The following is a 144,179-nucleotide window of genomic DNA, read 5'->3' as shown; positions in this document are numbered from 1 at the left end:
GGTGTGAACTCGCTGATGACTCTGTAGGTGGGATGACTGAGTGAATCCCTTCCCACAGATTGAGCAGGTGAATGGCTTCTCCCCAGTGTGCTCGCTGGTGTCTCTGTAGGGCGGAAGAGTCACTGAATCTCTTCTCACAGACTGAGCAGGTGAATGGCTTCTCCCCAGTGTGAACTCGCTGGTGTTTCAGTAGTTTAGATGACAAAGTGAATCCCTTCCCACAGTCTGAGCAGGTGAACGGCCGCTGCCCAGTGTGAACTCGCTGGTGTGCCATTAGGCTAGCTGAAACAGTGAATCCCTTCCCACAGTCTGAGCAGGTGAATGGCTTCTCCCCAGTGTGAACTCGCTGATGACACTGCAGGTTGGATAACAGAGTGAATCCTTTCGCACAGACTGAGCAGGTGAATGGCTTCTCCCCAGTGTGAACTCGCTGGTGACTCTGCAGGTAGGATGAATCAGTGAATCTCATCCCACAGACTGAGCAGGTAAACGGCTTCTCCCCAGTGTGAACTCGCTGATGACTCTGTAGGGTGGAAGAGTTAGTGAACTTCTTCTCACAGACTGAGCAGGTGAATGGCTTCTCTCCAGTGTGAACTCGCTGGTGTCTCTGTAGGTGTGATGACTCAGTGAATCCCTTCCCACATTCTGAGCAGGTGAACGGCTTCTCCCCAGTGTGAACTCGCTGATGATTCTGCAGACTGGATGACTGAGTGAATCCCTTCCCACAGACTGAGCAGGTGAACGGCTTCTCCCCAGTGTGAACAACCTTGTGTCTCTGTAGCGTGGAAGAGTGAGTGAATCTCTTCTCACAGACTGAGCAGGTGAACGGCTTCATCCCAGTGTGAACTCGCTGATGTGTCAGTAAGCGAGAAGATAAAGAGAATCCCTTCCCACAGTCCGAGCAGGTGAATGGCCGCTCTCCGGTGTGTACTCGCTGGTGAGCTATTAGGTGAGATGACCGAGTGAATCCCTTCCCACAGTCTGAGCAGCTGAACGGCTTTTCCCCAGTGTTAACTCGCTGGTGACTCTGCAGGTTGGATGACTGTGTGAATCCCTTCCCACAGTCTGAGCAGGTGAACGGCCTCTCCCCAGTGTGAACTTGCTGGTGACTTTGTAGTGAGTATGAATCAGTGAATCTCATCCCACAGACAGAGCAGGTGAACGGCTTCTCTCCAGTGTGAACTCGTTGCTGTCTCAGTAGTTCAGACGACCAAGTGAACCCCTTCCCACAGTCCGAGCAGGTGAACTGCCTCTCTCTGGTGTGAACTCGTTGGTGTGCCATGAGGTCAGATGATGGAGTGAATCCTTTCCCAGAACTTCAGCAGATGACTAGCCTCTGCCCGGTGTTAATTGATTGGTGTGCCCACAGGTGGGCAGACCGACTGAATCCTTTCTCACACACAGAATAGATGAATGTCCTTGCCCAGTGTGAACTCGGTGATGTACGTTCAGTTCAGGTAACCAAGTGAATCCATTCCCACTGTCTGGGCAGGAAGGATATTCGATTGAATCCCTTGCTCTGCTTCTTAAGTATCCGGACAGAGACAGCAAAACTGATGTGCCATGACTGAGCTTTCTGCAGACAAATTCCTTCTCGTTTTGAACCTGTAAAAAAATTTACAAAATCCATCAATGGGTTTAGGACAACATTTCAGATGAGATTACATGATTTGCCAAGGTTTGATCTGGTATCACACTGTTACAGTGAGGTTGAACCCAAGTTGGACAGAGAAATCATCTCCTGACTGGGCAGAGTGCTGGTATCTGGAATGAGCATCAATTCCCTGATAATCTTCCTGTCTCTATCAGAATGGGGCATTTCTGTCATCTCCAATTTGAGCATTAGCTCAGTTTGACTCTCTCCAATGGTATTATTCCCTGTTCCTGCTGAGCTGCATGGGTGCCTGGCCCCACAGTAACTGAAACAGTCTCACACAAATAGTCTCTTGACGTGCAGCTGGGATTTTCTTTTATGTATCATTAACTTAAAGTGCCACAGTTTTAACGTCATATAAAAAGTTCCTGATGAGATGAATGGTTGGTCCGTACAGCTGTTAAAGGGACTTAAGAGTGAATTTTTGTATTATTTCAGGTTTTTGTCAGACTACAACACTGAAACAGGCTCTTTCGGCCATCTGATTTGTACTGAACTATTTAATCTGCCCACTCCCATACCCCTACCATCCAGGCACCTGCACAAACCTCTTAAATGTTGAAATTGAGCTTGCATGCACCACTCGTGATGGCTGCTCATTCCACTCCCAGATTACTGTCCTTGTGAAGAAGTTTCCCCTTATGTTCCCCTTAATGTTTCACCTTTCACCCTTAACCCAGGGCTTCTGCTTGCAGTCACACACGAACTCAGTGGAGAAATCCAGCTTGCAGTTACCTCCATCACAATCAAGTCTCCCCTAAATCTCTAATTTTCCAAGGAATAAAGTCCTGACCTGTTCAATCTCTACTTATAACCCAAGTCCTCTAGACCTGACAACATCTTTGTGAATTTTCTCTGAACTCTTTCAACCTCTTTTACATCTTTCCTGTAGCTTGGTGACCAAAACTGCACAGAATACTCCAAATTTGGCCTCACCAATGTCTGCTGCAAGTCAACATAACATCCACTTATTGTTGTCAGTACTTTCGTTCCTGAAGCCCATTGGGCTGAAATCTTGCTTTCCATCACAATCTAACTGTGACACCACTTTCAGTGAATTAAGGACTTGTATTCCCAGATCCCTTTCTTCTACAACACTCCTCCGTGCCCGACCAGTCACTCTGAAAGACCTCCCTTGGTAGGCCATACCAAAGTGCAACACCTCATACTTGTCTGCATTAAATTCCATTTTCCATTTCTCAAACCATTTTCCCAGCTGGTCCAGATCACACCAGAAGCCATGATAGTCTTCCTCACTGTCCACTACACCACCGGTCTTGTTGTCATCCACAAATTTGCTGATCCAGTTAACCACACTATCATCCAGATTACTGATATAGATGACAAGCAACAACAGATCCAGCACTGATCCCTGTGGCACACCACTAGACACAGGCCTCCGGTCAGAGAGGCAATCATCTGCTACCACACTGTGGCTTCTCACAAAGACCGTGTCTCATCCACTTTACTGTCTCATCTTGAATGCTGAATGACTGAACCTTCTTGACCAGCCTCCCAATGAGACTTCGTCAAGTGCCATCCTCAAGTCGATGTACCAACATCCACTACCTTGTCTTCGTCCACTTTCCTGATAACTTCCTCAAGTAGCTCCATGAGATTGGTTAGACATGACCTACCATGCACAAAGCCATGCTGTCTATACTTAATCAGTCCACATCTATCCAAATACTTATATATCCGGTTCCTGCACACATGTCCCAATGACTTTCTCACTACTGCTGTGAAATTCACCAACATATCACTTCCTAGCTTAATTTTAGAGCTTTTCTTGAACAGTGGAACAACATTGTCTGTCCTCCAATCCTCCAGTACCTCACCTGTCACTAAGGATGATTTAAATATCTGTGCTTAGACCCCGACAATTTCTGCACTTGTCTTCCGTAGGGTCACAGGGATCAACATTTCAAGCCCTGGGAATTTATCCACACTAATTTGCCTTAAAACAGCAAACACCTCCACCTCTGTAATCTATACAGGGTCCATGAAGTCGATGCTGCTTTGCCTCACTTCTATTGACTCTTTGTCCATCTTCCGAGTAAGTACAGATGCAAAAGTACTATTTAAAACCTCCCCCATCTATTTTCTCTCCCATATAGATTACCATTCTGATCGTCCAGAGTGGGCTTGTTTGTGTTCTGACCTTCTCCACATTTCTGTGACAGAGAAGCTGGCCAAACTTGTCTGGAAGGAGAATATGGTAGGAGTAACAATGGAGCAGCAATGACTGGAGTTTCTGGCAGAAAGTCGGAAGGTGAGTGATAGACACATCCCAAAGAAGTGGAAGAATTGGAAAGGCAGGAGGACACAACGGTGGCTGAAATGAGAAGCTAAAGCCAACATAAAAGCCAAAGTGAGGGCAAACAAAAGAGCAGAAACTATTGGGAAGCTTTTAAAAACCAAGAGAAGACAACTGAAAAAATTGTCGAATGAGCTCACGGTGTGGAGTTATGATATTGTAGTCAGTAATGAGTCTTGGTAGCACCCAACAGTCTGAGGCATTTAGAGGAACAAAATATCCGGGGCCTCAATATCTCTTGAAAACCAAGGTTCCCTGCACCAGTTATCTTTCAACTTATAATTTTGCAAGCACGTACAAACTTTACTCCCGCAATATTTCACTTCTGAAGAACTCCCACTCACCAAGTGCACATTTGCCAGAAAACAGCCTGTCCCATTCCACACTTGTCAGATCCTATCTGACACCATCAAAATTGACCTCTCTCCAATTTAGAATCTCAACCTGTGGTCCAGACCTCTCTTTTTCCATATTTACTTGGCATTATGATCACTACTCTGTGTTACCAGCCCTGGATTATTTCTTAACAGCTTATTGCACACTTCTACATTGGGAATTCTACATCCGGATTAAGGGCACATTTGACAAACTCTACTCCAACTAGTCCTTTTACGGTATGGGAGTCTCAGTCAATATATGGAAAATCAAAATCACTTAATATATCAACCTTTGATTCTTAGCGTAGTCTGCGATCACTAGAGAAAAAATTGTCCCTCTAAATTCCTCAGACTGTTGGCTGGAACCAAGTTCTGGTAATGGCTACAATATCACAATATATGGTCCATAAATACTGGTTGTGTTGTGAAAAAAACACAACAGTGCCTCTTTCACCTCAGAGTATTGAAAAGTTTGGAATGGGGACCTAAATCCTAAGAACTTTCAACAGGGTCACAATTGAGTGTATTGTGACTGGCTGTGTCACTGCCTGGTATGGGGACTGTACTTCCCTCAGTCACAGGACTCTGCAGAGATTGGTGCGGACATCCCAAAGCCAGGACCAGCAGACTCTGGGACAGCTTCTTCCACTAAGCCATCAGACTGACAAATTCATGCTGATACAACTGTATTTCAATGTTATGTTGACTGTCCTGTTGTACATACTATTTATTATAAATTACCATAAATTGCACATTGCACATTTAGTCACAGATGTAATGTAAATATTTCTACTCATGTATATGAAGAATATAAGTAATAAAGCCAATTCAATTCAATTAATCCCCTCCATTATCTGTTCTGTCATTCCGGCTCCCACCCTGCCTGTAACTTTAGTTTAACTCCCCCACTAGCACTTGCAAGTCTTACCACTAGTATATTAATCCTCTTTTAGTTGTGTTCCCTTAACTATCGAATCCCCTAACACACCTTTGACTTACCTCTGCCAGATAATTCCTCCCAGAACAGTTTCTGAAGTGGCCCACCTGTTGTTGTGTGGGATGGCCACAAGAGTACTCTGCAATGGCAATTTAACCACATTCCCCTTCCTGACTCCCAACCACTTTAATGTGTCCTGCACCTTGTGTGTAACTCACCTCTCTTCATGTTGTATCTATCACTCCTTCCGACAACCAGCTGAACTGGAACTCATCCATTTCAAGTTTCAACTCCTCAAAGTGCAGGGTTACAAGCTGCAGCTGGATGCACTTCTTGTAGGTGAGGGTATCAGGGACACTGAAGGTCTCCCCATCTTCCCACCAATGTTCCCTCCAATTTGTAGTCACCAGTGTGCACAAAAACCTTGTGCTGTGCAAATTTTTGCCCAGTGACAACAATATGTACACACTGAATTTTATATAGAGAGGTATTCATTTCTACAGCTAGCAAATCACTGTCAATAAGCACATTGATCTCCTCTGGGTTTCACCGACTTCATCTTCACTCTCACACAACCCATGTAACAGGCCTGTAGCAGTACTGAAGGATTTTCTCACCAGTGCTTCTGCACACCATATATACATTGGCACGCAAAAGTTTGGGCACCCGGTTCAAAATTTCTGTTATTCTGAATAGTTAACAGAGTGGAAGATGAACTGATCTTCAAAAGTCATAAAGTTAAAGATGAACCATTCTTTTCAACATTTTAAGCAAGATTAGTATATTATTTTTGTTTTTACAATTTTAGAGTGAGAAAAAAGAAAGGAGCACCATGCAAAAGTATGGGAACCCCAAGAGATTTGAGCTGTCAGACAACTTTTACCAATTATCTTTTTAATTACCATGTTAGGGCTATGGCTTGTTCACAAACTTCATTAGGAAAAGCCAGGTGTTGCAACTTTCAAAGCTTTATAAATACCCTGACTTCACAAACCTTGTCGCAACGATCAGCAGCCATGGACTCCTCTAAGCCCCTGCCTAACTCTCTGAAAATTAAAATACATGATGCCCACAAAGCAGGAAAAGGCTATAAGAAGACAGCAAAGCGTTTTCAGTTAGCCATTTCCTCAATTCGTAATGTAATTAAGAAATGGCAGTTAACAGGAATGGTGGAGGTCAAATTGAGGTCTAGAAGACCAAGAAATCCTTCCGAGAGAATTGCTCGTAGGATTGCTAGAAAGGGAAATCAAAACCCCCGTTTGACTGCAAAAGACCTTCAGGAATATTTAGCAGACTCTAAAGTGGTGGTGCACTGTTCTACTGTGCAGTGACACCTGCACAAATATGACCTTTATAGAAGAGTCATCAGAAGAAAACCTTTCCTGCGTCCTCACCACAAAACAGCATCACTACAAAACTCAGCATCAGAAGTTTGCAAAGGAACATCTATACAAGCCTTATGCATCTTGGAAACCAGTCCTGTGGACTGATGAAGTTAAAAAAAGAACTTCTTGGCCGCAATGAGCAAAGGTATGTTTGGAGAAAAAGTGGTTCAGAATTTCATGAAAAGAACACCTCTCCAACTGTTAACCATGGGGATGGGTCGAGCATGCTTTGGGCTTGTGTTGCAGCCAGTGGCACGGGGAACATTTCACTGGTAGAGGGAAAAATGAATTAAATTCAATACCAGCAAGTTCTGGAAGCAAACATCACACCATCTGTAAAAAAGCTGAAGATGAAAAGAGGATGGCTTCTACAACAGGATAATGATCGTAAACAGACCTCAAAATCCACAATGGACTCCCTCAGGAAGCGCAAGCTGAAGGCTGTGCCATGGCCCTTACAGACCCCTGACCTAAACATCATCGAAAATCTGTGGATAGACCTCAAAAGAGCAGTGCATGCAAGACGGCCCAAGAAACTCACAGAACTAGAAGCCTTTTTCAAGGAAGAATGGGCAAAAATCCCCAAACAAGAACTGGAAGACCTTTAGCTGGCTACAGAAGGCATATAGAAGCTGTGATACTTGCCAAAGGTGTTGTTATTAACTATTGACCATGCAGGGTGCTCAAACTTTTACTTTGTGCGCTTTCCCTTTTTTGTTATTTTGAAACTGTAAAAGATGGATATAAAAGAGTAATCTTGCTTAAAATATTAAACAGTGTCATCTTTAACATTGTACCTTTTGGAAATCAGGTCATTGTTTCACTCGCTTAGCTGTTCACAGGGACAGAAATGTTGACCAGTGGTGCCCAAACTTTTGCATGTCATTGTATGCAATTTTCTTGTTGAAAGATGCTTTAAAAAATCAGACTTCCAAATATCACTCCCCTTCTTCCCATTTGCAAATTATCCAGCAACTTTTGCATCACCACAATACACACAGGTATCAACAGTTTCTCTATTGTACATAAATATTTCCCCTGAACCCTCCCTCAGGTGACTGACGGTGATGATAATCCCAGTGAATATGAAGGGAAGGACAGTAGTCTGTCTCACTGGAGTCTGGCACATTTGTGATGTGAAAGCTACTTGTTGCCCAGGGCAAAGGTGTTTGATATCATTATGTACCCAGAGAGAATGCGTCAAAACATGTTCTCACCGATAGAACAGTCCAGAGCAAGAGAATGGGTAAAAACATATCCTCACGTGTAGAAAACTCCAGAACAAGAGCAGGCAGAACAAGCAACACACACAAAATGCGGGAGGAACTCAGCAGGCTGGGCAGCACCTATGGAAAAGAGTCCAAAAGCTGAGTTCCTCCTGCATTCTGTGTGTGTTGCTTGGATTTCCAGCAGCTGCAGATTTTCTCTTGCTGCGGTTGGAGGTAGAACAAAGGTGATTTTCTCGACAGCTGATAGAAAGATTTTGTTCACTTTTTCCCAGTTCTTAATCCTTGCATTCAGATAGCTGTCCGTCTGTGAGATCTATCTGTTCCCATTCCCTGATTAGCCGGAAGCTCCCCGGGGCCCGTGTAAGGATCGTGGGGATGAGAGAGAAGGAAAAGACCTGCCTGTGCCGAGTTTGCGGGCCACAGTCTCCGGTTTCCACAGCAATTGTCACTCAATTAGAGTCGAAAAAGTCCTTACCTTCTCGATCCTCCAGACATTTTGTATTCTAAGCGCATGCGTAGTTATCGGAGACGGCAGCAACCCTGCGCCTGCGCATTTGATTGGTGCTTCAAACGACAGCGCAATGTTAAACGCGCGGCTTTATGGGTAATCATGGTGCCATTAAAAATTTCTGCAAGCACAGAGTTCCATGTCCATATCACAGGTTTTTTTTTGTGTGTAGAAAACTCAGCAGCTTTCTTAACGCAGAAAGCGGCTCCCATAAACGATACACTCAATATCAACAGGCATTTCGTGTATCTAATGCAAAAGTACAATCCTTATACAAATGCAGATGAGAAACAAAAGTGATAATGCAGTTGCTGGAAATACAGAGACGCACAGACACAAAATGCTGAAGGAGCTCTGCAGTTCAGGCAGCAACTAAGCAGAGGAGTACACAGTCTAGACATGCTGAAGGGGCTCGGCTTAAATGCTGCCCATTTATTCGTCTCCACATTTGCTGCCTGATCTGCTGATTACCTGCAATGTTTTGTAGAAATTAACCATTTTGTTTTTCAATTAACCAGTTTCCAAATGTTTCTCATCTTTCATTCACAGCCACATCCCGCTGGTCTGGTTCCTCTTCATCCTCCTGCTCGGAACCTCCAGACCCCATCTCTTTCCGGAACCTCAAAGCCCTGATTGGTGCTGGTAACTCTTTGTTTTCTGACTCTGCTCCACCGAAGATTCACTCGCCAGTCCGCTGTCAGGGTTTAGAGGTGCATTGCAACAACCCAGCTGTCTGAGGCACAGTCCTTTGAAATTAGTGGAAATGACACAAAGTTTGAAAAGAGCAGGGAAAAAGGAGTTTAACCACCTTAGTCCAGAGCGCTGGGGAAGGTCAAATACTCAGCGAGCTCATCATGTTAATTAGTCTGGGGAAAATCATGCAGGAAATTCATGCAGGTGTATAAGATGATGAGAGGCATTGATCGTGTGAAAAGTCAGAGGCTTTTTCCCCAGGGCTGAGATGGCGAACACGTAGGGGGCATGGTTAAGGTGCTTGGAAGTAGTTCAAGGGAGATGTCAGAGATATATATTTTTTATACAGATAGTGTTGGGTGTGTGGATTGCACTGCCAGCGATGGTGGTAGAGACAGGTACAATAGAATCTTTTAAGAGAATCTTAGAGAGGTACATGGAGCTTAGGAAAATAGAGGGTCCTGTGGTAGGGTAATTCTAGGCATTTTCTAAAGTAGGTTACATGGTCAGAACAACATTGTGGGCCGAAGGGCCTGTAATTTGCTGCAGATGTCTCTGATTCTATGAAATTCAAGGAAAGTCTCTTCTCCCACACAGTGGTGACAAGTTGCAACAGGGAGAGTGAGAGATAAGTTTTAAAACACTGATATGGAAAAGAAAACTGGGCAGGGACAAGATAGACTGAATGGCCTCTCTAGGGTACATTGTGAGTTTGGCAGTGACAGTAAGTACCTGCGACATTGGATTTGATACAGATTGGATTTATCTTTCACAGATCCAAAATATTAAACACCAGTCAAATTTATGGCTAACATCAGCAGAACAGACTCCTCCAATGCTCAGTGACCAGGGTTCAGTCCTGGGTGCAATGAACAACCGCAAGAACTGCAGAATCTGACAGTTAACAGTCCTGCATGAACCTGCAGCTGCCTTCAGTCACCGTGATGGTTAAACATTTAACACGGAGCTGATTTGAACTTCCTCCCTGATGTTGCTGGTGTTGCAGCAGCTGGGATGATTGAGGAAAACTCTTTGGTCTCTCCGGACAGAAAAGTGGCCTCTATTTATTGTGAACTCACCGGAGCATCACAAGGTGGGTTAACTGAATGAGTCTCTTCACACATACGGAACAAGTGAACGGCCGTTTCCCAGTGCAAAACTGTAGGTCACGGTTTTCAGTCAAGGCCCGAAATGTTCACTGTTCGTTTCCACAGATGCTGCCCAGCCTGCTGAGTTCCTCCAGAATTTTGTACCTGTTGCTTTGCCCACAGCATCTGCAGTGTACTTTGTGTTCAAGCTCTGGTGAATTGACAGATACAGCGGAACTAACGTGCTGTTGTGTTTGTGATTCCCATACACACATCCTTTGACTTTTGTACACTGTTAAAAGTTTATAAAGCACGTCAGTGGGTGAAGGACAACACTTCAACTGAAATTATTTTAGTCTCCATGGTGCCTACTGATAAAAACACTGTCACAGCTCAACACAATTTGGAGCAACAAACTTCATATTCTAACTGGCTACAGTTCCGGCATCAGGCACAACATCAAACTCTCCGCTTCCCTCTCTGTATCAAAATGGATCATCCCTCCCCTTCATCAGTCTGTGACTTGGCTCAGTTTGTCTGTCTCCTTCGCATTCTGAGCATGCGCCACACACCCACTGAGATCACATTTTATTTACACGGCTGTGACTAGAGACTTTCTGATTATTATGTCCCTCCCGGCATTTGACGGTGGTAAACTCAGAGTCAGCAATGGTATTGACCCTCCGTGCAGGTTCCGAGAGCTGTATAACTTTAGGCCGTCTAACTAAGGAAACGAATTTATCAATCACACTTGGTATGGCTCTGGCACCTAAAAAAAATGGCACTGCACCACTGCTCCAGCCGTCCGGCAGAGCTCAGGCCCGGTCCTTTCTCAATGCAACCGGCCTCGATTTACACAATCTCGGGATCAGCCCCTAATTATCGCCGCCCGAATGGGAGAACCACCAACCACAGATGCAGAGGTCTGCACATCGCCGCCGGTGGCCGGAGGTCCATGCAGTGCAAACGGGTTGGCGGGCGGGAGGGGGGGATACTCGGATAGAATATAGGGACTGATCCTGGACCCTGAGGGTGGCCTCATCTTGGCACAAGAGGAGGCGATGTTTCACACGTCGGAACGGGAATGGGAATGGGAATTAAAATGTTTGGACACCGGGAAGTCCCGCTCGGAGCCGATAGTTCAAAGGTTAATTTATTAGCAAAGCAGGTATCCATAAACAGCTCTGAATTTTTTACTTCTCCAGAGAGCCACGAAACAAATGTCGTTCACAGAGAAAAATGAAATTTCCACACCAACCCCAGCATAAGAACTAACGGCATCCCGATCATCAACCCCCAAGACCCACCACTCCCGTACAAAAGGGAACAATAATATCAACACCCCCGAAAAAAAATACTCCTACCCCACACAATTGCGGAGGAGCCGGTGTCACCAGTGTGGGGGCGACCACATCGGGAGCAGCGGACACAACAGGCGACCCCGGAAGATTCACAGGTGAAGTGTCGCCTCACCTGGAAGGATGTTTGGACAACGGAGAGAGTTCGGCCGTCCGGCCCTTTCACTGTGACACCCCGAACTCCACATGAAATCCGTCCAATCGAATCTGCGTGAACTTTAATGACCAATAAATATAATTCCTCTCAGCGATCAGCTGTCTGAATGATCCCATGACTCAGAGAGGAAGGGGTATCTATGGTCCACACTGTCAGGGTGTTGAGTTTACCGGGAGACAAAGACAGCAGGGACGAGAGTTTTTCTGTTGACGAATACGCGTGTGTGGACCCCGCTGGCAATTCTGGTGTTGTGACCCGAATCGAGACAAACACCACGCTGCCCACTCCACCAACAACACGGCACAGCCGGACACATAACAGGGGACTTTACATCCCACAACACTGGATTCAGTGATGAAACCCCTGATTAATGTTGTTGTCTCACCGAGAAGTCTATTACCCCTAACCCTGGAATATGGTGTAAAATCCCGCTCCCCATACTAACACGGGTTATACAGACCAAAGAACAAACTGCCGGAGGAACTCAGTGGGTCGGGCAGCATCTGTGGAGGGAAATGGACCGTCAACATTTCGGGCCGAGTCCCTCCCTCTGGACTGAGAGTGGACGGGAAATAGTCAGAGAAAAGAGGTGAGGGTGGGGATGGGGCAAGAGCTGAGGAGTGAGAGGTGGATACAGGTGAGGGGGAGGAGGGAAGGTGGAAATAGTGACAGGGGTGGGAGGTGAGTGGTTGGGGCAACATGGGTCTCCAGAAGATGGAAATTAATTCCACAGAGGATTATCAAAGAGGTTAGAGAGCATTTGTTATAGAGAGTGCAATGAAGATTCACCTGACTGATCCCTGGGGTGGTGGGGTCATCATATGAAGAAAGATCAAATGCGATAACCCTGTCATTTAGAGAATCGAGGACTGAGAGGTGAACATTGAAATGCACAACATCATGACCGGTTGAACCAGGGATCTCAGTCTCTGAAACAGCGATGGACTGTCTGGGACTGAGATGAGAGGAAATGTCTCCATTCCGAGGGTGGTAAATGTCTGTAAATCCCCTCCACAGAGGGCGGTGAAAACTCAGTGATCGTCCCCAGGTAAAACAGAGGGCGTCAAATGTGTGGAGACAGAAGGGATGGAGGAAACGAGGACTGGGCAGAAACATGTGGCTGAGATGGGAGAGCAGACGCCATCTTGCTGATGGTTAGAGGGGCTGAATGGCCTGCTGTTTCTCACTTGATATTTCAGTGTTCCTGTCCAGCAAGGCTCCGGAGGAATGCGAATACAAATTAGTGTTTATAAACACAGAACTGATTTAAATGAAACATGAAAATTTCCTGTTTGGGTCTGAAATATGTTTTGGACCTGGATGGGAATGAGCCGCTGACTCTGTGACCTGAAGGTGGAGTGAAAGGGATCGGAGAAGATATGGTGTGAAAGATATGGTGGGGTAAATATGGAATAATGTGGGGAATGCAGTGGATGGGTCGGGCAGCGTGTGAGGGGCGAGGAGCAGAGTCACCGGTTCAGGAGGGAGACCCTCCACCCGTCACCTGATCCTGTTTCCCGTTCACGTTTCTCTGCAGATCTGCAGCATCTGCGGGTCACTGCTCTACGTGCGTGTGTAGCTTCATCTTTCCCCGTTCAGACAAGGATTAGTGAGATTTCGATCTCGTTGTGGCGGACAGTATGCTGACAGCAGAACATTGATTGGCCTAATCTGAAATACTGATAACAATCAATCAAATGCCTTCTGACAAGGCTCGGTCCAAACAAACTTTTCACCCTTCTTCAGGAGATTAGTCAGAGGAAGAGCGATAGCAGCAAAGTTCTTACAGAACTTACGATAATATCCATCCATTCCCAGAAACCTTCTAAGAGCCTTCTTATCAGTCAGAATAGGAACTTGAGAAATTGCCTGGACTCTTGCCCGAACAGAAGCCAACTTACTTTGACCTACAACATAGCCAAGACAGGTCACACGGGCATGGCCAAATTCACTCTTAGCTCAGTTAGTAAAGTTGTCCTAAGAAAGCCTGTCAAATAGCTTTTCGACTGCAGAGATATGCTCTTCCCATGTGCCACTCCCTGTAACTAAGTCATCAATATAGGTATCTGTGTGTTCTAACCCTCGAATTACAAAATCAGTCATTCTCTGGGATGTTCCTGGAGTATTTGTCCTTCCAAAAGGCAAAACATTGTACCCATGCAACCTAGATGGTGTCACAAATGCAGAAATTTCTCTACCTCTGTCCGTCAATGGAACACACCAATACCCTTTCAACAGATCAATCTTTGTAAGAAATTTGCTTTTCCAGCCTTATCGATGTAATCCCTGGGGATAGGATAGGCATCTGCTTTTGTTACTGCATTTACCTTTCTATAATCAGTGCAAAATCTAACACTATCATCAGGTTTGGACACAATAATGTAGGGTGACTCCAATCTCATTTTGAAGGACTAATAATACCATTCTCCAGCATATACTCAATTCCCTGCTCAGGCAAATTTGCACTTTTCTACGTTCATGCAATATGACTGTTGATTAATCAGTTTGGCTTGACCAACATCTACATCATGTACTGCGACCGTTGTTTGCTTGGGAACATCGGGAAATAAATCTTTAAACTTCAGAATTAATTCCTTCAGCTGTTGTTGCTTTGGCTGGGGATGAGACAACATGTTACCAATGTTTTCTGGAACAACCGAGTTCATTAGCCTAACTGGGACCATGTTTGGTTTGCCTTCTCATGAACAGTTGCACCTTGTGCGAATCATGCAGAAGCACTCACAAGTCCCTCCGTGCAAAATCGCTCTGCAATCCTGCACTGTTTAAATAATCAATTGTGTTTTCCCCACCAATGTGGAGAATCTCGCATTCCCAACGTTGTAATTGATCCGAATTACCTTTGCCATGTTTCCGAACCTGTTCATATCAATGGGCAGACTATCTCTATCCACCATTGAATCTACTTGCTAGCTTAGTGTGATCAGTAAAATCGCTGTGTCCCCTCGTCCAAGCCGGTGATATGGAGGGTGAACTGTTGTGGGCTCAGGTGTAACTCTCTTAGCTTTCCGCTCACAACTGAAGGCCAACCAGAGGAACATCGGTGGGAGGAGTATCGCTGAGACAAGTGGGGTTTGTTGGACGAGAGTCGGAGTCAGAGAGAAGAGATGGCGGCGTCAATCAGAGCAGGGGTGGTCAGTGGCAGGAATGGGAGCGGTTCCCCATTACAACCTATCCAGTGTAATCATCTAACATCTATTTTCGCTTCTCTGCCACTTGAATAGAAACTTCGCCGTCAGTCGGCTCTGCTGGCAGCCACCGGACTGTCACCTTTCTCAAACAATGTAGGTCTAGGGGTGGTGTGATTTCGGTCCCAGCAAACCAGAAAGCTGGGAGGTTTCCAATAACGGAATCCCGATTTGAGCGATGTGGTGTAAATATTACCCATATGCAGTTGTGCATCGGCAGGGTATAGCAGATTATACCCCACATACAAGTATAACGTGTATATTTACTAATTCCAGCTTTAGCGAACAGTTATTAAGACGAAAAGAAGAAAAATCAAAGGGCCCATTAACAATTAAACCAGGCTAAATGCACACAGCGTTGGGGCTCACCTATCTTCCAAATGCTGGGTCTGTCCATTGTTCATGCCGCCGTTCATGTCTCCCATTCCACCATCCTGAATGGATGACTCATTAGTTGATTATCACCATCCCCTTATCTTTACCTGAAATTTAAACACTAGCAACAGAGCACGCCGCTTCTGCAGAAAGCTATAAAATGAAACCTTCTACGGCGCTCGCATTGGAAATATTAACTAAGGCAATACATATATCAGGTAAATCTTTGATATTGCTGTTAATTTTCCTTCCTATTTCATATTTCCTCTCATGCCTATTTTGTTACTCTCTGATGTTTGTTTTTTGTTAAATGTTTTCTTAAAGATTTCAATCTTCTAATGACCCACCAATTTGATTTACTGTTGACTTTGACATCCCTGTCAGCCATTGTTTCGTCATCAACACTTATTCTTATTTGGGGTGTGTGGATTTTGGGAATTACTCAAAGAAACTCCAGCCATTGCGCTTAGCTTAGGTTCCTGCGAATGTCCCCTTCCAATCAGCGTTGCCCTGCTCCTCTCTCATGCCCGTGTAATCCCCTTTACTCCACAGTAATGCTAAATCTGACTTTCCCTTTTCCTTTAAAATTGCATGGTGAATATGGTATTATTTCTTTTTCATTCATTTACGGGATGTGAGCGACTCCAGATAAGCCAGCATTTATTGCCCATCCCTAATATTTTGATCACTGTCTCCGAAGAGTTCCCCCACCGTAAGCTCCCGAAGCAAATCCGGTTCAGTACGCATACCCAATCCGGATTAACTGAGCCACTTGTCGGCCAACCACGAACTGCTCTGAAATGCCATCTCGCAGGTATCCTACAAATTCCCTCTCTTCAGATCCAGCACCAAACAGTTTTTCGTAAGAAGCCTACCTTTTCTCTGTCATTGTGAACGCCTTGCTGACAGGATCATGACGCAAGGCGTCTGTTTTTAAACCAAATACTCCGTCCTCAGTCCGATCTTCCCTGTTCATCCGGTTCATTCCTTCCGACAATTTAGTTCAAACCCTCCCGAACAGCCGCCGTTTTTGTGTAAAGTGTCCTTTCTGTGCGGGTCGTACCTTCCCTGGATAATATCCCAAAGATCCGGGGGGGGGGGAGAGAGAGAGAGAGAGAGAGAGAGAGAGAGAGAGAGAGAGAGAGAGAGAGAGAGAGAGAGAGAGAGAGAGACAGACAGACAGACAGACAGAGATGGGAGAGTAAGAGGGGAGAAAACCAAGAGAGACAGGACAAAAGAGATCGGCAGCAGATGGGGAACAGGGAGAGTTCATGAGATGGATGGGAAAGGTTTTGAGAAAGACCGGTGTAGAGAAGGTGTAGAGACAGGCCGAGAGGTGGGGAGAGGTGGAGAGAGAAGGAAGATCGAGGGGAATTCGGCGTGTGGAGAGCAGAGGAGAGAGCTGGGGCTGAAGGAGGTTCTGGGTAGGGGAGAGTTGTGGGCTGGAAGACTGATAGGGCAGATAGGGAAATAGGAGAGACGGTCTAACGATTGGAGTTGGTGCTGCACTTCATCCTTCTCCGGTGGCGTTTCAAGTCTGAGCTCAGCGCGAAGACGGTTTAACCCCGCGGAGTAGCGAGCTGAACCGGCCCCTCCCTCTCCACTCTCCGGTAAATCCGGACCATTTCCGTCGCGCTCGGCAGTGGAGAAGTACTTCGATGCGAAACCGTCCTGCTTCTCTGCGGTACTCAGTCAGTCGGAAGTGATTGCCTCCAGGTAGCCGGATCAACGTAATGCTTGCGCAAGGGAGCGTCACAAATTGGTGAGAGGTGCGGGCGAGGGAGCAACTGAAGGAGACGGGGAGTGCTGTAGGTGATGGACGCGGTGATGTATCCCCTGAGGTGTGTAGGGGAGGGAGCAGTGACGAGGACGGTCTGGGGTGCAGGAAAGAAGGGGGTGGGCAGAGAGGGAGTCACGAATTCGGGAAGAGACTGGGGGACGAAGTTCCGCTAGGGCAGGGGTCAGCAGCCTTTACCACTGAAAGAACCACTTGGACCCGTTTCCCACAGAAAAGAAAACACTGGGAGCCACAAAACCCGTTTGACATTTAAAATGAAATAACGTTTTTTTTTGCCTTTATGCTATGCATAAACAAACTATAATGTGTTGTATTTATGAAATTGATGAACTACTGCAGAGAAAACGAAATTACATTTCTGCATGCAACAAAAACATTTTGAACTCCGAAAAAAAGACGTTGGGTTGAAGGTTACTTTTAAGTAAAATTCTCAATGTCTATTTGAGTTCTTCTTATATTTATGAAAAACGCTGAACTTAAATTTTCCGCCAGCAGCAAACCAAAAATAACGTCAGCCAGCTGTCAACCTGAAAAATAAAAGGACTATTTCACTGAACAATGAAAAAATATGAATATTCCTAAAACAATAGGCAATTAAAATATGTATCATACTTGGTTAATGGGATTTCTGCTCCTGGACCACAGCGCACAGCATCTGCACATCAGGGCTGTATGACGTCACCTTCATCTTTACACAGGATCGCAAGCTGTCATCTGTGAGGCGTGCACGATGTTTGTTTTTAATTAAGTTCATGTTGGAGAACACCTGCTCACATACATATGTGGATCCAAAGATCGACAGGACTCCAAGCGCATACTTTTTAATGTTTACATAAATGTCGGGGATAGCATTCCATGTTTCGAACACAAGTTTGTCCGGTTTAGGGAGGTTTTCAACATCACTCCATTTGTGATTCTGAGCAAGAACGGCCTTCTGACGGGCAACATCTTCAAGGTCTGCTGTCAAGCGTCTAAACTTGGACACCCATATGTCTTTGTCGGCTATTTCGGCCAGTTCCATCTCAAGATCAGGTTTACTCACACCTGCCGTATTCAGTATTCAGTCGTATTCAGTAGAGATGAATCGATGCTTGGGGGAGTGACCGGGAAGGATAATGTGTTTTTTTTCCTCTCTGAACTCACAGAAGCGTTTCCCAAACGATGTTTGCATTGCGATGATTGCAGAATGTAAATACTCCGAACTTATCATGTCGTGACGTTGTTTGAACTCTCTCAAATTGGGGAAGTGAGACAAAGTGCCTTTCTGTCAATCTCTGGCAAGCACTGTCAACTTGCGCTCGAATGCCAAAACATCCTCCAACATGTGTAGGGCTGTACGTCCTTTCCCCTGAAGAGCTGTGTTCAGCGTGTTCAGGTGCGCTGTCTTGTCTACCATGAAGTGTAGCTTTTCCAGCCCTTTGCTGCCCAGGAAAGTTTTCACTTCTTCCAGACACGCGACAAAGCGTTTCAGCACCTCCCCTCTGGGCAGCCACCGGACTTTGTTGTGCAGCAGGAGATCAGAATATGCGCTTCCCAGCTCGTCCAGTAACAAACGGAATTGACGGTGATTTAAACTTTTTGCCATTATTTTATTGACAATCTGAATGACAACATCCATTACTTCTGTGCATTCCGGAGGAAATGTTTGAGCGCATACTGCCTCTTGGTGCAAGATGTAGTGAAAAATCAGCAGCTTTCTGTCCAGCGACTTCTGCAGTAAAGCCACAATTCCCTTGTGCGTTCCCGTCATATTCGGTGCCCCATCAGTAGCTACTGACACTAGGTGGGTAGTCTTTATTCCTTTGGCTCTTAAACAATTCAAGACAGCCTCACAGATGTCCTCCCCCCGTGTTTGGTCTTTTAGAGGTATCAACTCAATCAGTTCTTCCTGTGGCCCGGCAGAGTTTACATACCGGCAGAACAGCGCTATTTGTTCAATATCACCTTTGTCTTTAGACTCGTCACAGGCAATCGAGTAGGCCACAGCTGAATTGATCTTTAATTTGCTGTCTTTTGATGTCTTCTGCCATTTTTATGGTTCTGTCTTTGACAGTCTTTGCAGAGAGGGGCATATCCCTGATTTTCTGCATAATTTCACTCTTGTTTTTAAAGTCCGTGAATAGATGTTCTGAAATCTTAATGAAAGATTCTTTTATATATTCACCATCTGTAAACTGCGTCCCGTGCCTGACTATTTCCTGAGCGGCAATATAACTAACGTATGTCGTTGGTTTTCCGGACTTCATCCATTGCTTGAAATGATTTTTGCTCAGATCAACCTTCCGCATCAGTTCCGAAACGGCTTTTTTTTCTCTCATCTCCATCCGGATATTTTTGAGCAAAGGCTGCGTGTTTATTCTGGAAATGCCTTGCAACATTTGACTTTTTGTTGTTTGCTAGTTTCTCATTGCATATTAAGCATACTGGTAAACCAGTCTCGTCAACAGTGAAAGCAAATGAATCTGTCCACGTATCATTAAACGTTCTGTTTCCTTCAGTCACTTTTCTTTTTTTAGAATTCTGCATAGTTGGCCTACCTTGGATCGAAAAATTAAAGAAATCGCGCACTGACGGGTGTCAGGTATTGGCAGTGGTGACGTATATTAATAGCGATAAAAACACGTTGTAGCGGTGTGCTCACGCAGTCAGTAAACTGCAGTCGAATAACTTTGTTCGAACTAAACAGCCTTGCTTTTAAGCCTCCCTCAACCTGGCCCCCATGGACGCGGATGCTGCAAAAGACACGTACTCACAAACCCCCGTAGGCTATCTCCCTTAGCCTGAACGCTGGCTAATTGTGAGCCGGCTCCAATGTGCCAGGAAATGGGTCGCCACAACGTCTTATTTAGATTGTACAAGATCACCATAATCTTCAAATTTAGAATTGCATTTCAAAAACTAACAAACTAACATAAAATACATTTTAATTAAATACTGACCAATTATTTCCCAAAGCAACAGGGAGCTGCAGCACTGAGGTAAAAGAGACGCATGTGGCTCCGGAGCCGCGGGTTGCCGACCCCCGCGCTAGGGTATTGAGAAGGGAGTGGGTAACGGTTGTAGGAGAGGGAAGTTTGAGTAGGCGGTGAGGGTTGTAGGTACCTAATTGAATGATGAGCTCGCTAAAGTGTTCAGAGAGTGGAGCGGAGATGGGGCTGGGCGGCGTATCGAGGACGGAGCGGTTGCCGGAATGGTGTGGGGTACAGGGGAACTGTGCAGGGTACGGAAGAATCGACTAACACATTAAGGTGCATAGAAGGTGCAGGCGTGACGGAGGCGCCGAACTCTTCCCTGGAGAGAGGAGTTCTTAGAGCCCGAGTGAGTCATTGGGAAGGGAGTGGCAACGGAGATGGGGTTTGGTGTAGAGGTGGATAGAGGATGAGGGGAGGGCCGATGTAATGACTTCGTCTCACCAACTCTCCTCCCCTCTGTCGATCACAGTTCGATATCAGACTGACGTTAAACTATGTACATCTTAAACCGCTTTCTCAGCGTTCTCAAGAGCCAGCCTTCTTCGGACTTCAAGGAAAGTACGGGAGGAACGACTCTCAGGCTCCCCTCCTCTCTGGCCGGCGGAGGGAGTGAGGACTGGAGAATGGAGGTATGTAGACCTTGTGTGGGCAGACGAGATTGGTTCAGCTCGGCATGAAATTACGTTCAATTTGTTCAGAACATCGCAGTGAGCAGAGGGACTTGTTTCCGTTCTGTACCTTTCGGGTTTGGTGAGAACACAAATGCATTTGTCAAATCCGCAGTATACCCATCTCCTCTCTCTCAATAATGTGCAGTAATTCCTGTCAGGCGCTGGAAACATATCCCATTTAATGCACTTTAAGAGCGCCAACACGACTTCCTCAACGGCCACATGCTTAAACAAACTTAAAAGACGTCTTGTAACTCCTCATGGTTTTGTATGCTTGCAGGATAGTGGACGTTTGGTCATACACACCGGCGGCGGGGAAAAAAGACCCTTCAGCGCAAGTGGAAAGCGTCGGGGGTCTATTCGAGCCAATTCCTGTCCCGGGGAGACGGTTGAAACGCAGGCACTTGTTCTCTAACTATTAATTTATTTATTTGTTTGTTTTTAAATTTAGTATCATTTTGCATCTTTTCCCGACACTGATGCGGGGGGAAATAAAACACACAACCTGTAATGTTAAACCTCAAAATGATGGATTCAGGAGATGTGCGTTGCAAGTGTACTTTTTTGTCATACTCATAGTGGTGTGTGTCTGGAATGAATTACAGGGGAAATGGTAGAAACAGAGGCGATGGAGGATATCAGAATCCTCATGAGGAGAATGGAGGGATGTGGACCTTGTGTGTGCATATGGGATTGTTTCAGCTGGGCATGAAATTACCAGTTCACTTGGTTCAGAATAGCACCATGAGCAGAAAGGCTTGTTCCCGTTCTGTCCCATTCGGGTTTGGTGAGATCCGTCATAGGGTGGCAAGCTTCAGACTCTGAAATACCAGGCACAAGACTAGGGGTGTCAAGAAACCAAGGGAAGTGGGAAAGAAATGACGGTGGAGAAGCCACAGGCCCTGTACGAGACTAGGACAGAGAGCCTGTTCTAGGAAAAGACTAGGAAAGCAGGACCTGGACGAGGAACAAGGAAACTAACAAGGACTCCGACTGGACTGGGAATTGGAACCTGGTTCTTGATTGGGCTCGGACTTCGGATCTAGGCGAGGACAAAACATGGTAAGGCAACAGGACTGGACGTGGGACTCATGGGCTGGAGGCGGACATGAAGCTCAGACTTGGACGGCTGACTGGAACATAGAGCCTCGGTCTTGGGAGACAGTAACACAGAACACAGAGCTTTGGTCTTGGGAGACAGGAATGCAGAACACAGAGCCAGGACCCTTCCTTGGGAACAGGACGTAGGACCGGGACTCATAAACCGAACACAGAGCCAGGACCCCTCCTTGGATACAGGACGTAGGACCGGGACTCATAAACCGAACACAGAGCCAGGACCCCTCCTTGGATACAGGACGTAGGACCGGGACTCATACACAGAACACCGAGCCAGGACCCTTCCTTGGGAACAGGACGTAGAACCGGGACTCATAAACCGAACACAGAGCCAGGACCCTTCCTTGGGAACAGGACGTAGAACCGGGACTCATAAACCGAACACAGAGCCAGGACCCTTCCTTGGGAACAGGACGTAGGGCCGGGACTCTTCACACAGAACACAGAGCCAGGACCCCTCCTTGGGAACAGGACGTAGAACCGGGACTCATAAACCGAACACAGAGTCAGGACCTTTCCTTGGGAACAGGACGTAGGACCGGGTCTCATACACAGGTAGTGACTGACATAATGACGAAAGTGTAGAGCGACTTGTTTTGGCTTCTTTGGAATCAAAGTAAAGGTCTCCGACTTCTGTTATAAACTGAGAAGTCACGGACATGCTTTACTCGCAAAATCCTATGATCCTGCGTTGACTGCGAACTCAACACAGAATTCAGACCCACCACGACAACCACACAGTTCACTATGCCCCGACTGCAAAACTACAAAAATGCATGTGAATTGTCCACCTTCCCCATCTGCAGCCCCGCATTGACTGTGGGTAGAAATTACAATCAAGGCTGGTCGCTCATGAAAGAGAATAAGGACCCGGTCTTGTCAAACTATATAACACAGATCCCTCACCCCACTTCCTGGCATCAGACTCGTAAATTGTTTCCTACACTTTCCACTTTGATTACATTGTTTCTCCCTGTCGTACACACACATACACGCTCCATCGTCGGCTTCTGGTCCACACCCCTGCTGCTCCTAATCTCTATAGACTGCTGGTCCATGGGACACTCCTCCCGGAAATAACACATGAAAGAACAGGCGGTGAATGTGAATATCTGGGGCCCGGGCTGGAGACACTGCGGCCGACTCCAGACTCCGCTCAGTGCGCGGCTTGATTAATGATCTGAAGCACCGAGGTGAACGGATATTTCGCCGCGCTGATCACCTGCTCCCTCAATTTCGACTGAGTGACCGCGTAAATAAATGTGTTCGTGCAGCAGCTGAAATTCTTCAGGAAGGCTCCAACGTAGTGAAAGATCCATTCAGAATCATTGAAATACATGAATCGTAATCCTTTGATTTCATAATACATGAAATTTACAACGTTCGTCATCCACAGGAGGATGAAGCTGGCGGAGATGGTGAAGAGTAATACCACAGACCTCCTCCGGCTCTCCATCTCCAGGTCTCTGCTGTTCTCCCCCTTGCTCTGACCCCTCAGCCCCTTACGGACACGACTGGCCACAACAATGTGCCTGACCGTCAGAGCGTTGAGCAGCAGAATCACCATGAAAGGGATGAACGGATTTAAAACTATGTCAAGCCAACGATTTACTACCCAACCGAGGTCAGTGGAAGTATTGACCGTGAGTTTACAGAACCACGGGACATTGTTGATTATCTTTCTGGGTTCAAAGAGAAAGTAGCGGGGAACGTTTTTCAGAAAGGACAGCGCGCCGGTTGTTGTGAGAACCACAACCGCAGTTTTCCCGGAGCAATATTTTCTTTTCAACTTCTGACAGCAGATGGCGACAAACCGATCGAAAGTGAAGGTGACGGTGAACCAGACAGAACAGTATGTGGCTGTCAGTCTCAGTACCTCGACAACCCTGCACACAGGGGAAATTTGCAGAAAATTCCATCGAAAGTAATGATTTATAACTCGGCGCACAAGGACCTCTATGACTACGGTCAGCAGATCCCCCACTGCCATGGCCACTAGGTAGCGAGTGGTGCAAGTAGAGACGCCGCACTTTCTCCGGGACAGGATCAGAATTGTGGTTAAATTCACTGCAGGGAGAGAGAAGAGAACAGACACCGGGCATTATTAAACTCATTCTCCGGGAATGGACGCAGGTTCGGGATTCAGCCAGAGATCAGGAGACTAGATGCGCTGAACGGCTGCTCATCCAACACCAAACATGTGTTCCGCTCTCTCCGACCTGCCTTCTTCAATGTGGCGATGTGGCGATGTGTTGACAATGGACTAAAGGTTCGCAATTACACCTTCCCGAAGGATTCCCGGATCCCAGCCCTGGGACAAGATGGCAATTATTCAATTGGGTCAAGAACTCAAAGCATTCCGTGTCTCACATTCCCACAGGGCTGCCTGATCCCAGCATTGGCATCACTCTGCACGAAATCCCATCAAATGCAAGAACAACTTTCGAGTCGATTCCGTGAGTTAGACGAGAGACAGGGGTTTAGTTCCGTTTGTCATTAAACATTTTAAACCAGAATATTGAATGGACAGGACCGATATCACTGACGGATATTACTGACACGAGCATTAAGCGGGAAGATTGTAAAATGGCCCCAAACAGGCTCAGTCCGGTTTACAGACCGAAGTGCCAGACACGAATATCTGTGCTCACTCACCAGGAACTCCGATGATGACAATGAACACGTTCAGTATTTTGTCCACACGCAGGTACCTATCAAACAATGCAGGCATTTTCTCTGGCCAGTGATTTGTCCCCGTGAACTACAGGCGATCTCCAGGAATGAAATGTCGATGCTGCACGTACCTGGGGTTTTAATACCATTTACCGACTCCACGGGGACAGGTTTCAACAAATTTAAAAATAAACATTTTATTAAAATTTATTTACAATCTGTTTGCCTCAGCCAAGTGCAACCTCGGGTTGCGACATTGTGATTAACTTAGTGAATTAATTGCGAAACTGCAAACAATGGAAATTGTGATGTTACTAGGGTTGCAAACAGCGAGTGGCATTCCTCCAGAAAAGGGGATATTGTTTCAAACACTATCAGACCCAACTCTCCACTCTTGATTCAGTGCGACTCGTCCATCGACTGAGCAGATAAACTGAGAGTTAAGCAGCGGCTCCACTCTGATTCTGCACCAATTGTAATCACAGCTCATCTCACTGTAATCTTATCTCCCATTCCTGATACGAGAAACCATCCTCAGCTTTTTTTGGGTGAAGTGTACCAAACTTTGTTCTGGGGCGAAAACATGTCTACAGTCATAACCACTGAGATGAATGTTTGCTCACAGAAATAAAACTTCTGTCTTCTGTTTGTTCTACATAGAACAGAGAAAGGTAAAGAACGGGAACAGACCACTCGGCCCACATTTACTGTGCCAACAATGACGTCGTATTAAAGGGAACCTACCTACCAACAATTGATCAGTCCCCCTGAGCTCACTGACTGTCAAACCCACAACAGTAATCGTGGAGTTCTGGGATCTCAGTTCCCAGAAGCTTTTTGATCATCTGTGTGGATTAGTTGGAACCGACAAAAGTGACCGAACCTTCAAAGCTGTCTCATCAATAGGAAAGTGCTTCCACTTTACTTCAGAGGAACAATTTGTCAGACACAAGTTCTTGAGTGAATTCTGATATTGCAGCTTGTCTTATTGGATTCAGTCGCCTATTGTTTCCATTGTCCCCAGGAGTACAAGTTCTTGACGCAGTTTGAGTTTGAGAGTCTTTGCCGAAAGTGCGTCCAATAAAATGTCTACTTGTGGTGATGAATAAACACTTCCATGTCCAGAAGACTTTTCAGTATCTTCAGTGACTTCCTCACAGTCACAACATTCAGGACGCTCACCTAATCCTAAGGCATGGTCATCAAATTTACCAATCTAAGGGGAGGGGGTGAACTATGTGTCAAAGATCACAATTGAAGCGGAGGGAGGAACGGCGAACACGGTAAAGGGGGGCGATGGGTCAAAGAGCTGGAGTAATAGATAAGGAAGTGTCATTCTGTATGTGCGATCTCAACAGCCTGGTATCGGTCCCCAAAGTAGCCCCACTGCCCACCCTTTCTCCACAACACTGTATCAGTCCCAAACAAATCCCACGGGCCACCCACTCTCAAAAACACTGTATCAGCCCCAAAATAGTCATACTGACCCCGCTTTCTCCACAGCACAGTATCGGACCCGAAGCCATTCCACGCAGACCCCTATTCCCCTGATCACTGTATCAGTCCCTAAACTACTCCCACTAACCCCTCTTTCTCCACAGCACTGTATCAGTCCCTGAAATAATCCCACTGCCCTGATCTCTGCCTGTCACTATATGCCCAGAAAATTATCTCTGTACCTCCTCGCGCTACAGTGCACGGTATCGATCCACACTCTAGGCCAACTGCACTGCGCTGTCTTCACGGCCCCGAGTCGACCGACAGAATAATAACACCACTGCTCTCTGTACCAACAGCCCGGAGACAATCTCGAAAGTAATCCATCGGCACAGGTGGAGAGAGAGAGAGAAAGCTGCGGAGAGACTGGCAGAACTGCGACGTGCTTCGAGAAGAAAGTGGGTGCAAGAGGTGGGAGCGAGAGAGAGAGAGAGAGAGAGAGAGAGAGAGAGAGAGAGAGAGAGAGAGAGAGAGAGAGAGAGAGGGAGAGAGAGAGAGGGAGGGAGAGGGGACATAGACAGGAACAAGAGAGGAGAGGGATGTTGGAGGGAGCAGGGAACAGAGGAGTGGTGAGATCGCAGCGGGAGATAGAGGGCACCTGAGAGAGAGACTGGGACAGAAGGAAGGAGGCAGATAGCTGGGCGAGAGTGAAAGAGGGAAAGATATGGGGGGGAGTGGGGGGAAAGGGAATGGGTAATAAAAAGCCAGAGAAATATTGATGCTGGGAAAGTGATGGCAAAGGCAGAGAAAGCGAAAGGGTGAGATGGTGCAGTGAGAGAGAGAGCAAGGTTGACAGAGGGAAAAAAGGGGAGTGGGACCAGCGGGATCGAGAGAGGTTGAACAAGATGGGAGGGAGTCACCGTAGGTGATATGGGAGGGAGGGCGAGGGAAGGAAGATTTGAAAGAGAATGAAGGTATAGAATGGGAAGGAAGTGCCAGTGATCCAGTGTGGTTTGGGATAAAGAGAGGAGGGAGGAAGATGCGAGGAAGAGAGTGGGAAAGGGAGAAGGGATAAAGAAAATGGAGAAGAAGGAGAAAAGTGAGGGGGAAATGGGGGAAGTAGGAGGGAAGTAGGAAGTAGTTTTTTTTCACTTACTGAATTCAGAACGTTCTGCATGTTTGAAATGGATCTATTAAGTAAGTTTTTCTTGCTTATTTATCCTGTAAATTTCCATCCAGATTATTATTATGGATGAACATACACTAAATTCTGGAGGAACTCAGCAAGCCACGTTGTACTTTAGTTAAAAATGTGCGCATTCGATTTTTCGGACCTAACCACTTCGACAGGACTGGAGAAAAAAAAAGCCTAGCAGTAGATTTAAAAGCTGGGGGTGGGGAGGAGAGAGAAAAGCACCGGGTGACATGTGAAACCTGGAGAAGGAGGGGTAACGTACAGAACTGGGAAATTGATTGCTGAAAGAGACAGATGGCCACGGAAGACAGGAAAATGGGGGAGCAGCACCAGAGAGAGGCGATGGGCGGGCAAGGAGATAAGGTGAGAGATGGAAAAGCGGATGGGAAATAGTGAAGGGGGGACTGGGGTCATTGGCGACAGTTTAAAAAAAAATCGATGTTTATGTCATCAGGTCGGAGGCTACCCAAACGGAATATAAGGTTTTGTTCCTCCAACTCAGAGTGCCCCGATCACGACAGTAGGTGAAGCCATGGATGGACATACCGGAATGGGAATGGGAAGTGGAATTAAAATGGGTGGCCATAGACAGATCCCTCTACCGACTCCCGCGAGAAGACTCAGAGGAACATGGAAAACACGCAGCCTTTCGGCCGACAAAGCTGTACTGCACATGACCCTACCTTAGAACTACCTAGGCTTTACCCATACCCCTCTATTTTTCTAAGCTCCATGTATCCATCCAAGAGTCTCTTAAAAAATCTTATCGTTTCCACCTCCATCACTGTCACCGGGAGCCCATTTCACGCACTCTACACACTCTGCGTAAAAGCTTACCTCTGACATCTCTTCTGCACATACTTTCAAGCACCTTAAATCTCTGCCCATAGAGAAAGTGGGAGGCGAGTGAGACTGCAGAAAGACATTTCAGGGAAAAACAGTGGCGATCAGTGGGATACTGGCGAGAGGACACGGGAGGAAGGAAGAGACTGGGAGAGACGCCAGGGCTGGAGAGCGAGTAGCGCGAGAGAGACAAGGAGGAGAGATTATGAACGAGCCTGGTAGGTGTGGGGCGAAACTACGGTTTACAGAGAGAGAGACGGCAGACCAAGAGTCGGGGGTAGAGACAGGCTGCCTGGGGCTGTCAGAGAGAGACTGGGATGAGGAAGGGTGGCGCTTTGCGAGTCAGTGAAAAGGCTTATGTTCGTTAAGGACAGAGGGCTTTCTGACCCGCAGGACATTATGGGATTGCACTCCCACCATTGTGAAATCCCTGTGAAACACCCACACTTTTTCATCGGCTGACCCCTCCTTTCACGTCAGTTTGAATCCACACCTTCCAACACGTATCGCGATCTCACTCCCTGTCTCTCCGACCTGACCCTCACTCCCTCTCTCTCTCCTACACTCCGCAGAGATAGCCTTACCTTCCCTGTGCGGTACCCCTTACAGTTCTCGGGCGGTACCCCTTACAGTTCTCGGGCGGGACGGCCCCTAAGCTATCCAGCGGCCTTCTGTCCCGTCAGCTGGTTGGAGCCGCAGCTGGAGCTCAGTGCAGGGTGGAGGCGTGTCCGTGAGGCATCTTCCCCTCCCTGAGCGAGAAGCTGGCGCGGGCAGTAGTCGCCCTTACCTCGGAGCATCCGGCTCCCCACTCCTCTCTCCTTTACCTGCAGTTCGAAACGAAGATCCCGGGGTGCCTTGTCTCCTCCTGGGACTCAAAATGCCCCCAACCTCCAGCCTAGAATTTTAGGCTTGCCACATGGTCTGTCCCAAGTGCAAAGGGAACTAACGTAGGGGGACCTTCCCGTGACTGTGTTCCGGTGGGGTCGAGGGTAAGCATTCACCTCAACCAAAAGATTTTCTGTAGCTTTAAGCAGAACTCCAAGGCATGGTAGAAATGGACTTTAATATGGCATTCAGTACCGTTAACCATGGTAGGGCCTTTCAGAACGTTACGTGGATTGGTATCCAGGGAGAGTTGGCTGGTGGATTCAGAGGAGGCAGAAGATAGTTGTTTTCTCTCTGGATGCCGGTGAAAGTAGTGTCCTGCAGAGATCTGTTCTGATACTCAATGATTTTGTGCTTGAAAATGTTTTAAATAATGAAGTGGAAAGGTGGTTTATTGTATTTGCAAAGATGGGGTGGTTGGTGAGAAATGGATAGTGTGAAGGTTTGTCACAGGTTAAAGCGGAACAGTGACAGGACGCAGAGAAACGCTGAGAAGTTACAGTTGGGGTTTAACCCGGAAAGGTACCAAGTGATTCACTTTGGAAGGATGAATTGGAAGGCAGAGATGATACTTGCTCGAATCAACCGAGGGTCTCACATTAGTACGAGTTCCGCAATGGAAACAGAGTGATGAGACTTTCTCCAGTAACCCGAGGGCCGCTCATCGGTGCGAGAACCACAATCGGCACGGAGCGGTGTACTGCAGGAGCAGAAGGAAGTGTGATTGACAGGTGAGCTTGAACACAGCCGCTGTTCTGCAGATACATATCGTGACGCTCTGAAAGTATATACTTGAAAGTAAATCAGGAGAACAAAAAATACAACTTCGTGGCAAATAGTACAACCGCCTGGGAGCCTGCGGATAGTTCACAGATTTCACTTGCTACTTTTGTTCAAAGAGAAAATGGATGGAAAAATAGTGGCAGGTTTGAGAATATCTCTAAAGTTTAAAGATTTAAGTTGAAAGTTAAATATACTGCATGGCAAGCCACGGGTATGAGGTGGTCAGGCCATTCACTGGCAGAGGTCAGGTTTCTGCCAAAAGGCCCATGTGTGCGCTGGAAACCATTGCTTTTCAAACTGTCCACAGCCCTCGCTAATTTCCTGAAGGCACGCTCCCTTTTTGATCACAGATCTCTGGAATATCGCTGTGGATCCTTCAAATTGTGTAGTGGAATATAAGTGCAGTATATTTTATTGTAACACTTGTCAGCTATCACTGTGATTTCCGTCACTCAAATCGTTCGGAATGACTGGAACGAACGAAAGAAAAGAACGAACGAATGTTCCCTTTTAATAAAGAAGTGTTCCCCATTTCACCTGCCTCAACAAACTCCTTCACTCAATTTTAGAAGCAAATATGCTCCGTTGAATGCTACAAAATAAATCGACTTCAATATGAACACTGATACAAAAATGTCCTGTTTAAATAGCTGAGGTCAGTTGCCATGAAATTTAAACTGGCAAATTCGCATTACGTTTTGTTTTAAAGTAAGTAGATTGCAGTGTCCCTTGAGGAGTCAAATTCATGACACGGGATCAGTGAGTTATAAATAGTTTAACGTAAGTGTTTGTGCAGTTGGTTGTCACTAATGTGCCTGGCGTGATAGCCAAGCTAATTGCCTCAGTGGAATTGCTCTTTCCTCAATAAAAGTCTGCTAAACCGAAAACCAGTCCATCTGAGCAGCTGAAACGTTCTGCACAACTGAACACTGCTTCTGACGGTATATGGGATATCCGGCGATTTGCTACATCGAGGCCATTTTCCATCCCACACTTGTCGCGGTTGGTGTCCCCAGTAAGATGCCGGAGCTGGTTACTTTATGTATGGTGCTGTCGTTACTCTGCTGCGTATCCGCACTGTTACTGAGCACAAATGCTACCATCGGCCGAAACGTGTTTCCGGAATGGAGGATTCAGACATCTAATGGTTAAATTTCCATTTTACATATTTCGATCGTAGTGCTTTTTTTTTGTAAATTAAGTTGGTGTCGATATTGTCATTGTTTCATAATTTCACCTCGCTAGGGTTTCTGAATTGATGCTAGTCTCTGCTTTTCCAGACCCGAGTCTCTATCAGTGCCAACACGTCGACCTTATAACAACGTGGCAGCTTATATAAATGACCGTCCAGTCTATTTTCGACACGTATTTCTGTTCTTCTGCAAGTTAGTAAATGAGAACTCGTGCTTTATATCTCCTTTGATACTGCTACAAATAATCCCGTCAGCTCTTTCGTCTCTAATAAAGGAAATGGTGTACTTTACAGTGGCGATCGATTGTTCTACCGTACGTGAGTCGTGGAACTCGGATGCCTCGCTCTAAACTGTGGGAAGGTCGCCAATCCACTGACACTCACATCCGTCATTGTCCTCCAGCAAGGGAGCAGCGACCGGGACCGCACACACTGGATTTCCGCTTTCCACTTCCAAACAGACCATACACTCCATAGCATCCGTAGAGCAGAGGCATTCAGAGAGTTGCTGTTGACCATATTTTTAATTTACTTTACAATTTCTTGCAGTTAATTTAACGCCGATTGTGATCCTGTCTCGGGGAAAATGCGGACTCTCCAAATGCATCACCCGTTACCTGGTTGGAATGGCAACAGCGAATCTGATGGTGATAATCGTTGTTGCTTTAGTGGAACAGACCAACAATATCTACATTTATTCCAGATCCCTGCTCATCACTCCTGTATACGCTCTAACAGTTGTGTTTCGGGTCGTAACGACGGACTGTTCTGTTTGGTTCACGGTCAGTTTTACCTTCGATCGTTTCATCGCAATATGTTGCCGAAAGCTGCGGGAGCGATACTGCACCGAGAGAACAGCAACGGTGGTTATGGTGACCGTTGTTATAGTGAGCTGCGGGAGAAGTGTCCCGTTTTACTTCGCCATTGAACCTTACGCCATCATTAACAACACGCCGTGGCGTTGCGCCTTCACATATGAATACACTACTGCACCCGTGTGGAGAGGTTACGAATTACTGGACAGTATTTTAAAACCATTGCTGCCAATCGGCTTAATCCTGGTGTTTAACGGGTTAACCGTAAGACATATCGTTGTAGCAAATAGAGTCCGCAGAAAGCTTCGGCACAGCAGCGAAAATCAGAAAGATGGCGAGGTGGAAAAACGCAGAAAATCGATGATTTTGCTGTTTTCTATATCAGCTAATTTCATATTATTTTGGATGCCCTATTTAACCCATTCATTGAAATGGCAAGCACAAAACTATTTTTATCAGGACAGACAGTTGGGTTCACCGGTATAGATCCTACAACAATTTGGGTTCATGTTGCTAATGCTCAGCGTGTGCACCAATACTTGTATCTATACACTGACACAGAGGAAATTCAGAGAGGAGCTGAGGAATGGAATGAAGTATGTATTTACATTAAATGGCTATCTGTGTAGATAACGCCCGCGTCTAATGACAATTCAGCACAGTTTTCAAATAAAGCCGTTTTAGAATGAACAGGTTTGGCAAGTATGTCATACAATCAAACAATCATATGCCTGGACATCCGGAAATTGCAGAAATATAGGACTTCATGCAGGTCAGTCTAAGCAGCAATACAAGCGCTCGATGCTGCTGGAGTGATTGTTGACTGTAACAATTGATTGAATCACAGACACCCAACTGTCACAGGGGCAGGAATGGCTTCAGGACTTACCCGATTTTAGATGTTTGAATATGGTCAGGACCTGTTATTTGGGAACTAAATTATGATGGCAGAATATGGTATTAATATTGAAACACTTGGCAGTGTGGAGGATCAGAGGGATCTTGGGGTCCGAGACAATCGGACCCTCAAAGCAGCTGCACAGGTTGATGCTGTAGTTCAGAGGGCGTACCGTGTATTAGCCTTTATCAATCGTGGAATTGAATTTAGTAGCCGTGAGGTAGTGTTACAGCTATATAGGACCCTGGCCAGACCTCACTTGGTTTACTGTGCTCAGTTCTGGTCGCCTCACTACAGGAAGGATGTGGAAACGATAGACATGGTGCAGAGGAGATTTACAAGGATGATGCCTGCATTGGGGAGCATGCCTTTAGAAAACAGGTTGAGTGAACTCGGCCTTTTCTCTTTGGAGCAACGGATTGTTGAGGTGACCTGATAGAGGTGTTTCGGATGACAAGAGGCATTGATCAAAGGCTTTTTCCCAGGGCTGTAAAGTTTGCCGCAAAAGGACACAGGTTTAAGGTGCTTACGAGTAGGTACAGAGGAGACGTCAAATGTAGGTTTTTTACGCAGGGAGTGGTGAGTGTGTGGACTGGGCTGCCAGAGGTGGTGGAGGCGAATACGATAGGGTCTTTTAAGAGACTTTTGTATAGCTACATGGAGCTTAGATAAATAGAGGGCTATTGGTAACCCTAGTAATTTCTAAGCTAGGGATATGTTCGGCACAACCTTGTGGGCCGAAGGGCCTGTATTGCGTTGTAGGCATTCTATGTTTCAAAATGACTGTAAAGGGAGTGCGAGTGTCTCCCTTGGAAACAAGGGATAGTATCGCAGCTGCAGAAAGGGAGGACAACGTGGAGCGTTCGTCTGTTAATAGACTGTGAGTCGAAGACAGAAACATGAAGGGCGCGATCTCCCCATTTGGAGTATTCTGTACAGCTGCCCACCAGTTTAACAAAAAAAAAACGCAACGGGAACAGTGAGGAACCGATCGGGAAGTGGAGGTTTTGACATGTGCCATGTTATGGGCTCGGGTAACTGAAACATCCATTATATTCTTTGGCACCTGCCCAGAGTAAAAGGTTTCCGATACGACAGAATTCTTCAATTGTGTGCAGGAAGGATTCACGTCAACGTAAAAAGAAAAACAGACTAGCGAACAGTGCAAACCGGATCTAATATTAGAAAAGGAAACGGTCAGGTGTCAGATCTCTCCGAGGGTCAGCATTTCAGAACGATTAGGCAGAACTCCCCGACACTTACCTTGCACGGAATGCATTTAATTGGGGGTCTGCGATGTATAGTGCGACCGGCCAGGAACTTGGGAACGTGCATTGGGAAATTGATGTTCTCCGGGAAATGCGCAACAGATACATGGAGATTGTTTAGGGAGCACTGACATGGGGTTCAGGATAGACTTGTCTCATTGACGCAGGGAAAGAATAATAGCGTGAAGTAAACCTGGAAGACAAGGAAGTTGGAACAACTCATCAAGAGGAAGAAAAACAAGATACTTACGGTTTAGGAAGTAAGGATCAGGTCGGGTGATGGCGAGTCACAATGTAGAAAGGGAAAGAAATAACAATGGACTTAGAAGAGTTAGAAGGGGACTTGAGAAGTCCTTGGCGAGATGCACTGTGAAGAACAGGAGGAGACTGGGGAGAGTGTAGGCAGATCAGACTGAAAAGGAGAGAACTTGTGTCTGGAGTCCAGGGAGGCAGTAAAGCTCTTCACTGAATACATTGATGAATGTCAAAACAGCGTCAAAAGGCAGATATGCCAAACATTGCCGACGCTCAGAAAGAGAAAGTGTTGGAAACTAGGAAAACATTCAGATAGATGATTTCCTGGTGCCGGAAGGGATATATTCGAGAGAATTTCAGAAAGCGAGCGAAGATATTGCTAAGCTTTGGGACGGAGATTTTGCATCTTCTCTGACCACGGAAGGAGAACTGGAAGACTGGGGGGGGGGGGTGGCAAATATTATTCCTTAGTTGACGAAAGATAATAGAAATACTCCTTGGAATCATAGAACAGCGAGTCTTACCTCAGTGGTGGGTAAACCTTTGGAGAGGATTACTGAAGAGGTAATTTATGAGCATTTGTGGAAACGTAGTCTGATTACAGTGAGTCAACGAGGATTCTGAGGGGAATATTGTCGTTTATGAGCCAGATTGAAGTATGTGAAAAATAAAACAAACAGATACACCAGACCAGTCTAAGTGGGTGCATTGATTTTGTTCAGTCGTTTCATCGGTTCCCCATAGTGGACTCATTCAGAAATTCAGGAGGCATGAGATCAGGGGAAACCTGGTTGCGCAGATTCAGAATTGGCTTCCTAACAGAAGACAGATGATGTAGTAGACAGGGAGAATTCTGGCTGGAAGACAGCGGGCAGCCGTGTTCCGCATGGAGGGTCGAATTTTTGGTACACTGTACAACTGTATTTGAAATCTGCAGTTACAGTGTTCCGAGAAACAGGTCTGAGGGAAATAACAGATTTAATCTGACCACACAGCAGCAGCTGAATAATTTACGGAATTAGGGCTGACGATGCAAACAGATCGCTGAGCTATTGACTGCACTGCCACGTTATCTAAACTGACCTGCTATTTTACATGTTACAGGGCAGATGCTGCAATTATTTCAAAGCTTCTTTTTCAATGGAGCCCTACAACTTAAAAAAAAACAGCATTTCAAAGTGTTCAGCAGAGCTGCCGCTACGTATTGAAATAACTAGCCTTACAAAATGCCAATTCTTGTACACACTAATTTATCGTAATGCCAATTGACCTCGAATCATGGTTTTATCGTATCGGGTGTAGATAGCGGGTGCCGCGCGCAATCACAATCGATTGAAAACGGACGTGTGAGCACGGATGAACATCTGAAAATTCCAGGAAGACCATCTTCTTCGTTGCTGCTCCTGCTGTGAGGCCGGGTACTCTGCTGGGAAGAACAGGCCCCCAGTCCTCGGGGTCGCGTTGACGTTGGCGGGGCCGTCTTTCTACGCTTGGCAGAGGATGGTGCACGGAAAAGCAGTGCCGGAGGGGATGGTCGTCGGCTCGGAGGGTCGACGGACTCGGAGTCCGCTGCGGTCAGGTCGCTTTCGGTGTGTGCTACGTCTGCGAGCCTGAGTCGGGTGGCGCCGTGGAAGTTCATAGCGGGGTTATTCCCTTCTGCCGCCGGCGTGGGTTGGCGAGTCTGTCGGGACCCTGAGGACTTGTAGAAACTCTGTGGTGATTTCTTTTGAACTTATAGTCCTTTAACATCTTTGGACTATTCTTACTTTGCCCATTGTCTGTTTTGTTTATCAATTATGCTATAGTTTACACTGTTGCAACTATGTGGTTCTGTGCACGTCTTGTAGCTTTAGTTTTTGGGCTTGTTTGTCTGGTGGAATTGGAGCTCTTTTCCGGGGACGCGCTAAGACGGTAGCGCGATATTAATACGCAGAGCCTCTCCGGACACTGGATTGGAGATTGGATTCTGGATTGGACTCTGGATTGGAGATTCAGTCTTTTGCAAGTGGGGACATAGGATTAGGAGAAGTAGAGTCTGTGTGGATAGAACTAAGGAACAGTAAGGGCAGAAATACCCTAATGGGTGTTGTCTACAGGCCCCCAAACTGCGATATTGAGGGAGGAGCGGTCAAAGTTGAATGGACGGATATCCTAGCAGAAAAGACAGTGGAACAGCAATGGCAGGTATTCGTGGGAATAATACGCAAGGTGCAAAAGCAGTTCATCCCCTGGAGAAGGAAGGCGGGAAAGGGGCCACAGTGGTTGACAAAGGAATTCAGAGATTGCATGGCATTAAAAATGGAGGCATGACGGAGCAAAGGTGAGCGGTAAGACAGATGATTGGGAATCTTTTAAGGAACAACAGAACTTAACTAAAAAGGCAATACGGGGAGGAAAAAAAAGAGGTACGAACGCATCTAGCCAGGATGTTGGGCCCTTGAAGAATGAATTCAGTGAAATTGTTGTGGGAAGCAGAGAAATGGCAGAATAATTTAATAAGTACTTTAGATCTGTCTTCACTGGGGAAGATACAAGCAATCTCCCAGATGTATGGATGGGCCAAGGACATAGAGTAACAGAGGAAATGGAACAGATTGACATGAGGAAGGAAACGGTGATGAGTAGACTAATGGGACTGAGGGCTGACAAATCCCCAGGTCCAGATGGTCTGCATCCTAGGGTACAATAGGAGGTGGCCCTGGAATTTCCGGATGCGTCGGTAATTATTTTCCAATGTTCTTTAGATTCAGAATCAGTTCCTGAGGATTGGAGAATGGCTAACGTTATCCCACTTTTTAAGAAAGGAGGGAGGGAGAAAACAGAGAACTATCGTCCTGTCAGCCTGACATCAGTAGTGCGGAAGATGCTAGAGTCCATTACTAAAGATGAAATAGTGGCATATCTAGATAGCAGTGATAGGACTGGGCCGAGCCAGCATGGAATTACCAAGGGCAAATCATGCTTGTCTAATCTATTGGAGTTTTTCGAGGATGTAACCAGGAAGTTAGACAAGGGAAATCCAGTGGATGTAGTGTACCTCGACTTTCCGAAGGCATTTGATAAGGTCCCACATAGGGGATTGTGGGTAAAATCAGAGCTCACGGCATTGGGGGGAAGATACTGACATGGATAGAAAACTTGTTGGCAGGTGGAAAGCAAAGGGTAGCGGTGAATGGGTGTTTCTTGGAATGGCAGGTGGTGACTAGTGGGGTGCCACAGGGATCGGTATTGGGACCACAGCTGTTTACGATTTACATCAACGATTTAGATGGATGCATTGAGAATAACATCAGCAAGTTTTCTGATGATACTAAGCTGGGTGGCAGTGTGACATGTGATGAGGATGTTACGACAAGTCAGGGTGACTTTAATAGGCTGGGTGAGTGGGCAGGGACTTGGCAGATGATGTTTAATGAGACTAAATGTGAGGTTATCCACTTTGGGAGTAAGAACAGATGATTATCTGAACATGTAGTTAGGTAAGGGGGAAATACAAAGAGATCTAGGAGTCCTTGTTCATCAGTCACTGAAGGTGGATGAGCAAGTGCAGCAGGCAATGAAGAAGGCTAATGGAATGTTGGCCTTTATTACAAAGGGAATTGAGTACAACAGCAAGGAAATCCTTTTGCATTTGTACAGGGCCCTGGTGAGACCACACCTGGAGTATTGTGTACAGTTTTGGTATCCGGGGTTAAGGAAGGACATCCTGGCTGTAGAGGAAGTGTAGCGTAGATTCACGAGGTTAATTCCTGGGATGTCCGGACTGTCTTTCGCAGGTTAGAGAGACTTGGCTTCTACACGCTGGAATTAAGGAGATTGAGAGGGATTCTGATTGCAACATATAAGATTATTAAGGGATTGGACAAGATAGAGGCTGGAAATATTTTCCAGTAGCTGGAAGAGTCCCGTACCAGAGGGCATGGTTTAAGTATAAGGGGTAGGTCATTTGGGACAGAGTTAAGGAAAAAACTTCTTCTTCCAGTGAATTGTAGGGCTGTGGACTGCACTGCCTCGGAAGGCAGTAGAGGCCAATTCTCTGGATGCTTTCAAGAAGCAGCTAGATTGGTATCTTATAGAAAGGGGAATCAAAGGATATTACATTCCAGATGAGGCTTCTAATATTACAGATCTATCTCAGCATATCACTCGGGAAATCCAGAAAATTAAGTGAATTGGAGAAAAATTGGGCTTACCGATGGAAAGGCAACCTGGCCATGGTTTTTTAACATTTTGTAGACTGCTGGGGAATGGTTCTGTATGTAGCTGTAATAATAGTTTTAATTATAACCATAGTAACTGTTGTAAGATATGTTAGTCCTCTCATAGCTTGTTGTAAACCTAATAGATTACTTTATATTTTATCATCAAATAAAAAGGAGGGAATGATAGAGTTTTAAACGAATTGGGGTATTCTCAGATTCCTGTAAATAATTGGTTAAGGTTCAGTACCGACTGTGTATTCTGATCTGTGAATGGCGATAGCATGTTTAAGATGATCTGTCACAGCTGCTTGTTTGGAGCGAGATAAGGGTTAAAGCTCACACAGATCCACAAAAGGCGTCTCCTGACTTGTCACACTTTTGGATTCCACAAAAGGCGGTTGCTGATGGAGATAAGACAGGACGTTCCTTTCTTAATTAAAGCTTAAGTTTGGTGAAGTCTCTGATCTAAGTTATTAAGTTTTGCTCTATTTGTGTAGCTGGAATGTCTATCAATCTGATTTTTCTTTTGTATCGGTGGCCTTATAAATTGTAACAATTCTGGAAATAGAGCAGTGAACTTGTTTGAACCGCCAGAGAGATGAGACGCTTCTCCCCCTGAAGTCGGGACAATGTTCCCTCGCCTGAGGGAGCTCGAAGAAATAAACTGGTGAAAAGATAAATAATGATCTTTTTTCTGCTGTGGTTATTTGGTCCGGTGAATTTAAGTTTACAATCTGGACCAAATGATGTACATCTCAGAGTTCCGAAAGAGGTGGCTGAAGAGAGGGCACTTGCTTTATTTACTTCACTTTATTGTCACCAGACAATTGATACTGGAGCGTACAATCACCACAGCGATATCTGACTCTGTGCCCCGTGCTACCTGAAGTACAAATCGAAGTAAATATAATAAAAAATTAAATTATAAATCATAATTAGAAAATAGAAAAGGGAAAGTAAGGTAGTGCAAGCCAGGTTTGGATATTTGGAAGGTACAGCCGAGATCCGGGTGGAGATAAGAATAGTGTGGAGATTTACTGATGATTTTTCAAGAATTATAGGATGCTGGTGCGGTTCTGGAAGACAGCAACGTTGGAAATATCACTTCACCCTTCAAGTAGGTAGAGAGGTAGAAGAACCGAAATTATAGTCCAGTTAGTCTAATCTCACTGGTTGGGAAGATATTGGAGTCGGATGTTGAGGATGTGTTTTCAATGTATTTCAGGCTGATGGTAATATTGGCCATTTTCAGTATGTTTTCCTCAAGGGAAATTCTTGTCTGATAAGTATATTGAAATCTTCTGTATGCATTGAAGAATTATCAAGCAAGATAGACAAAAGATAATTGGTTCATGATGTGCATCTGGAGTTTCAGAAGGTCATTGACAAGCTGCCTCACATGAGCCCATAATATTACAGGAAAGATACTTCCGTGCATAAAGCAGTAGCTGTTTTGCCAGAGGCAAGGAATAGTAATAAGGGGTACCTACCGGTTGGCTGCCAGTGACCAGTGGAGTTCCACAGGGATCTGTGTTGGAACGATTCTTTTTATGTTGCATGACAAAGACTTGATGCCAGAACTGATGGCTTTATTGCAAAGTTTGCGGATGATAGCAATTTGGAGGGACAGATAATTTTGTGGAAGGAGCGAGGCTGCAAAGCATCTCGACAGTCTAGAGAAATGGACAAAGTCTTGCAGATGGAATACAGTGTGGGTAAGTGTATAGTCATGCACTTTGGGAAAAAATAAAAGAGTAGACTATTTTCTAAATAGTGAGAAAATTACAAAAAACGATGTGCAAAAGGACTTTGGAGTCCATGTGCTGGATTCACTGCAGGAAAATTTGCAGGTTGAGTCCGCGGTGAGGAAGCCAAATATGCCTTTCGCACTCTTTTCAAGAATATAAATGCAATAACTTAATTTTGTGGTTTTATTTTGAGGGCTCATTCAGAATATTGTAAGCAGTTTTGTGCCCCTGATCTTAGAACGGATAAAGTAACACTCAGGTAAATTTAATGCAGGTTTACAAAAAAGATTACAGGATTGAATATCTTGTCATATGACGAGAATTTGACGAGTGATCTAATTGAAGCGTATGTCCTCGATGGGTTGGATGTGGAGGTGATTTTCCTATGGTGGGAGAGACTAGGAACAGAGGAGATACATTCGGAATAGAGGGGCGTCCGTTTGGAAGGAAGATTAGGTTAACCAGCGAGTGGTGAATCTGTGAAAATTTGTGGCAGCTGTGGAGGCCAAGTCTTCATGACTACTTACGACAGAGGTTGGTAGATTCTTGGTTGGTCAGGAGATGAATGAAAACGGGGAAAACCAGGAGACTGAGACTACGAAGGAAATTGGATAGGCCATGATGAAATGGCGGAACAGACTCAGTGGGCCAAATAATCTAATTCCGCCCCGACATGTTCTGGTCTCGTGCTTCATATTCACCTCTCGGTTGTATTGTATCTTGCGGATCTGTTTCATATTCTACCAGCTCTGTTGCAACTTCCATGTTTATTTGCTCTGGACTTATCCCGTCCAAAGTTCATGTTTAGATCTAGAAAATAGTTCTACAATTTAAATTATTTGTTCTGCCTTTGATGAAGGAGCGATCGTCCGCCTACAGAGAGTTTCTCAAACTATAATAATATTTATTTTATCCGATCTCAGCTCCAGCTAGTAAAACTTCAGGTACGGGCATCGCGAAGCGCACTCATTTTTTTAGTTTGCTGGGAACTTTTCTGCTCAAATCGCGGGGGTGTCCTCTATAGTGAGACATGAATAGCTACCTTTTCTTCTATAGTGAGTATTTCTTCATATTTCTGGGTTGTGCTTTCATTTAAGTTTAGTGGTGTGTACTTCTTATTAGTTTTACATATTCCGGCATGGAGTGCTGCATCCTGGCTTTGTTAAATGAAGTATATCCTTAGGAGATTGTTTTTATTTCAGCTCTCCCACTCTCACTCTTTCACCGATCACGTACCACCTTGGAAAACTTCCTTCTGCCCCCCCACCCCCACACTTGTTACTCAGAATAATCATCTCTATTTTACCACCAAAATGCCTACACAGCAAGAGTATCGGGGACAGAAGTGCGGATAGACGCTATTACTTTTGAGGGAATGTGCGGCTCGAGTAAATACTCCAAATGGGATAATCCCACCCTTCCTGTTTCTGTGTTCGTCTCAGCGTCTGTTAACAAACGAACGCTCCACGTTGTCCTTCCTTTCTGCAGCTGCGATACTGTCCCTTTTTTGGCATAGTTCTCCCATTACAGTCTTTTACCAGACACTGTCGACTTCTAAAACCCGGAAAGTCCTGAAGCCATCCCTGCCCTTGTGAGAGTCGAGTGTCTGTGAATGTTCGGAATATACTTCAAACAATGTAACAATCACCCACGCGGCGTTGAGCGTTTGTATTGCTACCTACCTGAACTGTATGAAGTCAGCAATCCTCCGCAAATTCTGTATTTCCCGGATGACCAGGCATTTCACTGTTTAAATTAATGACATATTTACCAATCCAGTTCATTATAAACCGGCTTTATTTGAAACCTCCGCTGAATTGCCAGTGGAGGCGGGCGTTATCTACACAGATGGCCATTTAATGTAAAAACATACTTCATTCCATTCCTCAGCTCTTCTCTGAATTTCCTCTGTGTCAGTGTATAGATACAAGTATTGGTGCACACGCTGAGCATTTGTAAAATGTATCCAATTTGTTGTAGGATGTATACCGGGGAACTCAAATATCTGTCCTCGTAAAAATAGTTTTGCACTTGCCATTTCAGAGAATAGGCTGCAATGGGCATCCAAAATAATATGAAATTAGCTGAAATAGAAAACAACAAAATCATCGATTTTCTGCGTTTTTCCACCTCGGCATCTTTCTGATTGTCGCCGCTGTGCCGAAGCTTTCTGCGGACTCTATTTGCCACAACGATATGTCTTACGGTTAATCCGTTAAACACCAGGATTAATCCGATTGGTATCAATGGTGTTAAAATACGGTCCAGTAATTCGTATGCTTTCCACACGGGTGAATTAGCGTATTCATATGTGATGGTGCACCGCCACGGCGTGTTGTCAATGATGACGTAAGGTTCAAGGGCAAAGTATAACGGAGCACATCTCCCGCAGCTCACTATAACAACGGTCACGATAACCACTGTTGTTGTTCTCTCGGTGCAGTATCGCTCCCGCAGCTTTCGGCAACATATTGCGATGAAGCGATCGAAGGTAAAACCGACCGTGAACCAAACAGAACAGTCCATCGTTACTAACTGAAATACAATTGTCAGAGCGCATACAGGAGTGAGGAGCAGGGATCTGGAATAAACGTAGATATTGTTGGTCTGTTCCACTAAGGCAGCAACGATAACCACCATCAGATCCGCTGTTGCCATTCCAACCAGATAACGGGTGATGCATTTGGAGAATCCGCATTTTCCCCGAGATCGGATCACAATCGCCGTTAAGTTAACTGCAAGAAATTTGGAAAGGAAATAGAAATTTGGTCAGCTCCCCGAATGCCCCCATTCTACCGATGCTATGCTGGGTATGGTCTGTGGAAGTGGAAAGCGTGAATCCAGTGTGTGCGGTCTCGGTCGCTGCACTCCGGCTGGAGGACAATGACGGATGTGAGTGTCAGTGGATTGGCGACCTTCCCACAGTTTAGAGCGAGGCATCCGAGTTCCACGACTCACGTCCGGTAGAACAGTCGATGGCTCCTGTAAAAGACACCATTTCCTTTAGTAGAGACGAAAGAGCTGACGGGATTATTTATAGCGGTGTCAAAGTGCAGTCAAGGAGATATAAAGCACGAGTGCTCATTTACTGACTTACAGAAGAACAGACCTACGTGTCGAAAATAGACTGGACAGTCATTTAAATAAGCTGCCAGGTTATTACAAGGTCGAAGTGTCTGCACGGATAGAGACTCGGTTCTGGAAAAGAAGAGACCAGCATCAATTCAGAAAGCCTAGCGAAGAGAAATTGTGAAACAATGTCAATATCAGCACGAACATACCTGATAAAAGAAAAAAAAATCACTTCGATGAAATTATGAAACAACGACAATATCGATACCAGCTTAATTGAGAAAGGAAGAAAATGCTGCGACCGATATATGAAAAATGAAAATAAAACAATCAGATGCCTGAATCCTCCATTCCGGAAACACATTTCAACCGTCGGTAGCATCTGTGCTCAGTAACAGTGCGGAAACCGCAGCAGAGTAATGATGGCACCATACATAAATTAACCAACTCCAGCATCTTACCGGGCACACCAACCGCTACAAGTGTGGGATAGAAAATGGCCGCGATGTAAATCGCCGGATATCCCATATTCCGTCAGAAGCAGCGTTCGGTTGTACGGAACGTTTCAGCTGCTCAGATGGACTGGTGATCGGTTTAGCAGACTTTTATTGCGGAGAGAGCAATTCCACTGATGCAGTTAGCGTGGCTATCACGTCAGGGACATTAGTGACAACCAACTGCACAAACACTTACGTTAAACTATTTTTATTCACTCTGTCCCCTTGTTATGTGTTTGACTCCTCAAGGGATATTGCAATCTATTTACTTTAAAACAAAACATGATGTGGTTTTTGCATTTTATTTTCCATGATACCTGGTTTCAGCTATTTAAATAGGATATTGTTTTTCTGTCGTTGTTACTTGTAATGTCGGTATTCATCTTGAAGTCGACTTATTTTATCATATTTGACGGAGCGCATTCGCTTCTGAAATTGAGGAAAAGAGTTTGCTCTGGCAGGGGAAATGGAGAACACTTCTTTATTAAAGGGGAACTTTTGTTCATTCTTTTCTTTCGTTCGTTCCAGTCATTCCGAGGGTTTGAGTGTTGGAAATCATAGTGACAGCTGGCATGTGTTACAATACAACACGCTGCACATATTCCTCCAAATACTTTAAAAGGTCCACAGCGATATTCCAGAGACCTGTGATCAAAAATGGATCGTGTCTTCGGGAAATTAGCGAGGGCTGTGGACAGTTTAAAGAACAATGTTTTCCAGCGCACACATGGTCCGTTTGGCAGGAACCTGTACTCTGCCAGTGAATGACATGACCATCTCATACCCGTCACATGCGATGCAGTCTATTCAACTTTACAGATATTCTCAAGTCTGCCACAATTCTACCAATATTTCGCCATCCATTCTCTGTTTAAACAAAAGTAACAAGTAAAATCTGTGAACAACTTGCAGGTTTCCAGGCGTTTCTGTTAATTGCCACAAAATTACATTCATTTTCTCCGGATTTACTGTCAGGTCTATTGCCTTTTGCGTGTCAGCATGTGCAGAACAGCGGATGTGTTCGAGCTCATCTTCCGATCACACTTCTTCCTGCTCCTGCAGTGCACCGCTCCGTGCCGATTGTGATAATTATAGCGGTGAGCGGGCCTCGGCTTATTGGAGAAAGTCTCACCACTCTGTTTCCATTGCGGAACTCGTACTAAAGTGCGGCCCTCGGTTGACTCGAGCAAGTATCACCTCTGCCTTCAAATTCATCCTTCCAAAGTGAATCACTCCGTAACGTTCCGGGTTGAACTCCATCTGTAACTTCTCAGCACAGTCCTGCGTCCTGTCCCTGTCCTGTTGTAAACTGTGACAACCTTCTATACCACCCATAAATCAAACAACTTCCGCATCGTTGAAAAAACAATTACCCACCATTCCACTTCCTTATTCACATCACGTATAAAGCAGATAAATCTGAGGGTCTCAGATCAGATCTCTGCAGGACACCACTGCTACCAGTATCCATGGAGAAAACGCTCCATCCACAACTACCGTCTGCCTTCTTGGGCGTCAGTCCTGAATCCACAAGCCAACTGTCCCAGGGCACAAAGCTTTTTGAAAGGTCCTGCCATGGTTAATCGTCAGGATAACAGTCACATCCTCACAAATTGAACCAGGCTCGTGAGACATGATCTGCCCCTGACAAAGCCATGCTGAGTCTCCCAAGTTAAGCAATGCTTCTCCAAACTCCTCGTAAATCTTGTTTCTAAGAACGTTCTCCAATAATTTGCCCATCACCGAAGTAGGACTCACCGCTTCCCGCAGTCACCCAACGTTTCTCCCGACCACACAAGAGGACTTATCTATCCCAATCTACTTTTTGTACAGAAGTTCCAGTACATCCTCGCTTTTAACCTTGATACTGTATGGTGTCGCTCATCGGCCCGTTTAACCCTCTCTCCACAAATATCCCTCTGACTTGTGAATACTGAACTGAAGTCTTCATTCAGGACCTGCCCTTATTCCCCCGAATTTACAGGCTTGTATCAGTTTCTATCCCCGTTCGGTCCTACTCATTCCAGTCATGCGTTTTCTTCGCATATTTCTATAGTGGCTTGGAGGATTCCATAAAGCTATTGCAATTCTTCTGTAGACGTCTTTATTTATCCTAATTCCATTCCTCAATTTGTCCCCGGATACTTTGAGAATCTACAGTCATGTCTGACCCTTGCTTTCTAATCCTGAGGTCATCTTCCTAAAGCTTATTTCTTACTCTTGACCAGATGTTTCACATCTCTTGTCAACCATGGTTCCTTCACCCTACCGTCCTTTCCCTGTCTGAAAGGGGCAAAACTATCCAGAACTCCGTATAAGTGCAGCCTAAAATACCTTCACATTACCATTGTGTATTTCCCAGGACCTATCCGTTCCTGATTTATGCTTTGATGTTCCAGCCTAATATTATCATAATTCCACTTATACAGTTAATTACTTGGCCGACTGACACAAGGATGTGGGACGAGAGCGGGTAGAGTGATGAATTTGGACCCTGAACCGGGGCTGTGAGTAGAGCGTGGGACAATGGGATGGGTATGGGGAATGACACGATATCGTGGGGACACGGCGAGGCATTGAGGATAGAAACATGGAACCATAGAACATTACAGCACAGAAACAGGCCTTTTGGACATTCTTAACTTTGCCGAACCATTTACACCAGGATTAATCCGATTGGTAGCAATGGTGTTAAAATACGGTCCAGTAATTCGTATCCTCTCCACACGGGTGAAGTAGCGTGTTCATATGCGATGGTGCACCGCCACGGCGTGTTGTCAATGATGACGTAAGGTTCAAGGGCAAAGTAAAACGGGACACATTTCCCGCAGCTCACTATAACCACGGTCACGATAACCACCGTTGCTGTTCTTTCGGTGCAGTATCGCTCCCGCAGCTTTCGGCAACATATTGCGATGAAGCGATCGAAGGTAAAACTGACAGTGAACCAAACAGAACAGTCCCTCGTTACAACCCGAAATACAAGTGTCAGAGCGCATACAGGAGTGATGAGCAGGGTTCTGGAATAAATGTAGATATTGTTGGTCTGTTCCACTAAAGCAACAACGATAACCACTATCAGATCCGCTGTTGCCATTCCAACCAGGTAACGGGTGTTGCATCTGGAGAGTCCGCATTTTCCCCGAGAAAGGATCACAATCGCCGTTAAGTTAACTGCAAGAAATTTGGAAACAAAATAGAAATATGGTCAGCTCCCTGAATGCCCCCATTCTACCGATGCTATGCAGAGTATGGTCTGTTTGGAAGTGGAAAGCGGGAAACCAGTGTGTGCGGTCTCGGTCGCTGCACTCCGGCTGGAGGACAATGACGGATGTGAGTGTCAGCGGATTGGCGAGCTTCCCACAGTTTAGAGCGAGGCATCCGAGTTCCACGACTCACGTACCGGTGAGCAGTCGATCGCTCCTGTAAATAACACCATTTCCATTATTAGATGTGAAAGAACAGACGGGATTATTTGTAGCGGTGTCAAAGTGCCATCAAGGAGATATAAAGCTCGAGTTCTCATTTACTGACCCACAGAAGAACAGACCTACGTGTCGTAAATAGACTGGACCGTCATTTTAATAAGCTGCCACGTTGTCATAAGGTCCAGGTGTCTGCACAGATAGAGATTCGGGTCTGGGAAAGCAGAAACCAGCATCACTTCAGAAAACCTAACGAAGTGCAATTATGAAAGATTGACAATATCGACACCAACTTAATTGAGAAAAGAAGAATACACTGCGATCGAACTATAAACAAATGAAAATAAAACTATTGGATGCTTGAATCCTCCATTCCGGAAACAAGTTTCAGCCGATGGTAGCATCTGTGCTCAGTAACAGTGCGAATACCGCAGCAGTGTAACGACGGCACCATACATAAAGTAACCAGCTCCGGCATCTTACCGGGGATACCAACCGCTACAAGTGTGGGATAGAAAGTGGCCGCGATGTTGTAAATCGCCGGATATCCCATATTCCGTCAGAAGCAGCGTTCAGTTGGACGAGCGTTTCAGCTGCTCAGATGGACTAGTGATCGGTTTAGCAGACTTTATTAAGGAGAGACCAATTCCACTGAGGCAATTAGGGTAACTATCACGTCAGGGACATTAGTGACAACCAAATGCACAAACACTTACGTTAAACTATTTTTATTCACTGTCCCCGTGTCCTTAATTTGACGTCTCATGGGATATTGCAAACTATTTACTTCAAAACAAAATATGATGTGCTTATTTTCCATGTTATTTTCCATGATACCTGGCTTCAGCTATTTAAATGAAGATTTATTTTGTCATTGTTGCTTTTAAATCAGGAATTCAGCTTGAAGTCGATTTATTTGGAACATTTGACAGAGCACATTCGCTTCTGAAATTGAGGGAAGGAGTTTGTTCTGGCGGGTGAAATGGAGAACACTTCTTTATTAAAGGGGAACTTTCATCATCTTTTCTTTCCTTCGTTCCAGTCATTCCGGGCGGTTTGAGTGATGGAAATCACAGTGACAGCTGACATGTGTTACAATAAAATACACTGCACATTTTCCTCCAAACACTTTAAAAGATCCACAACGATATTTCAGAGACCTGTGATGAAAAGGGGAGAGTGTCCTCGGGAGATTAGCGAGGGCTGCGGACAGTTTGAAGAACAATGTTTTCCAGCGCACACGTGGGCCGTTTGGCAGGAACTTGACCTTTGCCAGTGAAGGACCTGACCGCCCCATACCCGTGACCTGCGATGCAGTCTGTTTAACTTTAAAGATATTCTCAGACCTGCCACAATTCTACAACTATTTATCCATCCATTCGGTCTTTGAACAAAAGTAGCAAGTGAAATCTTTGAACAATCAGCAGGTTCCCAGCCTGTTCTATTATTTGACAGGACTTTGTATTTACTGTCTCCTGATTTACTGACGGGTATATAGCGGAAGCGTTCAAGCTCACCTTTCAATCACATTTCTTCCTGCTCCTGCAGTGCACCGCTCCGTGCCGATTGTTGTTCCTGTACCGATGAGCGGGCCTCGGCTTATTGGAGAGAGTCTCATCACTCTGATTCCGTTGTGGAACTCGTACTAAAGTGCGGCCCTCGGTTTATTGGATTGAGTTTCATCAATCTGTTTCCATTGTGGAACTCGTGCTAATGTGAGACCCTCGGTTCACTCGAGAAAGTATCACCTCTGCCTTCAAATTCATCCTTCCAAAGTGAATCACTCCGTAACGTTCCATGTTGAGCTCCATCTGTAACTTCCCAGAGCTGCTCTGCGTCCTGTCACTGTCCTGTTGTAAACTCTGACTACCTTCTATACTATCCATAATTCGACCAACTTCCAAATCATTGCAAATGCAATAACTCACCGTTCCACTTCCTTATTCACATCGTTTCTAAAGCTCAGAAATCGTGGGGTCTCAGAACAGATCTCTGCAGGACACCATTGGCACCAGCATCCAGGGAGAAAACACTCCACCCACAACTACACTCTGCCTTTTCTGACGTCAGTCCTGAATCCACAAGCCAACTTTCCCCGAATACCAAACCTTCAGAAAGGTCCTACCATAGTTAACCGTAAGTATAACCGTCACATCCTCACAGAATTCAACCAGGGTCCAGGGTCGTGAGACATGATCTGCCCTTCACAAAGCCATACTGCGGCAGGTCCAAAAGGCCAGGCAGGACGTTGAGACCCTTTTGGGTCCCAAGACAAGGCTAGGACCCAGGGTTTCTTCCCTTTGAAGAGGAGGAAGAATGGAGCGGAGTGATTAGTCGGTTACTCCAAATTATGGGCGAGTTCGTCTCTGGCGTTTTTCCCGCGCAGGGAGGGAACAATTCCTTTCATACCCTCTCGACCTTAAATCCAACTCGCCTTCACGCTCTCATGACCTCCCGCTACGACTACAGACGGGAAGAGCAACTGAACAGGAATTAAAGAAAGGGAAGATAGAATAAGAAAGTAAATTACCACAAAATAATAAAAAAATGGATAACAGAAGTTCTTTGATTCGGAGCAAGAAGGCTGGGAGTGAAGGCTGGTTTCGGGAGCAAATGCAGTTTTTACTACTCGGAGTAAAAGAGAGGCAGGACTGCTCAGCGGCTTGACGTCAACCAGTTGAGCGCGAAGGGTTTAAAGGGATATGGGATCGCCATATCCAGCGGGCAGCGTTGGAGTGAGCAGCGGATTGACAGGCAGCAGAGTGATAGGGCTCTGGCTGAACGGAAGAGTCGAGGTAGGTTTAACAGTGTTACCTGTAAAGGAGGAAGTATATGTGTGAGTCCGGTTTTCTGTGCTCGGTGTCAGATGTGGAAGGTCCTGGAGACTCCCAGCCTCCCGGATGGCCATATCTACACCCGGTATGTCGAGCTGCAGCTCCTATGAGACCGAGTTAGGGGAACGGAAATGCAACTCGATGACCTTCGCTTGGTCAGGAAGAGCGAGTAGATGACAGAAAGGAGTTATAGGCAGGTAGTCACACCGAAACCACGTGTAGTATGTATGTCAAGTATGTCAAGAGCAGGAGGATAGAACGTGAAAGAATAAGAGCTATCAAGTGTGACAGTGGGAAAATGTTTATGGAACCGGAGGAAATAGCAGAGGTACTTAATGTATACTTTCCTTCAGTATTCACTATGGAACAGGAATTTGGTGATAGTAGTGATGACTTGCAGCAGACTGACAAGCTTGAACATGTAGATATTAAGAAAGAGGATGTGCTGGAGCTTTTGGAAAGTATCAAGTTGGATAAGTCGCCAGGACCGGATGAGATGTACCCAGACTACTGTGGGAGGCAGGAAGGAGATTGCTGCGCGTCTGGCGATTATGTTTGCATCGTCACTGGGGACGGGAGAGGTTCCGGAGGATTGGAGGGTTGCGAATGTTGTTGTTTTATTCAAGAATGGTGGTAGAGATAGCCCAGATAATTATAGACCAGTGAGTCTTATATCAGTGGTTGATAACTTGATTCGGAAGATCGTGAGAGACATGATTTATGAACAATTGGAGAAGTATAATATGATAAGGAATAGTCAGAATGAATTTGTCAAGGGCGGGTGGTGCCTTATGAGTCCGTTTATTTTGAGGATTTGACTAAACACATTGATGAAGAAAGAGTGGTAGATGTATTCTGTATATAGATTTCAACAAGACATTTGATAAGATACCCCATGCAAGGCTTATTGAGAAAGTAGGAAGGCATTGGATCCAATTGGAAATTGCTTTGTAGATCCAGAACTGGCTTGCCACAGAAGGCAAAGAGTGGTTGCAGATGGGCATATTCTACATGGAGGCCGGTGACCAGTGGAGTGCCTGAGGGATCTGTTTTAGGACCCTAGTCTTCGTGATTTTTATAAATGACCTGGATGAGGAAGTGAACGGATGGGTTTGTAAGTTTGCTGATGACACAAAGGTCGGAGTTTATGTGGCTAGTGTGGAGGGATGTCAGAAGTTACAGGGGGACATGGATAGTCTGCAGAACTGGGCTGAGAATTGGCAGATGGAGTTCAGCCTAGAAAATGTATGAGGTGGTTCATTTTTGTCGGTCAAATATGATGGCAGTATATAGTATTAATGGTAAGTCTTTGGCAGTGTGGAGAATCAGAGTGATCTTGGGGTCCGAGTCCATAGGACGCTTAAAGCAGCTGCGCAGTTTGACTCTGTGGTTAAAAAGCGTATGGTGTATTGGCCTTCATCAATCGTCGAATTGAATTTAGGAGCCGAGAGGTAATGTTGCAGCTATATAGGACCCTGGTCAGACCCCAGCTGGAGTACTGCTCTCACTTCTGGTCGCCTCACAACAGGAAGGATATGGAAAGCATAGAAAAGGTGCAGAGGAGATTTACAAGGATGTTGCCTGGATTGGGAAGCATTCCTTATGAGAATAGGTTGAGTGAACTCGGCCTTTTCTCCTTGGACCGACGGAGGGTTAGAGGTGACCTTATAGAGGTGTATAAGTTGATGAGAGACATTGATCGTGTGGATAGTCAGAGGCTTTTTCTTCCCAGGGATGAAATGGCTGCCACAAGATGGCACAGGTTTAAAGTGCTGGGGAGTAAGTACATAGGAGATGTCAGGGGTAAGTGTTTTACTCTGAGAGTAGTGAGAACGTAGAATGGGCTACCTTCAACGGTGGTGGAGGCGGATAAGATAGGGTCTTTTAAGAGACTTCCGGATTGGTACATGGAGCTTTAAAAATAGAGGGCTATGGGTAAGCCCAGTAATTTCTAAGGTAGGGACATGTTCGGCACAACATTGTGGGCCGAAGGGCCTGTATTGTGCTGTACGTTTTCTATGTTTCTATAAATATATAAAGAGCAAAAGGGTGGCTAAAGTCAACGTAGGTCCCTTGGAAGACGAGAAAGGGAAATTGATATACGGTGGTAGGAAATGGCTGAGGCATCGAACGACTATTTTGTGCCAGTCTCCACGGTGGAGGACACGTCTGATATGCCAAAGGAGGATGTTATAAGCGAAATGGGAGGTGAAGACCTCGATATAATCACCTGTCACCAAAGAGATAGTGATGAGGAAACTAGAGGGCCTGAAGGTTGATAAGTCCCCTGGTTCTGATGGGATGCATCGCAGGGTGCCGAGGGAGTTGGCGAGGTTATAGTCGATGTGTTTCTAATCATTCATCTAGACTCTGGGCAGGTCCTGGCGGATTGGAACACTGCAAATGTCACGCCAGGTCTTAAAACAGGATGAAGGCAAAAGGCGGGCACCTATAGGCCAGTTAGCTTAACATCTGTTGTCGGGAAAATGCTTGAATTTGTCATTAAGGAAGAAGGTGCGAAAAGGATAGGTTCCTTTTGACAGACGCAGCACGGATTCAGAATGGGCAGGTCCTGTTGGACAAACTTGCTGGCGTTCTTTGAGGACATAATGAGTGCAGAGTTTAGAGGGCAACAGTTGGATGTCGTATAATTGGACTTGCAGAAGGCGTTCCATAGGGTAAGGTTATAAGATGATAAGGTGCCGCACAAGAGACTTGTAAATCAGATACGGATGCATGGAGTCAGAGGAAGTGTACTGACATGGATAGTAGATTGGTTAAACAATAGAAGGCAGAAAGTTGGTATAAATGGGTGTTTCTCCGGTTGGCAGTCAGTAGTGAGTGCGGTGCCACAGGGGTGGGTACTGGGCCCACAGCTCTTTACCATTTACACTGATGGTTTGGAAGAGGGGACTGGGTGCAGAGTAGCAAAATTTGCTGATGACGCTAAATTGAGTGGAAAAGCAAATTGTACAGATGATGAGGAGTGTCTGCAGAGGGATATAGATGAGTTAAGTGAGTGGACCAAGGTCCGGCAGATAGAATCCAACGTTGGTCAATGCGAGATCATCTACTTTGGAAGGAATAATAGAAGAACAAAATATTATTTAAACGTGAAAGATTGCAGCGTGTTGTGCGAAGGGACTTGTAAGTGCTTGTGCACGAATTGCAAAAGGTTTGCTTGCATATACAACAGTTAATTAAGAAGGCAAACGGAATGTTGGCCTTCATTGCTAGAGGGATTGAATTCCAGAGCAGGGAGGTCATGCTGCAACTATACAGGGTACTGGTGAGGCCGCACATGGAGTACTGTGTACTGTAATGGTCTCCATTCTTGAAGAAAGATGTATTGGCTTTGGAGGCAGTGTAGGGGATGTTTACCAGGTTGATTACAGAGATGAAGGATTAATTTATGAAAGAGATTGTATCGCCTGCGGCTACAGTCTCTGGAATTCAGAACAATCAGAGGGGATCATTTAAACCGGGATAGATAAGATTTCCATTTTTAGGTGATACTACATGTAGGGGACATCGGATCAAGATTCAGGGGAGAAAATTTAGGACGGAGATGAGGAGAAACTGTTTCCCCCCCCCCCCCCCCAGAGAGTGGTGAATCTTTGTAATTCTCTGCCCAAGAAAGCAGCTGAGGTTTTTTTGTCACTAAGTATAGTTAAAATACAGTTAGAAAGATCTTTCCCTAATAATGGAATTAAGGGTTATTCAGAAAAGACAGTTAGATGGAGCTGATTTTGCGGACAGACCAGAATTGATCTTATTAAATGGCGGGGCAGGCTCGATGGGCCGGTTGGCCTATTCCTGCTCCTATTTTTTTTATTTCTTACGTTCTTCTGTTCTTATGATAGCTGTCTTCCTCAGGGTTCTTTTACGCTGGCTTCCTAATAAGATCTGGATTATTTCACAACACCCAAACTAAGATAACCTTGTCCCGAGTAGGCACAAGCACAAGCTGCTCTAGAAAGCCATCTCAGAGACAGTGAGCATATTCTCTCGCGATCCGACACCAATCTGACTTTCCCAATCTCCTTGCATAGTGAATTCCCCATTACAATGTTATCATTACCCTTCTTACATTTATTGTGCAGCATGTTTTTCTATGTTGTATGTTTCTATGTATTTGTACGTGCGCGCGTGTGAGTGTGTGTGTGTGTGTGTGTGTGTGTGTGTGTGTGTGTGTGTGTGTGTGTGTGTGTGTGTGCGTTTGTGTGTGTGTGGGGGGGGGATGGTGTAACCTTTGATTTGTTGGTAAGGGAGCGTCTAACTATATATCCGCAAAGTAACCGTTGAATCAAAGGCCATGTACAGGAATGTGTTACGTTCTACGTTAAGGGATTCAGCAACATCATGAGCTTAGTTGCGCAGAGAACCGAACTCGCAGTGTGCATACCGAACAAATATGAGAAGGTTGAACAAGGAATGGGAAGGGCCTTTGGCTGTGGTGAAAATGCCATTCAAGGAGCGAGGGAGATTATAGCAGCAGGTAGTTCATGTCAAAAAAAGAAATAATCTCACAAACCTGACTGTCCGGATTAGCCCATTGTCTCTGCTTGCTTCTGCCCGGCTGGAATCGTGCCCGCACCCCCTCGACTTTTTTTTTATCTCCCTTGGTTCAGTATCTTCCCATCTACATCCACGAAAGGTCATATAATCTCCATCGTTTCATCAACTGAGAATTCCTGACCCTGATCGCCACATTTTGCTCAGTTACCTATATATTTCTCTTCCCCATCAAGAACCCCTTCAATCAGTCCGCTTCTCACCCACAGACCCAGCTAAGTAGCCTCCAACCACTCTTGGTTTAGAGTCACAGAGAACCTCAAAATACAATCGAACCCAAATCCAACAATTCCGCTGGCAGCTCGGCCCGCTCTCGCACCACGCTCAGAGTGAAGAATTTACCCCTCAGGTTCCCCTTAAATGTCACACCTATCACCCTTAACATATGACCGCTCGTTCCAGTTTCACAAGCTTCAATGACATAATTTACATCAGTATTCTGTTTCCTTTGTTTACAGTGGAAGCACGTTGTAATTGACGAGACACCTTTGAAGGTTCAGACACTTCTGTTAGTTCCAATTAATACACACCTATGGCCGAAAAGCTTTTGAGACCCTAGAACACAGAAGCCCAAGATTACTGCTGTGAGGGTTGACACACGGACAGCCGGGAATGTAGGGAGACTGATCAAGTATTGGTAAGTAGGATCCGTTTAATATGGCGACATGGATGGGACAGACTGTGGGCCGAAAGGTCTGTTCCTGTGCTTTACTTTTCTCGGTTCTATGTAGGAGCAGGAGAAATAGACGATCCAACGTTTATTCTCAGAGTATACCTTTCTGTCAGCGGTGATGAACGTAGACATGTTTTGAACCAGGACAACGTTTGGTTTGTCAGACAAGCAGAGAATCAGACAATCAAGCTGAGAATGGTTGCTGGTAATCGGCAGTGGGAGATAAGGTTACAGTGAGATGCGATGTGATTACAATTGGTGAAGAATCAGAGAGGAGTGGCCGATTTACTCTCGGCGGGACTGCTCAACTGATGGACAAAAGTCACACCGACAAGAGATAAGGTGGAGAGCTGGGTCTGATGGTATTTGAAACAATATCTCCACTGCTGGAAGAATGCTTCTGATAATTTACAGCCACTACTACCATCACAGTTTACATTGTTTGCAGTTACACAATTATTTCACTGAATTAATCACAATGTTGCACCGCGGGGAATGCACCTGTCTGACGTAAGGGTTTGCAAACCATTATTTTTAAGTCTGTCCCCCCTGGAGTCACTAAATGGTATTAAAAACCGCGGGCATCTACCGCCTCAGCATTTCATTCCGTGAGATCGCCTGTAGCACCCGGCGACATATCACTGAAGAGAGAACATGTCTACAGAGTTGAATAGATACCTGAGTGTGGATAAAATATTGACCGTCGTCATTTCCGTCACGGGTGTTGTTGGTAAGTGACCAGAGCATTTCGTGATTGGTATTTCTGTGTGTTAACCGGTGTGAAAACTCTGAAGATCATTTTGCCAGCTTCCAACTTGAGGATCATTACACAAGTATCGGTCAGTGATATCGATAGTTCAGTTGAATATTCTGATTTTTCATTTGATTCATGGGTTTGAATCGAACGTTAATGGTATCTTGTCCACAGTGCTGGAGATAGGTAGCTGTCCGGGAATGTGTGACTGGGACAGTGAGGCAATGGGATGTTGACTGTTTCTGAGTTATTGATCAGTGAACATCTGCTCCCTTAGAAACACCTGGACAGACTTGTACCAGTGCTGAACATAGGCAGCTCTCCGGGAAGGTCTGCCTGGGATGGGTTTTACATTGTGAACGTCGCTGTTTCTGAGTTATTGATCAGAGTGAACACCTGCTCCTTTAGTGACACCTGGACAGACTTGTACCAGTGCTGAACATAGGCAGCTCTCCGGGAAGGTATGCCTGGGATGGGTTTTACATTGTGAACGTCGCTGTTTCTGAGTTATTGATCAGAGTGAACACCTGCTCCTTTACTGACACCTGGACAGACTTGTACCAGTGCTGAACATAGGCAGCTCTCCGGGAAGGTATGCCTGGGATGGGTTTTACATTGTGAACGTCGCTGTTTCTGAGTTATTCAACAAAGTGAACACGTGGTACTTTAACAACAACATGAGCTGAGCTTTCCCGGATCTGGGGACAAGCAGTTCCGGAAAATGAGATTGCGAGGGGACCAACTTGACATTGTTCAGATTTGTCCCGGTTCTGTGGACAGACAGCTCTCCGGGAAAGTGTGGTGCGCGGGGTATGAATGATATATTGATCTGAGTTGCAGTGCTGGAGACAGGCAGGTCTCCGGAAAAGTGAGACTGACAGGGTATTAATGGGAGTTTGTACAGGTTTGTACCAGCGCTGGGAACAAGCAGGTCTCCGGGAAAGTGAGACTGACAGGGTATTAATGGGAGTTTGTCCAGGTTTGTACCAGCGCTGGGAACAAGCAGGTCTCCGGGAAAGTGAGACTGACAGGGTATTAATGGGAGTTTGTCCAGGTTTGTACCAGCGCTGGGAACAAGCAGGTCTCCGGGAAAGTGAGACTGACAGGGTATTAATGGGAGTTTGTCCATGTTTGTACCAGCGCTGGGAACAAGCAGGTCTCCGGGAAAGTGAGACTGACAGGGTATTAATGGGAGTTTGTCCATGTTTGTACCAGCGCTGGGAACAAGCAGGTCTCCGGGAAAGTGAGACTGACAGGGTATTAATGGGAGTTTGTCCAGGTTTGTACCAGCGCTGGGAACAAGCAGGTCTGCGGGAAAGTGAGGCTGACAGGGTATTAATGGGAGTTTGTCCAGGTTTGTACCAGCGCTGGGAACAAGCAGGTCTGCGGGAAAGTGAGACTGACAGGGTATTAATGGGAGTTTGTCCAGGTTTGTACCAGCGCTGGGAACAAGCAGGTCTGCGGGAAAGTGTGATGAGCACTTCCTCACGGGACCTTGTCCAGAGCTTTACCAGTTACCTGGGGGGCAGCCGTCCGGGACTGTAATACTGGCAGACATTTAACAGTACAGGGACAGACAGCCCTCCGGAAAAGTAAGAGCGGCAGGTTTTTAATGGACCGTTTTCCAGAGTTGTACAAACGGGGACAGGCAGCACTCCGCGGGAGTAAGACTCGCGGTATTTAATGGCAGCTTGTCCAGAGATTTTCCGGTGCTGGGAACAGGCATCTCTCCGGGAAAATGACGCTGGCGAGGCTTTAATGAGACCTTCTGCTAACCTGCCCCAGTGCTTGGGACAGGCAACTCTGAGTGGAAGTAGGACTGGCAGAGTTTTAATGAGACCTGTTGCAGTCTTGTCCCATTGATGGGGTCAGGCAGTTCACCGGGGAAATGAGATTGCCAGGGTTTTTAATGAGACCTTGTCCGTACTTGCCCAGTTATGGAGACAGGATCTTTGCGGGAACGTGTGACTGGGAGGGTTTTAATGGGACCTTGTCCCTTGCTGTACCAATGTCAGGGACGGGCATCTTTGCGAGGAAGTGTATCAGGGAATATTTTAGTAAGTTCACTGTTTCTGAGTTATTAAACAAAGTGAACACGTGGTCCTGTGTTTCACGTTTGATTTTCGAGTTTGCCAACGTCAGATTCCTCGGCTTGTTGGTCTGTAATTGAGCTGGATCACTGGAACCCGTGTCCATGGATCTGCTGACGTGTGTTATCGAGTTGAGCTGCGCTGCAGGATTAATCCATTAGGCGAGCCACCGGGCTTCTGGTTAATAAGTTGACCCTTGCTTTGCTTCTGAGATCTGTCGTAAATTGGAGCACCGTTTAGTCCTGACAAAGGCTCTCTGCCCGAAACGTTGTGGCTGTACCTTTCCATATATGACGCCAGAGCTGCTGATTTTCTCTTGTATTTTCCGTGCGTTGCGTCCCCCTGGATCCCTTCTCAGCCCCAACAGATGCGGATTTTCCAGAGGCCTGATCAGACACGGTTAAATCAGTGAAACCGGCCCCATCAGCGACTGGAATCGGGATCAGCACGGACCGATCGTCATGCAGATCGTTTTTGTCGCCCATGCTTCCCCACAAATCGTTCTAACACCGCTCTGAAGGTGGCCGGTCAAAGACAGTGTGACCCGTGTCTGATGTTCAATTAGCAGCCGTAACCGACCCTCGCACTCTTGATCACGTGTTAATTGCCGCGGAATGTGTTCAGTAATGCCCAGTGTTTGTTCTCATCTTTACTTCTTTCTCTACAGTAAATTTAGTGGCGATTGTGATCCTGTCCCGGGGGAAGTGCGGCCTCTCTACCTGCACCTCCCGCTACCTGGTGGCCATGGCAGCGGCGGATCTACTGAACGTTGTCATCGAGGTAATTTTGTTTCGAATCAAAGATTATTACTTCCCGTGGAGTTTTCTGAACATTACACCTGTGTGCAGGGTTATCGAGGTACTGAGGTTCATAGCCACATACTGTTCTGTCTGGTTCACCGTCGCTTTCACTGTTGATCGCTTTGTAGCGATTTGCTGCCAGAAGCTGAAAACAAAATACTGCACAGGGGAAACTGCGGCTGTGATTGTAACAACAACTTCCGTACTGTGCTGTCTGAAAAACATTAACCGCTATTTCGCATGGGAACCCAGAGAGACAATCGACAATGTACCGTGGTTCTGTATAATCATGGACTACAGTTCCAATGACCCATGGTGGAGAGCAAATGGTTGGCTCGATACGGTTTTAACTCCGTTCATCCCTTTCGCTGTGATTCTGCTGCTCAACGCTCTGACAGTCAGGCACATTTTAGCGGCCAGTCGAGTCCGTAAGGGGCTGAGGGGTCAGAGCAACCAGGAGAATCGTAGTGACCCGGAGATGGAGAGCCGGAGGAGGTCTGTGATCTTACTCTTCACCCTCTCCGGCAGCTTCATCCTCCTGTGGATGACGAACGTTGTAAATTTCATGCATTATGAGATCAAAGGAATAGGATTCAATTTCAATGATTCTGAATGGATCTTCCACCGCGTCGGAGTTTTGCTGAGGAATTTCAGCTGCTGCACGAACACATTTATTTAGGCGGTGACTCAGTCGAAATTCAGGGAGCAGGTGATCAGCGCGGTGAAATATCCGGTGATCGTGGTGCTTCACTTCATTAATAAAGCCAAATCCTGAGCGCAACCCAGATTTACCGTCTGCTCACAGGTGTTTATCCCGGGCGCATCGTCCAGCGATCGGCAGCACCGGGACAGTATGAACAGCGGGGAGACATGAACGCGGTTGCAAGGGAAGACGTGAAATTGTGACTGAATGAGGTGTCGAAACGAGAGTGGGGTACGTGTGGAGATGGTGAGATAGAGAGAACGAGATAGATATTGTGTGTGTGAGTGTGCGTGCGTGTGGGAGAGGGAGAGAGAGAGAGAGAGAGAGAGAGAGAGAGAGAGAGAGAGAGAGAGAGAGAGAGAGAGAGAGAGAGAGAGAGAGATGTCAACCTGGAAAATATCCATAGGGAGTAGGCAAGGATGGCTCTTTATTTCTTGGAACTTAAGAGAGTGGGAGGGAAACGAATGGAAACGATTAAAACTGCCACAGGTTCAGGTAGTCTCAATTTCACGCTGATTACTGGAGTCTATTATACAGCTCCACTGGAGTGACACATCCTGTTTCTAATTTCTACCCACAATCACTGTGCTGCTGGAGGTAAGGGAGGGGAGGAAATTCACATTCATTTTCGTAGTTTTACCGACTGCACTGTGCGACTGCAGTGGCGGTTGGCCCGTCCGGGAGCAGTGCACATTTGCTGTGATTTCGTAGGATTTTGTGAATAGACCGTGGTCGAGTCGTTCTATGTGCTAAATAAAATCTGCAGACCTTTACTTAACTTATGTAGAAATCAAAAACAATCCCCTTACAGTCTCGCCATTATGTCAGGCACTACCTCTTGCGGCGAATACATCATCTTAGACAATGTTTGTGAATTATGAACCATTTGTGCTATTTGCCACCTTTAACATCACCCTACAATTGGATTGTGACAGTGGGGTCTGTGCTGGAGGAATGCGGAATCAGTGTTGCATCGCCATCAGTACTGGGATCATTGCACAGTCACTGTCCAGTCACCTTTTGATTCGTGTCCTCCGGTCCCGGCAGCAAAACTCCTGTCTCATTTCTGTGCCTTTCCAGACTAATCACATCCTCCGTGAGGCGGGCGACCGGATATGCACACAACACTCCAGCTGTGGTCTCAGCAACATCGAACTGTACATCAGGGGACAGGGGAACAGGCCCTTCTGCTCAGTGCGTTGTTGTAAACGACTTGATCTAAAATGCATGCCTAACTGAACCAATCCCCTCTGCCTAAACCAGGTCCGCACCCTCCTATCTCCACACATTCATGGTAGCTTCTATTTCATCTGGCTCCACCAACACCCCTGGCATTCACGCTGGACACACACCACTATGCGTATGAAAGAAAACCTTGCAATTCACATCTCCGTTAATTATTCTGAATCAGATTCAATATTGGTGTCTTATATAACTTGATTCTTACAGTAGCTCTGTAAGGCAAAGAGAAAACATTAGACGAAATTAAACAATGCATGAATGGTGGTAAAATGACAAACGATGCAGTGTTCTCCCTTTCACCTGAAATACATGCACTCTGGAATTAGATACTTTCTCTGTAATATTGCAAGTGTATTGGTATCTTTCCTGTGTTGGGTGACCAGAGTTGAACACATTACTCCAGGTATGTCCTCGGTAAATCCCTAAACAAGTTCAACATAACATCACAATCTTTGTCCTCAGCCCTTTGATTTATGAAGGCCAATGTCCCAAGAGCCTATCTAGGCATTACGGAACTGTATTCTCAGATCCCTCCGCTCTCCCGCACACCGCATTTCCCCACCATTCGCTGTGTGAATCTTAGCCTGGCTGGTCCTCCCACAGGGCAACACATGACACGTGTCAGATATACTCTTCCTACACAGATATACTGTTTTGGATACTGTTGGGGGCGATATCCCATCAGGGGAAGGCAGCAGCAACCGAGTTCATTGCAACATGGGTGTCTCTGCGGCACAGGAGGGAAGGAAAATGAGTGGGAGAGCTATAGTGATAGGGGATTCAATTGTAAGGGGAATAGATAGGCGTTTCTGCGGCCGCAAAAAAGACTCCAGGATGGTATGTTGCCTCCCTGGTGCAAGGGACAAGGATGTCTCTGAGTGGCTGCAGGACATTTTGGGATGGGAGGGTGAACAGCCAGTCGTCGTGGTGCACATACGTGCCAACGATATCGGTTTTAAAAAAACGGGATGAGGTCCTACAAGGTGAATTTAGGGAGTTAGGGGGTAAACTAAAAAGTAGGACCAAAAGGCAATAATCTCTGGATTACTACCAGTCACGTGCTAGTCAGAGTAGAAATAGGAGGATATTTCAGACGAATACGTGGCTTGAAAATGGTGCAAGGGGAAGGGATTCAAACTTCTGGGGCATTGGAACCAGTTCTGGGGGAGGTGGGACCAGTACAAACAGGACAGTCTGCATCTGGGCTGGACTGGAACCAATGTCCTAGGGGGTACGTTTGTTACTGCTGTTCAGGAGGATTTAAACTAATGTGGCAGGGGGATGGGAACAAGTGCAGAGAGACAGAGGGGTGTAAAGTGAGGGTAGAAGCAAAAAGTAGTAAGGTGAAAAGTAAAAGTGGCAGGCAGGCAAATCCAGGGCAAAAAGCAAAAAGAGCCAATTTTCAACATAATTGTGTAAGGGCTAAGAGTGTTGTAAAAACAAGTCTGAAGGCTTTGTGTGTCAGTGCGAGGAGCATTCGTAACAAGCTGGATGAATTGAATGTGCAGATAGTTATTAGTGAATATGATATAGTTGAGATCACAGAAACATGGCTCCAGGGTGACCAAGGATGGGAGCACAACATCCAGGGATATTCAATATTCAAGAGGGATACACAGGAAAGAAAATGAGGTGAAGTAGCATTGCTGGTTAGAGATGAGATTAACGCAATAGAATGGAAGGGCATTAGCCTGGAGGATGTAGAATCGATATGGGTAGAACTGCATAACACTAAGGGGCAGAAAACGCTGGTGGGAGTTGTGAACAGGCCACTTAACAGTAGTAGTGAGGTTGGGAATGGCATTAAACAGGAAATTAGAAATGCGTGCAAAAAAGGAACAGTAGTTAAAATGGATGGGTGACTTCAATCTACATATAGATTGGGTGAACCAAATTGGTAATAGACAAAAGACAATAGACAGTAGGTCCAGGAGGAGTCATTCGGCCCTTCTAGCCAGCACCACCATTCACTGTAATAATGGCTGATCGTACGCTATCAGTTCCATGTTCCTGCCCACTCCCCTTATCCCTTGACCCCACTATCTATAAGAGCTCTATCTATCTCTCTCTTGAAAGCATCCAGAGACTTGGCCTCCACTGCCTTCTGGAGCAGAGCATTCCACATATCCGCGACTCTCTGGGTGAATAGGTTTTTCCGTATCTCTGTTCTAAATGGCCTACCCCTTACTCTTAAACTGTGGCCTGTAGTTCTGGACTCAACCATCAGCGGGAACATGCTTCCTGCCTCCAGCGTGTCCAATCCCTTAATAATCTTATTTGTTTCAATCAGATCCCCTCTCATCCTTCTAAATTCCAGTGTATACAAGCCCAGCCGCTCCAATCTTTCAACATATGACAGTCCCGCCATTCCGGGAATTAAACTTGTGAACCTACGCTGCACTCCCTCAATAGCAAGAATGTCCTTCCTCAAATTTGGAGACCAGACCTGCACACAATACTCCAGGTGGGGTCTCACCAGGGCCCTGTACAGCTGCAGAAGGACCTCTTTACTCCTATACTCAATGCCTCTGTTATGAGGGCCAGCATGCTATTAGTTTTTTTCACTGCCTGCTGTACCTGCATGCTTGCTTTCATTGACTGATGTACAAGAACACCTAGATCTCTTTGTACTTCCCCTTTTCCTAACTTGACTCTATTTAGATAGTAATCTACCTTCCTGTTCTTGCCACCAAAGTGGATAACCCTACATTTATCCACATTCAACTGCATCTGCCATATATTTGCCCACTCACCCAACCTGTCCAAGTCACCCTGCATTCTCATAACACCCTCCTGACATTTCACACTGTCACCCAGCTTTGCGTCATCAGCAAATTTGTTCATGTTACTTTTAATCCCTTCATCTAAATCTTTAATGGATGTCGTAAACAGCTGCGGTCCCAGCACCGAACCTTGCGGTACCCCACTGGTCACAGCCTGACATTCCGAAAGGGACCCGTTAATCGCTAAACTTTGTTTCCTGTCAGTCAGCCAGTAAGTGTGCTGAGGAAGAGCATTTCTTGGAATGTATGCGGGATGGTTTTCTGAACCAACATGTCGAGGAACCAATTAGACAGCAGGCCATTCTACCCATTGGGCATTGAGCAATGAGGAAGGGTTAGTTAGCAATCTTGTCGTGCGAGACCCCTTGGGTAAGAGCGACCATAATATGGTGGAATTCTTCATTAAGATGGAGAATGACATAGTTAATTCAGAAACAAAGGTTCTGAACTTAAAGAAGGGTAACATTGAAGGTATGAGACGTGATTTAGCTAAGATAGACTGGCAAATGTTACTTAAAGGGTTGACGGTGGATATGCAATGGCAAGCATTTAAAGATCGCATGGATGAACTACAACAATTGTTCCTCCCAGTTTGGCAAAAGAATAAACCAGGGAAGGTAGTGCACCCGTGGCTGACAAGGGAAATTAGGGATAGTATCAAGTCCAAAGAAGAACGATATAAATTAGCAAAAAAGCGACACACCTGAGGACTGGGAGAAATTCAGAGACCAGCAGAGGAGGACAAAGGGCTTAATTAGTAAAGGGAAACAAAGATCATGAGAGAAAGCTGGCAGGGAACATAAAAACTGACTGTAAACGTTTTTTATAGATAAGTGAAAAGAAAAAGATTGCTCAAGACAAAGGTAGGTCCTACACAGTCAGAAACAGGTGAATTGATCATAGGGAACGAAGACATGGCAGACCAATTGAATAACTATTTTGGTTCTGTCTTCACTAAGGAGGACATAAATAATCTTCCAGAAATAGTAAGGGACCGAGGGTCCAGTGAGATGGAGGAACTGAGAGAAATATATGTTAGTAGGAAAGTGGTGTTAGGTAAATTGAAGGGATTAAAGGCAGATAAATCACCAGGGCCAGATGGTCTGCATCTCAGAGTGCTTAAGGAAGTAGCCCAAGAAATAGTGGATGCATTGGTGATAATTTTCAAAACTCCATAGATTCTGGATTAGTTCCTGAGGATTGGAGGGCGGCTAATGTAACTCCATTTTTTAAAAAAGAGGGAGAGAAAATCCGGGGAATTATAGACCAGTTAGTCTGACATTAGTGGTGGGGAAAATGCTAGAGTCGGTTATCAAAGATGCTATAACAGCACATTTGGAAAGAGGTGAAATCATCGGACAAAACCAGCATGGATTTGTGAAAGGAAAATCATGTCTGACAAATCTCATAGAATTATTTGTGAAGATGTAACTAATAGAGTGGTAGGGGAGAGCCAGTGGATGTGGTATAGTTAACTGTTCAAAAGGCTTTGACAAGGTCCTATACAGGGGATTAGTGTGCAAACTTAAAGCACACGGTATTGGGGGTATGGTATTGATGTAGATAGAGAATTGGTTGGCAGACAGGAAGCGAAGGGTGGGAGTAAACGGGACCTTTTCAGAATGGCAGGCAGTGACTGGCGGGGTACGCAAGGCCCAGTGCTAGGACCCCAGTTGTTTACAATATATATTAATGATTTATTCGAGGGAATTAAATGCAGCATCTCCAAGTTTGCGATGACACGAAGCGGGGCGGCGGTGTTAGCTGTGAGGGGGATGCTAATAGGATGTGGAGTGACTTGGATAGGTTAGGTGAGTGGGAAAATGCATGGCAGATGCAATTTAATGTGGATAAATGTGAGGTTATCCACTGTGGTTGCAAGAACAGGAAAACAGATTATTATCTGAATGGTGGCCGATTAGGAAAAGGGGAGGTGCAATGAGACCTGGGTGTCATTGTACACCAGTCATTGAAGGTGGGCATGCAGGTACAGCAGGCGGTGAAAAAGGCAGATGGTATGTTGGCATTCATAGCAAAAGGATTTGAGTACAGGAGCAGGGAGGTTCTACTGCAGTTGTACAAGGCCTTGGTGAGACAGCACGTAGAATATTGTGTGCAGTGTTGCTCCCCTAATATGAGGAAAGACAAGTTTGCCATAAATGGAGTACAAAGAAGGTTCACCAGATTGATTCCTGGGATGACAGGACTTTCATATGAAGAAAGACTGGATCGTCTAGGCTTATACTCACTGGAATTTAGAAGATTGAAGGGGGATCTTATTGAAACGTTTAAAGTTCTAAAGGGATTGGACAGGCTAGATGCAGGAAGATTGTTTCCGATGTTGGGGAAGTTCAGAAAGGTGGAACCACAGTTTAAGGATAAAGGGGAAGCCTTTCAGGACCGAAATGAGGAAAAACGTTTTCACACAGAGAGTGGTGAGTCTGTGGAATTTTCTGCCACAGGAAACAGTTGAGGCCGGTTCATTGGCTATATCTAAGAGGAAGTTAGATATGGCCCTTGTGGCTAAAGGGATCGGGGTATGGAGAGAAGGCAGGTACAGGGTCTTGAGTTGGATGTCAGCCATAATCATACTGAATGGCGGTGCAGGCTCGAAGGGCCGAATGGCCTACTCCTGCACCTATTTTCTATGTTGCTATGTTTCTATGTCTGCATTAAATTCTATCAGCAGTGACCACTGGCCGCTATGCTCTGAATCTCGATGGCTTCTGCAAATGCAGTACACCGCAGTACCAAGGAAATCCATTTTTTTTTCCTATATCCAATCCCTTGGAAGGCCTGCTAACAATTTAACCACGACTGATGTTAGGCTGAGCTGCCTTTAATTCCCCTGCTTACCCGAACGGGCCTTTTGTGAACAAGCGAACAACATCAGCAATCCTCATCACTTTTGGCTAAAAGCATTTGTAATATTTCTGCCACAGTCCCTGCAATTTCTGCGCCAGCTTTTCACAAATGCGGAGATGACACCCCGTCAGGATGTGAACATATATCGCCAGAATTTCCCTGAAGTCAGCAATAATCTCCTTGTACAACATAGAACATGGAACAGTACAGACCAGGAACAGGCACTTAGGCCCACAATGTTGTGCCGAAACAGATAACAGGTAAGTAAACATACCAAAATCTAATCCCTCCTACATATACAATCCCATATTCCTCATATTAATGTGCCTATCCAAACGTCTTTAAAGAGACTCTAACGTAGCTGCCTCTGTTACAACACCCGGCAGCACATTCCAGGCACCCGCCACTATCTGCGCGGTTAAACAGAACTCTCTGAATATTAGACGGTGTTTAACATGGCGCGAATGTGAAGTGTCGGACTTTGACAGATCAAATGTCAAGGGACAACTTGCTGTTAATAACAAGCCCCTTAGCAGCGTTGGAGAGCAGGTGGATCTTGGTGTCGGAGTCCGCATCTCGCTCAATGTGGCTGCAAAGGATGAAAGCGTGACGTCAGGAAGCATATGACATTCTTGACCTTATCAGCTGAGGGGATGATTTCAGGAGTCGGGAGGTTATAAAGCTGTCACAGCATAAGATGTTGGAGCAGAATTGGGCCACGAATCAAGACCGTTCCGCCATATCATCATGGCTGATACATTTTTTTTCTCTCAGATCCAGTCTCCTGTCTTCTCCCCGTTTACCTTCATGCCGTGTCAATCAAGAATCTATCAATGCTGCCTTAAATATACCGAAAGAATTGTCCTGCAAGCTACGTGAGGCAAAACATTTCACAGGCTCGTCGATCTCTGGCTAAATAAATTCCTTCTCTTCTCCTTTATAAAAGGATGTGCGGGTGTGTCCTGTGGTTGACTCTCCCACCATAAGAAATACCTTCTTCACATCTACTCTATCAAGGCCTTTCACCCTTCATTCTTATGAATTCTTGTGAATTCATGCCATCCAATGTTCTTCATACGACATGCCATTCAGCCCCGGAGGTACTTTCGTGAACAACCTTTCAACCCTCTGTGATTACATTACATAACTGCTGATCTAAGGCGTCCAAAACTGCTCACAATACTGTAAGTGAGATCTCACCGATGCTTTATAAGGTCTGTACTCTAACAAATGAAACGTCAAACAGGCGGTGCTGACACATCCAAGAACGACGAAGTCACCTTTCTGAGCGAGATCCTTACCCCTCTCCACCGGGAGGAATCTCAAATGGATTACGAGTCACCACTGACATTGATCGTGTGGTGTGTGAAGCTGTAAGCTGCGTCTACCACCCGCTCTGCTGGTTTAAATAAACGACTAGAGTCAATCATTCTCTCTTGCTGTTTGTGTGAAGCGACTTAGCTGGTATCCAAACTGTGGAACAACCTCTTTATTTTGTGGACTGACATGCCTGATTATATCCTGAAGCCGGGGATCTCGTGAGACAGTTTATCTGAGGTCATTTCTTTATATTTTCTGTGACGTCTTTGCATGACTATTTTAGTGTGAACCCGAACAAGTGTATGTGGCAAGAGCGCCTCGGTCTATTAAAGGAACGGTTGAAATCAGTTGACCAATACTGTCGCTGTCTCTGTCTGCAATCACATCAACATTACATCCTTTTTTTATAGTCAATTCCCCTTGGAATGAATGCTAAACTTATATTTACCTTCCCCACTACATACACAACCTGAAAATTAAACTTTAAGGAATCCTGCACATGCACTCCCAAGTCTCTTTGCGCCTCAGGTTTTTGTGTTTTCTCTCTAATTAAAAAATACCCTATCCTTTCATTTCCTCTACCAATATACACTCCCCAACACCGTATTCCATCTGCCATTTCTTTGCCCTTTCACCTAACCTGTTTGTCCTTCTGTAGCCTCTCTACTTCCTACAACCTACCTTCTCCTCCGCGTATCGTCATATCGTCTGCAAACGTTGCAACAAAGCCATCAATCTTATCACCCAAATAATTGACATTTAATTTGAAAAGAATCGGGCCCAACACAGACCCCTGTGGGACGCTACCGGCAGCCAAACAGAAATATTCCCATTCTTTCAGCCATTGCTTTATCCACACTACATTCGTTCCAGTTATACCATGAGACCGTAGCCTGTTAAGCTGCATCGTGTGGTACCTTGTCAAAGGCCTTCTGAAAATCCAACTACACAGGGATTGGGATCCAGTCCCTGGGAAAGTGCGGTCCCTCCACGTGCTCTACTCGGTACTTCGTGTCCATGGAATCGGCGATCTACCTACAACCATCCTGGAGATCATACCTTACTGCTCAGCTATTATTACTTACCCGTGACTTTCTTGGAAATCACCCTGCTATACAGTGTGGTCTCTGTCCTGAGAGTTGTAGCCACTGAATATTCTGTCCGGTTCACTATCACTTTTATGTTTGATCGATTTGACGCCATTTGTTGGCAGCAGCTGATAGCAAAATATGGTACCAAAGATACTGTTGCGTTCTGCTCTGTTTTTAGAAATATTCCCTATTTCTTCAATATTCATTCTTCGAAACTGATTGACGATTTAGCTTTGGACTGTTTTATAAAGCTGGGGTACTATGCAGATCGCGAGTGAAGTTGGATATGACTGATTACTACCATTCAAACAACATTACCCCCATTCGTGTTAATACTACAGAACAGAAGGGGAAGGGGCAGAAACTGTACTGGGTGTCTTTCATATATACCCCAATAGTAACAACATACCGAAAAGCTTCGAAAAGCGGTAAGTCAGACCATTCGCCAGAACCGGACAAGATATTGTCCAGACTACAGTGGGAATTGAGGGAGCTGATTGTTGAGCCTGTGGTTATGATCGTTTCATCATCAATAGGGACGGGAGAATTACCCGAAGATTAGAGGGATGCAAATTTTCTTACCTTGTTCACGAAAAGTAGAAGAGATAACCCAGGAAATTATAGACCAGTGAGTCATACTTCAGTGGTGGGCAAGTTGTTGGAAAATAACCTGCGAGGATCTATGAACATTTGGAGAGACATAACCTGATAAGGAATAGTCAGCATGGCTTAGTCAAGAGCAGACCGTGCCTCACGAGCCTGTTTTAATTCTTCGAGAATGTAACTGACATATTGATGACGGTAGAGCAGCAGATGTAGTGTATTTGGATTGCAGTGAAGCGTTTGATAAGGTTCCCGATGCAAAGCACATTGGGAAAGTAAGGAGAGATGGAATCCAAGGAGACCTTGCATGGTGGATCCAGAATCAGCTTGAACTTTGCCTCCAACTTTCACCCTGCCCTCAAGTGCCAGGAGGGAGATCGGTGGGAAGGGATGGGGGGGGGGGGACGAGTGGACAATGTAGTGGCGTAGGGAGCGATCCCTGCGGAAAACAGAAAGGGGAGGGAAGGAAAAGATGTGCTTGGTAGTGGGTCCCCGTTGGAGGTGGCGGAAGTTACTGAGAATTATAATTTGGACCTGGAGGCGGGTGGGGTGGTAGGTGAAGACAAGGGGAACCCTATCCCGAGTGGGGTGGCGAGCGGATGGGTTGAGGGCAGATGTGCGGGAAACGGCAGGGATGCGTTTCAGAGCAGAGTTGACGGTGGAAGAAGGGAAGCCCCTTTGTTTAAAATGAAAAACATCTCCTTCGTCCTGGAATGAAAAACCTCATCCTGAGAGCAGATGCGAAGGAGACGGAGGAATTGCGATAAAGGGATTGCATTTTTGCAAGAGACAGGGTGGGAAGAGGAATAGTCCAGGTAGCTCTGAGAGTCTGTAGGCTTATAGTAGACATCAGTAGATAAGCCGTCTCCAGAGATGGAGACAGAAAGGTCAAGAAAGGGGAGGGAGTTGTCGGAAATGGACCAGGTAAATTTGAGGGCAGGATGAAAGTTGGAGGCAAAGTTAATGAAGTCAACGAGCTCAGCATGCGTGCAGGAGGCAGCGCCAATGCAGTCCTCGATGTAGCGAAGGAAAAGAGGGGGATGGATACCCGTACAGACTTGGACATGGATTGTTCCACACAGCGAACAATAAGGCAGGCATAACTGGGACCCATACGGGTGTCCATGGCTACACCCTTGGTTTGGAGGAAGTGGGAGGAGCCAAAGGAGAAATTATTGCGAGTAAGAACTAATTCCGCTAGACGGAGGAGAGTGGAGGTAGAGGGGAATTGGTTAGGTCTGGAATCCAAAAAGAAGCGAAGAGCTTCGAGACACTCAGGTTGGAGGAGCAGCACCTGATATACCGGCTGGGTAGCCTCCAACCTGATGGCATGAACATTGACTTCTCTAACTTCCGTTAATGCCCTTCCTCCCCTTCCTACCCTATCCCTGACATATTTAGTTGTTTGCCTGTTCTCCATCTCCCTCAGGTGCTTCCTTAACCCCTTTCTTTCTCTCGAGGCCTCCCGTCCCATGATCCTTTCCCGTCTCCAGCTCTGTATCACTTTCGCCAATCACCTTTCCAGCTCTTAGCTTCATCCCACCCCCTCCGGTCTTCTGCTATCATTTCGCATATCCCCCTCCCCCACTACTTTCAAATCTCTTACTATCTTTCCTTTCAGTTAGTCCTGACGAAGGGTCTCGGCCCGAAACGTCGACAGCGCTTCTCCCTATAAATGCTGCCTGGCCTGCTGTGTTCCACCAGCATTTTGTGTGTCTTGTTGGTAGTAGGGATGTGTTGCTTTTTTAGTAAAATATTAAATAAACTCGTTAGAAAGAGATTGTATCGGGTTGGAGGGTGTAGAATCTCCAGGTAGGGGATTCTACTTCTGTGGTGGGGATTTACGGACATTCATCTCCTTCGGAGTGGAGACATTTCCCCTCATCTCAGTCCCGGACTGTACACCCCCTTTTTCAGAGACTGGGATCCCTGGTTCAACCGTTAATGATGTTGTGCATTTCAATGTGTTCACCTCTCAGTCCTCGATTCTCTAAATGAAAGGGTTATTGCATTTGATCTTTCTTCATATGATGACCCCACCACTCCAGGGATCAGTCTGGTGAATCCTCATTGCCCTCTCTATAACAAATACTCTCTAACCTCTTTGTTAATCCACTATGGAATGAATTTCAATCTTCTGCAGCCCAGTGTTGCCCAACCACTCACCTCCCACCCCTGTCACTATTTCCACCTTCCAACCTCCCCCCTCACCCGGATCCACCTCTCACTCTCCAGCTCTTGCCCATCCCCACCCCACACCTCTTTTCTCTGACTATTTCCCCTCCACTCTCAGTCCAGAGCGACGGTCTCGGCCTGAAATTTTGACGGTCCATTTCCATCCGCAGATGCTGCCCGACCCACTGTAAAGTCCCCTGTTATGTGTCCGGCTGTGCCATGTTGTTGGTGGAGTGGACAGCGTGGTGTTTGTCTCTATTCGGGTCACAACACCAGAATTGCCAGCGTGGTCCACACACAGTGTATTAGTTAAAAGAAAACCTCTCGTCCCTGCAGTCTTTGTCTCCTGGTAAACCCAACCCTCTGACAGTGTGAACGATAGTTATCCTTCCTCACCCACCCCGTTTTTATTCACTTTATGAACATGCAATCAAACCGTGCACAGTATGTAAGCTGTGGAGATATGTTTTAACTATTGTGTTGTTGTGTTGCATTGGAGCTGGAGTAAGAATTATTTCGACCTCCATCACATTTGTCTGCTGAAAATGGAATTAAACAACCCTGAATCTTGAATAAAGATTTCAGCAGGCTGAAGCGTCACTTTTCTGTCTCTCAGAATTATTGCGGCAGAGCGCCACCTGGTGACAATGGAGTCCACAAATCAGGGGCTCCTGTTATTGCGGCAAATCACCGCCAAGTGGCAGTGTTGTCCACAAAAGTGAGAGGTTTGCGGCGATAAGGCGGGGTGGAGAGTGCTGGAAGCCAATTCTGCACGTGGATGAAGTACTAGCCCTGCCCCAAACTACACTCCTCACCAAGAGTTAGGGTCCGAAACGAACCTTCCATCTGAGGCAACTTTTCAACATCGTGCCTGTTGGGGTCATCTGCTGTTTCCAGTTTTCCAGGTTTTCCTCGACATCAGTGAGACCCGATGTAGTCTCTGCAATCTGCTCTCCATCCCGATGAGATTCTGCAGATGTTGGAGATGCAGAGTCACAGACACAAAATGTTGGAGGAAGTCAGGAGGTCCGGTAGCTTCTATAGAGGGGATAAAGCAAAGCAGAGATTTCCTGCCGAGAACCTTCATGAGGACTGGAAGTGGGGAGAAGCCGGAATAAGATGGACTGGAAAGAGCCCAAGCTGGTAGGTGATAGGTGAAGCCAGATAAGAGCGAAGGTGAGTGGGTGGGCGAGGTGGGAGATGAAGTGAGACGCTGTGAGGTGGTAAGTGGAAAATGTAAAGGACGGAAAAGAAGGAATCTGATCGGAAATGAGAGCGGACAATGGGGAGAAAAGGAAGTAAAAGAGGAACCAAAGGGAGTCGATCCGCAGTGGAGAAGAGAGAAGTGAGGAGGCAGAATGGAGGAGACTGGCATGTGGGTTGATGAAAGAAAAGATGGAGGTAGTGGTTAAAGATACCGATGATCCTGCCATCAGGTTGTAAACTACCCGGATGTAATATGAGGTGTTGCTCCTCCAACCTGATAGTGCGCTCATCGTGTTAGTTAAACAATGAAACGGAAGAGAGAGTGGGTTAATAATTTTCCCCTGGGATCCCTATTAAATCAATTCCCTCTCACCTTAAGCTGGTACCTTCTGGTTGCTGATTCCACAAAGGTGGGGAAAAGGACTGCACACATTCCCCATTTCTGTACATTAATAGTTTGGAACACCTGCATAAGGTCACCTCAATCTCCTGCACTTCAAGGTGTGAAGTCCCAACCTGTCCAACCTCTCTCCAGAACTCAGTCCCTCGAGTGCCGGAACCATTCTCGTAAATCTCCCCTGCACTCATTCCAACTTGACGTCCTCTCCCCTATAGCAGACTGACCAAAACTGAATACAATAATCCAGGCGTGGATACCCTAACAATATGCGAACCCAAATGCAACTTCACTGGCCTCTTCTTCAGACCATGAGCCATGAGATATCATACAGGGGCTGCTCAGCCAATCAAGTCTGCTCCGCCATTCCTTCGTGTCCAATTGATTATCTCTCAACCCCATTCTCCTGCCTTCTCCCCATAACCCTTGAACATCCATTTAAAATACACTCAGTGACCTGGTGTCTACTCCGACCGTGGCAATGAATTCTAAAGATTTACCACTCCCTGACTAAAGAAATTCCTCCTCATCTCTGCTCTCAGTGGGTGCTCTGTATATTGAGGCCGTGGCCTCTGGTCCCAGACTCACACAGTACAGGGTGCATCTTCTTCATGGCCACTCTGTCGAGGCCTTTCAATATTTAATAGGTTTCAATCAGATCCCCTCTCTTTCTTCCAGACCAGCGAGTACAGGGTCAAAGCTATCTATCGCTCCTCATTCGTTACTGGAATCATTCTCGCGAACCTTCTCCGGACCCCCCTCCAATACGAGCACATCTGTTTCTCAGATAGAAGGCCGGAAACTGTTCACAAAACACCAAGAGCGATCTGACCAATGCGTTTTAAAACAATAGTGTCACAACCTTGATCTGATATGCTGACATTACAGTTGTCATCCTTCATCAACACAATCTGCAAGCAAAACTTTAGGGACTCCTGCTCAAGGATTCCCAAGCACCTATGCCTCTCCGATTTTTGAATTTACTCCCATTTAATTGTCTTACTACGCCCTTATTCCTTCTAACAAGTGTACATGACCGTACACTCGCATACACTGTATTTCATCTGCTACTTCGTTGCCTGTTCTCCAAACCTACCGAAGACCTGCTGCAGACTCCTGCTTTGCTCTAAACTACCTGTCCCGTACCTATCCTTGTATCAACTGCAAAGTTCCTCACTAAGGGATCAATTCCGTCATCCCTATCATTCAGATTTAACATGAAAAGAAGCGGTCTCAATACCGACCCAGCGGAACGCCATTCGCCACCGGCAGCAAACAGAATCGGTTTGCATTGTTCTGGCCGTCTCCTGCCAGTAAACCAATCTTCGACCGATGCTAGTATCTTTCCTGTAATACCATGAGGTGTGATCTTGTTCAGCAGCTTCATGTGGAAGACCTTGTCAAAGACCATATGAAAATCCAAGCAAACAGCATCCACTGTATTTCTTTTGTCTATCCTGCCTGTTATTTCATCAAAGAACCTCTAATGAGACTCATGTCCAACACCAAGACAGGAAGTTACAGTGGTTTATTGATTTCATCAAGACAAATGTAATTAAACAATGTGTGAGCTGCTGACGTGCGGGAATAAATAAGCTGCTCCCGACTCACTCACAGTCAGACACAATTAACTGACCGGCGACAACGGGTGACCGGTTGAATAATCAGTCCCGTTTCTCACCGTCACTCTGCATCGGGGAACCGATGATTATAAAATCACACTTCAGGGCCGTGTCCGGGATCGCTGCAGATCCAGGGTCACTGCCGAAGGATTTGTCCATTTAACATCATTATATCGGCCAGGCTGCCGAATGCACCGTCCTCAGCAAAGGGGGCAAAAGGATTCTCTCCCGGGATCATCCCCCCCACCCCGGGACACTGGTGTCCCAGACTGAGCCCCGGACCCCCGGGCTCTTCCCGTCCGGGTAATTCCCCGGGGTGCCACGTGGGGAGTCTCGTACACGCACTTCCGGCGGAAGCTGCCCCGCCGGGCAACAGGCGGAAACACGTCACTGCGGGACCTCTCCGAGCGACGCACACAGCGCGAGGCTTGAGCCGGTCCAGTTAAAACCGTCGGGAATCAGCCCCGGCGCGCGGCCGTTAAAGGCGGCGTTAAAGGTAAGGGCGGGAGTTAAAGGGGAGGGCGGGGAGTCGGCCAAATGTCCCCATCCCGCGGGCGGGGATGTTCACACATTCGGATGTTCACAGATCCACTGTCAGTCCGGGTCTGGGTTCCTGCAGAGATCTCAGTTCCTTCTTCCCGGTCTCACTGAACTGATTCACCAACAGCCTGAAACAGATGGGAGAATAAAGATGAAATAAACAGATTACACAACAGTGTCAGTAACAGGGGACCGGGGTTAATGTTTCAACAACACTCACAGACAAATATCACCAGAAAACCCGCGGATCCGCTGATATTTTATCACATTGAACATTAACAAAAACACTCACCAGATCCGCTTCAGACTCGGGAGGGTCAGTATGAGGCGGCGGAGACCGGGGACAGATCCGTCTGTCAGAGAGTTTTCACTCAGGTTCAGCTCCGTCAGTGATGGGTTTGTACTGAGAGCGGAGACAAGATCCTCGGCACCAGAATCTGTGAGACCGACATAGTTCAGCCTGGAGATGAGAGAGAGTGAGGGTGAAGGACATAGAAAGACAGGAGACAGTACAAATCCCCAGTGTTTATCAGTAACACAATTACTGATCACATTAATATTCAGTGTCAGACACCCAGTGACTGTAAACACGATCTCCCACAGTCTGGTACTTACCACAGTTTCTGTATTTTACACTCCCGGTTCCTCAGAGCCGCAGACACCAGTTTCACTCCTGAATCTCCCAGTTTATTATCACTCAGGTTCAGCTCCGTCAGTGATGGGTTTGTACTGAGAGCGGAGACGAGATCCTCGGCACCAGAATCTGTGAGACCGACATTGTTCAGCCTGGAGATGAGAGAGAGTGAGGGTGAAGGACAGAGAGAGACAGGAAACGGTACAAATCCCCAGTGTTTATCAGTAACACAATTACTGATCACATTAATGTTCAGTGTCAGACACCCAGTGACTGTAAACACAATCTCCCACAGTCTGGTACTTACCCCAGTTTCTGTATTTTACACTCTGACTTCCTCAGAGCCGCAGACACCAGTTTCACTCCTGAATCTCCCAGTTTATTATCACCCAGGTTCAGCCCCGTCAGTGATGGTTTTGTACTGAGAGCGGAGGCGAGATCCTCGGCACCAGAATCTGTGAGACCGACATCCCTCAGCCTGGAGATGAGAGAGAGTGAGGGTGAAGGACACAGAGAGACAGGAGATGGTACAAATCCCCAGTGTTTATCAGTAACACGATTACTGATCACATTAATGTTCAGTGTCAGACACCCAGTGACTGTAAACACAATCTCCCACAGTCTGGTACTTACCCCAGTTTCTGTATTTTACACTCTGACTTCCTCAGAGCCGCAGACACCAGTTTCACTCCTGAATCTCCCAGTTTATTATAACTCAGGCTCAGCTCCGTCAGTGATGGGTTTGTACTGAGAGCGGAGGCGAGATCCTCGGCACCAGAATCTGTGAGACCGACTTCCCACAGCCTGGAGATGAGAGAGAGTGAGGGTGAAGGACACAGAGAGACAGGAGATGGTACAAATCCCCGTTGTTTATCAGTAACACAATTACTGATATTTTTTCTTCAGCACGACTGCGCAAGTCGGCCAGTGAGAACAGCGAGAAGAGTTTAAAAGGAAGACAGATTTACAGAGCGAGCGTCAGAGGAGCGGGAGACAGAGTAGGAAGGCTTTGGCTCAACGGGGCTTCGGCGATGAAGGGTCGAGGCGAGGTAGGTTATCTGTTTACAATACAGACAGAGAGTATGTGTGTGAGGCTGGGTTTCTGTGCTCGGTGTCAGATGTGGGAGATCCTGGAGACTCCCAGCCTCCCGGACGGCAACATCTGCACCCGGCGTATCGAGCTGCAGTTCCTTAGGGACGGAGTTAGGGAACTGGAGATGCAGCTCGATGACCTTCGTCTGGTCAGGGAGAGCGAGGAGGTGATAGAGAGGAGTTACAGGCAGGTGGTCACTCCGGGGCCACGGGAGACTGAAGAAGTGGGTCACAGTCAGGAGAAGGAAGGGCAACAAGCAGGCACTAGAGAGCAAGAAGGAGATACTAGAGAGTACCCCAGTGGCTGTACACCTTGACAATAAGTACTCCTGATCATGTGCTGCTGGATGGAGGGACGGCCTCGGGAGGGGGGGAGGGTGGTGGGGAAGCAACAGTAGACTTGTCTCTGGCACAGAGTCTGGCCCTGTGGTTCAGAAGGGCAGGGAAAGGAAGAGGATGGCAGTAGAGATAGGGGATTCTGTAGTTAGCAGGTCAGACAGGTGATTCTTTGGATGCAGGAATGAAACACATGAATGATGGTAGTTTGCCTCCCAGGTGCCAGGCTCCGGGATTTTCAGATCGCATCCAAGATAGCCTGCAGTGGGAGTGAGAACAGCCAGAGGTCGTGGTACATATTGTTCCAAATAACATAGGTAGGAAAAGGGAAGAGGTCCTGAAAACAGACTACAGGGCGTTAGGATGTAAGTTCAGAAAAAGGATTACTGCCTGTGCAACTAGACAGTGAGAATAGGAATAGGATGAGGTTAAGGATAAACATGTGGCTGAGGGATTGGAGCAGGAGGCAGGGATTCAGACTTCTGGATCATTGGGACCTCTTTTGGAGCAGGTGTGACCTGCACAGAAAGGACGGGTTGCACTGGAATCCCGGGGGGGGGGAGCAATATCCTGGCAGCAAGGTTTGCTAAGGCTGTTGCGGAGAGTTTAAATAGAATTGCTGGGGGTGGGAAATGAGCTGATGTGATGGAGGAGAGGAAGGTTGGCTCACTAATAGAGAAAATTTGGAGAGAATGCGAAAGGGAGGATAGACAGGAGATAGAGAAGGGACACATTCAGTCCAATCATTTGAGATGTGTCCATTTTAATGCAAGGAGTATGATGAATAAAGTGGATGAGCTCCGAATGTGGATCTGCTCTTGGAGCTATGATGTTGTGGTCATTAGAGAGACGTGGATGGCTCAGGGGCAGGAATGGCTACTTCAAGTGTCAGGCTTTAAATGTTTCAGAAAGGACAGGGAGGGAGGCAAAAGAGGTGGGGACGTGGCACTGTTAACCAGAGATAGAGGCACGGCTGCAGAAAAGGAGGATGTCATGGAGGGGTTGTCTACGGAGTCTTTGTGGGTGAAAGTTAGGAACAGGAAGGGGGTCAATAACTTTACTGGGTGTTTTGTATAGACCACCCAACAGTAACAGGGACATCGAGGAGCAGATAGGGAGTCAAATTCTGGAAAGGAGTAATAATAACAGGGTTGTTGAGGTGTGAAATTTTAATCTCCCAAATATTGATTGGCATCTCCCTAGATTGAGGTGTTTTGATGGGGTGGAGTTAGTTAGGTGTGTTCAGGAAGGTTTTGTGACGCAATATGTAGATAAGCCTACAAGAGGGGAGGCTGTACTTGATCTGGTATTGGGAAATGAAACAGGCCAGGTATCAGGTCTCTCAGTGGGACAGCATTTTGGAGATAGTGATCACAGTTCTGTCTGTTTTACCATACCCTTCGACAGGTATAGGATTAGGTAAGTTAGGAAAACCTTTAATTAGAGTAAGGAGAACTATGAGGCTATCAGGCTGGAACTGTAAGCATAAATTGGAAACAGATGTTCTCAGGGAAACATACCGAAGAAATGTAGAAAATATTCAGGGGATATTTGCGTGGGGTTCTGAGTAGGTACGTTCCAATGAGACATGGAAAGGATGGTAGGGTACAAGATCCATGGTGCACAAAGGCCTTTGTAATTCTAGTCAAGAAGAAAAGAGCTTACTAAAGATTCAAAAAATGAGGTAATGATATGAATCTGGAAGATTATAAGGCTAGCAGGAAGGAGCTTAAGAATGAAATCAGGAGAGCTAGAAGGGGCCATGAGAAGGCCTTGGCAGACAGGATTAAGGAAAACCCCAAAGCATTCTGCAAGTATGTGAAGAGCAAGAGGATAAGACGTGAGAGAATAGGACCAAACAAGTGTGACAATGGAAAGTGCGTATGGAACCGGAGGAAATAGCGGAGGTATTTAATGAATCATTTGCTTCAGCATTCATGATGGAAAAGGATCTTGGCAATTGTAGGGATGAATTGCAGTGGACTGAAAAGCTTGAGAATGTAGATATTAAGAAAGAAACTGTGCTGGGGCATTTGGAAAGCATCAAGTTGGATAAGTCACAGGGCCATGAAGGGATGTACCCCAGGCTACTGTGGGAAGGGAGAGGGGAGATTGCTGAGCCTCTGACGATGATCTTTGCATCATCACTGAGGATCTGAGAGGTTTCGGAGGATTGGAGGTTTGCGGATGTTTTTCACTTTTTCAAGAAAGGGAGTAGGGATAGCTCAGGAAATTATAGGCCAGGGAGTCTTACTTCAGTGGTTGGTAAGTTGATGAGAAGATCCTGAGAGGTAGTATTTATGAACATCTGGAGAGGCAAAATATGATCAGGAATAGACAGCATGGCTTTGTCAATGGCAGGTTGTGCCTTCCGAGTCTGAATGATTTTGTTGAGGATGTGACTAAACACATTGATGAAGGAAGGAAGAAGTTGCAGTGTATATTGATTTCAGCAAGGCATTTGATAAGGTACACCATGCAAGGCCTATTGAGAAAGTAAGGAGGCATGGGATCCAAGGGGACATTGCTTTGTGGATCCAGAACTGGCTTGTCCACAGAAGACAAAGAGTGGTTGTAGATGGGTCATATACTGCATGGAGGCCGGTGACCAGTGGAGTGCCTCAGGGATCTGTTCTGGGACCCCAAGTCTTTGTGAATTTTATAAATCACAATAAATGAGGAAGTGGAGGGATGGGTTAGTAAATTTGATGATGACACAAAGGTTTGGGGTGTTGTGGATAGTGTGGAGGGCTGTCAGAGGTTACAACGGGACATTGATAGGACGCAAAACTGTGCTGAGAAGTGGCAGATGGAGTTCAAACCAAATAAGTGTGAAGTGGTTCACTTTGGTAGGTCAAATATGATGGCAGAATATAGTATTAATGGTAAGACTTGGCAGTGTGGAGGATCAGAGGGATCTTGGGGTCCGAGTACATAGGACACTCAAAGCTGCTATGCAGGTTGACTCTGGAGTTAAGAAGGCATACAGTGTATTGGCCTTCATCAGTTGTAGGATTGTTTAAGAGTCGAGAAGTAACGTTTAAGAGTTGAGAGGTTTTAAGAGGGATAGATCGAGTTGACGTGGATAGGCTTTTTCCATTGAGAGTAGGAGAGATTCAAACAAAAGAACATGATTTGAGAGTTAGGAGGCAAAAGTTAAATGGGTAACACGAGGGGGAATTTCTTTAGTCAGAGAGTGGGAGCTGTATGGAATGAGCTTCCAGTAGAGGTGGTAGAGGCAGGTTCGGTATTGTCATTTAAAGTAAAATTGGATAGGTAAATGGACAGGAAAGGAGGATTATGGGCTGAGTGCAGGTCGGTGGGACTAGGTGAGAGTAAGCGTTCGGCACGGACTAGAAGGGCCGAGATGGCCTGTTTCCATGCTATAATTGTTTTATGATGAAATGTTGCAGCTATGCAGGACGTTGGTCAGACCCCACTTGGAGTACTGTGCTCAGTTCTGGTCGCCTCACTACAGAAAGGATGTGGGAACCATAGAAAGGGTGCAGAGGAGATTTACAAGGATTTTGCCTGGATTGGGGAGCATTCCTTATGAGAATAGGTTGAGTGAACTCGGCCTTTTCTCTTGGAGTGACGGAAGATGAGAGGTGATTTGATAGTGGTGTACAAGATAATGAGAGGAATTGATCATGCAGATAGTCAGAGGCTTTTTCCCAGGGCTGAAATGGCCAGCATGAGAGGGCATAGTTTTAAGATGCTTGGAAGTAGGTACAGAGGAGAGGTCAGGGGTAAGATTTTTTACACAGAGAGTGGTGAGTGTGTGGAATGGGCTGCTGGCAGCGGTGGTGCAGGCGGAAACGATAGGATCTTTAAACTCCAGGATGGTTACATGGAGCTTAGAAATATAGAGCACTATGTGTAAAACCGAGGTAATTCTAAGGTAGAAACATGTTCAGCACAGCTTTGTGGGCCAAAGGGCCTGTATTGTCCTGTATGATTTCTATGTTTGTTTGTTTCTACTGATCACAGTAATGTTCAGTGTCAGACTCCCAGTGACTGAAAACACAATCTCCCACAGTCTGGTACTTACCCCAGTTTCTGTACTTTACACTCCGGGTTCCTCAGAGCCCCAGACACCAGTTTCACTCCTGAATCTCCCAAGTCGTTCTCCCCAAGTCTAAACACAAACAGACAGATTGATGAACAAAGTGATTCAAACCGTGGATCTGAGGGAATTTCTCTCACTCGGATATTTCAGGAAACATTAAACCCTTCAGTAAATCACTGATCGGAGTTCCCATCACTGTCAATGACCCTCACTGCCCAGCTCCAGGGTATTCGACGAATGTCGAAAATGTAGTCTGTCAGTGTGACCCTGTAAAGTCCACATATTCTCTCTCATTTCCAGATGGCTCAACAAAATGTTCCACACAGAAATGCAGAAATGTCAATGGGACACAGTGAAATAGACTGACCCCAGCTAAAGGGATGGTGAAGAGAGACCCCACAGAAGGAAGGGGATTAGGAAGAGAAATTCCACAGGAGTGAGGGAGATGGGGAAGAGAGATCCCACATGAGGAAGGGGGATGGGGAAGAGAGATCACACAGGAGGAAGGGGGGATGGGGAAGAGAGATCCCACAGGTTGAAGGGGGACGGGGAAGAGAGATCCCACAGGAGGAAGGTGGATGGGGAAGAGAGATCCCACAGGAGGAAGGGGGATGGGGAGGAGAGATCCCACAGGAGGAAGGGGGATGGGGAGGAGAGATCCCACAGGAGGAAGGGGGATGGGGAAGACAGATCCCACTGGAGGAAGGGGGATGGGGAAGACAGATCCCACTGGAGGAAGGGAGATGGGGAAGAGAGATCCCACAGGAGGAAGGGGGATGTGGAAGAGAGACCACACAGGAGGAAGGGGGATGGTGAAGAGAGATCCCATAGGTGGAAGGTGGACGGGGAAGAGAGATCCCACAGGAGGAAGGGGGATGGGGAATAGAGATCCCATATGAGGAAGGGGGATGGGGAAGAGAGATACCACAGGAGGAAGGGTGATGGGGAAGAGAGACCCCACAGAAGGAAGGGGGCTGGGGAAGAGAGATCCCACAAGGTGGACGGGGAAGAGAGACTCCACAGGAGGAAGGGGGATGGGGGAGAGAGACTCCACAGGAGGAAGGGGGATGGGGGAGAAAGATCCCACAGGAGGAAGGGGGATGTTGCAAAGAGACCCCACAGGAGGAAGCGGGATGGGGAAGAGAGATCCCACAAGAGGAAGGGGGATGGGGAAAATAGATCCCCCAGGAGAAAGGGGGATGGGGAAGACAGATCCCCCAGGAGGAAGGAGGATGGGGAAGAGAGACCCAACAGGAGGAAGGGGAATGGGGAAGAGAGATCCCACAGGAGGAAGAGGGATGGGGAAGAGAGATCTCACAGGAGGAAGGGGGATGCAGAATAGAGACCCCAAAGGAGGAAGGGGGATGGGGGAGAGAGACTCCATAGGAGGAAGGGGGATGGGGGAAAGAGATCCCACAGGAGGAAGGGGGATGGTGAAGAGAGACCCCACAGGAGGAAAGGGGATGGGGAAGAGAGATCCCACAGGACGAAGAGGGATGGGGAAGAGAGATCCCACAGGAGGAAGGGGGACGGGGAGGAGAGATCCCACAGGAGGAAGGGGGACGGGGAAGAGAGTTCCCACAGGAGGTAGGTGGACGGGGAAGAGAGATCCCACAGGAGAATCGGGATGCAGAAGAGAGAGCCCACAGGAGAAAGGGGGATGGGGTAGAGAGACCCCACAGGAGGAAGGGGGATGGTGAAGAGAGACCCCACAGGAGGAAAGGGGATGGGGAAGAGAGATCCCACAGGACGAAGAGGGATGGGGAAGAGAGATCCCACAGGAGGAAGGGGGATGGGGGAAAGAGATCCCACAGGAGGAAGGGGGATGGTGAAGAGAGACCCCACAGGAGGAAAGGGGATGGGGAAGAGAGATCCCACAGGACGAAGAGGGATGGGGAAGAGAGATCCCACAGGAGGAAGGGGGATGGGGGAAAGAGATCCCACAGGAGGAAGGGGGATGGTGAAGAGAGACCCCACAGGAGGAAAGGGGATGGGGAAGAGAGATCCCACAGGACGAAGAGGGATGGGGAAGAGAGATCCCACAGGAGGAAGGGGGACGGGGAGGAGAGATCCCACAGGAGGAAGGGGGATGTTGCAAAGAGACCCCACAGGAGGAAGCGGGATGGGGAAGAGAGATCCCACAAGAGGAAGGGGGATGGGGAAAATAGATCCCCCAGGAGAAAGGGGGATGGGGAAGACAGATCCCCCAGGAGGAAGGAGGATGGGGAAGAGAGACCCAACAGGAGGAAGGGGAATGGGGAAGAGAGATCCCACAGGAGGAAGAGGGATGGGGAAGAGAGATCTCACAGGAGGAAGGGGGATGCAGAATAGAGACCCCAAAGGAGGAAGGGGGATGGGGGAGAGAGACTCCATAGGAGGAAGGGGGATGGGGGAAAGAGATCCCACAGGAGGAAGGGGGATGGTGAAGAGAGACCCCACAGGAGGAAAGGGGATGGGGAAGAGAGATCCCACAGGACGAAGAGGGATGGGGAAGAGAGATCCCACAGGAGGAAGGGGGATGGGGAAAATAGATCCCCCAGGAGAAAGGGGGATGGGGAAGACAGATCCCCCAGGAGGAAGGAGGATGGGGAAGAGAGACCCAACAGGAGGAAGGGGAATGGGGAAGAGAGATCCCACAGGAGGAAGAGGGATGGGGAAGAGAGATCCCACAGGACGAAGAGGGATGGGGAAGAGAGATCCCACAGGAGGAAGGGGGACGGGGAGGAGAGATCCCACAGGAGGAAGGGGGACGGGGAAGAGAGTTCCCACAGGAGGTAGGTGGACGGGGAAGAGAGATCCCACAGGAGAATCGGGATGCAGAAGAGAGAGCCCACAGGAGAAAGGGGGATGGGGTAGAGAGACCCCACAGGAGGAAGGGGATGGGGAAGAGAGACCCCACAGGAGGAAGGGGGATGGGGAAGAGAGAGCCCACAGGAGGAAGGGAGATGGGGAAGAGAGATCCCACAGGAGGAAGGGGATGGGGAAGAGAGACCCCACAGGAGGAAGGGGAATGGGGAAGAGAGAGCCCACAGTACGGGGAGATGGGGAAGAGAGATCCCACAGGAGGAAGGAAGATGGGGAAGAGAGACCCCACAGGAGGAAGAGGGATGCGAAAGATAGACCCCACCGGAACAAGTTGGACGTGGAAGTGAGACCCCACAGGAGGAAGGGGGATGGGGAAGAGAGATCCCATAGGAGGATGGGGAAGAGAGATCCCTCAGGAGGAAGGGGTATGGGGAAGTGAGATCCCACAAGAGGATGGGGGATGGGGAAGAGAGAACCCACAGGCGGAAAGGGGTTGGGGAAGAGAGATCCCACAGGATGAAGGGGAATGGGGAACGGAGATCCCACAGGAGGAAGAGGGTTGTGAAAGAGAGATCCCACAGGAGGAAGGGGGATGGGGAAGAGAGATCCCAGAGCAGGATGGGGGATGGGGAAGAGAGATCCCACAGGAGGAAGGGGATGGGGAGGGGAGATCCCACAGGAGGAAGGGGGATGGGGAAGTGAGGTCCCACAGGAAAAAGGGGGATGGTGAAGAGAGATCACACAGGAGGAAGGGGGATGTGGAAGAGTTAATCCAGAGAAGGAAGGGGATGGGGAAGAGAGGTCCTCCAGGAGGAAGGGGATGGGGAAGAGAGATCCCACAGGAGGAAGTGGGATGGGGAAGAGAGATCCCACAGGAGGAAGGGGGATGTGGAAGAGTTACCCCACAGAAGGAAGGGGATGGGGAAGAGAGGTCCTGCAGGAGGAAGGGGAATGGGGAAGAGAGTTCCCACAGGAGGAAGGGGGATGGGGAAGAGAGACCCCACAGGAGGAAGTGGGATGGGGAAGAGAGGTCCTACAGGAGGAAGGGGATGGGGAAGAGTGATCCCAGAGAAGGAAGGGAGATGGGGAAGAGAGATGCCTCAGGAGGAAGCAGATTTGGAAGAGAGCTCCCATTACAGGAAGGGGGATGGGGAAGAGAGATCCCACAGGAGGAAGTGGGATGGGGAAGAGAGATCCCACAGGAGGAAGCGGGATGTGGAAGAGTTATCCCAGAGTAGGAAGGGGATGGGGAAGAGAGGTCCTACAGGAGGAAGGGGATGGGGAAGCGTGATCCCAGAGAAGGAAGGGTGATGGGGAAGAGAGATGCCTCAGGAGGAAGCAGATTTGGAAGAGAGCTCCCATTACAGGAAGGGGGTTGGGGAGAGAGATGTCACAGGTGGAAGGGGATGAGAATGAGAGATCCCTAAGGAGGAAGGGGGGTGGATAAGAGAGATCCCACAGGAGTAAAGTGATGGGGAAGAGAGATCCCACAGGAAGAAGTGGGATGCGGAATAGAGATCCCAGATAAGGAAGGGAGATGGGTAAGAGAGGTCTCACAGCAGTAAGGAGGATGGGGAACAGAGATCCTGCAGGAATAAGGGGGATAGCGAAGAGATTTCCCCCAGGAGGAAGGGAGATGGGAGAGAGACATACCACCAGAGGAAAGTGGATGGGGAAGATATAAACCACAGGAGGAAGGTGGACTGTGGAGAGAAATCCCTGAGAAGGAGGAGGGATGGGGATCGGAGGTCCTACAGGACGAAGGGGGATGTGGAAGAGAGATCCCACAGGAGGAAGGGGGATGGGGAAGAGAGATCCCAGAGCAGGATGGGGAATGGGGAAGAGAGATCCCAGAGGAGGAAGGGTGATGAGGAAGATACATCCCAGATAAGGAAGGAAGTTGGGTAAGTGTGATCCCACAGTTATAAGGGGGATGGTGAAGAGATATCACACAGGTGGAAGGGAGATGGGCAAGAGAGATCTCACAGGAGTAAGGGGGATGGGGAACAGAGATCCTACAGGAATAAGGGGGATAGTGAAGAGATTTCTCCCAGGAGGAAGGGAGATGGGAGAGAGAGATACCACCAGAGGAATGGGGATGGGGAGGAGAGTTCCCACAGCAGAATGGGGGACTGGGTAGAGAACCCAAAGGAGGAAGTGGGTTAGCGAAGAGAGTTCCCCAGGAGGAAGGGAGATGGGAGACAGATATACCACCGGTAGAAAGTGGATGGGGAAGAGATAAACCACAGGAGGAAGGGGGATGGGGAAGAGAGGTCGTACAGGAGGAAGGGGGATGGGGAAGAGAGATCCCACAGGAGGAAGGGGGATGGGGAGGAGAGATCCCACAGGAGGAAGGGGGATGGGGAAGAGAGATCCCACAGGAGGAAGGGGATGGGGAAGAGAGGTCGTACAGGAGGAAGGGGGATGGGGAAGAGAGATCTCACAGGAGGAAGTGGGATGGGGAGGAGAGATCCCACAGGAGGAAGGGGGATGGGGAAGAGAGATCCCACAGGAGGGATGGGGAAGAGAGGTCGTACAGGAGGAAGGGGGATGGGGAAGAGAGATCTCACAGGAGGAAGTGGGATGGAGAAGAGAGATCCCACAGGAGGAAGGGGGATGTGGAACAGTTACCCCACAGAAGGAAGGGGATGGGGAAGAGAGGTCCTACAGGAGGAAGGGGAATGGGGAAGAGAGATCCCACAGGAGGAAGGGGGATGGGGAAGAGAGATCCCACAGGAGGAAGCGGGATGTGGAAGAGTTATCCCAGAGTAGGAAGGGGATGGGGAAGAGAGGTCCTACAGGAGGAAGGGGATGGGGAAGAGTGATCCCAGAGAAGGAAGGGAGATGGGGAAGAGAGATGCCTCAGGGTGAAGCGGATTTGGAAGAGAGCTCCCGTTACAGGAAGGGGGGTGGGGAGAGAGATGTCACAGGTGGAAGGGGATGAGAAAGAGAGATCCCTAAGTAGGAAGGGGGTGGATAAGAGAGATCCCACAGGAGTAAAGTGATGGGGAAGAGAGATCCCACAGGAGGAAGTGGGATGCGGAATAGAGATCCCAGATAAGGAAGGGAGATGGGTAAGAGAGGTCTCACAGCAGTAAGGAGGATGGGGAACAGAGATCCTGCAGGAATAAGGGGGATAGCGAAGAGATTTCCCCCAGGAGGAAGGGAGATGGGAGAGAGACATATCACCAGAAGAAAGTGGATGGGGAAGATATAAACCACAGGAGGAAGGAGGACTGTGGAGAGAAATCCCTGAGAAGGAGGAGGGATGGGGATCGGAGGTCTTACTGGAGGAAGGGGGATGTGGAAGAGAGATCCCACAGGAGGAAAGGGGATGGTGAAGAGAGACCCCACAGGAGGAAGGGGAATGGGGAAGAGAGACCCCACAGGAGGAAGGGGGATGGGGAACAGAGATCCCACAGGAGGAAGGGGGATGGGGAAGAGAGATCCCAGAGCAGGATGGGGGATGGGGAAGAGAGATCCCACAGGAGGAAGGGGGTGGGGAGGGGAGATCCCACAGGAGGAAGGGGGATGGGGAAGTGATGTCCCACAGGAATAAGGGGGATGGTGAAGAGAGATCCCACAGGAGGAAGTGGGATGTGGAAGAGTTAATCCAGAGAAGGACGGGGATGGGGAAGAGAGGTCCTCCACGAGGAAGGGGATGGGGAAGAGAGATCCCACAGGAGGAAGGGGGATGTGGAAGAGTTAATCCAGAGAAGGAAGGGGATGGGGAAGAGAGGTCCTCCAGGAGGAAGGGGATGGGGAAGAGAGATCCCACAGGAGGAAAGGGGATGGTGAAGAGAGACCCCACAGGAGGACGGGGATGGGGAAGAGAGGTCCTCCAGGAGGAAGGGGATGGGGAAGAGAGATCCCACAGGAGGAAAGGGGATGGTGAAGAGAGACCCCACAGGAGGAAAGGGAATGGGGAAGAGAGACCCCACAGGAGGAAGGGGGATGGGGAACAGAGATCCCACAGGAGTAAGGGGGATGGGGAAGAGAGATCCCAGAGCAGGATGGGGGATGGGGAAGAGAGATCCCACAGGAGGAAGGGGATGGGGAGGGGAGATCCCACAGGAGGAAGGGGGATGGGGAAGTGATGTCCCACAGGAATAAGGGGAATGGTGAAGAGAGATCCCACAGGAGGAAGTGGGATGGGGAAGAGAGATCCCACAGGAGGAAGGGGGATGTGGAAGAGTTAATCCAGAGAAGGAAGGGGATGGGGAAGAGAGGTCCTACTGGAGGAAGGGGAATGGGGAAGAGAGATCCCACAGGAGGAAGGGGGATGGGGAAGAAAGGTCCTCCAGGAGAAAGGGGATGGGGAAGAGAGATCCCACAGGAGGAAGTGGGATGGGGAAGAGAGATCCCACAGGAGGAAGGGGGATGTGGAAGAGTTACCCCACAGAAGGAAGGGGATGGGGAAGAGAGGTCCTACTGGAGGAAGGGGAATGGGGAAGAGAGATCCCACAGGAGGAAGGGGGATGGGGAAGAGAGATCTCACAGGAGGAAGTGGGATGGAGAAGAGAGATCCCACAGGATGAAGGGAATGGGGAAGAGAGATCCCACAGGAGGAAGGGGATGGGGAAGAGAGGTCGTACAGGAGGAAGGGGGATGGGGAAGAGAGATCTCACAGGAGGAAGTGGGATGGAGAAGAGAGATCCCACAGGAGGAAGGGGGATGTGGAAGAGTTACCCCACAGAAGGAAGGGGATGGGGAAGAGAGGTCCTACAGGAGGAAGGGGAATGGGGAAGAGAGATCCCACAGGAGGAAGGGGGATGGGGAAGAGAGATCCCACAGGAGGAAGTGGGATGGGGAATAGAGATCCCACAGGAGGAAGCGGGATGTGGAAGAGTTATCCCAGAGTAGGAAGGGGATGGGGAAGAGAGGTCCTACAGGAGGAAGGGGATGGGGAAGAGTGATCCCAGAGAAGGAAGGGAGATGGGGAAGAGAGATGCCTCAGGAGGAAGCGGATTTGGAAGAGAGCTCCCGTTACAGGAAGGGGGGTGGGGAGAGAGATGTCACAGGTGGAAGGGGATGAGAAAGAGAGATCCCTAAGGAGGAAGGGGGGTGGATAAGAGAGATCCCACAGGAGTAAAGTGATGGGGAAGAGAGATCCCACAGGAGGAAGTGGGATGCGGAATAGAGATCCCAGATAAGGAAGGGAGATGGGTAAGAGAGGTCTCACAGCAGTAAGGAGGATGGGGAAGATACATCCCAGATAAGGAAGGAAGTTGGGTAAGTGTGATTCCACAGTTATAAGGGGGATGGTGAAGAGATATCACACAGGAGGAAGGGAGATGGGCAAGAGAGATCGCACAGGAGTAAGGGGGATGGGGAACAGAGATCCTACAGGAATAAGGGGGATAGTGAAGAGATTTCTCCCAGGAGGAAGGGAGATGGGAGAGAGAGATACCACCAGAGGAATGGGGATGGGGAGGAGAGTTCCCACAGCAGAATGGGGGACTGGGTAGAGAACCCAAAGGAGGAAGTGGGTTAGCGAAGAGAGTTCCCCAGGAGGAAGGGAGATGGGAGACAGATATACCACCGGTGGAAAGTGGATGGGGAAGTGATAAACCACAGGAGGAAGGGGGATGGGGAAGAGAGGTCGTACAGGAGGAAGGGGGATGGGGAAGAGAGATCCCACAGGAGGAAGGGGGATGGGGAGGAGAGATCCCACAGGAGGAAGGGGGATGGGGAAGAGAGATCCCACAGGAGGAAGGGGATGGGGAAGAGAGATCGTACAGGAGGAAGGGGGATGGGGAAGAGAGATCTCACGGGAGGAAGTGGGATGGAGAAGAGAGATCCCACAGGAGGAAGGGGGATGTGGAAGAGTTAATCCAGAGAAGGAAGGGGATGGGGAAGAGAGGTCCTACTGGAGGAAGGGGAATGGGGAAGAGAGATCCCACAGGAGGAAGGGGGATGGGGAAGAAAGGTCCTCCAGGAGAAAGGGGATGGGGAAGAGAGATCCCACAGGAGGAAGTGGGATGGGGAAGAGAGATCCCACAGGAGGAAGGGGGATGTGGAAGAGTTACCCCACAGAAGGAAGGGGATGGGGAAGAGAGGTCCTACTGGAGGAAGGGGAATGGGGAAGAGAGATCCCACAGGAGGAAGGGGGATGGGGAAGAGAGATCTCACAGGAGGAAGTGGGATGGAGAAGAGAGATCCCACAGGATGAAGGGAATGGGGAAGAGAGATCCCACAGGAGGAAGGGGATGGGGAAGAGAGGTCGTACAGGAGGAAGGGGGATGGGGAAGAGAGATCTCACAGGAGGAAGTGGGATGGAGAAGAGAGATCCCACAGGAGGAAGGGGGATGTGGAAGAGTTACCCCACAGAAGGAAGGGGATGGGGAAGAGAGGTCCTACAGGAGGAAGGGGAATGGGGAAGAGAGATCCCACAGGAGGAAGGGGGATGGGGAAGAGAGATCCCACAGGAGGAAGTGGGATGGGGAATAGAGATCCCACAGGAGGAAGCGGGATGTGGAAGAGTTATCCCAGAGTAGGAAGGGGATGGGGAAGAGAGGTCCTACAGGAGGAAGGGGATGGGGAAGAGTGATCCCAGAGAAGGAAGGGAGATGGGGAAGAGAGATGCCTCAGGAGGAAGCGGATTTGGAAGAGAGCTCCCGTTACAGGAAGGGGGGTGGGGAGAGAGATGTCACAGGTGGAAGGGGATGAGAAAGAGAGATCCCTAAGGAGGAAGGGGGGTGGATAAGAGAGATCCCACAGGAGTAAAGTGATGGGGAAGAGAGATCCCACAGGAGGAAGTGGGATGCGGAATAGAGATCCCAGATAAGGAAGGGAGATGGGTAAGAGAGGTCTCACAGCAGTAAGGAGGATGGGGAAGATACATCCCAGATAAGGAAGGAAGATGGGTAAGTGTGATTCCACAGTTATAAGGGGGATGGTGAAGAGATATCACACAGGAGGAAGGGAGATGGGCAAGAGAGATCGCACAGGAGTAAGGGGGATGGGGAACAGAGATCCTACAGGAATAAGGGGGATAGTGAAGAGATTTCTCCCAGGAGGAAGGGAGATGGGAGAGAGAGATACCACCAGAGGAATGGGGATGGGGAGGAGAGTTCCCACAGCAGAATGGGGGACTGGGTAGAGAACCCAAAGGAGGAAGTGGGTTAGCGAAGAGAGTTCCCCAGGAGGAAGGGAGATGGGAGACAGATATACCACCGGTGGAAAGTGGATGGGGAAGTGATAAACCACAGGAGGAAGGGGGATGGGGAAGAGAGGTCGTACAGGAGGAAGGGGGATGGGGAAGAGAGATCCCACAGGAGGAAGGGGGATGGGGAGGAGAGATCCCACAGGAGGAAGGGGGATGGGGAAGAGAGATCCCACAGGAGGAAGGGGATGGGGAAGAGAGATCGTACAGGAGGAAGGGGGATGGGGAAGAGAGATCTCACGGGAGGAAGTGGGATGGAGAAGAGAGATCCCACAGGAGGAAGGGGGATGGGGAGGAGAGATCCCACAGGAGGAAGGGAATGGGGAAGTGAGATCCTACAGGAGGAAGGGGGATGGGGAAGAGAGATCTCACAGGAGGAAGTGGGATGGAGAAGAGAGATCCCACAGGAGGAAGGGGGATGGGGAGGAGAGATCCCACAAGAGGAAGGGATTGGCGAAGTGAGATCCTACAGGAATAAGGGGGATAGCGAAGAGATTTCCCCCAGGAGGAAGGGAGATGGGAGAGAGAGATACCACCGGCGAAAAGTGGATGGGGAAGATATAAACCACAGGACGAATGTGGACTGTGGAGAGAAATCCCTGAGAAGGAGGAGGGATGGGGAAGGAAGGTCCTACAGGAGGAAGGGGGATTGGGAAGAGAGATCCCACAGGAATAAGAGCATTGGGAAGAGAGATCCCACAGGAGGAAGGGGGGTGGTGTAGAGATCCCCCAGGAGGAAGGTGGATGGGCAACAGAGATCCCAGTGGAGGAAGGGCGATGAGTAAGATACATCCCAGATAAGGAATGGAGATGGGTAAGAGAGATCCCACAGCTATAAGGGGGATCGGGAAGAGAGGTCCCACAACAGGAAGGGGGATGGGGAAGAGAGATCCCACAGAATAAGGTGGAAGGGGAATGTGAGATCCCACAGCTATAAGGGGGATCGGGAAGAGAGATCCTACAACAGAAAGGGGAATGGGAAGAAGGATCCCACAGGAGGAAGGGGGATGTGGGTGAGAGATCCCAGAGAAGGGATGGAGATGGGGAAGTGATATCCCACAGTAGGAAGACTGATGTGGAAGAGAGATCCCACTATAGGAAGGGGGCTGGGGATCTCGATAGGAGAATCCACTGGAGGAAGGGGGATGGGGGAGAGAAATGCCAGAGAAGGAGTAGGTTTGGGGATGAGAGATCCTACAGGAGGAAGGGGATGGGGAAGAGAGATCCCACAGGAACAAGGGGGATGTGGAAAAGATATCCCAGATAAGGAAGGGAGATGGGTAAGAAAGATCCCACAGGAATAAGGGGGATGGGGAAGAGAGATCCCACAGGAGGATTGGGGATGGGGAAGAGAGATCCCACAGAGGGAAGGGGGATGGTGTAGAGAGAACCCACAGAGGAAGGGGGTGGGAGAGAGAGATACCACCGGAGGAAGGGGGATGGGGAAGAGAGATCCCAGAGCAGGATGGGGGATGGGCAAGCAAGATCCCACAGGAGGAAGGGGATGGGGAAGAGAGATCCTACAGGAGGAAGGGGGATGGGCAAGAGAGATCCCACAGGAGGAAGGGGATGGGGAAGAGATCCCACAGGAGGAAGGGGATGGGGAAGAGAGATCCCAGAGGAGGAAGGGTGATGAGGAAGATACATCCCAGATAAGGAAGGAAGATGGGTAAGTTTGATCCCACAGTTATAAGGGGGATGGTGAAGAGAGATCACACAGGAGGAAGGGAGATGTAAGAGAGATCTCACAGGAGTAAGGGGGATGGGGAACAGAGATCCTACAGGAATAAGGGGGATAGTGAAGAGATTTCCCCCAGGAGGAAGGGAGATGGAAGGAGAGATACCACCAGAGGAAAGTGGATGGGGAAGATATAAACCACATGAGGAAGATGGACTGTGGAGAAAAATCCCTGAGAAGGAGGAGGGATGGGGATGGGAGGTCCTATAGGAGGAAGGGGGATGGGGAAGAGAGATCCCACAGGAATAAGGGCATTGGGAAGAGAGATCCCACAGGAGGAAGTGGGATTGGGGAGAGATCCCACAGGAGGAAGGGGATGGGGAAGGGAGATCCCACAGGAGGAAGCGGGATGGGGAAGAGATCCCACAGGAGGAAGTGGATTGGGAAGGGAGCTCCCGCAGGAGGAAGGGGGATGGGCAAGAGAGATCCCAGAGGAGGAAGTGTGATGAGGAAGATACATCCCAGATAAGGAAGGGAGATGGGTAAGAGAGATCCCACAGTTATAAGGGGGATGGTGAAGAGAGATCACACAGGAGGAAGGGGGATGGGGAAGAGAGATCCCACAGGAATAAGGGGGATGGTGAAGAGAGATCACATAGGAGGAAGACTGATGTGGAAGAGAGATCCCACAGTAGGAAGGGGGATGGTGAAGAGTTATCCCGTAGGAGGAAGCAGGATGCGGAAGAGAGATCCCACTGGAGAAAGTGGGCTGGGGATATAGATAAGAGAATCCACGAGAGGAAGGGAGATGTGGGTGAGAAATGGCAGAGAAGGAGGTGGATTGGGGATGAGAGATCCTACAGGAGGAAGGGGGATGGGGAAGAGAGATCCCACAGGAGGAAGGGTTATGGCGAAGAGAGTGTTCCCAGGGGAGGAAGTGGGATGTGGAAGTGATATCCCAGATAAGGAAGGGAGATGGGTAAAGAAGATCCCACAGGAATAATGGGGATGGGGAAGAGAGATCTCCCAGGAGGAAGTGGGATGGAGAAGAGAGATCCCACAGGAGGAAGGGTGATGGGGAAGTGAGGTCCCACAGGAATAAGGGGGATGGTGAAGAGAGATCACACAGGAGGAAGACTGATGTGGAAGAGAGATCCCACAGTAAGAAGGGGAATGCTGAAGAGTTATCCCATTGGAGGAAGAAGGATGCGGAAGAGATATCGCACAGCAGAAAGTGGGCTGGGGATCTAGATAAGAGAATCCACAAGAGGAAGGGGGATGGGGGAGAGAAATGCCAGAGAAGAAGGAGGTTTGGGGATGAGAGATCCTACATTAGGAAGGGGGATGGGGAAGAGAGATCCCACAGGAGGAAGGGGGATGGAGAAGAGAGATCGCAGAGGAAGAAGGGGGATGGGGAACAGAGATCCCACAGGAGGAAGGGTTATGGGGAAGTGAGGTCCTACATGAGAAAGGGGGATGGGGAGGAGAGATCCCACAGGAGGAAGGGAATGGGGAAGTGAGATCCTGCAGGAATAAGGGGGATAGCGAAGAGATTTCCCCCAGGAAGGGAGATGGGAGAGAGAGATACCACCGGCGAAAAGTGGATGGGGAAGATATAAACCACAGGACGAAGGTGGACTGTGGAGAGAAATCCCTGAGAAGGTGGAGGGATGGGGAAGGAAGGTCCTACAGGAGGAAGGGGGTGGTTAAGAGATTCCACAAGAGGAAGGGGATGGGGAAGAGAGCTCCTGCAGGAGGAAGGGGTATGGCGAAGAGAGTGTTCCCAGATTAGGAAGGGGGATGTGGAAGAGATATCCCAGATAAGGAAGGGAGATGGGTAAGAGAGATCCCACAGTAATAATGGGGATGGGGAAGAGAGATCACACAGGAGGAAATGGGAATGGGAAGAGGGATCCCACAGGAGGTAGGGGGATGTGGGTGAGAGATCCCAGTGAAGGGATGGAGATGGGGAAGTGATATCCCACAGTAGGAAGACTGATGTGGAAGAGAGATCCCACTGTCGGAAGGGGGCTGGGGATCTCGATAAGAGAATCCACAGGAGGAAGGGGGATGGGGGAGAGAAATGCCAGAGAAGGAGTAGTTTTGGGGATGAGAGATCCTACAGGAGGAAGGGGATGGGGAAGAGAGATCCCACAGGAGGAAGGGGGATGGGGAAGAGATCCCAGAGGAGGAAGGGGGATGGGGAAGAGAGATCGCAGAGGAACTAGGGGGATAGGGAAGAGAGATCCCACAGGAGGAAGGGGTATGACGAAGAGAGTGTTCCCAGATTAGGAAGGGGGATGGGTAAGAAAGATCCCACAGGAGGATTGGGGATGGGGAAGAGGGATCCCACAGAGGGAAGGGGGATGGTGTAGAGAGAACCCACCGGAGGAAGGGGGGTGGGAGAGAGAAATACCACCGGAGGATGGGGGATGGGGAATAGAGATCCCAGAGCAGGATGGAGGATGTGGAAGAGAGATCCCACAGGAGGAATGGGGATGGGCAAGCAAGATCCCACAGGAGGAAGGGGATGGGGAAGAGAGATCCTACAGGAGGAAGGGGGATGGGCAAGAGAGATCCCACAGGAGGAAGGGGATTGGCAAGAGAGATCCCACAGGAGGGAGGGGTTGGAGGAGAGATCCCACAGGAGGATGCCGGATAGCGAAGGGATATCGCACAGGACGAAGGGGGATGGTGAAGAGTTATCCCGTAGGAGGAAGCAGGATGCGGAAGAGAGATCCCACTGGAGAAAGTGGGCTGGGGATCTAGATAAGAGAATCCACAAGAGGAAGGGAGATGGGGGTGAGAAATGGCAGAGAAGGAGGTGGATTGGGGATGAGAGATCCTACAGGAGGAAGGGGGATGGGGAAGAGAGATCCCACAGGAGGAAGGGGGATGGAGAAGAGAGATCTCAGAGGAAGAAGGGAGATGGGTAAAGAAGATCCCACAGGAATAATGGGGATGGGGAAGAGAGATCTCACAGGAGGAAGTGGGATGGAGAAGAGAGATCCCACAGGAGGAAGGGTGATGGGGAAGTGAGGTCCTACATGAGAAAGGGGGATGGGGAGGAGAGATCCCACAGGAGGAAGGGAATGGGGAAGTGAGATCCTACAGGAATAAGGGGGATAGCGAAGAGATTTCCCCCAGGAAGGGAGATGGGAGAGAGAGATACCACCGGCGAAAAGTGGATGGGGAAGATATAAACCACAGGACGAAGGTGGACTGTGGAGAGAAATCCCTGAGAAGGTGGAGGGATGGGGAAGGAGAGATCCCACAGGAGGAAGGGGGTGGTTAAGAGATTCCACAAGAGGAAGGGAATGGGGAAGAGAGCTCCTGCAGGAGGAAGGGGTATGGCGAAGAGAGTGTTCCCAGATTAGGAAGGGGGATGTGGAAGAGATATCCCAGATAAGGAAGGGAGATGGGTAAGAGAGATCCCACAGTTATAAGGGGGATCGGGAAGAGAGATCCCACAGGAGGAAGGGGGATGGGGAAGAGAGATCCCACAGAATAAGGTGGATGGTGAAGAGAGATCACACAGGAGGAAATGGGAATGGGAAGAGGGATCCCACAGGAGGAAGGGGGATGTGGGTGAGAGATCCCAGTGAAGGGATGGAGATGGGGAAGTGATATCCCACAGTAGGAAGACTGATGTGGAAGAGAGATCCCACTGTTGGAAGGGGGCTGGGGATCTCGATAAGAGAATCCACAGGAGGAAGGGGGATGGGGGAGAGAAATGCCAGAGAAGGAGTAGGTTTGGGGATGAGAGATCCTACAGGAGGAATGGGATGGGGAAGAGAGATCCCACAGGAGGAAGGGGGATGGGGAAGAGATCCCAGAGGAGGAAGGGGGATGGGGAAGAGAGATCGCAGAGGAACTAGGGGGATAGGGAAGAGAGATCCCACAGGAGGAAGTGGTATGGCGAAGAGAGTGTTCCCAGATTAGGAAGGGGGATGGGTAAGAAAGATCCCACAGGAGGATTGGGGATGGGGAAGAGGGATCCCACAGAGGGAAGGGGGATGGTGTAGAGAGAACCCACAGGAGGAAGCGGGGTGGGAGAGAGAAATACCACCGGAGGATGGGGGATGGGGAATAGAGATCCCAGAGCAGGATGGAGGATGTGGAAGAGAGATCCCACAGGAGGAATGGGGATGGGCAAGCAAGATCCCACAGGAGGAAGGGGATGGGGAAGAGAGATCCTACAGGAGGAAGGGGGATGGGCAAGAGAGATCCCACAGGAGGAAGGGGATTGGGAAGAGAGTTTCCACAGGAGGAAGGGGAAAGGGGAAGAGAGTTCCCAGAGGAGGAATGGGGATGGGCAAGAGAGATCCCACAGGAGGATGCCGGATAGGGAAGGGATATCGCACAGGACGAAGGGGGATGTAGAAGCGAGATCCCACCGGTGGATTGCTACCCGTGCCATGTGCTACTGAGGCTAGAAGTAGGAAGATAATGCAGCTAAATACATGGCTGAGGGGATGGTGCATGAGGGAGGGGTTCATGTTTCTGGACAATTCGGCTTTCTTCCAGGGGATGTGGGGCCTGTTTGAATTGGATAGTTTACACCTGAACTGGAGGGGACTAACATCCTTGCCGGTAGGTGAGCAAGTTCTGCTCCGGGGGTTTTATACTAGATCACAGTGGGACGGGAACCAGATTGTTAGATTAGATCGTGAGGTGGAGGAGGATAAGGGTCATGCGAGGACTGCTTGTATAGACAGATATCAATGAATCGTATGTGATAGAAATGTTCTCAGTTGCATCTATTTCAATGCAAGGAGTATTGTGTGTAAGGCAGATGAGTTTCGGTTGTGGATTGGCACATGATGATTTCGACATTATTGCTATTAGTAAGACTTGGTTGCAGGAGGGGCAGGACTAATAACTACATAACCATATAGCAATTACAGCATGATAACAGCCCATTTCGGCCCTTCTAGTCCGTGCCGAACGCATTTTCTTACCCAGTCCCACTGACCCGCACTCAGCCCATAACCCTCCATTCCTTTCCTGTCCATATACCTATCCAATTTTACTTTAAATGACAATACTGAACCTGCCTCTACCACTTCTACTGGAAGATCCACACAGCTACCACTCTCTGAGTAAAGAAATTCCCGCTTGTGTTACCCTGAAACGTTTGCCCCCTAACTCTCAACTCATGTCCTCTTGTTTGAATCTCCCCTATTCTCAATGGAAAGAGCCTATCCACGTCAACTCTATCTACCCCCCTCATAATTTGAAATACCTCTTTCAAGTCCCCTCTGAACCTTCTAAGCTCCAAAGTATAAAGACCTAACTTGTTCAATCTTTCCCTGTAACTTAGGTGCTGAAACCCAGGTAACATTCAATTAAATCGTCACTATACTTTCTCTATTTTGTTGATATCTTTCCTATAATTCAGCGACCAGAACTGTACACAGTATTCCAAATTCGGCCTTACCAATGCCTTGTACAATTTTAACATTACATCTCAACTCCTATACTCAATTCCCTGGTTTACGAAGGCCAGCATACCTAAAGTTTTCTTCACCACCCTATCCACATGAGATTCAACCTTCTGGGAACTATGCACCATTATTCCTGGATCACTCAGTTCTACTGCAATCTTCAATGCCCTATAATTTACCATGTATGTCCTATTTGGATTATTCCTACTAAAATGTAGCACCTCACACTTATCAGCATTAATCTCCATCTGTCATCTTTAAGCCCACTCTTCTAAGTGACCTAAATATCTCTGCAGAGTTATTAAACCTTCTTCAATATCCACAACACCACCTACCTTAGTATCATCTGCATACTTACTAACCCAATTTACCACCCCATCATCCAGATCATTAATGTATATGACAAACAACATTGGACCCAATACAGATCCCTCAGGCACACCACTAGTCACCGGCCTCCAACCTGACAAACTGTTATCCACCACTACTCTCTGGCATCTCCCATGTAGCCACTGTTGAATCCATTTTACTAATTCAATATTAATACCTAACGATTGAATCGTCTTGACTAAACTTTTGTGCAGAACCTTGTCAAAGGCCTTGCTGAAGTCCATATAGACAATATCCACTGCTTGACCCTCGTCAAATTTCCTCGTAACCCCTTAAAAAAATTCAATCAGATTTGTCAAACATGACCTTCCACGCACAAATCCATGTTGACTGTTCTTAATCAGACCCTGTCTATCCAGATAATTATATATACCATCTCTAAGAATACTTTCCATTAATTTACCAACCACTGATGTCAAACTGACAGGCCTTTAATTGCTAGGTTTACTCTTAGAACCCGTTTTAAACAATGGAACCACGTGAGCAATACGCCAATCCTCCGGCACCATCCCTGTTTCTAATGAAATTTGAAATATTTCTGTCAGAGCCCCTGCTATTTCTGCACTAACCTCCCTCATGGTCTTAGGGAATATCCTGTCAGGATCCGGAGAATTATCCACTTTTATATTTTTTTAAAGGGCCAGCTTCATGTTCCGTTGTTTCAGAGGTGATGGGGGTAGGGATGAAAGGGGAAGGAGTGGCATGACGATTCACGGAGAATAGCACAGCTGTGGGTAGATGGAGGGATTGTCTACAGAGGCCATATGGGTGGAGCTGAGGAACGGGAAATGTGTGAGCACACTAATAGGGTTGTATAATAGACCGCCCAATAGTCAGAGAGAATTGGAGGAGCAAATCTGTAGATAGGTAGTACATCAATATAAGAAACAGAAAGTTGTAATCGTTAGGGGATTTTAACTTTCCACATATTGACGGGGTCTCCCACTCTGAGAAAGGGTTAGATGGTGTGGAGTTTGTCAAATGTGTTCAGGAAAGTTTTCTAAATCAATATGTTGAGGTATCAACGAGAGAGGGTGCAGTACCTGATCTCCTATTACGGACCCAGACAGGTCAGGTGACAGAAGTATGTGTAGGTGAACATTTTGGGTCCAGTGACCATAATGTCATTAATTTCAAGATAATTATGGATAAGGATAGGACTGGTCCACCAGTTAAGGTTCTGAATTGGAGAAGGGCCAATTTTGTGGAAATGAGAGAGGATCTGAGAAGAGTGAATTGGGATAAGTTGTTTTCTGGCAAGGATGTGTTCAGTAAGTGGAACGCCTTCAAGGGTGAAATTTTGAGAGTGCAGAGTTTGCATGTTCCTGCCAGGATTAAAGGCAAAGTTAACAGGCAGAGGGAACCTTGGTTTTCAAGGGATATTGGCGATCTGCTTAAGTAGGTGTTTAGCAGCTATAGGAAACAAGGAACAAATGAGGTACTTGAAGAGTATAGAAAATGTAAGCAAATACTAAAGAAGGAAATCAGGAAGGCAAAAAGAAGACATGAGGTTGCTTTGGCAGATAATGCTAAGGTAAACCCGAAGGGTTTCTACAAGTATATTGACAGTAAAAGGATTTTAAGGATAAAATTGGTCCCCTAGAAGATCAGAGTGGTCATCTATGTTGGAGCCTCACGAGATGGGGGAGTTCTTAAACAGTTTTTTTGCGTCAGTGTTTACTCAGGAAACTGCCATAGCGGATATGGAATTAAGGGAAACAAACAGTAGTGTCATGGAACATATAGAGTTTAAAGAGGAGGAGCTGCTTGCTGCCTTACAGCGAATAAAGGTAGATAAATCCCCCAAAAGGTTGTATCCATGGATTTAAAATATCCTCTGCCAGGGGTGCGGTGCCGGAGGATTGGTGGGTAGCTCATGTTGTTCCGTTGTTTGAAAAAGGCTCCAAATGTACACCAGGTAATTACAGACCAGTGAGCCTGACATCAGTACTAGGTAAATTATCAGAAGTTGTTCTGAGAGATCGGATATACAAGGATTTGGACAGCCAAGGGCTGATTAACGATAGTCAACATGGCTTTGTATGTGGTAGATTGTGTTTAATGAATCCTGTAGTGTTTTTCGAGGAGGTTACCAAGAATGCATATGAAGGAAAGGCTGTGGATGTTGTCTACATGGACTTTTGTAAGGCCTCTGACAAGGTCCCACGTAATAAGTTAGTTCAAAATGTTCAGACACTAGGTATCCATGGAGAGGTTGTAAACTGGATTTGAAATTGGCTGTGTCAGAGAAGACAGAGAGTGGTAGTGGATGATTGTTTCACAGACTGGTGGTGTGTCTCAGGGATCTGTGCTGGGACCATTGTTGTTTGTTGTCTGTATCAATGATCTAGATGATAATGTGATAAATTGGATCAGCAGGTTTGTGGATGACACTAAGATAGAGGTGTTGTGGACAGCGAGGAAGGCTTTCAAAGCTTGCAGAGGGATCTGGACCAACTGGAAAAATGAGCCAAAAAATGGCAGATGGAATTTATGACGTATGACATTTAACAATATAACAATCACAGCACGGAAACAGGCCATCTCAGCCTTTCTGGTCTGTGCCGAATGCTTACTCTCACCTAGCCCCACCTACCTGCACTCAGCCAATAACCCCCCATTCCATTCCTTTCCTGTCCATATACCTATCCATTTTTTTTTTTAAATGGCAAAATTGAACCTGCCTCTACCACATCGACTGGAAGCTCATTCCACATAGCTACCACTCTCTGAGTAAAGAAGTTCTCCCTTGTGTTACCCCTAAACTTTTGCCCTTTCACTCTCAACTCATTCCCTCTTGTTCGATTCTCCCCTACTCTGAATGGAAAAAGACTATCTACATCAACTCTATCTATCCCCCTCATAATTTTAAATACCTCTTTCAAGTCCCCCCTCATCCTTCTATGCTCCGAAGAATAAAGACCTAACTTGTTCAATCTTTCCCTGTAACGTAGGTGCTGAAACCCAGGTAACATTCTGGTAAATTTATTCTATACTCTCTCTGTTTTGTTGACATCTTTCCTATAATTAGGTGACCAGAACTGTACACAATACTCCAAATTTGGTATTAACAATGCCTTGTACAATTTTAACATTACATCCCAACTCTTATACTCAATGCTCTGATTTATAAAGACCAGCATACCAAAAGTTTTCTGCACCACCCTATCCACATGAGATTCAACCTTCTGGGAACTATGCACCATTATTCCTGGATCACTGTTCTACTGCATTCCTCAGTGCCCTACCATTTACTATATATGTCCTTTTTGGATTATTCCTACCAAAATGTATCACCTCACACATATCAACATTAAACTCCATATACCATCTTTCAGCCCACTCTTCGCAGTGGCCTAAATCTTTGAACAACAAGATTTGAAAACCTTCATTATCCACAACGTCAACTATCTGAGTATTATCTGCATATTTCCTAATCCAATTTACCATTCCTTCATCCAGAACATTAATGTATATGACAAACAACATTGGACCCAGTACAGATCCCTGAGGCACACCACTATTCACCACTTTAATACAGAAATGTGTGAGGTGTTGCATTTCGGAAGGACAAATCAAGGTAAGACATACACAGAAACTGGTAGGGCAATGAGGAGTGCGGAGGGTCAAAGGGATCTGGGAGTTCAGATACATAATTCCCTGAAAGTGGCGTCACAGGTGGACAGGGTTGTAAAGAAGGCTTTTGGCATCCTAGCATTCATAACTCAAAGTACTGAGTATAGGAGTTGGAATGTTATGTTGAGGTTGTATAGGACATCGGTAAGGCCAAATCTGGAGTATTCTGTGCAGTTCTGGTCACTGAACTATAGGAAGGATATCAGTAAGATTGAAAGAGTGCAGAGAAGATTTACTAGGATGTTGCCGGGTCTTCAGGAGTTGAGTTACAAGGAAAGATTGAACAGGTTAGGACTTTATTCCTTGGAGCATAGAAGAATGCGGGAATATTTCAAAGCGGTTTACAAAACTCTGAGGGGTATAGACAGAGTAAATGTGAATAGGCTCTTTCCACATAGATTAGGTGAGATAAATTACAAGAGGACTTGGCTTCGGGGTGAAAGGAGAAAGGTATCGGGGGAAATTCTTCACTGAGAATGTGGTGAGAGTGTGGAACGAGCTGCCATCTGATGTAGAAAATGTGGACTCACTCTTAAGCTTTAAGAATAAATTGGATAGATACATGGATGGGAGAGGTCTGGAAGGTTATAGACTGGGTTCAGGTCAATGGGACAAGTGGAATAAAGTTTCAGCACAGAGCAGAAGGGCCGAATGGCTTGTTTTCTGTGTGCTGGTGTTTTATGATTTTATGATTCTATGAAGGGGTGTGGGGAGGAGAGTTCACTCAGGCGGGAAGATGCGGAAGGGATATCCCACAGAAGGATGTGGGAAGGGGAAGAGAGATCCCACAGGAGGAAAGGGGAGGGGGAAAAGCAATCCCACCGGAGGAAGGGGGATGTGGAAGAGAGATCCCACAGGAGGAAGGGGGATTGGGAAGAGAGGTCCCACAGGAGGAAGTGGGATGGGGAAGCGAGATCTCACAGAAGGAAGGGGAATGGGGAATAGAGATCCCATAGGATGATGGGGATGGGGACGAGAAACGAAACAGAAGGAAGTGGGTGGGGAAGCGGGATCATACAGGAGGTTGGGGGATGAGTAGGAGAGATCACATAGGAGGGAGAGGGATGGGGAAAATAAATGCTACGGGAGGAAGTGGGATGGGGAACCCACAGTAGGAAATGGGATAGGGAAGAGAGATCCCACAGGAAGAAATGGGTGGGGAGGTTAAATGCCACAGGAGGAAGGGGGATGCGGAAGAGAGATCCAACAGCAGGAAGTTGATGGGGAAGTGAGATCCCACAGATGGAAGTGGGATGGGAACAGAGGCCCCAGAGGGTGAAATGGGATGCGGAAGAGAGATCCTACAGGAGCATGGGGTGTGGAGAAGAGAGATTCCACTTTAGGAATGGGGATGGGGAAGAGAAATTCATCAGGAGGAAGGGAGCTGGTGATGAGAGATCCCACAGGAGGAAGGGGTATGGGGATGAGCGATCCCACAGAAGGAAGGGGGATGGGGAAGAAAGATTCCACGGCAGGAAGGGGGATGGTAGTGAGAGATCCCACAGAAGGAAGGGGGATGGGAATGAGAGATCCCACAGGAGGAAGGTGGATGCTGAGGAGAGATCCAACTGTTGGAAGGAAGGGGGAGTGGGAACAGAGAGCCCAGAGGATGAAAGGACGTTGGGAACGCGAGATCACACAGGTGGATTGCTAACTGTGCCGTGTGCTAGTGAGGCTAGAAATAGGAAGACAATGCAGCTAAATACGTGGCTGAGGAGATGGTGCATGAGGGAGGAGTTCATGGTTCTGGACAATTGGGATTTCTTCCAGGGGAGGTGCGACCAGTTTGAATTGGACAGGTTGCACCTGAACTGGAGGGGACTAATATCCTTGCCCGTAGCTTAGCAAGTTCTGCTCCGAGGGTTTTAAACTAGATTGTAGGTGGAGGGGGTAGAGTGTGAGAGCAGATAGTGAGGTGGTGGAGGGTAAGGGTCATGCAATGACTGCTTGTATAGGCAGATATCAAAGGTGTGTACGTGATAGAAATGTTCTCAGGTGCATCTATTTCCATGCAAGGAGTATTGTAGGTAAGGCCGATGAGTTTAGGGCGTGGATTGGCACATGATAATTTTGACATTATTGCTATTTTAAGACTTGGTGTGCAGGAGGGGCAGGACTGGCAGCTTCATGTTCTGGGTTTCCATTGTTTCAGATGTGATAGGGGGGAGGGATGAAAGGGGATGGAGTGGCATTACCAGTCAGGGAGAATATCACAGCTGTGTGTAGACGGGAGAGCCCAGAGGGTTCGTCTACAGAGGCCATATGGGTGGAGCTGAGGAACGGGAAAGGTGTGACCACACTAATAGGGTTGTATTATAGACCGCCCAATAGGCAGAGAGAATTGGAGGAGCAAATCTGTAGAGAGGTAGCAGACCAATGTAAGAAACAGAAAGTTGTAATAGAAGGGGATTTTAACTTTCCGCATATTGATGGGGACGCCCACTCTGAGAAAGAGTCAGATGGCGTGGAGTTTATCAAATATGTTCAGGAAAGTTTTCTAAATCAATATGTTGAGGTACCAACGAGAGAGGGTGCAGTACCTGATCTCCTATTAGGGAACCAGACTGGTCTGGTGACAGCAGTATCTTTAAGCAAACATTTTTGGTCCAGTCACCATAATGTCATTAGTTTCAAGATAATTTTGGATCAGGATAGGACTGGTCCACCAGTTAAGGTTCTAAAATGGAGAAGGGCCAATTTTGTGGAAATGAGAGAGGATCTGGGAAAAGTGGATTGGAATAAGTTGTTTTCTGGCAAGGATGTGTTCAGTAAGTGGAACACCTTCAAGGGTGAAATTTTGAGAGCGCAGAGTCTGCATGTTCCTGCCAGGAATAAAGGCAAAGTTAACAGGCAGAGGGAACCTTGGTTTTCAACGGATATTGGCGATGTGGTTAAGCAGGTGTTTAGCAGGTATAGGCAACAAGGGACAAATGAGGTACTTGAAGTGTATAGAAAATGTAAGGTAATATTAAAGAAGGAAATCAGGAAAGCAAAAAGAAGACATGAGGTTGCTTTGGCAGATAATATGAAGGTAAACCCAAAGGGTTTCTTCAAGTAAATTAAGAGTAAAAGGATAGTAAAGGACAAAATTGGTCCCCTGGAAGATCAGAGTGGTTGTCTATGTTGGAGCCTCACGAGATGGGGGAGATCTTAAACAGTTTTTTGTGTCAGTGTTTACTCAGGAAACTGGCATAGCGGATATAGAAGTAAGGGAAACCAACAGTAGTGTCATGGAACATATAGAGATTAAAGAGGAGGAGCTGCTTGCTGCCTTACAGTGAATAAAGGTAGATAAATCTCCGGGCCTGACTTGATATTTTCTCGGATCTTGAGAGAGACTAATGTAGAAATTGCAGGGGCCCTGGCAGAAATACTTAAAATGTCCTCAGCCACGGGTGCGGTGCCGGAGGATAGGAGGGTAGCTCATGTTCTTCCGTTGTTTGAAAAAGGCTCCTAAAGTACACCAGGCAATTACAGGTGTTATGTACTCGTGACACATGACAGTGGAGCCCTTGTCCCGTGACTGGGTTTGAAGCTGTGCTGGTCTTGAGGTGATGGTCTTGTGATGGTGGAATGACGTCATTTTCCCGCCAGTAGAGATCATGTGATGGGTTTTTTTTACAGGTTATAAAAGGTAGACCCCACCCTGTGAGGAGGGGCAGTTCGTGGCTGGATTTGCCAGGTTGATTTCATGCCACTGCGTGTTTGAAGTGATGACGCAGTTTAGCTGAAGGATGAAGTTTTTATTTAATGCCTAAAGTTTAAGAGGTCATTGCCAGCAGGTTCTTTACGATTCTGCTAGTTCGGAATTAGTGGAGAGTGAAGATCGAGGAGAATCGCTTTCTACGGTGAAACGGGGGCGACCTTTGTTTGATCCTTATTTGGAAGGATTTCATTGACTATCTTCTTGTTAATCCCTAGGTTTAACTAGAAAGGATTGAAGGTAGTGGAGAAGGAAAGGTCAGTGCCTTTAAGCCGTTCTGTTTCGTGAATTCTTCGTGGGAAGTTCGACGTCGGGGATCGAAGCAAACGACGTGAAAGAGAACCTAAATCGTCTTATAAAGTCTCTCCTTTTAGATGGACTGTGAGCATATCGAACTTTTGGCAATACCACTTTAAAGAACTGTTTCTGGAATATCACTTTACGAACTGTTTGGACTGCCGCTCAGCAGCTGTTTCCGGTTACGGTAGTGTTTGTTTACTTTTGGGGTGTTTGTTTTCTGTGTTTAATAAACGTGTTGATTGTCATAAGAAACCCTTGCCGAACTCATATGTTTATTGTTGCCTGAATACGTAACACAGGCCAGTGAGCCTGACATCAGTAGTAGGTAAATTATTGGAAGGTTTTCTGAGAGATCGGATATACAAGGATTTGGACAGCCAAGGGCTGATTAAAGATAGTCAGCATGAATTTGTGTGTGGTAGATTGTGTTTAATGAATCCTGTAGTTTTTCGAAGAGGTTACCAAGAATGCATATGAAGGCAAGGCTGTGGATGTTGTCTACATTGACTTTTGTAAGGCCTTTGACAAGGTCCCACGTAATAAGTTAGTTCTAAAGGTCCAGACACTAGGTATCCATGGAGAGGTTGTAAACTGGATTCGAATTATCTGTGTGGGAGAAGACAGAGAGTGGTATTGGATGATTGCTTCTCAGACTGGAGGCCTGTGACTAGTGGTGTGTCTCAGGGATCTGTGCTGGGACCATCGTTGTTTGTTGTCTATATCAATGATGTAGATGATAATGTGATAAATTGGATGAGCAGGTTTGTGGATGACACTAAGCTAGAGGTGTTGTGGACAGCGAGGAAGGCTTTCAAAGCTTGCAGAGGGATCTGAACCAACTGGAAGAATGGGCCAGAAAATGGCAGATGGAATTTAATGCAGACAAGTGTGATGTGTTCCATTTTGGAAGGACAAATCAAGGTACGACATACACGATAAACAGTAGGGCACTGAAGAGAGCGGAGGAACAAAGGGAGCTGGGGGTTCAGATACATAATTCCCTGAAAGTGGCATCACAGGTGGACAGGACTGTAAAGAAGGCTTTTGGCATCCTTGCATTCATAAATAAAAGTACTGAGTATAGGTGTTGGAATATTATGGTGAGGTTGTATGAGACATTGGTGAGGCAAAATTTGGAGTATTGTGTGCAGTTCTGGTCACTGAACTATAGGAAGGATATCAGTAAGTTTGATAAAGTGCAGAGAAAATTTACTAGGATGTTGCCGGGTCATCAGGAGTTGAGTTACAAGGAAAGATTGAACAGATTAGGACTTTATTCCTTGTAGCATAGAAGAATGAAGGGAGATTTGATAGAGGTTTACAATATTATGAGGGTATAGACAGGGTAAATGCTAATAGGCTCTTTCCACATAGATTAGGAAAGATAAATATGAGCAGACATGGCTTCAGCGTGAAAGGGGAAAGGTTTGGGGGGAGCATTAGGAGGAACTTCTTCACTCAGAGGGTGGTGAGAGTGTGGAACGAGCTGCCATCTGATGTGGAAAATATGGACTCACTGTTAAGCTTTAAGAATAAATTGGATAGATACATGGATGGGAGAGGACTGGAGGGTTATGGACTGGGTGCAGGTCAATGGGACTAGCAGAATAAGGTTTCGGTACAGACTAGAAGGACCGAATGGCTTGTTTTCTGTGCTGTAGTGTTCTATGATTTTATGATTCTATGGGGAGGAGAGTTCCCACAGGCGAGATGGGGATAGGGAGGAGAGATCCCAAAGGAGGAAGGGGGATGGGGTAGGGAGAACCCACAGGAGGAAGGGGGATGGGGAAGAGGGATCCCACAGGACGAAGGGGAATGGGGAAGAGAGATCCCACAGGAAGAAGGGGACGGGGAAGGGAGACCCCACAGGAAGAAGGGGACGGGGAAGGGAGATCCCACAGAACGCATGGGAGTGTGGAAGAGAGATCCCACAGCAGGATGAGGCATGGGAAGAGAGATCCCATGGGAGGAAGGGGGATATAGAGAGAGATTAAACAGGATTAAGGGGGAAGGGGTTGAGAGATTGGCCAGGAGTAGGAGGGATGTGGAAGAGAGTTCCCACAGGAGGATGTGGGATTAGGAAGAGAAATCTCACAGGGGGAAGAGGGATGGGTAGAGAAATTCCACAGGACAATGGGGCATGCCAAAGAGAGATCCAACAGGAAGAAGTCAATGGGGGAGAGAGATCCCATAGGAGGAAGGGGGACGGGGAAGAGAATCCATAGGAAGGGGGATGGGGAAGAGTGATCTCAGAGGTGAAAGGGAGATGGGGAAGAGAGATCCCACAGGTGGATGGGGGATGGGGAGGAGAGATCCCACACTGGGAAGGGGGATGGGGAAGAGAAATCCCACGGGATGAAAGGGAGATGGGGAAGAGAGATCCCACAGGAGGAAGGGGGATGGGGAGGAGAGATCCCACAGGAGGAAGGAGGATGGGGAGGAGAGATTTCATGGGGTGGGGTTGTGTGGAAAAGACATCCCACAGAAGGATGAGAAAATGGGGATGGGGGCGAGATTCCAAAGAATGGAAGGGGGTTTGGGATGAGAGGTCCCACAGGAGGATTCCAAGGGTAAACGATAATCCTGCAAGATGAGAGGATGTAGAAATTTTTTTACGTGTGTGTTGGGTCTGAACAGAGGCCCAGAGGAGATGCACCCTCGCTCTTTGCGTATCTGGAAGTGAGCAAAGTCACACACGGGGAATGGCAGTGGGAGGACAATCTCACAATGGTATTTCTTTCTTTCCTCACTGGGACAGTCTGCTGACGGTCTCTTTTCCCTCACCGGGAAGGGGGTGTGAATCTCTGACCCACCTGCTGCAATCAGTGTCGGTCTGGGTGTCAGTAACAGTGAGAAGGAACATTGTCAATGGACGTGTCACAGGCAGCGAGAAACACGGCCATTCCTGTGATTTACTACCATTAAACCAATAGTCGTTGTTCACTGATCTGATGAAGACTCCAACATCCCTTCACAAGGAACCTCAGAACCCTCCCGTCCTTGGGGAATTACTGACCGATCCCCTGGGCATTTGTCACAATTTTTCACAATCTGATTTACTACAAATTTACCGAAATCCCTTTACATTGAAACAACACAATGAGACAGTCTCACAGTTCAGAGTGAGAGATAAACCAAGTTACCTCAAATCCTGGCACTTGTACAGCCCGGGTCCCAGCCGCTGTATTCCTTCAATCTGAATGTGGCAGATCCCCAGGTCGAGGTGTTTTATTGCATCACAGAGTCCGATGACATGAGACAGGACCGCGCAGTCCATCGGGGTCAGTGTCATTCCACTGAATGAAAGCATTTCCACAGATCCCAGTGCGGCCTGAGCCAGTCCACGATTCTGAGACTCAAACAGGTAGTGCAATGTGTTCAGGAGGCTCCTTTTACCAGCTTCACTCTCTGTGTTTCCACTCTGGCGTTGAACCTCCTCCTTCACCCAGTCAATCACCCGGCAGGTTGTTTGATGAGGAAATGGACCCAGAAACTCCTCCAGGCCCCGAGCTGTCATTGGGGAGGAGAGACCAGCAACAAAACGAAGAAATACCTCAAATCGTCCATCTGTCGTGTTGTGGGCTTCAGTGAGGAATTTCAGGATATCCCCGGGATGTGGATTCAGGAATTGTGCGACTGCAGCTACAAACTCTTGGATAGTGAGGTGTGGGAATGTGTACACCACGCTCCGGGCAGAATCCTCTCTCTCCAAAAGCTCCATCAGGAACCCAGACAGGAACTGGGAAGGCTGCAGATTGTAGTTGATCAAATCTCCATCTGTAAACACAATCTTCCTCTCGTGAACTCCTCTGAAGGCCATCTGACCAACCCTGAGTAACACATCACGCGGGTTCTCAATCTCACGGCCATGGTTTTTCAGGATGTTGTAAATATAGTAGGAGTACAGTTGGGTGATGGTCTTGGGAACACGCAGTGGGTCCCTGACTCTTTGTGTGAAGAAGGGGCCCAGTGCCAGAGCAAGGATCCAGCAGTAGGAGGGGTTGTAGCTCATGGTATACAGGACCTCGTTCTCCTTCACATGTTTGAAAACAGCTTCCGCCACCGTCTGATCTTCAAAATACCTGATGAAATATTCCTTCCGTTCCTCACCAACAAATCCTAGGATTTCAGCCCAGACACTGATGTCTGCCTTTTCCAATAAATGTAACGCAGTGGGACGGGTGGTCACCAGCACTGAACACCCTGGGAGCAGCTTGCCCTGGATTAAACTGTACACAATATCAGACACCTTGCACTTGAATTCAGGATCTGTGTACTGTGATTCTGTGTCTCTCCGACGATCAACAAAGTTGATTTTGTCCTTGAATTCATCCAAACCATCGAATATGAACAGCAGTCCCTCTGTCTGTTTCCAGATCTCTCCCAGCATATTCCCAAAGTAGGGGTAATGATGCAGAATCAGTTCTTTCAGGTTTATTCTACAGTTAATGGTGTTTAAATCCCGGAATTTGAAACTGAAGACAAACTGGAATTGTTGGTATATCTTCCCCGCGGCCCAGTCATAAACAATCTTTTGTACCATTGTTGTTTTCCCGATCCCTGGGACTCCGGCCACTGCTGCGGATATCCCTGATTTGTTTCCAAAGAAGTATCTTTGCAATTTTTGAACAAAGCTCTTCTTGAATAACTGATCAGTACGGATTTTTTCCAGCTTACCACGGAGATCTTTTTCTCTCCACTCCTCGTGATCTCTGCCTCTTGCCAGCAGCTCATGTTCCACCAGTTTCCGATCTCGAACAGTAGAAATGACCGTGAGCTCAGCGTATCGATCATCCAGCTGGAAAACCTTCACCTTCTCCCTCATCAGGATCGTGTTCACTCTCAGTGTTTCAGTTTGTGTCCGCAAAGTCTCCATGTGTTTCCTTCGAACATCTTATGACGGAAAGAAATAGGTTGTCAATGCCTGATCTGATGTACATGGAGCATACAACATATACTCGTTAAAGACACTGTTCGGGTGAAATCGGGTGATCAGAGATTAGAGTGTCTGAAAATGAACGACGGCCCAGGAACATTTCTGATCTGACTCAGATCCGCTGTTAAAGGCTCCACTCTCCCCTCTGTTGGTAGTTTGCAGATTCCCCGGTGTTCCAGCGAGCACCCAGTGCACACGTGATTCTGGAGAGGAGAGTGTTGTGTGGAGCGGGTGGTTTCACTGCTTTCACTGCTCAGCTTCTGCTGAACTGTGCAACACCGCAGAGGGTAACAGTGGGGGAGGGGGGCATTTACTTGCTCTAATGACTTTTACTTCTCTCACAATGGAACCCATGTTCTTGACACTCCTTTAGGATTAAGCTGTCAGTACTGAGCCACAGAAAAGGAACATAATTTCTGTTTCCTTTTCCAGGCTGAGCCAGTCACGGTGTAACACACCCCGCACTGGTCTACAGTCTCTTATTCTCCGAGGAGCTGGTACATGAACCCAGGCAATTCCACGATGATGTGCGGAAGAGGAGGAAGCTGAAGAGGATGGCAGTGGTAATGGGGAACTCTGAAGTCAGGAGGACAGGCAGGCGATTCTGTGGACACCGATGGCACTTTGCCTCTCAGGTGCCATTGTCCGAAATGTTTCTGGACGTGTCACAATATCCTGAGAAGAGAGGATGAGCAGCCAGAAGTCATGACAAACGTTGGTAACAACGACAAAGGAAGAGAAAAGGGAAGAGGTCTGGAAAACAGAACACAGGGGGTTAGGAAAAAAGCTGAGGAGCAGGAACTCAAAAGTAGTGATCTCAGGATTGCTGCCTTTACCACCCGACAGTGGCAATAGGTATAGAATGAGGTGGCAGAGAAATGTGTGGCGGAGCATTTGGAGCAGAGGGCAGGAATTCAGATTTCTGGATAATTGGGACCACTTCCGGGGTAGGTAGGACCAGTACAAAAGGCACAGGTTGCACGTGAATCCGATGAGGACCAATATTCTTATGGGCTGATTTACTGGAGCTGTTGGGAGTGTTTTAACCTAAAATGGCCGGGGGACTGGACCTAGGATGACAGAGCTGTGGATGAACCAGCAGTTTTACAAGTAGATGACGGGTTTAACATGAATGTAAGGAAGGACAAGCCAATGACTTGGTTCAAATACAGACGGAGCAAACTGTTAAATTGTACCACATCGACAACATTCAAAAGGGTGGAGATGCTGGACTAAACGCATTATATTTAAATGCACGCAACATTCAGAATAAGGTGGACGAACTTTTGGTGCAATTAGAGATTGGTCAGTATGATGTCGTGGGCATCACTGAGTCGTGGCTGAAAGAAGACCATAGCTGGGAGCTTAACGTTAGAAGATTTACATCTTATCGAAAGGACAGGCAGGAAGGCATAGGCGTTGGTGATGTGGCTGTGCTGGTTCGAGGTGGAATCACATCTGCAGAAAGAGGTGACATAGGCTTAGAGAATGATGAAGCTTTGTGGGTGGAGGTAGGAAACTGTAAGAGTTAAAAAAAAGCTTTATGGGGATCCTATATTGGCCTGAAAATAGCGAATGTGTGGGGTTGAGATTGCAAAGGGAGTTGGAAAAGGCATGTGTTAAAGCCAATGACGCAGTTGTAATGAAGGACTTCAATGTGCACGGGGAATAAGAAAATCAAACAAACGTCAGGAATCAGATTGCAAGAGAGGGAATTTATTGAATTCCCACGAGATAGGGTTGCAGAGCAGCTTGTGCTTGAGACGACGTCTTTGATTGGGTGTTGTGTAATAGCCCTGATCTGATGAGGGAGCGTAATGTAAAAGAACCATTAAGAGATAGTGATCATAATATGAGTGAATTCATAATACAGATTGAGAGGGAGAAGCATAACTTACAGTATCAGTATCGCAATGGAATAAAGCGAATTACAGAGGCAGGAGAGAGAAGCTTTCCCAGGTAGATTGGAGAAGGATACTAGCGGAGATGGCTGAAGCTTCTGGGAATAGGTCTCAAGTTGCAGGATGGATACGGCCCATGGAGGAAGAAGTTCTCAAGTGACACGTGTAGGCAACCATGGGTGACAATGGAAGTTAAGGATTGCATAAAAGCCGAGGAAAGGGCATACAAGATAACAATAGTCAACTAAAGAAGCTATAAGTAAGGAAAAGATGAAATATGAGAGCAGAAAAGCCAATGATATAAAGCAGGATAATAAACACTTTTTTTCAGTTATATAAAGATTAAAAGAGAGGTGAGAGTCCATGCTGGAACACTGGAGAATGTGCACTCTACATATATCTTCACTGTGGAAGACGCTACCAGCATGCATTGGTTTGCGAGTGACAGGCAGTAGCAGTGAGTGCCATTGCTATTACAAAGGAAAAACATCTCGGCATACTGAAAACTCTTAAGGTGCAAAGTCACCTGGGCCAGATGGACTGCATCCCAGAGATCTGAGAGAGGTTGCTGAAGGGATGACAACTGGATTGGTCATGATCTTTGAAGAATCACTTTATTATGGCATGGTCCGGAGGACTGGAAGATTGCTATTGTCACTCTACTCTTTAAGAAGGGAGGAAGGCAAAAGAAGGGAAATTATAGGCCAGTTAGCCAATCCTCAGCGACTGGGAAAGAGTTGGAATCTCTTATTAAGTTTGAGGTTTTGAGGTACTTGGAGACTAATGACAATATAAGTTAGCATGGTTTCTGTTGGAATTCATCCTGGAAGTAAGAAGCAGGGTGGACAAAGGAGTCAGTGGATGCCATTTACTTGGATTTTCAGAAGGCATTTGATAAGCTGCCGCACAGGAGTCTGCTTAACCAGATAAAAATCTATGGCGTCACAGGAAAGATACTGGTATGTGCAGCGGAATTGCTGACAGGCAGCAGACAGCGAGTGGGAATAAAAGGGGCCTTTTCTGGTTGGCTGCCAGTGTCCGGTGGTGTTCCGCAGGGATCAGTATTGGGACCGCTGACTTTCAGATTTCTTGTCAGTGATTTAGATGATGGAATGAATGGATTTGTGGCAAAGTTTGCGGATGATACAGAGATAGGTGGAGGGGTCGGTAGTGCGATTGCAACAGGACTGAGGCAAATTGGAAAAAAATGGGCAAAGAGGTGGCAGATGGAATACAGTGTTGGAAATGTATGATAATGCATTTTGGTGAAAGGAGCGGACTATTATCTAAATGGGCAGAAGGTCCAAGGATCAGATGTGCAGAGCGACTTCAGTGGGACCTCGGAGCCTCGAGCAAAACTCACAGAAGATTAATTTAGAGGTCGAGTCTGTGGTAAAGGCGGCAAAAAAGAGAATCGAATATAAATGCTGAGCCTGTACAAGACTGTGTAGTCAGGCTGCACTACAGGCGTGTTGTCAACAGCTTTTCAGTACCTCTCAAAAGATGTGTGGTCATTAGAGAGAGTCCCGAGGAGATTCAAGAGGATGACTCTGGGAATGAAGGGGTTAACATATGAGGTGTGTTTTGGCAACTTTGGGCCTGTACTCACTGGAATTTTAAGGAATGCAAGGGAATCTCTTTTAAACCTGCAGAAGGTTGAAAGGACCAGATAGGGTGGATGTGGAAAGGATGTTTCCTGTGGCAGGTGCATCCAGAACAAGGGGCCAAGGCCTCAAAATTGAGGGGTGATCCTTTACAACAGGTAGGGAGGACTCTTTGAGCCAGAGAATAATGACCGTCTGTAAGGCTCTGCCTCAGACTGCAGTGGAGGCCGAGTCCATGGATGTAATGAAGGCAGAAGTTCCTCATCGGTCAGGGCATCAAAGGATATGGCGAGAAGGCAGGTGTATGGTGTTGCGTGGAATCTGGGATCAGCCATGATGGAATGGCGGAGCAGACTGATGGGCTGAATGGCCTAATTCTGCCCCTATGTCTTATGGAGGAATAACAGCAAATCTCAGCTCCACTTTGGATCAGAGGTGCGAGATTTCCCTTGCTGGAGTTGGATGTTCTAATTGGAATGGTTTGGCTTCAGTTTTGTCAAATCTCCAGATACTCGGCCCTACAGAAAAGGTGTTGTGACAAATGCAAATTGCTTCGTGTCCTCCAGCCTCAGCAACAAAAACCTGTCTCCCAGACTCTGACCGTCTCTAAACAGGCCTCTAAAGACACGTACTCAGACTCTCAGTGTGAAATAACAACAAAAACCTGTCTCCCAGACTCTGACAGTCTCTAAACAGGCCTCTAAAGACACGTACTCAGACTCTCAGTGTGAAATAACAACAAAAACCTGTCTCCCAGACTCTGACAGTCTCTAAACAGGCCTCCAAAGACACGTACTCAGACTCTCAGAGTGAAATAACAACAAAAACCTGTCTCCCAGACTCTGACAGTCTCTAAACAGGCCTCTAAAGAGACGTATTCAGACTCTCAGTGTGAAATAACAACAAAAACCTGTCTCCCAGACTCTGACCGTCTCTAAACAGGCCTCTAAAGACACGTACTCAGACTCTCAGTGTGAAATAACAACAAAAACCTGTCTCCCAGACTCTGACAGTCTCTAAACAGGCCTCTAAAGACACGTACTCAGAATCTCAGTGTGAAATAACAACAAAAACCTGTCTCCCAGACTCTGACAGTCTCTAAACAGGCCTCTAAAGACACGTACTCAGAGTGAAATAACAACAAAAACCTGTCTCCCAGACTCTGACGGTCTCTAAACAGGCCTCTACAGAGACGTATTCAGACTCTCAGTGTGAAATACAGACTTTCAGATTTCCGTTCCATCACTTACCTTCCAGATGCTTGGGCACTTCAGAGAAACCCCGCTCAGTGTCCATGTAGGCGAACTGGCCGTTACCTGTTCAAACAGATTAACCTGCATGAAGTCGGTTCTGTGTAATACTGTAAATTCATCAGCATTTACATCTGTAACACACAGTGTATTGTTCACCGTACCTCGCTCCCGTATTTCATTCAATATTCTGCTCAGCTTCGGTAAATGGTGATGTAGTTTCACAAAGGATTCCCACATCACTTTCCGGGCCCCGGAGCCCTTCTCCATCACCAGATCCAGGAGGAGTTTGGAAGCGCCCGCTCGGTTTCCCTTCTCCGCGAGCTCAGTCACGCTCTGTAATGAACAATGGGAAATATATTGAGGAACGGAGGGATGGGTTCAAATCTACCCTGAACATGGACAGACCCAGCACATTCTGCTCGTCGCAAATCACTGACAGCAATTGTTCGCAGCAGGAAAAAGAAATTAAAAGAAGTTAGCATGGCCAATGATGACTTTCTGAACGCCACAGATTGCGGGGTACTTATCCACTTGGCAAGGTTTAAGCAAAGCAGTCATAGTGTGAGTGAGCCAGAGATAGAGTAGGTTATTGATGCTTTGTGTCAGAGAGGGTTCATTGAGGAGAGGCGGAGGCTTGGGTTGATCTTGGGTAATATTTCCCTTCTCTTTTTCACGGTTAGAACAGTGGGAAAGCCAGGCAGGATAGTGGGATGCTCTTCCTACAGGGTGCGGCAAGACAGGGAGACGTTCAGTGTCCCCGATAACTACACCTTCAGGAATTTCATCCAGCTGCAGCTTAATACAGACTGTGCTGAGGAATCGGAGCTGGAGCTGGGTGAACTCAGGATCATTCCGGAGGCTGAGAGATTGACTCAGGCTATACAGGGAGGGAGCTGTGCACAAGGCCCGGAACACAGGGAACTGGGTGACTGTCAGGAGGGGGAAGGGAACAGGCAGCCACTACAGGAAACTCTTTGTAACAGGGATACGGCTTTCTGTTTCGGGGTATGGCCTAGCAGAGGAAAGCCACGGTGATTATGCCTCAGGCTCTGAGTTTGGCTTTGTGACTCGGAAGGGATGAGAAGTGCTGAGATGCACTGACGGGGAATACAATGATCAGGAGAATAGACTGGAGATTCTGTTTACGAGAACAGGATTTTTGGATAGTGTGTTACCAAGGTCAGTGATATCTCGTATCGAATCTGAAACTTCCTTAAGGGCAGGATGAGCAGGTCTTGGTCCACGTTGGTACCAATGACAAGAGTAGGAAGTGTGATGAGATACTACAAAGTGATACAGATCCAAAATTTCTTGAAAGTATTATCGAAGGTAGATGGCGTTGTAAAGCTTTTTGGACATGGGGCTTCATAAATCGAAATATTGAATACAGACGTTGGAATATTATGTCGAAGTTGATGTTTCAGAGGCTAAATTGAAGCAATGTGTACATCTACCTCCTGAAAGGATATCAATAAGATTGAACGAATGCTGAATTAAATACAGATTGTTACCAGGAGTTGAGGATCTAAGATATAGAGGAAGTGTGAATAGGCTAGGACATTATTCCATAGAGTGTAGGAGGACCATGAGAGATGTGAAAGAGATATACAAGTTTATAAAAGGTATACAGAGAGTTGTTGCGAAAATGCATTTATTACTGAGGTTGAGTGAGACTGGAATTAGAGAGCATAGGGTAATGATGACAGGTGAAAGGCAAAGTGAAGGGGAACCTGTTCACTCAGAGGTTGCTGAAGAGCGCGGAACGTGCTGCCATCTTAATTAGTCGATGTACATTCGAGTTGATTATTTAAGATCAGTTTGGATAAGTTCATTCAATGGGGGAGTTTTGGATGTCTCCAGTCCGGGTTCAGATCAATGGGACTAAGCAGATAATAGGTCGGTGTGGGCTAGATGGGCAGAAGAGCCTGTTGCTGTACTGCAGTGTTTGATGACTATGACTAGGTGAAACTATGGCCGGGCCACTGTTGATTTTTGCCAGGGTAATCCTTGGTGAACCGCAGCAGCTTCACCCTTCACTGCCAGGCTCCATGAGGGGTTCCAGTGCCAGCCAACAGCTGGAAACTAGCAGTGAGGAGCAGCCAGCAAACTCAGGACTATTGTGTATGTCTGACAGACCAAAGCCGACCGGTGGTAATGTTGAGTAAGAAGTTTAGACTGAAATTATCAGCTGCCTCACGTGGAATGTTGTGTTCAGTATGGTGTCTGGCTCTTCACTAATATTCATTCTGGGTGGTAATGGGTGAACGCACTCCAGTAGCACGAGGACCATTGGAAAGCTGTTTCCTTGTAATTCTATGTTAGCTGTAGATGTTTGGAATATTTTCAGTGGCACTAATGTTGCACTTCCCATATTAACAGTATATGCTATGGTAATTACAAACTCAAATTGGAAGTCACAAGGAACAGAAGGTAACAGAACCATGAGGCATGTTGGGATATTGATCAAAAAAAGGGTCAGCAGTTCAAATGAGAGATGACAGTCAGTGTTGAACTGACAATGGGGTTGAAGGTAGACCGAGAATGAGCTGAGAAATAAGTCACTATATATTTGATTTGTGGGAAACCCGTGGGTCATCAGGAGAACGCAGACTGGTCAGTGGCCATTAAGGTCGAACATTGGGAACATGATGTGATGAGTGGTGTAGAGTGGTTATCTGTCCACTTGCAATGTCCGTCAAGTGTCACATCACTAAATTCACCAGTCAATCATTGCCTGTATCCTAATCTGTCTATAAATGAATGTGATCAGAAAACTGGAGAGAAGGTTGTGTTGGTTAATAAAAGTTCAGGGTTTTTCGCAGATGAAAACTCTTTTCTTGATGTTGACCATAAGCGTTACAGGATTTTTGCAGCCCAGAGGTGTCGTTACAACGGTTCTGTCGGTTTGTGATAGATTCAGTAGAATATACAGTCAGTGTATGTCCCTTCCACTTACGTGATACTCCTGCCCGGTGAAGTGATCCTCGCCCATTAACATGAAGCTGACTCCCTCCACGCCCTCCTCAATCGCCTGCTCCAGTCGCTCCATGTAGAATCTCGTCAACCGGAACAGTTGGTGATCGTCACAATTTGACAGGAAGGCGCAGATGGCGGAGTTCAGATCTGTAGTCGGTCATAGAACATAAAATAGTAGATGTACCATGCGTATGCGGACACGATGCCATTTTAAACCAATCCCATTTTCAGGAACAAGGTCAATGTCCCCCGTTCCCGGCCTACTCATGAGTTCAAACGCCTCTCAGACGCTGCTGAGTATCTGTTTCCAGTCCAACCCTCGGCAGCTCATTCCAGACACCGATCACTCTCTGTGGAAAACCTGCATCGTAAATCCCCTTTAAACTTTACCATCTAAACAGACCTGTTACCTCAGGTTTTTGTGGTGAAACTCGTCTACACCCTCTACAGACCCTCCACATCATTCTCGATTTGCGCACAATACTGAAATTGTCTCTTAACCAACGCGTATCCAGTTACAGTCTAACTTTAACAAATACCTCAACTCATCGTTAGCACACTACCAATTGTGTTGCCACCTTAAGGGAGCTGTGCACACCCATCACAGGACCCGACAGTACATCAATCTTGTTATCAGTCCCAACATTCACCGTGCACATTGCTCGCGAATTTGACCTCTCAAAATGCAACTTCTCACATTTGCCTGAATTATCTGTACTTGGTGACTCTCTGTTCCTATTTCTAACTGGATGCCGAACACTTTGACAACAGTCACAAATTTATTCATCTCCTCCAACTCTGTAAATCAACGAATAAGTTCACCCAGTATATCATATGATTAACCTGTTTGATTCACACACACGACGCATGGCGAAACAGTGATCCTTGCGGACACTGCTGGTCACAGACCTTCAGCCAGAACAACGCTCCTCTCGTGCTGACTCCATTTTATGTACCCAAGGCGACTTTGAAATCAACTTACAGATTCTCAGCCCGAAACATTGAAGGTTATTTTTTTCACTATAGGTGCTTCCTGACCTGCTGAGTTCCTCCAGCATTTTGTACGATGCCCTCTCCACTTACTATTTTGTTTTACTTCCATCCTATTCGCCAAGAGCATTTCATTGCTTCAGTAGCCACCCCCCCCCCCCGCCCCAGATTCCCTGTGTACAATTTCTCTTGTTCACTGTCTCCTGCACCCAGCCCGTCCTCCCTCAATATAACGTCCTTTAACTCGGCCACAGAAAACAAACACCGGGAACTCCCCTCACCTCCATTGTGCAACAACCCGTTAATCTGGGGAGAATTCTACATTGCCCTTCCAAACAGAAAACACCTTCTGTTTCTCTCACTGGCTGTTGGAGGCATTTCCCACATCAGGGCGTACCAAATGCTGACAGAAATTCTATCTGTTCCCTCGACTGTTACATTGCCCGCTGTTGTATTCCTGTCTGAGTGTTACCCACAGCCACCTTATTTAGGGGCTCCTTCTCCTTTCACTCAGGTGAAGATCTGTGTGGTGAGGGGAGCGATTCGATCATTCCCCTCGTTAGGTCCCAGCGCTGGAGCTAGTGAATTGTTCCAGTGCTCATGGACACTTTACCAGTTGGATCAATGACTCCTTTTGATGGTACCTTCTCTCTGCCCCTTTATCTCCCAAGTTTATCCCTCTGAATTATTGATGATTTGATTACACGTGTACCACGATGACAGATTTAATGAGAAAGAGCCCAATGAACATACCTGTGTCCATTCTGACTCTGACTGACGTTGGTTGATTATCGTCTGCTTGTCCGACGTCCGGGTGGAAGAAAGCCCCACCTGCTGGCAATGACCTGAATTACACAAATAAAAAAGTATGAGTCAGTTACTCTGTCCTTCAAATTTAAAACACTTTTGTAACGTCACTGCTCACTCTCCTACATTCCAGGGAGCAAATGGAGATTGGAGCAAAGACCTCCAACTGAACACAAATTTCAAGAAGATAGCAAGGAAATATAAGGAAACTTTCTTAAAGGAGCGATGCACTGAAGCTGAAGAAGCCAACAGAATTGGAAAAAAGAAGAGATCTGTTGCAGAAGATTAGAGACATCAAAGGAACATTTCATGTAAAATGAGCATAGGAAAAGACAAAGAAGGGAAGGACCTTACAGAAGCAAAGGACATCAAAGGGAGTTGGCAGGAACACACAGAAGAATTGTAGAAAGATCCAACAGCGAAGATATCTGCAATGACTTCCTCATCGATCTGGAGCCAGACATTCTGGAAAGTGAAGTCGAATGGGTGATAGAAAACATTGCCAATAATAAGGCTGCAGGATGTGACAGGATTCCAGTAAAATTGTTAAAAATTCTAAAAGGTGATGCTGTAAAAGTGTTGCATGCAATTTTCCAGCAGACCTGGGAAAATATAAACAACAATGACTTTTAGTCAAGTATTCACGTGCTAGAAAGGTAAAGCTAAAGATTATGCAAGCAAGACCCTAGCGATATATGGAACACGAACTACCAGATAGAAGCTGCTTTTAGAAGAGGCAGAGGCACCAGAGACCAAATTGCTAACCTACGCTGGATAATGGAGAAATCGCGAGAATTTCAGAAAAGTATTTATCTATGTTTTATTGACTACTCTAAATCCTTCAGCAGTGCGGTCCATAATATACTATGGCAAATACTTAAAGAAATGGGAATACCTGGACATCTGTTCTGCCTTATGAGAAATTTGTACAAAGATCAAGAAGCAACAGTTGCCAGACACAGAACAACAAACTGGTTCAAGATTTGGAAAGGAGTATGACCAGTCTGCATACTGTCACCCAGCTTATTTAATCTATATGCTGATCATATGAGGAATGCTGGTCCAGGCGACTCAAAATGTTGCAGTGAAAATTTCCAGACAGAATATTAACAACCTCAGATATGCAGGTGATACTATTCTAATGGCTGAAAGAAAGGAGGATCTGAAGAAGCTTCTAATGAAAGTGAAAGAAGAAAGTTGAAAGCTGGCTTCTTGCTCAATATTAAGAAGACCAGCCAGTCCTATTAATTTTGTGGTAATAAATGGAAAGGAAGTGGAAGCAGAGACGGATTTTTTCGTCCCTGGTTCAAAGATTTCTATAGATGGTAACGGTGATAGCCTTTTCAAATTTATTGGGTAGGAGAGCTATTTTGTTGCATTGGAAGGATCCTAATCCACCTACTGCTTTTTTCTGGCTCTCCTCCATTATGTTTTGTTTAAACCTGGAGAAAATTAGAAGTCGGACGTTCGATACATCTTTCAAATTTGAACAAACCTGGCCACCTTTCATTCAATATTTTCAGAAGATCTAATTTCTTATCTTTTTTAATTTTTTTCTTTAGTTTTTTTCTTTCTTTTCTTTCTCCCTCCGTGAAGTTTCAGATTTGACTAGAAGGACGCTTTCTTCTTTTTTTGTAATCTTGTCCTCAAGTGGACTACCCAGTTCCCCACTTTTTTTTTTTGTTTTAGTTTTTAGTTTGTTTAGTGTTTTTTTTCTCTCCTATAAATAGAACATTTCCAGTCTTTTTTTGAATGAATTGTCAAGAGGAGTTGTGTTTCTCTGTTTATATATAATAGCCTAATATTATATTACACATGATTTTGACAATGTATATCATTTTCTTTGTTTGTACGTTTATTCTATTATGTATTTGATATAACTCCACCTCTGATTCGTATCTATTCATATAAATTTTTAATCAATAAAGAAAGATTGAAAATGATGGTAAATGCAGCGTATTAAACGGCGCTTACTTCTGGGGAGGGTAGCAATGGCAAATTTAGATAAAATACTGAAGTGCAGAGACATAACATTGTCTGCGAAGGACCGCAGAGTCAAGTATATAGTATTTCCAGTTGTGATGTAAGGCTGTGAGAGCTGGACAATTATAAAGGCTGAATACAAAATAATCGACGCTTCTGAACTTGGATGTTGGGGGAAAGTGTTCGCTGGACAGCAAGAAGATCGAACAAGTCAATACTTGGAGAAATACGCCAGACTGCTCACTGGGAAGCTTGAAAAGCTCAATTATTTTGACCACATCATGAGGGGACAGGATTCCTTAGAGAAGACTCTCATGTTCGGGGAAACAGAAGGCAAAAGAAGGAGAGGATGACTGAGGCTACGATGGATAGATAATATTAATCAGAAAATGCCTATGCTCTTGGGGTATCTTAGAGAGGCAGTTTCCAGCAAGGAGGCTTTGTGTGCATTAACGCGGTTGTATTTGGCTGTGTTCATGTGTTTTCATGTATGTTTTGAATTACTATTAAACTTGAACATAAATTGGACAATGATTGTATCATAAACAAAAAAAAGAATGGATATAGATGTTTTCAGTCAATAACAGACTTGTTGCATTTTGTCCCTAATGCAGACAGGGAGCAACCATACTCCAAGCATCTGACCACACAACACCCACTGAGACAGCCTGCTGGCCCGAGGTGGGTCTGTTTACTCCGCCGTTTAAACCCAGACACCTCAAACAAAAGGCAGCCACCGGGTCCCTCCAGCCCACCGTGTCAGATAGTAAGATCGTGACTTGCTGTCAAAATCACCCCGACTCCGCACTTGCAGGCAACACTTTATCGGTGTCCACTAAAAATATGCTGAAGTCTTCTCCATCCTTGCTCATACTGAGGAGATAAACCCCCTGAACTCCCATTTCAATCCGTCGCCCTTACAGCTTCGCCAACTCCTTGTTAAGGAAACCCCTTAATGACGAAACCCATATCCCCATTGGTTGGTATACTAAATTGGTATTTGGTGTCACCAATGAGAGACAAGTAAATGTCACGTCACTTCACGAGAGCTACCGGGCACGCGCAGCATGCTGAAATCGTCTCAACATCAGCCGAAACTGACGAAGCTCCGCGAGAGGGCGCGCGGTAGATGGGGAGACTGTAGAGTCAGTAACAGGGAACGGGGAGCGCATCCCTCGGTCCCGTACCGTGCGGACCAGCTCACCGATTGTGTCATGGTCGATCTGCAACCTGCTGGGATACAACATTAACACACAAATCTTGATGTATATACTTAATCAATGTATGATTTCTTTTCACTTGAACTTACATTGGCTTACACTAATTAAACTGTCAGAATTTTTCTAATCAACACACCAAGTGCATAAGTAGACCACTCGGCCTACCGAACATGCTGCTGATCCGATTTAAACTTTCGTTACGCATTCTCCCATGTTCATTTCGATAATACTTCAAAGCCACTCTTTATAGACAAACAGAGCTTTGAATGGAATCAAAGGCTTTAATTTCTCTGGACAGTGAGTAGAAAGAGTTCCTAACTCCCGCGATCAATACTGGCAAAAGAATAGGAGGGTGAGAGGGTGAGTGGGGGGGGGAGGGGAAACTGTTGCTGCGATGCCCTCTCCACAGCCAATCTTTCCACAGGCTCTCTGAACATTGCATCTACCTTTATATCAACTCCTCCATCATCTGATCCAACACGCTGCTTCCCATACTGAGGTTAAACCGACTCCGGCAGCTCTAGTAGTCCTGGCTGCAAGTACATTCGTTCAACTCAAGTACAGGTATAACCCATGGCTTTGATACAGGATTAAATTGGAACATAACTTAATTATAAAACCTATTTCTGCTTAATCACAGATTCATAGGTTCTGAGAACTTATTAGCAGAAAAGTGTTTGATTAATTTAAGTATATGTAAATTATTGGTTGACATTTGCTAGTTCAGACTGAATGAAATGCGGTGCCGGGACATCTGACTTCCAGAGGGATTGCTCTTAACAGAGGCTTGCAAGGCGATATACTCGAGGGCAAGTATATCATTGCAGCTTGCAATAGACAGAGGAGTCAACGACATGTTGCTGCAGTTCATGGTAATTCCACAGTTCCGCAATCACTACAGCAGGAAACGACTGCGGCATCTTATAAAGGGAGGAAATTCTCAAAGCATGTTGAGATTATTATGACGTAACACAGACAAGCAAGGAAACATGAGGAGTGACAAGTTTAAATGAGCAAACGATATGAGGGAATGTGTGTGGCTTCACAGAGCTGATGCTGACAGCTCATTAGCAGATCTGTGATTATTGCAACTGGCATAACTGCTATTTCTCGGTGTATTCAGTCTCACTCCAGCTATTTCCTATCTTCCTTGGTACAGAAATGTTATGTCTAAAGGAACAGTGTTTGGTTAAGTGAGACTCACCAAACTTTCTCCTGACTGAGTCAATGGAAACTCCGAGTCAGAAGAGTTCTGTTGAATTGATGATCTCCGTCCTCGGGCTGGTTCACTTGTTGCTGTTCCCTCGTTTTCAGTTGTGGGCGTTTCTTCCAATAAACTTCTCACCGCAGGTCTAACTTCAATGAAAGAAGGAATGAAGTATGTTACTAAAACAAACGAGAACAAAGCATTAACCTGAAATTTCAATTCTGAACGCATATGTCATGATCCGAGTGAAGAAATCTGTAACTGTCCCTCAGACTTTACAAAGCCTGACATGGGGTACAAAGGAACACAGACAAAATGCTGGAGGAACTCATCAAGCCAGTCAGCATCTGGATGTCAATGTTCCTCTCTTCCAGCTGCTTAGTTCCTCCAGCATTTTGTGGGTGTTGCTTGGATTTCCAGCATCTGAAGATTTTCTCTTATTTGTGATGGAATACAAGGAAGTCATCATTCAGTCATGATATAAGATACAAGTCATAATATATAACAGGAGAATTATCTGATAAAGTCATTCTAGTCTGTTCCATAATCAATCATGGAGGATTACTTTCCAACACCGTATTCTTGCTTCCTGCTATAATTCTCAACCTATTTAGCAAGCCAGAACATGAATAAAACCAGCGATCGCCTCCATCACATTTTCAAATTCCACAGATCAAACAACCTTTGGCTGAAGTAATGTCTCTCATCTCAGTTTTAAAGTGAAGCTTCTTTATTCTGAGGTGGCACTCTCAGATCCCAGACACTCCGTCTAATCCAGACATACTCTCCATTCCCAATGTATCCGGGCTTGTTGTAATTCAGTTGGTAAATAATCACCCCCGCCCTAATTTCAACCCCACCCCCCCCCCCACCAATCCTAGATTTTGAGGGAGGGGGTTGATTTACTCTTCAGCTGGTGTAGCACACCATTGTGGCCGAAGGGCCTGTTCCTGTGATGTACTGTTCCATGTTCTGTTCCATCTTCAGCGTCTTGAGTTTCTGTTCGACTCCCACTGGCCGATAGACAGTGAGGCGAAATTTGCAAACATGGATGGGACAATGAAGCCCCGGCTCCATTTCTACTGGTGGAACCACAAAAGAGCGTATTTAAAAACTTTTTCCTGTGAATGACGGAATGGAAACTCATTCTCTGTTTTGCTTCCCAAGGAACACTAGAACCAAACGTCTGAGCACAGAACAGAAATACTCGTTCAACATCTCATAAACCGGGGCAACTTCATCCCCACATCTATTTTACCTGGGTCAAAACGTGTGGGATCCCAGGCTCCAACCTCACAGGGACACAGCTCACACAGAGATCCATGCACACCTTTCCCACATCTCACTCAGGGTGGTGTAATCAGAGATATATATCACTGGGGTGGCTGGAAACAGGTTCTGGAGGTGCAACTGAACGGATGCATTGAGTCCCGGCATCACCACCTCAACCCCTGCTGGAGCGAGACCAACGGTTCATCTGAGGTGATTCGGTGTAATATTTCCACAATACTGAGCAACCCTGGCCGGATGTATCTAGGAAGCGGGACAAGGCCATCAGTTCGGGGAAATTAACGGGACTCACTGCCCAACATCAGGTCTGTCCCCTCACCGATGAAAAATTGTCGTTCGCGTTTTCCTCTCCGGAATGAGCGATGGAAACTTGGTCTATTTGCCGCAGGCAGCTGTCCGTCACGCGGCTCCCCGCCGGCAAACCGTTTCAACACGAACGGAAAGAAAGCCACCGCTCATCTGGAGACTGGAGTATCTGCAAAGTGATAGTCATCAGAGCGGGGCGGGGCCTCTGAAGGAAAAACCCGCAGATGCTGCAGATCTGCATTTGAAATGGGAGTGACAAGCTGGAACGCATGATGTGGGGGGGGGGTCTACCACCTGAACTGGTGACTCAGCTCCTCGCCCCTCACAAGCTGCCTGACACATTTTTCATATTATTTCATATTTACACCAACTACATTTAAAGCTTCCCTGTGTATCTTCCCCGTCCCTCTAGCTCCACACACGCCATCGCCCAGTGTCAGAGTTATGTGTTCATATCTCATTCCTGTCTGACACACAATTCAGACCAAAGCAGGAATTGTGCAAGTTTCATTCAAACCACTTCTATATTTATAAACACTAATATCTATTCACATTCCTCTGGAGACTTACTGGACAGGAACACTGAAACATCAGGTGAGAAACACCAGGAGGTGCTGTTTCTCACACAATCAACATGATTACGGCTGCTCTCCAATCTCAGCCATATGTTCCTCCTCGATTTCTTCGGTCGCCACACATCTGTAGATCTCTGTTTCCATCCAGGAAACAGGCTGGTGAATCTCTAAAACAAATTCTCTCCAACCACTTTGCTAATCCTCGATATAATTAATTTCCATCTTCTGCAGTCACGTATTGACAAAACCACTCACTTCCCACCCCCCGATACTATTTCCAACTCTCACCTCCCCCGTTATTTGTATCCACCTCACTCCCCAGCTCTTGCCCCATCGCCACTCCTCACCTCTTTTCTCTGACTATTTCCAGTCCACTCTTAGCCCAGAGGGAGGGTCTCGGACCAAAACGTTGACGGCCCATTTCCCTCCACAGATGCTGCACGACCCACTGAGTTCCTCCGGCAGTTTGTTATTTGGTTTATATAACCCGTGTGTGTATGGGGAGCTGGGTTTTACACCATATTCCAGGTACAATCTCAATAAAGCCCAAATGTTCAACTCTCCTTGGAGCTCTGGTGGTCTGTTACCCTGGTGATGAAGGAAGCAGAACTAACTGAAAATTGGAAATAAGGAACTCAACCTCGCATGCTCTGTTTCATTATGACAAAGATGAATACGGAGCTGTCAGCTATTTTGTAATATGGAAGCTAAAATTCCGTGGCTGGATTAACCTTGCCTCGAAGTGCATCAATTAAATCTGTTGGTAGTCCCATATCTACAGAACTTCCAGCAGTGCAGAAACTGGTCCAAAAATCGAAACACATTTGTTGAATGCGGCCTGTCTGTTACTAATGTCAGCTTTGGGATATTTAAAAATGGCATCACACAATGCATTGTGGTAATAGCCATTAAGTTTCCTTCCTTGTTCAGTTAAGTGGTTAAACGTTTCATCATATTCCTGTGTCTACAAATATCTTATAACTTCGATCATCCTCCGGCATTGATACAGGAGGAATTCAGATCCTGATGCTGGACAGTATGATGGAAGGGTGGGTTCCCAGATACAATTAAATGGATTGAGATTGTGACCTCAGGTTCTAGGCTCCCCTACTGTTGAAAAACATCTTGTCATCATCGACTCTATCCAGATCTCAGGATTTCATTGAGGTTCCTGTTCCCAGGGTCACCACCCCTCCATTGAGAACAGGCCCAGAGACACCAAAAGTTCGACATAGATAAAGGTTTGCAGACCAGAATCACTTGCAAACAATAACAAAATTTTCACGAATAACAGACAAAGTGGGAGTAGGATAAATTATTGAGATAACCTGTTATTTCCTCCCCGCCCCGCTAACAGTTAGGAAGTATCTTCTAAATATCAGCGTGCTTACCTACGCATTGAGCTGTAAGCGATGGGAGAGATCGTTTATGATATCTTTGCGCCTGTGTTTACTTGGGAGACAGATAGAGACTATAGAAATGAGGAAATCCAGTCAAGTCATGGATTGTGTACGGATAACACCACAGGTGTTTGCGGCCTTGAGGAGAATTAGGATGGATAAATCCCCAGGGCCTGACAAGGTTTCCCTCGGACCCTGTGACAGGCCGGTGCAGGAGGCCTGGCAGACACGGATGTTGCTGTCATTTAAGGAACTGTGTTACAGGGGCAGGTTGAACCGATTACAAATTGATACCTTGGAGAACATGAGAATCAGGAGAGATGCTCGCAGGGGTTCTCAGCCTTTTTTATGCTATGCGTCAACGGTGGGGCCTCTGGACCCCAAGTTGGGAAGCCCTGCTCGAGGTATACAAACCTATTGTGGTATAATTCAGGTGAATGCATGTATGCTATCAGCCAGCATAAGATCCCCCTCACTTCTCAGTCTCCCATTCTTTATCGAAAATAAAATAAAACTGAAACGTAACACCAGGCTCAAGGACAGTTTCCGTTCTGCTGTTAGAAGCGAAATGAATGTTCCCCAGTGTGATGAGATAGACCCCTGACCTCACAGTTTAACTAAATGTGACTTTGCACCATATATCTACCTGTACTCTACTTTCTCTGTGAACGTATTTAACCATTTATCACCTCAATGTACTGGTGTGATGTATTGATCTATATGGGTGATGGCAAAGACAGGATTTTCACTGTCCCTCGGTTCGTTTGTGAAAAAAAAACGAGATTCCCAATTTTAACCGTGTGTGACAGCCTGGGTAGCTCCTTTGGAAATTCTGGAGGGAGTGTTCACATTTCCGAGAAACTCAGATAAATGAAAAAAGTCTTAATTCTCGCATTAATAGGGCCATATATCGGGAAACATTGGCTGCATGTCGGCTAGCCATAGCAATGGAAAGAAGATGGAAATAAACTTCCCAGTCCCCCGGGAGGACGTGAGAGATCTGGATCTCACTGTCCTTTCTGAACGGGGAAAGATGGAACTACTCATACACGTGGAGGGGTCTCCAGAGCGATTGCTCTGGTTAAACTTCTCTGTCTGAAAGACTACAAAAAGGCAAAATGGCCGCTTTCAATGTGCTGTAAAACTATTGTCGACCCCAGGCATCGATCCAGGTGAAGTTTGGTTCCGACACCGGGCCGGGTGATGGAGATAAAGTTCCCCAGGTACAACTGACCGGATGGACTAGACCCGGCATCACCACCTCATCCCGCTCCTGTGACCCGAGCAACAGGGACTGAGCGGCGGCTCATCTCATGCGGTTCGGCGTGGAGGTCCCACAACCCGGACCAACTCCGTTAGGGTTGCTTCAACACAGAAAGGACAGAAAACCCCCGCCCATCCGGGGACTGTGAAAGAGGGGGCGGGGCCACGAAAAACTACGTCCGGGACTTCACTGGACGGGAACACTGAAACATCAAGTGAGAAACAGCAACAGGTGGCCATTAAGCCATCTACTAGATGACGGCTGCTCCTCAATCTCAGACACATGGCCTGATTACCATTTCTTCGATCCCTTGGGTCTCCACTCATCTTCTGGCCTCTGTCCTTCACTGATCTTCATCTTCCTCCAGGAATCAGTCTGGTGAATCTCTATAACAAATACTCTCTAACCTCTTGGATAATCCTCCAAGGAATTAAATTCATTTCTGCAGCCCCGTGCTGCCCCAATCCCTCTCATCCCACCCCTGTCACTATTTCCACCTCCCCACCTCCCTCTTCTCCTGGATCCACCTCTCACTCCCCAGCTCTTGCCCCATCCCCACCCCTCACCTCTTTTCTCTGACTATATCCCGTCCACTCTCAATCCAGAGGGAGGGTCTCGGCCCGAAATGTTGAAGTCCATTTCCCTCCACTGATGCTGCCCGACCCTCTGAGTTCCTCCGGCAGTTTGTTCTTTGGTCTGTATAACCCGTATTTACGGGGAGCCGGATTTTACTCCAACAAAGTTACTATCTCCAGTCCAAATAATTACCCTAATCACGAGAACGCCTGCAGATGCTGGAAATCCAAAGCAACACACACAATGCTGGCGGTATTTAGCACAACAGACAGTATCCTCGGAAAAGAGTAAACATTTTGGGCAAAGAGTCTTCATTACTGCAAAGGGAGGGGGAAGATACCTGAATAAAAAGTTTCGGGAGGAGAACGAGGCGAGCTTGGATGTCACAGATGAAGTCAAGTGATGGACAGGTCAGGAGCTGGTGAAGAAAGAATAGGAACATTGTCAATAGAAAAAAGGGAAAGAGGAGACCCGGGGGGAAGTAATAAGCTGGTGAGCAGAAAGGGAGGAGGGATGAATGAGCAAGGCAATTGTTGAGAGAGTGATCCCTCTTGAAACAAGAGGCTGGGAGGGCGAGAAAGGTTAAGGTATGTTTAGTTGTAAGATCTCTTCGGAGATGTTGGAAGTTGCACAGTCTGAAGGTGTGGTAGGTAAGGACAAGCGGAACTCTATCACTATTACGGTGGTAAAAGATGTGGTGAGGACGAACTACGGGGAATGGAGGAGACATGAGTGAGAACTACACCAATAGCGGAGGGAGGACAGCCACATCCTGGCAACAGAAGCGGCGGAAGCAAAGAAACTGGGAAGAGGAAAGAACACTTTACGGGTGTTTAGTTGGGAAGAGGTCCGGTCGAGATTACCAAAGTTATCTATAGGTTTATAAAATAAGTTGGTTGGAAATCTATCTCCAGAGATGGAGACAGAGAGCGATCAGGAAAGGGAAAGGAATATGAGCTGGTGAAGAGATGGATTAAATTATATTCAATAACGCTTACAATAAATACAATGTACATTTGAATTCTCTCTCTACCCACTGCACCTCATTCAGTCACCATTAAAACACACTCTGCATTTTTGTTTCGCCGAGAGAAGTGAGTGATCTCGTTTTCCACAATGGGCTCCAGTTGACCTGCTGATCCCACTCACTGTTTTACCACCATTACCCCGAAACCACTCGACAAGAGAGACAGAACCTAGAACAGTACAACACAGGAACAGGCCCTTCGACCCCAATGCTGTACCGAACCATTTAAGTTCGTCATCAAATGTCCAAATGACTGCCTGCACAATGCCAATCGTTTCACTTACCTCACATTCACGAGTCAATCTAAACACCCCTTACAAATCCTCAATATATCTGCCTCTACCACCAGCGCAGGAAGCACATTCCAGCCACACCACTCTCTGTGTAAAAAAAATACTTGCCTCTCATACCTCCTATGAACCAATCCTACATTTTAAATGTATACCATCCGGTATCAGAGATTTCAACCCTGGGATAAAGATATTGTCTATCTACACTACCTATGCCTCTCATAATCTTATAGAAATCTGTTAAGACTCACCACAGCCTGCAACACTCTAGAGAAACAACCCAGGTTTTATATAGGAATATTTCCTGGGAAATGGACCTGAGAATTACTCTCAGTTTAAATTTATTCCTCTGTAGCACAGTGCTTGTCCAACCTCTCATTATAGCTCATGCCCTACAACCTATATCCACCCGCCGGACTGGAAAACTGCTTTATTGCAGAAGGAGAAACATCCAGCCCCATCTGTAGAAGCTCAATCCTGGGCCAACGCCAAACCCTAACACTGCCAGTTTCATACCATCTCACATTACAGCCCGAGCACCAACTCTCCCAGGACACTTTCCTGTCGGTAATATACTGCAGTGTCTTGGCTATCCCCCGTTCTGATATTAACGCACCCTCCAGCTCAAAACAGAATGGGAACCTGATGATGCTTTAACTGGGTGGGGAACCCGGGCTATGGTCACCAGCGGGTGTGAATATGCAGTATCTTAACTTGTCTCCAGCAGGGAAATTGGGTACATTTGTTCACTAAGTTATTGCTGAGCGGCATCTGGAGCAGCGCAATTCGGCGCCACGTTTCTCGTAGAAAAGATAATAACAAAATGCTTTTAATATAAAATTGGAAATAAATCACTGGAAACAATGCAGGTTTTTGTTTTCTTTTTGATGCACAAATATTGACTGACTGAAAGATGTTTGTGCTATTCTGAACAGATTTACATAAATGCAATCCCTACTTCCATCCATTAGTCAGCTCTTCATTCCAACACAGACATCATATACTCCATACAGTGAATGCTCAAGGCTTCCTCGCATCCACACCGGCTCCTAAGGCCACTGAAGGACGGTGACCAGAGAGCGATAAAAATCTCTGTAGCTCTGGTGGGCTGTTACCCTGGTGATGGAGGAAGTGGCTCAGCAGAACTAACTCAAAATAGGAACTAACAGACTCAACCTCACATGCTCTGAGTTTCATTATGAGGAAGATGAATACCAAACACTCAGCCATTTTGTAACGGAGAAGCTAAAATTCCAGTGGCTGTTTCAACCCTGCCTCGAGGTGTATTCAGTAAATCTGTTGGTATTTCCATCTCTGCTGATCTTCCAGCAGCGCTGAAACTGTTCCGAAATCAAAATACATTCTTGGATGCGTTCTGTCTGCTCCAAATGTCAACTATGGGATATTTAAAATGGTCCTTACGCAATGCATTGTGGTGATAACCATGAAGTTTCCTTCTTTGTACAAAAATGTGTCTAAAAATGTCATCAAATTCCTGTGTGTGGATTAATCCCAGACATTGAAACAGGTGCAATTCAGATCCCGCTACTGGACAGAGTGACGGCAGGGAAGGTCCCCAGATACAATTGAATAGATTGAGATTGCGACCGTAGATCCGAGACTCACCTACAGTTGAAAACATATTGTCCCCATCCACTCTATGCAGACCTCAGGATTTCATTGATAATTCTGTTCCCAGAGTCGCCACCCCTCCATTCAGAAGAGTCCCAGACACACCAAATGCTCCTCATATATAAAACCTTTTCCATTCCAGAATCATTCTTGTGAACTTTGTAAACAATAACTGTAATGAGCAAATTTCTACAAGTACAGACAATTTGGTGGCAGGATAATTTATTGAGAAAACGTTTGGTTCCTTTACTGTCAATTAACTGTCAAACAAAATCTCCTGAAGATCAGCGTGCTCATCTAGACAAGGAACGAAAGGTTTAGACGGGGCAGAGTGTGTTAAGTGTGTCCAGGACGGATTCCTATCACAGTATGTTGACAGGCCGACGAGGGCGAATGTTGGATCTAGTATTAGGTAACGAACGTGGTCAGGTCACAGATTTCACAGTGGGTGAGCATATCGGTTCAGTAATCACCGTTCTCTGGCTATTACCATTATCCTGGAAAAGAATAGAATCGGAGAGGACAAGTTTTTTTTTAATTGGGGAAGGACAAACTGTGAGGCTATAAGGCTAGAACTTGCGGGTGTGAATTGGGATGATGTATTCTGGCAGGGAAATGTACTATGGACATGTGATCATTGTTTAGGGATCTCTTGCCGGATGTTAGGGATAAATTTGGCTCGGTAAGGAAGATAAAGAACGATAGGGTGAAGGAACCATGTGTGACATGTGAGGTGGAAAATCTAGTCAGGTGGAAGAAGGCAGCATATCAGAGCTTTAGGAAGCAAGGAACAGACGGGTATATTGAGGAAGATGTTTTTATTAACTACCTGGATGAGGGTGTAGAAGGGTGGGTTTACACGTTTTCGGACGACACAAAGGTTGGTAGAGTTGTGGATAGTGTGGAGGACTGTCTAAATTTGAAGAGAGACATTGGTAGGATGCCGAAGTGGGCTGAGAAGTAGCAGATGGAGTTCAACCCGGAGAAGTGTGAGCTGGTACACTTTGGAATGACAAACTCTAAAGCAGTGTATAAAGTAAATGGCAGGATACTTGGTAGTATGGAGGAGCAAAGGGATCTGGTGGTACATGTCCACACATCCCTGATATTTTCCTCACAGGTACATAGCGTAGTTAAGAAAGCTTATGGGGTGCTAGCCTTCATAATTCGAGGGATAGTGTTTAAGAGTCGGAAGGTAATGAGGCAGCACTATAAATCTCTGGCTAGGCAGCACTTGTGTCCAGTTCTGGTCTCCTCACTATAGGAAGGATATGGAAGCATTGGAATGGGTACAGAGGAGATTTAGCAGGATGCTACTTGGTTTAGAGAGTATGCATTATGATTAGAGATTAAGGGAGCTAGGGCTTTACTCTTTGTAGAGAAGGAAGATGAGAGGTGACATGATAGAGGTATACAAGATATTAGGAGGAACAGATAGAGTGGACAGCCAGCGTCTCTTCCCTAGTGGACTACTGTTCAGACAAGAGGGCATGGCTTCAAAGTAAGGAGTGGGAAGTAAGTTCAAGGGGGATGTAGGAGGAAGTTTTCTCACCCAGAGAGTGGTTGGTGCGTAGAATGCACTGTCTGAGTCAGTGGTGGAGGCAGATACACTAGTGAAATTTAAGAGAATACTGGGCAGGTATAAGGAGGCATTTATGGTGGAAGATTTATGGGAGGCAGGGCTTAAGGGTCTGCACAACATTGAAGGCCGAAGGGCCAGTACTGCACTGTACTAGTTTATGTTCTATGTTCGATAACTGATATAGTGAATCCCAATGGTCTGTCTAAGTGACAAAAGAAACTGACATGGAATACAGATCCACAATTCTTTGAAAATGACTCCACCGTTAGCTGCTTTCAGAAGCTACAAATGCAAGGCACAGTCAGAAGATAAGGAACCGAAAATAAACAAAAGGCGAAGTAACAAACTTCACATCATGTGTTGTGAGTTTCAATATCACAAAGATTACCACAGCAGAAAATTTGTAACCGTGAAACAAGTATTGTAATGTCTGATTTACCTTGCTTTGTGTTTATTCCATTAAAACGCTGGTAGTTCTAGCTAACAACAATCGAGTCCGGGATGATCCATTGCTATGAGAGGTGCAAAACTGTACTTCACAATTAAAGGAAAGATTGGAAGAAATATTACTGATATATATCATTTAGCTGGTGCTAATAGGTGGTGGGATATTATTGAGGTGGTGGGATACAGACTGGACAGAGGTTGAACAAGATGACTGATATATATCATTGTGGTGGTGGGATACAGGCTGGACAGAGATTGAACAAAATCGGCATGCAATAAACTGAATGAAACAGGTGGGAGAAGGGATCAAGCTCAATCACAAGTGGTCCTCCAACAATACACAGTCAATAAATTTACAACACCTACTATTGCATGGAAAAGATTCTAAAATGACAGAGATGGAACTAACAAAAGGAAATTTGGCATTTAACTATTGTCGTTCACTAAACTTCATCAACCTACCATAGAAAGTATCCCAAGAGGGTACTTTACGCGTTCGTACTGCTACTGTTTTACTCATGACTGCCAGGAACTGCAGAGAGCTGTCGACATCGCGAAAACCAGACTGCCCACCATGAGGTGTGTATGAACTTCCTGTTGTATCAGTAAAGCAGGCAGAATAACCTCACAGTCTTGGACATTCTCGCTTTCCACCTGGGACGAAGATTAAGCACTCACTGGAAAACACAAATCACCTTACTCAAGAACGGCTTTCATTCTGCTGCCTTAAGCATACTGAATGGACCCCAGCAGGATAAGATGCACTTTAACCTCACAATGTAACTTGCTGTGACCTTGCACCGTATGCCAAAGTGCACTTTGGTTTCTCTGAAACGATGATGCTTTGTTACACTCTGTAGCTCCACTTACCCTATATAATCTCAATGTTCTGTTGTGCTCTATTGATCAGTATGGATGGTATGCAAAACAATATTTTAATTGCGCCTCGGTACAAGATAAAAATAAACAGATTTCCCATTTTAATTATGTGGAGATCATGGACAGGTTGGGCCAAAATTTCGAAATTAAAAAAAAAAATTACTAAGGCGCAAAGAGACTTGGGTGTGCTTGAGCAGTTTTCCCAACAGGTTATTATACAGGCGGTGCCAGTGATGAAGAAGGTAAACGTGATGTTTGCATTTACTTCAAGAGGACTATAATAAAAAAAGGAGGTACTGTTGAGAATTTATAGAGTCCTGATGAGGCGACACTGAGAGTACTGTGCGCAGGTTCGGGCCGCTAACATGAGAAAGGATGTTTGGAATGAAGAGGGTTAAAAGGTGGTTCAGGAAAATGATTCCAGATTTGATTCCAAAGAGCGTGTTCCGGTGATGTACTATTCTATGTTCTAAGTTATGTCCTATCTCCATTCGACCATACAATAGAAGAGCAGAATTAGGCCGTTTGGCCCATCGAGTCTGCTCCACATTTTCAGCATGGCTGGTCCAGTTTTCCTGACATTCCCAATCTCCTGCCATCTCATCAAATCCTTTCATGCCCTCACCATTCAAGAGCCAATAAACCACTGTCTTAAATATATATAAAAATATGACCTGCATAGCTGCTTGCGGCAAAAAAAAAACTTCCACAGATTCAACATTCTCTGGTAAAATAAATCCCTGCTCGCCATGTTCTAATAGGGGGCCCTGTATTCTGAAGTAGGGTTATCTGCTCGTATAGTATCCCACCAGAGGAAACATTATCTCCACATCAACACTATCAAGGCTATTCAACATTCCATATATTTCAATAAAGTTACCACTGTTTCTTCTGGATTCCAGAGACTACTGGCTCAGAGCCATCTAACGCGGTTCACATGACAAGCCATTCAATCGTGGAATCGCTTTTGCGAACACCCTTTGAACCCGTTGCAGTTTCACCACATTCCTTTCGAAATTAAGAGGCCCAGACCTGCTCAGAATACTCCAAGTGCTGCCTCAGCAGTGCTTTATACAGATTCAACATTACATCGTTGCTTTATATTCTCGTCCTGTTGAGATGAATGCTGACATCGCATTTCCCTTCCTCACCACAGACTCAACCTGTAAATTAAGCTTCAGGGAATCCTGCACAACGACCCCTAAATCCCTTTGCACCTCAGTTTTCTTTTGTACTTAGAAAATAACTAATCATTCGTCTGCCAAAGTGCATGACCATACATTTCTCGACACATTATTGCATTTCCTTGCCCAATTTCCTAACTGTGCAAGTCCTTCTGTAGATTTTCTAATTCCTGAAAACCGCATGCCCCTCTACCTATCTTCGTTCTGTCTGCAAACTTTGCAACAAAGCCATGAATTCCATCGTCCAAATCATTAGCATATGACGTATAAGAATCGGTCCCAACACAGACTCCTGTGGAAAATCACTGTCACTGGGACCAATCCAGAAAAGCTTCATTTTATTCCGACGCTTTGCCCTTTGCAATCAACCACTGCTATATCAATGTTAGTATCTTTCTTGTAATACCATGATCTCATAGCTTGTTAAGCAACCTTACGTGCTGAAGCGTAACAAAGACCTGAAAATGCAAATACACAGCATCAACCGATTCCCCTTTGTCTATCCTGCTTGTTATTTCTTCAAAGAACTCGATCAGTTTTGTCAGACAAGACTATGGCCTATTTTATGACTGGTCTCCAAGTACCCTGAGACCACATTCTGTCGTACCCGTCATGAAGTCCAGGTGACATACCTAATGTCAGACCTTTCATTTTACCAAGAAACCTCTCTGGTCTGGTAACTTCACACACTTGATGCCCCCTGAACTTCCAATATACTGCTAGTGACTTCCTCAATGAAGATCAGTGCAAAATGCTTCTTCAGTTTGTCCGCCTTTCCTTGTCCCATTTACTATATCCCCAGTTTGCAGCGTTCTGATATCCCGTCGTGCCTCTCTTTTACAACTTATGTATCTGAAGAAACGTTTAGGAACCTCTTTAATGTTATTGGCTCATTTACTTTGGTATACTACCTCTGCTTTTTTAACAACTTTTGTTGCCTTTTGTTTGTTTTTACAACGTCAACAATCCTCCAACTTCCCACAAGTTGCTGCTCTGCTGCCATCCCTGCGAGTGATTCTGGCCAATTCCCCTCTCCTGCCTCGGTAATTCCCTGTACACCACTGCAATGCTGGTACTTCTGTAATATCAATGCGTCTGTCTTTATCTTCTCCTTCTGCAGTTTCTATTTGAGTCCCACTAGCTGCCTGTAGGGGACAGTGAGAGGGACTTCCCAAACACGGATTGAACACTAAACCCCGGGTTTACTGCTGCAAACACGGAACAGCCCATTAACTCACAGCCTCTCACTGTGAGGGAAGGAGTGGCAAATTATTCCCTTCTTTGCTTCCAAAGGAACTCCAGAACCAAACATCTGAGCACAGAACATTAATACTAACGCATCACCTCATACTCATGGGCAGCTTGAACGACGGGTCCATTATACATGTATCAAAACCTGTGTGATATCCCAGGACCCATCCTCACAGGGTCCCAACCTACCCCAAGATGATCACACAACTTTCCCCTGTCTCACACAGTAATCAGAATTCCCTGCAACCTGTGACCCGTCTGCTTCATCGCTGAAGGAGGAATGTCCAGTTCCAGATGTAGAAGCAACAAGATCGGGCGAACACCAAACATTGGCAATTCCATGTTCCTGGACTCCTCATCCCAGGATGATAACGAATGGCCCAGCCCTTCCAGGGCTTTTCTGCCGTGCAGTGCCTCAGCTATTCCCAGTTCAAAAAAAAAAATAACACTCCTACACCAACCCATGACAGAATTGTAACCTGAGGAACCCATTGTCTGGACGGGGGTCGAGTTGACTTTCGTTCCGTGATTTACAAAATGGCCCCGGATACATTTCATCATGTCTCTGGGCATATTATTGATTATTATATTGTTGAGTGAAATTTACACCAAATCAGCTGGCCGCCACTTTTCCTCTAGTGGAACAGGAACAATATATTTCAATATTAAATCGTAAATATAGGCCTGGAAACAGAGTATAGAGATTTATCTCTTTTTTTTTGATTCACAAATAGTGACCGATTACAAGATGTTTGTGACATTCTAAAAAAGATTTGCATAAATACAATCCCAACATTCATTAGTCATCTGTTCATTCCAGCACAGACATTATATATTCCGTACAGTAAATGCTCAAATCATCCTCGGATCCACACTGGATCCTGTGGCCACTGAGTTTCTGCTAAAGGGCTGTGTAGAGTGATAAAGATCTTCAACACTCCTTGAAGCTGTGCTGGGCTGTTTCCCTGGTGACTGAGGAAGAGGCCCACCAGATCTAAACAAAAAAAGGAAGTTACATTCTCAACATCACATGCTCTGAGTTCCCTTATGACCACAATGAACACTGAACACTCTGACATTCTGTAACGGTTAAACTAAAATGCCAGTTGCTGTTTTAACCCCTTCGAGGTGCAATAAATCTGCTGGCAGTTCCAGTTCTGCAGATCTTCAGCAGTGCAGAAGCTGTTCCATTGTAGGCACCGGATATCGATCCAGGTGAAGTTTGGACCCGATGTGGGGCCGGGTGATGAAGGTAAAGTTCCCGGGATAAACCCCAATGGATGAGTGCAGTCTCGGTATCACCACCCCATCACACTCCCCGGACCAGGGCAAGAGGGGCTGAGCGGCGGCTCATCTCAGTCGGTATGTTGTGAAGGTCCCACAATACAGACCGACCCCGGCAGGTTCTGTCCAGCAAGCGCAGAGAGGCCGCCAGATCGGGGAAGTTAACTGGGTGCATTACCTTACATCAGACGTCCACACTCGGGACGGGCCTCGGTACTCACCGATGAGAACTTGTTTTCACGCACGGACAGTGAACCCTCCCCCGGATTCCCGACTCTGGGGGTGATGGTCGTCTCCTAATCCGGACCCTACAGACGATCCGCCGCCGCCGCCGACCCGCTTCAACACAGAACTGAAGGAAAGTCCGGACTGTAATTTATGTCATCAGACCTGGGGGCGGAGCCTCGGAAACAAGGCAGATCTGCGGTAAAATGGGAGCGGGGAAAGGTTCACGTGACTTACACATACATGTAGGTCCATGAAATTTTGCAAATATTTGCAATTTCCGCCGTCAGCTGAGAATATATAAACAAAACTTTCTTAAGAATTTGCGAATATATCACAGATCTTGTAGCTATGTTTAGACTGTGACGAGATCTGAAGGACTATTCTAAAGTGGACTGTTCCTTTAAACGAGTGAGAGAGAGGGACCGAACAGCTTGTTTGATAATTCAGCAGCAGGGAGACAGAATGTCTGTGAGTTGCCTTGGAAACTGAAAGGCGGAGCAATGTGATGGACAGCTCGCGTTCAGCACTTGGAGATATATACAAGGTCAGTTCACATTTTAATCAGACACACACCAGAGACACACAAGACACATCACAGGAGACACACGACTCCAGAGGCAAGGAGGACACTGGTGAGCTTTGTGTGCCCACGACAAGGGTGGGGTTTTTGCTCACAGTGTGACAAAGGAGTGGCCGGTGGGGAGATATCGGTGTGTTTAACCCTGGCCTGGGTGGATTGCGTTACCGTGGAAACGGTCCCCTTTCTGTGGCCACAAGTTGGTGACTTTAAATAAGTTTTGGAAGCAAGTAGGACGACGTGAAGGATCAGTATCGGCAGTGAAAGACAAACCAACACTCGAACTCTCTCTCTCCAACTCTACTCAAACCAAATTCCAGAACTGAACTGATTACTTACCATCCCACCGTGAGACTGTATCACCCAATCACCTGAGCTGGGGAAGCTTATTTACTCACCTGTATATATGCATATACTTTGCTAACCTGTTCACCTTATCTTGTTTTATATTACTTTATTCACGTAGTTACTGATAAAATAGAGTTTATAACGGAAGACTCAGAATCCAGGTGTGTCCATTTCTGCTGATTGTTTAACCCGTTACGCGGTATGTAACAACTCCATCCCTCCCTGTCAGATTGATCCGCTGCTCCACCCCATCTCGCGATCTGCTTCTCTAACCCGCCTTCGCGACGACCCTCCCTTCCTCTCCCGCCTACCCTCTTCTGCATGACGCCCTCCCTTCCCTTCTCCGACCTGACCCTCACTGTCTCTGCGACCCTCCACTGAAATCGACTTTCCTGCCCTCTTTGGCGCCCCTTCTCCTTCCCGATCGGGACCGTGTCCGCCTGCCGGCGAGAGGTGGAGTGCCCCGGGGGGGGGGGGGTGAGGTTGGACGCGGATGGGATACAGCCAGCCCTCTTTCCAGTATGCAGTCCTGTTCCAGGCGGTAAGGGTGCTGAAGGAGCGGGAACATCCCTAGTGTGTATACAGAGGGGCCTCGCTTGCGAAGTGTTTCGGGTCGATAGGTCCTGAGGCCGAAGAAACTGTAGAAAAGATGAGGGAAGGTTGGAGATTTACCTCACTTCGTGATCCACGGGGGAGAGCCTGTCCGGTGGGTGGGAGATCAGAAGTCAGAGCACTCGTGTGTTTGGCCGTGCTGCTGGGCTCGGGGATTCCGTAGCCTGGAGGTCAAAGGAAGGCTGGAGTGAAAGCATGGGAATGCGGGGCTGGGCCGTTAGGGGGAGCTACTGGATGGAGGGATGAGGGGGGGTGGGGTTAGCTCGATTTGTCATTTTAGCTATTTATGGAACAACACAGAACCTAACACTTTTGATAAATACTAAAATTTTTACAGTAAAATTCGTATTTTAGTGTGCTTCACTCTGTACTAGCACCCACCTTTCGTAAACGGGGACACGCACTAATCCTAGAGGCCTGTACCAGTACCAAAGTAATGCCACCATCTAGCTATCTCCCCAGCCTCGTCACCCCAAACCAACCCCATTGCCGCGTTAAGTCCCAGCTTATTCCCCAGAGCCCTGTCAGTCCTTAAACTAATCCTGCTGCCCTGCTCTCTCCCCACACCATCTTGTCAGTTCCCAAACGAATCCCGTTACCCCGATCTCTCCCCACAAACTTATGTCATCCCCGAAATAATCACATTGCCCTTCTCTCTCCCCACACCCGCGTGTCAGTCCCCAAACGAATCCCGTTACCCCGATCTCTCCCCACAAACCTATGTCAGTCCCCGAACTAACAGCACTGCCCACTCCCAACAGCCCGAAGTTTCCAAATTAATGAATTGGCTAAATCGAATAATAATGTTTTAGGCTGGAATCTCAGAGCTGAAACTGGGAACGGAAGCACCCTGGAAAATGCACAACGGAAATGAGAAGTTATTTTAGACAGCACTTGCATAGGGTTCAGGATAGATGAAGGAGCCATGTTTGACAGAGATGTGGATCATCTGGTCAAGGGAAAGAAAGAAGCTGACCAGGTTTAGAAAGCTGGGATCGGACACGGCTGTAGAGTTACAAGGCAGCCAGGGACGAACTGAAGAATGGAATGAGGAGAACTTGAAACCTCTACAGAAGGCCTACAGCAGGATTAAGGAAAACCCCGCGACATTCTAGATGTGTGTGAAGAAGAGGATGACTAGAGTGAGAGTAGGACCGGTCGGGGACAGAGATGAAACATATGGGAGGAGCCGGTGGAGGTGGGACCGGTCTTTCATGAGGACTTCACTTCAATTTTCACCGGTGAGAGAGATCCTGGCGTTTGTGAGGAAGCGTTAAACGGGCTTACGTGCGACAACAGGGCGAGATTAAAATAAACAGAATGCACAGGAACCTTTGGAAAACATTCGGATAGATAAGTCCTCTTGTGCTGTTGCGAGAAACCCCAGATTACTGTGGGAAGCGGATGAAGAGACTCCTGCGCCCTTGGCGATTACCTTTACGTTATCACTGCCGCACTTGTAGTATCAGGGGACCTACTTCAGTGACGGGCAAATTATTGGAGAACATTCTTAGAAATCGAATTTGCGAGGTTTGGGAGAACCTGATTTGGGGGAGTCAAAATGTCTTTGTGAGAGGCAGGTCATAGCTCACTGCCAGGTTCAATTCTGTGAGGATATGACAAAGCACATTGGTAAAGGTAGAATAGTTTATCAGGTATAAATAGATTTTAATAAGTCATTTGATACGGTTAACCGTGGTAGGACCGTTCATAGCGTCAGAAGGCGTGGTATCCAGCGAGAGATGGCTGGTGGATTCAGGACTGACGCCCACAGAATGCAGACTGTAGTTGTGGATGGAGAGTTTTCTCCCTGGATGTCGGTAACCAGTGGTGTCCTGCACTGATCAGTTTCAGACCCCCGGCATTTCTTTTTATATGAATGATTTGGATGAGGAGCTGGAAGGGTGGATTATTGTATTTAGAATGATGTGGAGGTTGGTGCAATTATGGATGGTGTAGTAAGTTGTCACAGATTACAAGAGGACAGAGA

General features: G+C 46.7%; 1 protein-coding gene across 2 annotated transcripts; it reads right to left on the bottom strand.

The window, feature by feature from the left end:
- Positions 1-74,662: 74,662 nt before the first annotated feature.
- LOC132387902 (NACHT, LRR and PYD domains-containing protein 12-like) lies at positions 74,663-140,769 on the bottom strand. 2 transcript variants are annotated; one of them, XM_059960219.1, is made up of 14 exons: positions 140,646-140,754; positions 131,189-131,266; positions 125,435-125,586; positions 120,974-121,065; positions 119,211-119,377; positions 116,416-116,587; positions 116,252-116,317; positions 109,704-111,453; positions 81,419-81,505; positions 76,573-76,743; positions 76,247-76,417; positions 75,921-76,091; positions 75,598-75,765; positions 74,663-75,433 (listed from the first exon to the last, which is right to left on the bottom strand). In XM_059960219.1, exons 4-14 carry the CDS (start codon positions 120,981-120,983, stop codon positions 75,346-75,348), a joined length of 3,021 nt encoding a protein of 1,006 aa, XP_059816202.1. In that variant the 5' UTR covers positions 120,984-121,065; positions 125,435-125,586; positions 131,189-131,266; positions 140,646-140,754; the 3' UTR covers positions 74,663-75,345. The 2 variants fall into 2 exon arrangements, with proteins under 2 accessions (XP_059816202.1, XP_059816203.1); XM_059960220.1 differs by lacking the exon at positions 131,189-131,266 and having other exon boundaries at positions 140,646-140,769.
- Positions 140,770-144,179: the final 3,410 nt, after the last annotated feature.

This window comes from Hypanus sabinus, unplaced genomic scaffold (assembly GCF_030144855.1).
Source record: "Hypanus sabinus isolate sHypSab1 unplaced genomic scaffold, sHypSab1.hap1 scaffold_233, whole genome shotgun sequence".
NCBI lineage: Eukaryota > Metazoa > Chordata > Chondrichthyes > Myliobatiformes > Dasyatidae > Hypanus > Hypanus sabinus.
This window is presented reverse-complemented; position numbering and strand designations above follow the sequence as displayed.

Coding starts and splice junctions, on each gene's coding strand:
- LOC132387902 (XM_059960220.1), bottom strand. Junction 76,418..76,572: donor TGTAAAATACAGAAACTGGG/GTAAGTACCAGA, acceptor TCTCATCTCCAG/GCTGAGGGATGTCGGTCTCA. Junction 76,092..76,246: donor TGTAAAATACAGAAACTGGG/GTAAGTACCAGA, acceptor TCTCATCTCCAG/GCTGAACAATGTCGGTCTCA.